The sequence below is a fragment of the Cavia porcellus genome, unplaced genomic scaffold (genome assembly GCF_034190915.1).
Source record: "Cavia porcellus strain 051 isolate PalLab524CR breed Dunkin Hartley unplaced genomic scaffold, mCavPor4.1 scaffold_29, whole genome shotgun sequence".
NCBI classification, from domain to species: Eukaryota; Metazoa; Chordata; class Mammalia; order Rodentia; family Caviidae; genus Cavia; species Cavia porcellus.
In genome coordinates, this window is record NW_026947512.1 from 21,356,098 (window position 1) to 21,479,116 (window position 123,019).

At 43.7% G+C, this 123,019-nt stretch overlaps 4 protein-coding genes, 1 long non-coding RNA gene and 1 pseudogene across 8 annotated transcripts; 5 read left to right on the plus strand and 1 right to left on the minus strand.

Moving 5' to 3' along the window:
- Positions 1–24,359: 24,359 nt before the first annotated feature.
- LOC100728445 (NADH-cytochrome b5 reductase 1) lies at positions 24,360–29,800 on the plus strand. The gene is made up of 9 exons (XM_003474825.5): positions 24,360–24,503; positions 24,803–24,952; positions 25,102–25,174; positions 25,728–25,834; positions 26,053–26,182; positions 26,842–26,925; positions 28,064–28,149; positions 28,612–28,711; positions 28,999–29,800. The coding sequence occupies exons 1-9, from the start codon at positions 24,489–24,491 to the stop codon at positions 29,169–29,171; spliced, it is 918 nt and encodes a 305-aa protein (XP_003474873.1). The 5' UTR covers positions 24,360–24,488; the 3' UTR covers positions 29,172–29,800.
- A 3,339-nt stretch (positions 29,801–33,139) lies between these two features.
- Positions 33,140–49,372, plus strand: Adipor1 (adiponectin receptor 1). 3 transcript variants are annotated; one of them, XM_005005902.4, is made up of 9 exons: positions 33,142–33,279; positions 36,875–36,941; positions 40,245–40,479; positions 42,110–42,226; positions 43,834–44,005; positions 44,496–44,682; positions 45,923–46,110; positions 47,640–47,833; positions 48,517–49,372. In XM_005005902.4, exons 3-9 carry the CDS (start codon positions 40,339–40,341, stop codon positions 48,643–48,645), a joined length of 1,128 nt encoding a protein of 375 aa, XP_005005959.1. In that variant the 5' UTR covers positions 33,142–33,279; positions 36,875–36,941; positions 40,245–40,338; the 3' UTR covers positions 48,646–49,372. The 3 variants fall into 3 exon arrangements, with proteins under 3 accessions (XP_003474874.1, XP_063095865.1, XP_005005959.1); XM_003474826.5 differs by lacking the exon at positions 36,875–36,941 and having other exon boundaries at positions 33,140–33,279; XM_063239795.1 differs by lacking the exons at positions 36,875–36,941; positions 47,640–47,833 and having other exon boundaries at positions 33,140–33,279.
- Positions 37,705–47,731, minus strand: LOC134473926 (uncharacterized). The gene is made up of 2 exons (XR_010044421.1): positions 47,550–47,731; positions 37,705–38,840 (listed from the first exon to the last, which is right to left on the minus strand). It is a non-coding gene; the product is annotated as an uncharacterized LOC134473926 (long non-coding RNA).
- A 5,498-nt stretch (positions 49,373–54,870) lies between the features above and the next one.
- On the plus strand, positions 54,871–79,436 carry Klhl12 (kelch like family member 12). Of its 2 annotated transcripts, XM_003474827.5 has the most exons (12): positions 54,871–55,042; positions 56,690–56,929; positions 62,565–62,718; positions 64,209–64,426; positions 70,624–70,773; positions 73,370–73,484; positions 74,570–74,676; positions 75,628–75,823; positions 76,378–76,536; positions 76,824–76,922; positions 77,651–77,837; positions 78,009–79,436. In XM_003474827.5, exons 2-12 carry the CDS (start codon positions 56,735–56,737, stop codon positions 78,133–78,135), a joined length of 1,707 nt encoding a protein of 568 aa, XP_003474875.1. In that variant the 5' UTR covers positions 54,871–55,042; positions 56,690–56,734; the 3' UTR covers positions 78,136–79,436. The 2 variants fall into 2 exon arrangements, with proteins under 2 accessions (XP_003474875.1, XP_063095864.1); XM_063239794.1 differs by lacking the exons at positions 54,871–55,042; positions 62,565–62,718 and having other exon boundaries at positions 56,745–56,929.
- Positions 79,437–89,389: 9,953 nt separating this feature from the next.
- Positions 89,390–100,417, plus strand: Rabif (RAB interacting factor). Its single transcript, XM_063239796.1, has 2 exons — positions 89,390–89,595; positions 97,441–100,417. Exons 1-2 carry the CDS (start codon positions 89,470–89,472, stop codon positions 97,684–97,686), a joined length of 372 nt encoding a protein of 123 aa, XP_063095866.1. The 5' UTR covers positions 89,390–89,469; the 3' UTR covers positions 97,687–100,417.
- Positions 100,418–107,954: 7,537 nt separating this feature from the next.
- Positions 107,955–116,243, plus strand: LOC100722558 (tubulin alpha-8 chain-like; annotated as a pseudogene).
- The last annotated feature ends 6,776 nt before the right edge of the window (positions 116,244–123,019 follow it).

Here is a 123,019-nt window from a genome sequence, read left to right on the forward strand (position 1 = left end):
GGAGGAGGAAGGGAGATAGACAATTCCAGGCCACATCCCCCGTGACCCACCAAGGTTCTACTTCCGAGTATCACATTTAGCTATAAACTCATCAGTGGAGTTAGTATCACACACTTTTCCAGTTATTTTTTATCTATTCATCAAATTTTGGGGTATATAATTAATGTTAAGTGCATACTTAATGCTGGGTACAGTTAATTTAGACCATATGAGTAGGAGGAACCAAACATGGATGATATTAGCAAAAGACATAATGGTAAAAATCTGTAACTGAAATGTAACATAAACGTTAACTCTAAATTGATGAACAGCTGGGTGTAGTGCTGCATGCCTGTAATCCCAGCACTCCAAGGCTGAGGTAGGAGGGTTGGTATGAGTCAAAGACCAGCCTGGGCTACACAGTGAAATACACACAGGTATGTCATTCCGGGACCTTTCCAGGGCCAGCTTGAAATATATGGCAAGACCATAACTCAAAAAGCAGAACAACAAAAAACACATGACTTATCTGTGATGAATATTACACCCCCGTGATCCAGTCCCTTCCTCAAAGCCCCACCTATGAGTTCATGAGGCTGTAGGGGACATCTAGATCTAAACCACAGCATATGGTCACTGTAATTTTGGGTTTTCTAGACAATTTAAGGTAAATGACACAGCCTAATGAAGGACAGAGACAAGGCAGTATCCTTCTGACTTCCAAGCATCAGAGAGGAGTTACCATGAGCTGCCTTGGGTTTTGTCTACACACAGGTATTTTATCTGGGGATCTTTCCCTGATGGAGTCATTCCTCCATCTAGAGTTGGCCACAGTCTTTTTTTTTAAATTTTATTTAAGGAGGAAAAAAAAAACAGAAAAAGGGTACAAGTTATACAGAATTGCAGAAAAAATGAACAGTAGGAAATCACAATAGATTACATATTGTTATCTTAGATATAGTTGTTCAAGTTACAAAATTAAAGCATATAAAGTGGACATTCAAACAGTGAGACTGTAAACAGTTCTGTTCAATGATCCAACAAAACTCAGTAATATGGTTATCTATCTTATACACTTAAATATACATGCAGTTATATCCTTCAGAGCACTTTCTTTTCCTCTCTTTTGTACAATGACAATTACACATTTTGGGTTTTATTATTCCCACAGTTCTTATTACTTTTTTTGAAGAGAATAAAACCAAATGTGACATAACAAAACAGAGTCAGTCAAATCAAAAGGATGGACATAATACATACTGTAAAAACAAAATACAAGGTGATCAACAATGGTTATAATGCCTCTTGCTATCTTAAAAAGAATTGCCTATATCATCAGTTATAATAAAATTGAACAAAACAGTAAAGAACAAAACCAATAAAACCAAAACATTGGAGACATTACAGGACTTCAAAAGAAGATAAGAGTCAAACCAGAATGGACGTCATAATGAATCTTATTGTCTTCACAGTTGTTGCCTATACTCTCAAACTTGGTACTATCAAGCAAAACAGAATAGAGGAAAATCAGTCAAAACAAGATGGTGAGAGCAATACAGGGTTTCAAATCAAGTTAATAGGAAATCAAAGTGGGTTACTATAATATATCCTGCTATTTTTATTTATATTTTCCTTAATTAAAAAGATAAAAATAAAAAAGTAAATAATAAAAAAGGAGATTGAGATAAAAGAGGACATAACAACAAAACAACACAGGTCAAAACATAACCATTTAAGCAAAATAGTGTTTCACCACAAGATAATCCTGACATAAAAGCAGTTACCATGGTGTCTCTTTTCTTGAAATCTTTGAGTATAACTTCATATACTGTAGCATCAAACATATCAAGACACTGTAAAATCATTCAGGAGAATGACATAACAGGGTATTTAGAATCAACTAACAGAAAATGAACAATGGTTTCTGTATAATCTCCTTGTCTATAAAGTTTTTGTTTATATTATCACATATAATAAAATCCAATAAGATACAACATGTTAAGACCAATGGAGACAGAAGAACAAAAGCTTGATGGGACTTCAAAACAAGATGATATTAAATCAGCACTAGCTATTATGATGTCTTGTTTTCTCCAAAATAGCTGTTCCTACCATCCAACCTTCTCTGTCTCATTTCTGTTGAGCTCTTTTTCTGTCATTAGTTGTCAGTTTGTCTTCTTCATTTCACTTTCTGCTCCATTCATTGTGGCCTCTCTGCCACTGTTTCTGGAATCTTGGTATTTTTCTTTTTTAGAATATCCTACAGTATTCTCTGTAGAGTTGAACTGGTGGTTGCAAATTCCCCTAGTTCCTCTCTATCCTAGAAGCACCTTGTTTTTCCATCAATTTCTAGGGACAGTTGTGCAGGATATATCAATCTTGGCTGGAGGTTATTATCTTTCAAAGACTGAATCATTTTCCCCCACACTCTTTGTGATTTGATGGTTTGTGCCGAGAAGTCTGCTGTAATTCTGATGGGCGTTCCCTTGTAAGTGATGTGTTTCTTGTCTCTGCAGGCTTTTAATATTCTGTTCTTATATTGGATTTCTGGAATTTTGATTATTATATGCCTGGGTGTAGCTCTGTTTGGGTTGTAGGTGGCTGGAGTTCTGTATGCCTCATACATCTGAGTATCTTTACCTTTCGCTAAATTAGCAAAATTCTCCTGGATTATTTCTGTGAATAGCCTTTGTACTTCATTTGTTTGTGTCCCTACTTCTTCTTTTACATTTTTAAGTTATATATCCTCATCATCTTCTAGTCTTTTGCTGTTTGTTTCCTTGTTATTTTTAAGAAGTTTTTCATTTCATGCTCCCACCTTACAAATCTGTCCTCCAGTTCTGATAATCTATCCTTAGTTTCTTTCAAGCTGTTATGCCAGCTTTCAATAGAGTTTTTAGTTTCCTGGTAATCTCTTTGAACCTGCTTCACGTATTCTGTGTTTTCTCTATTTTCTCCATCAAACAATTCTCCCTTTTTTTCCTGTCCTTCCATTCCACCATCTGTTTTTTCTTGGGTGGTGCTTAGCATTTCTCTAACTATTCTACTTATATCTTGCTTTACTTCATTAAATATTTCACTTTTGAACTCTTCTATGAGGCTCCAGAGATATCGCTTTATGTCTATTGGTGCCGTGTCTGATATTGCATGTTTTCTGTCCTCATTCTCCTTTGCATTTACCTTTCCTGGATCAGTGTTCTCAGGACTGGGAACTGAGGACCCTTTCTTGTTGCTCTCTCTTCCCATACTTTTTTTCCATAAAACCGTATATAGGAGGCCCAATTTTTTTTTGTGAGTTATAGTTTGTTTGAATCTGCTGGCTAGGTTTTCCTGCCCACTGCAGTGTACTAGGGAGACACAGACCTGGGAAGCCTCTGCTGGGCCTGCCCCTCCAGGTCAACCTAGTGAAGGCTTCACTGCTAGGGTGCACTACCAGGTGCTGGAACCTGGTTTGGGCTAGCCTACTGGGTCTTAATCCATGGTGTCACACAGGCCAAGAGCTCCCCACCAATCCCGCTTGAGAGGGAAATATGCGACTAAAGTAACTGCAGGTGAAAGGGTGAAAGACCCTCACTTCCCTTAAAGCCTCGCACTTACATGGGCAAAACTGTTACTGACCCCACGTGAATGCCACTCGTAAATCTCTCAGTGACAACTGGAATATACAAGGTTTTGGAACCAAGCTGCCACAAATGAGTGACAGCTTGTTCTGGACCACGGCTTATTTCTTGCCTGAATCAGTCATGGGAAACATATTTTCTAACTCCCAAAAGACGCCTTTACAATGCCTAATTTCTAATTTATGTACTCTAAAAAATAAAAGTACCATAAAAACTAAACAATTAACTTTTTACTGCCAGGATGTCTGGCCAACCTACCCACTTATCGGCAAGCATTGGCCCAAGGAAGGAACATTTGACCCCTGCATTCTCAGAAACTTGTATGATTTCTGTCAGGCCGGTGACAAGTTATTAGAACTCCCTTATATTCAGGCCTTTCTTATTCTGAGAACGTGCCCGTCTCTCATTAAGTCTTGTGCTCCTGCTCAGATACTTTTAGCTAACTCTACCAAGCCACAAACTTTTCCATCCTGCCCTCCAGTGTTTTCCTGGTCGCCACCTCCCTACTCCCAAAATGGTTCCTCGCTTTTATCTCCCGCTGTGTGATCATCTTCCCCTCTGTCTCCCAGGACCCCTAATTCTCCCAGCAGCTCTAATCCGTCTGTGTCATAGTTATCTTCCACTGTGCAATCATCTTCTCATCCATCTCCCGGGACTCATAACTCTCCCAGAGGCTCTAATCCCTGTTAGCACTTCCTCACAGTCTCCAACTACTTATTCTCCTGAGAATTCTCTATCCCCTACAGCATTCTCACCGCCTGCCCACCATACTAGGTCTCTATCACTATGTCCTTCCAGCAGGCTGCGTGATTGTTCCAGCTTACGCTGGATGTTACAACCCTCCACCACATGGCCGGGCACCGCCATGTTCACACAGGCCTCACTGTCAATGGGCACCGCCTTGTGGCTCCTCTTGTGAACTGCAATAGCCGCCCTGTTGCAATGCACATGATGCTTCATTGTTCTACCGACAGCAGTCCTCTCACTGCAAGGCACACAGTGAGACGCCATCTGCCTGTGTTTCCCAGCCTGACCGGCAGCAGCTCTGTAGCTGCTCTACAGATGATTGCTCACACGCACCTACTGGATGGATGGCTGCCCAATGGCCCTCTGCTCCGGAATCTTCTCCTCAGGCTCTGCTACCACTTCAGAAACAAGCTGGCCCCAAGGGACTTGTTAAAATCCATGTGCCTTTTTTCCTTTCTGATCTATCTCAGATTACCTATAAATTAAGTAGCTTCTCTGTTGACCCACAGAAATATATCAGGCAATTTAAATTTATTACTAATTGTTATGATTTACATTTTAGGGATGTTTATGTGATTCTAAATACCACTCTCAGCTCACAAGAGCAAAATCAGTGGTGGCAAGCAGCTCGGGAAGAAGCTGGTCACAGACATAAGGTAAACACCACTGATAATGACCCTGGGCCTATAGCTGTGCCAGAGGAGGACAAGCATACTAACTATAACAAACTTTAAAACAGGCCCAGGAGGCTAATAAAAACCCAGCTGTGTTCCTAAATTGGCTTTCTAATCCTCACGCCCTTCGAGCAGTTCTAGCTTTGCCCACTGCGTCGGGCCACCTCCAGCCCCTCCCCCATGCACTGTCCCAGACTCTCCCTCCCCCATGTGCCATTGTTGCTGCTGCCTTATGCATTTCTGGGGGCAGTCCCAACCTGCCCCTGTGCGCTACATCCCGATGCTCGCCCCACCCCCACCCTGGGCGTGCTCTGCTGGCGTGCCGCAAAACAGCAGCTCAGTGGCTCCACTCAGGCATGCTTTTTTTATAATTCAGCTCCGCTCAACAGAGGCTATTTTTTTATTACAATTCTCAAATCATTTAATCAAGGTTATTGGCCACCTGATAATTTTACCAGCCTTGTTTATCAATCAAAGCCTTCACCAATCTCCTGTTTAACAACTAAGGTTATAAATTACTTTTTGCTGGAAACCACTAGCTCTGTTCCAAGACAAGGGTTTTATTAAAATTTTATTTGTCTTGGTTCATACTACTACAAATAACAGGCTTTAAAAAAGTAAATGTGTTCAAAATTTGACAGTATTAGATCAGTTTTCATAGATTTATTCATAACATTGGTAAACCTGTACTGCAAAATGTTTCCATTAAAATGAGATTATACTCCAAAAGGGGGAGGGCAGACTAAAGCCTTTTTTATTAAATATATAATTCCACATAACACCCTCTAGCAATATGCCATCCAGATAAAGCCTGCTCTCTGATTTAAATGCCAATATTAAACTCCTGAATACTTAATTATACTGTAGTCCAAATCCCAAACAAAATGCAAAACTTGACCTTCAAACCTTAGAGAGATCTTAATATGGTTTTTCATATTTTTAACTTTTGACACTTGGAGTTCTGAGGCAGGTAAACCTACACAAGGTGGAGCTGCCTGGCCCCCACCATGGACCACGCTCAAATGCAGCAGAAGACATTGGGCAAGAAAATGCCCCATCCTGGCGTTCTTTGAGACCTTACTCCAGGGCTGCTGGACTGTCCTAGCCACCAGAGAGTGGGTAAGCCATCCTAACTTCTAGCCCTCACAGGAAATGTCAACACTGCCAGATTCATCACTGAAAAATTGCTGCCGAAGACTGAGGGGGTTCAGGGCAACAACAGCCCCCTTTAAGGTGTCCATCTCAGAGTCCAAGTCGACTAAAACTCTCAGGTAAGACATTCTCTATATTTGTGGACATAGAGGCCATATATACAGAGTTCTTCCTGAGTTTTCAGGCTGCTATATTAAGTCCTCAATCTCTATGACGGGGTATTCATAATCAACCTATGCCATTTATAAACAGGGCCTATTTCGTGCAGGCCCCAGTCCTAAATCTTAAAATGCTTTCACTCCCTTGTGAATATACAGGCTAACTTAGACACACTGAGGCCTCAACAGCTTCCACCTGTTATCACTAGTAAACCTCTCCTCAGTGATATAAGACCACCCCCTTCCTTTCTTATTTACCAATTTCTCAAGTAATCCTAGTCAAGACTGACAGATACATCTTGTTGTCTCACTTTGTTTACACTTTTTCAGGATACATAAAAGCCTTTCCCACAACCAGGGAAACTGCTGATATACATGCTAAAATTCTGTTGCAGCAAATCATTCCAAGGACTACAACCAAGTTACAGCAACCCATACCTGATATTCTTGGTAACCTCAACAGCAATCAAATTTGCTAGACTGCCATTCTGGTTTTGCATCACTCAGGCCCTAGAATCGACCATCCTTTTCCTACTCATCTCTGCCTTACCAAGGCCTCACGGTCATGACTCACAGGTTGTCATGTTTTGTTATCCACTTTGGTTCCTAATTTCTTACGTTCTATTAATGATCATTGTTACAGCAGGACTCTTTAACAGTATTGCCTACAGACTCCAATGTCATGCATACCAGAGACAAGCCTTACACACCTACCCTTTTTAACTTTTATGTTTTCAGATGGGGGAGTAATCACCTCTCATAACTTCACTCCTCCTAATCCCACGTTTAATTTTCAGAATTCTGCCTTACGGTGGAAATGTTTCTACCTCAACATGGTCCTGATAGAATGACATGTCTAAATCAAAAGCACCTTCCCTTCTACCTCACCTGGGTCCTTAAATATGACAGTGCCATGTCTCCTCATAACATCTTGTCCCTTTGTTTTTCCAGTCTAACATATGTGCATTCACCAGTGAAGTTGTCCTGGCTAAAACACCTGGCACCAGCTTCTACCTGGGCATCAACCTTCATCCTGTCGACTCCCCTAGGCTCCAGTACAGCGCCCTCTGCCAGCAGGAATTAGTTAAAGAGAGAAATCTTCGCCCCTTTTCATAATAATAATCATAAGACAGAATATGAAAGGGTTTTGGCCCAGATAGGATACTGTAGCCAGGAAAGCCTCAACTGGAAGCAGGAAGCCCCTATCTCCCCCACCCCTAGGAATTTACCTGTGATGCCGTCTTCCCCACCCCTGGGAATTTACCTATGGCGCGAAACGTAGGACCAATGGGCTACCCATGCATCCCTGATGCCCCCTTAGGTTCCACCCCAAACCGAGGCTACTTACATACCCCCCACGCCATGTGTCTGCCGGAGAAATCATCGTACTCCAGCGGTGGGGGGTGCCGGTCATCTCTCTCCGTGTTCTCAGAATAAAGGCCGCTTTTTGTTTTATACTTCTCATCTTTTGGAAATATTTTTCATCTTTTGGAAATAATCCTATCAGCAGGGTCCTGTTCCGGCTAGTCTGCCAGGTCCCAGAATGTCCTCTGTTGGAGCCTCCTAGTCTATGGAAGGATCCCTGTTCCTCTCACTCACCGCAGGTCGATGCAGGTCTCCCCAGCAGTCCCCTTCTCAACTCTGTTCGCTGATTCCCACTCTCAGAGCTTTTGCATCTCTGTCCCTATTGTGCCAATTCAGATGCAGCAGCGGCAGCAGGAAATTCAAATCGAGGTTTCCAGAGGGGCGGGTTCCAGCTTCAGTGCTGAGATTTTATCTGTTCTGATTATAGCATCAGGATTGCATTTCCAGCTGGTTTCTCTCAGCTTAGTTCGTTCCTGGGTTGGCAGGGTATATCTCCCCTTGCTTAGGACTCCTCACACTGCACCATTCCTGGATTCTAAGCTGGCTATCTCAGAGAGCCTCCATAGCTGCTGTTATCTATCCGCCATGTTCTCCCGGAACTCAGGTTGGCCACAGTCTTAACAAAGCCATAGTCACGAAGAGAAAATTGAGTTTGGCTCACATCTACAGACCCAAACATCAGAGTGCCAAACTTGATACCTTGTTGAAGCAGAGTATGCTGAGTAGGGTGGGATTTGGGAATGGTTGTTTGAAGTACATATGAGTATCCTAGAACCATATGTAAATTTCAGTACTAGCTTATATGTGCTTTTTTCCTAAGGAGAGGATATTCTACTTTCTTCGAGCACTGACACACACTGTGTGTTCCCTGAAAACGTAAGAATAGCTAAGAGAGCCACTGTAACATTCTTAAGGGAGCAAGCAATATGTTTCTTAAAGCATAAATCTTTCTATTTCCGTTGGAAAATAAATTAGGACCACCCATATCTTCATTTCTTCTTTTTGTCTATTCAGCAAATATTAGGGTGCATATTTAATGCTGGTTGCAGCTCAAGGCAATACGAATAAGGCGAATAGATGACCTTGGCAAGGAAAACAGTAAAAATCAGTGATTGAAATGTGACATGAATATTAATCCTAAATTAATAAATAAAATTGATAAACATACAAATAAGATTTCTGTAGTATCTATCACTTTTCACATTTTTCCTAAGTCAAACTTATGACAATATTTTTGTACAACCCATTGATTTTCTTTTTCTTTCCCTTTTGAGACAGGGTCTCCCCATGCATTCAAACTGGCCTTGGGTTCACTTTGTAGCCCAGGCTGGTCTCAAACTTGCAAGGATCCTCTCACCTCAGCCTCCTGAGTGCTGGGATTACAGGTGTGTGCCACCATGCCCAGCTCCCCATTGTTTTTCATTACAATGTTTATTCTCTTAATTCATTAGAAACAGAAGAATGTCATACAAGACCATGTACACATCTTTAAAAGGACACAGCTGGTGTGCATCTGTAATCCTAGCTACTCTTGAGGCTGAAGCAGACGGAATCGAGAATTTAAGTCCAACCTGGGTATCTTAACAACTGTTCATCTCAAAAAGCAAATTAACATAAAACTAAAAATCGTATTTCACAGGGGTCAGGAATTTAGCTCAGCAGCATAAGTGCTTGCCTGGCAAGTGTGCGGTTGTGAGTTCAATCTCCAGTATTCAAAAAAAAAAAAGTGTTTCATTTGTTAAGATGCTATGTAGTGGGGCTGGGGATTTAGCTCAGTGGCATAAGCACCTGCCTTACAAGTGTGCAGTCATGAGTTCGATCCATGGTACCGATTAAAAAAAAAAAGATGCTATGTAATTTGGGCTAGCCTTCAACACCAGGCAATCCTCCTGCCTCAGCCTCCTGAACACTGGGATTACAGGCATTTGCCATCATGCCCAGCTAGAAAATCAAGTTTAAGAAGAAAATTCCCATATTCCTTACAATTTAAATTGGCCAATAAAATGAAAGAAAAAGTCTTTCGGTGGAATTTCTGTGAAAAAAAAAAGTTCCATGGGGTATAGTTAGCAGAAAACTCACTGTTGTTTTTAGAAGACAATACTTGATATATTTTGCTCAGCTTTTCTAGTTGTCTTCAGGGACTGGGTTGGTTTGAATCACCTAGCTTTTATGTGTGACTTGAAAAGATCTTGAAAACATAATTAAATGGAAACAAGCTTCAGTACGATATCTTCAAGCTTATTCATTCACGTATTTTTATCCAGTATAATTATAAGAACAAGTTACAGTAGTTTCTGTCTCTGGTGGCTTATTTGACTATGAGCCATGTAGAAATTATAGGACTGGGGTATAGCTAAGTAGTAGATTGCTTGCCCAGCACGTGGCCTTGTGTTTGATGTCAAGTACCACAAAAAATAAATAAAAATGAAACCAATCTTCAGTACTGGGAGGCAAAAAACTCTACAGTATCAAAGGACTAACATCTGTCACAGAGTGCTGGAAATAAATGCAAGCCATGAAATGGGGCAGAAATTTGTACCAGTGAAGAGGAAGTAAAAATCCTTCCTGTAATTCCTAACAAACACCGTTCATTTGTAACCATCCAAATTGAGTCTGCCAGGGGATCCCAAAGATATGCCGTGAAGTTTACACCCCACACTCGTCGTGACTCCTGTTGTTAGGCATTACCACCCAGAATGCCTGGAAAAATAAATGCAAATCTGTTGGAATAATTTAGGACTCAGAAAATCTCTATGAAATTCTTAAAAAAAACCTTGGGAAAAATAAAATCAGAAACCCCACAGGGAAACATGGTTCTTCTATTCTGAGGATCAGAAGCAAAACAAAGCAAATAATGATATATAGGGGCTGGGGATTTAGCTCAGCACCATAAGAACCTGCCTTGCAAGCAGGTGGTCGTGAGTTCGATCCCAGGACCGATTAAAAAAAAAAGAAAATGATATATAAAAAGCCCAATCAGAGTTGAAAATGACCACAGAATAAAAAAACTAATTATGTGCATTTAAAAATAAATGTCTATAATCCCAGGTCTCAAGAGGCTGAGGCAGAAGGATCACCATGAGTTCAAGACCTGTCTGAGCTATATAGTGAATTCAAACCTAACCTGAGCTAGTAGCAAGACCTTGTCTCAAAGGGTAAAAAAATCTGCTTTGAAAATATGAGTAAAAGTAAGTAACAAAAGGACAAAAAATATTTTAAAATAACCAAATGGAACTTCTAAAGGTGAAAAAAAAGGTAATAATTGAAACACCCAGACTGACCTCAAACTCATGGTGATCTTCCCGCCTCGGCCTCCTGAGTGCAGGGATTACAGGTGTGCACCATCATGCAACTATCTGCATTTCTTCATCTGAGAAGTATCTATCAGATCCACAGTTTTGTCTGGGTCTTTAAATTTGGGGAGTATAATTTTTTTATCTTTTTTTTTTTTTTTACTTCTTCATATATTCTAGACATTAGTTCTTTGAGGAGTAGCTGGAAGTTTATTTTCTCATTTTGTTGGTTATCTCTTCACTTTGTTGGTGGTTTCCTTTGCTATGCAGAAGCTTTTTACTTTAACATGGTCCCATTTGTTATTTCTTGGTGTTATATCTTGTGTGACTGGGGCTCCGGTCAGAAAGTCTTTGCCTAGGTCAAATCTTCAAGAATTATATGTAGTTTCTCTTCCAGTAGATTAAGTGTTTCTGTTTTAATATGTAAGTCTTTGATCCACTTTGATTTTAGGTGAGTGCATGGTGAGCGATATGGATCTAGGTTGAAAGTAGGTTTTTCAAGCACCATTTTTTTCCTATGTGATCCTCTTGCTTTAGCCTCCCAGAATGAAGCACCATTTGTTAAAGAAGCTATCTTTCCTCCAGCAAAATTATTTAGCCCCTTTGTGAAAGACAGGGTATCTGAGTGTGTTTGGGGTTGTTTCTGTATCCGCTATTCTGTTCCATTGATCCTCATGTCTGCAGCGGTGGTGGTGGTGATACCATGCTGTTTTTATCACAACAGCTTTATAGTATACAACTCGACATCCAGGACTGCGATGGTCCCTGCCTTGCTCTTGTTGACCAGAATTGCTTTTTCTGTCTTAGATCTCTTCTGGTTCCACATGTTTTTTAGGGTCGCTTTGTCTACTTCGGGGATTTGGTGTTTTGGTTAGGATTGTGTTAAATCTGTATAATCGCTTTGGAAATATGGCCATTTTGACTATTCAGGAATGAAATACCTTTCCATTTTCTGATGTCCTCTTTGGTCTCTATTTTCAGAGCACTTCAGTTTTCATTATTGAGTTCTTTCACAACCTTGATTAGGTTAATTCCTCCTAAGTACTATGCTTCAGTTTTCTTGATGCTATTGTGAATGATATTGTTCCCCAATTTCTCTCTCAGTAAGTTCATTATTGTTGTGTAGAAATGTTATTGATTTTTGAGTGTCAACTTTGTATCCTGGTACAATAATAAATTTGGTAATTCTAGGAGACTGTTGGAAGTCTTCTGTGGAAAGAAAGGATCATATAATCTGCAAATAATGATAATTTAACTTCTTCCTTTCTTATTCATATTCTTTTTATTTTTTTTCTCTTGGATAATGTTTCAAGAACTATATTGAACAGCAATGGTAATGTTGGACATTCTTGTCTTGTTCCTGATTTTAGAAAGAAAGCTTTCAGCTACTCTCCATTTAATATAACGTTGGTCATTGGTTTGTCATAAACAGCTTTTATCAGATTAAAATAAAGACCTCCTATACCTGTTTTCTTCAGAGTGTTCATCATGATGAATGTCGGATTGTGTCAAATGCTTTTCCTACAACTTTTGAAAAGATTGTGTGACTTTTATCATTGCTTCCATTTGTGTGGGATATTTTATGCCATTTGTGTTATTGTCTGATTTTTCACTTATTCCAGTTACTTTTAAAAATTGGTGGTCTTTGCTTTCCTGTGAGCCAGGCTCTACCATGGGGATTGGGAGGAGACTCAGCAAGAAGATAAAGCATGCCTTCCGACGAGCCAGCATAGGCTGGGAAACCAGAAGAATATTCCCCTCCACCACTTGGCCCCAGCAAGCAACTGGCTGATTGGGAGGACTCAGGGCGAGACGATAGCAACTGAGGGGAGGGAACCGCTCAATGCTTGTGCTGTTTGAGTGCCTTCAGGCCTGTGGCTGGTGGTCTGGGCATCTGTGTGGAGGACGGCAGTGTGTGCATTGTGTCAGCTTTGGGGGATTTCCTCCTGTCTTGTTTTTGAAATCCAATGTTTTGTCCCGTTTTACTGTTTTGTTTTATTCCTATGTCTGATAACCTGAGCAACTATTTTGAAGACAACAATGTGCAGTATAACAACCATTGTTAAATTCCCATCATCTTGTTTTGAAAACTTACATGGCTATTATTGTTTTTTGTTGTTTTGCTTTTGTTGTTCTTTTTTAGGTTTGTTTGTATCTTCATTTTTCTGTTTTTTCTTTAAAATAAAAAAAATGTCTACAACAGATATTGTGAATTGGAAAGAAACTGTTCAAAAGAAAAGACAAACTGTAATGAGTAAAGGAAGAATGGGTAAAAGGCAAAAATATATGTATATGTATATACAAGATAGTTCAGGTAGTTATACAGTTAACTTCTGTTTGAGCTAATATTGTTTAGACAATGATTTGAGCTAATATTGTTTAGACAAGATGTCATGCCTATGTCCTGTACTCTGGATAAGTACTGTAAGACACCACATATCAAATATGGTAACTGTCCTACTACTGAGTTTTGAAACTCATTTTCATTGTTTATCTGTTTTTCTCTTTATTTTTTTTTTTATCTTTTTGAGACAGTATCTTGGCTATGCAGTTCAGGCTGGACTTGAGCTCACTTTGTAGCCCAGACTGGTCTCAAACTTGCAAATGATTCTCCTGCCTCAGCCTCCCAAGTGCTGGGATTATAGGAGTGCACCACCACCCCTGGTTTAAAATAAAATTTTTCTAAAAAATTAGTCTACAGGCTGGTCCAATGGCAGTGGGTTATCAGAACTTATTAACATTAGTGTTACTAAAGTTGGTATACCACCCCCGCACTGCTAAATCTGACTGGCTTTAAAATAAATAAATAAATAAATAAATAAATAAATAAAAATTAGTCTACAGCCAGGCATGTTGGCACGTGCCTGTAAGTGTTTGTAATCCCAGCACTCAGGAGGCCAAGGCAGGAGGATCACTGTACCTTCAAGATCAGCCTGGGCTACAAAGTGAGTCAAGGCCAGCCTGAACTGCATAGCGAGATACTGTCTCAAAAAGACAAAAAAAAAAAAAAAAAAAGAAAGAAAGAAAAGAAAAAATTAGTCTTCTTTGCATTTTCTAGCAGCTGCTCGATCCATTTTTCATTTTCTCTTGTTGCACTAAAGGGGTCTGTGAGTAGACAGTCTTTAAAGGTATATCTTCTAGTTCTGAAACTCTGTCCTCATACTGGCCACTTCTCCTGCCCATACTTTCAATATAATTTTTAATATCCCACACTTCTCATTGAAACCTTTCTATGGACCCTACTTCTTTGCTAAACTGGTCATTCACGTTTTGCATAGTTTCGTTTAGCTCAGCCATCTTTTTATTAGTGTCTTCTGAAAGCTCTTGGATCATTTTGATTATCCTTTATTTCTATTATCTGTTTATGGGAGGATATACATGGAATACGTATGTTGGGGTTGGAAATTGTTCTCTTTTAGGGTTTGAAACTTCTGGGACCCCACTGAGTGCCTCTTTAATCTGTTTTCTAACCTCCTCTGTTATTCTTTTGATAATCTGGGTTTGTGTTTATGCTGCTTTCCCTCTTGATGCCTCCTGGATTAATTTCTAGAGGAGCTGGGAGTTCTGGGAGGCACTTTGTTGCCTTGTCTTCTCGTTCTGTACTGGTTTGTTTGCTTGTTTTGTTTATGGTTGCCGTAGTATAAAGACACTGTTGCTAGTATGAGGATCTCTTTAGTCACTTTTTAGTGATGCACTTTGGGTGTGGCTAAATATTGTTCTTTGTCTCAGCCCCAAGATCCAACCTCTTTGGTCACTTTGGGAGTGGAGGATGCAGTATAACAGCTTCAACACTTTCTCTGGGAATGTGCTCTGGGATTATTTTGTTGTTATTGTTTAATTTTGTATTTGTTGGTTTTTTTTTTGAACAGGCTCTCACTGAGTAGTTCAGGCTGGTCTTGAACTTCTTAAGTAGCCTAGACTGGTCTCAAATTCATGGTGATCATCCTACCTCAGCCTCCTGAGTTCTGAGATTACACATGTGTGCCAAAATCACCATGTTAATGTCATAAAGGTAATATGAGTGTTAGCTTACAGAGAAAACTCATTAATAGCAACAGTTATTCAACTCTGGTAATATCAAGCAAATCAGCTACAGTAGTATCATTCAAGATAAATTAGATAGTTACATACCATAAGAATCAATTATGTACTTCCTTTAATGCTAGAGAACAAATCAAAATTATGGAGTAAACATTAAAACATTCATGTATTGACCTACAGCTAAAATGTACTCACTACAGTAGCTGTATCCGCAGTAATGTTAGACACACTTCCACAGTAATTTCATAGTTATTGATCTAAAGATTAATGAATCTTTATGACTATACTCTTAAAAATATAAAGATCTAAGTGTGATGGTGCATGCTTGTAATGCCAGCACTCAGGAGACTGAAGCAGGAAGATTTCTGTGTGTTCAAGGCCAGCCTGGGTTACAAAGTGAGTTTAACACCAGCCTGAACTGCATAGCAAAACCTTGTCTCAAAAAAAAAAAAAATTAAATAAAAATACAGAGAATGAAAGAGGGAAAACTATATGAGATGAGAAAGAAGAGAAAGAAGTGGTATAAAGGATCCAAAGGTACAAAGGGAAGTGGAAGGACATTTACAGAGTTAGGTAAATGTAAGAGAAAAATTGAAAAGAATAGGGAAAAAATAAAAAGAGGAAAAAAGAAAATTATATGGGGAGTAAAAGGGGAAAATTTAAAGAGAAAAAATTTAAAAATTAAAAAGAGAGAAGAAGAAAAATAAATAAGCATAAGAGACAAGGAATGGTGGTGCATGCTTGTAATCCCAGCACTCAAGAGGCTGAGGCAGAGGCAAGAAGATCACTGCAACTTTGAAGCCATCCTGGATGACACAGTGAGTCTGAGGACAGCGTGAACTACATACCCAGACCTTATCTCAAAAAACAAACAAACAAACAAAAATAGAGAGAGAGATGGGAAGCAAGGGAAAAGGACAAAGTAAAATTCCCCAAACCCCAATAAACAGGTGAAGAAAAAAGGCAAAAAGGAAAGGGAGATCAAAAATGCACACATTCACACAAAAAAATTCTCTGTGATTTGCAATATGTGGTTTTCTTCTGGGATCTACGGTTTTAGGGCACCAACTCAAAGCAAACCACCCTGGCCTCTGGCTATGAGAGTGGAGTTCTGTGCTTTCGCTCAGAGCCTCAGGGGTCTCCTTCCAGCCCACTTCCTGACTTCAGCTGTCTCCTGTGGTTGTCACTCACTGTGGGAATGTGGCACTGGGAGCCCTGAAGTGAAGCCATCCCAAGGCTGGACTGAGTTCCAGGTTCAAGCAATCAACCCGAGGGCTGGGGATTTAGCTCAGTGGCTAAGTGCCTGCCTGGCAAGCACAAGGTGAGGAGTTTGATCCCTGGTATAAAAAAAAAAAAATCAACCCTTCACCAGAATGACATTTGATCAAGTACTCTCTCCAGTGATGTAGCCGGTATTTGGATGGGACACACTCACCAGCTGTTACATGTCAAAGGACTTATGTGGAAGAAAATCCCATGCTCTCCTGCAGCTCACAGCACCTGTTCATCTACAGCATTGCTCCCCGAAGCCTTCTGGGGCCCCCAGCTTTCACTTTGTCTCTGTAGATTCTGCCTCTTTTTCCCACAAGCCACAAGCCAGGAGCTGGGGAGAAAGTGCACACCATCCCTTCCCTTCTACATATTATATTGTCCCTTGTGTTTCTCAGTCAGTTCTAATTTTCCTGTACACAATTTTTGCCATGTTAAATAACGTTGTAGCTTCTTTTACTACTCCACAGATAGACATTATCTTTCCCAGGATGTTTGGACAGCAGTCTTAGGAACTAGAGGTAGTGTTTTCCTCCAGGGCAGAGAGCATATTTATGTATAGAAACAGAGATTCTCTCTGGAGAGATTCAGAGCTTTGCTTCTCCAGTGATGCTACAGTTTAATAAAGTCTCCCTTTCCTCCCCAGAGAAGATTTTTTTGTTTTCAAGCCTGGCTAATAAAAGTAATGTCACCCTGTGGGGCAAATGGGCAGGTTTGGTTTTGGTTCTCTTATAAGATTAGGGTTTTGGTAAACCTACCATTTTTCAGTTGTGATACCTACTTCCCGGAGCTTAACGCCTCAGGCCCACAAAATCTTCCCTGGAACTTTTTTTAGCAGGGGTGAGGAGCAGAGGAATTGTTGCAACATGAAATCCATGCTACATGGTACATATGTGCTGATTATTTTTTTAAAATTCTTTATTAATATATGCCTGCAGTACATAATGTTTTATATTCCTTGTGTGGAGCTGGTACATGTACATAACACATCTCAGTTCTTTTTTTTTTTTTGGTTTTTGATGTTTTCTTTTTTCTTTGTTTTTTGAGACAGAGTCTTGCTATATACTTCAGGCTGGTCTTGAGCTCACTTTGTAGCCCAGGCTGACCTCACACTTATGGTGATTCTCCTGATATTTACAACAGAATTTTGATACATGACATTTATCATGTCAAGGACATTCCCATCTATTTCTTTTTAGGAAACATTTCTAGTTTCCTAAGAGTCATGAGGTTGAATTTTATTAAAGAATTTTCTGCAGCTAATAAAATGTTTATGTGCTACTTCTTCCCTAACTTGTTACTGAGGAGAATTTTATACGTAAACCTCTTGATAAAATTAATATGAGCCCAAAAATAGCAGGTTATACCATGGTAACTATCTTTAATTTCCTATTAACTTACACTGAAACCCTGTATTACTTACATTGTCTTACTATGACTATCTTATTTGAATCTGGTTTGTTAGACCCTGGTTTTGCCTTGGCTGATTTTATTCAAATTTGGTATGCTTGATAGTATCAAGTCTAAGAGTAGAGGCAACTCCTCTGAAGATGACAAGATGTAAAAGATATCCATAATGGTTTTGATTATTAACCACTTTCAAGTCTTACAATGTTTTCAAAGTTGTGTTTTTATAAAAATAGCTATGTAATACTCTGCTTAACTATATTAAGCCTGATGATGTGAACAAGTCTATTGAAAATAACAAGAGAAAGCATAGTAACTACGGTAGATTACCTAATATTGTGGTCTTATGTGTCTTTTTCATTGCATGTTTTTCTAGGAATTTGTTTTGTTGTCTTGTTATGATCTGTTTTTCCCTATAATACAGAGAGGATAAATATACATGTAGAAATTCACACAGGGGAAGAATTTTTTAAACTATTTATGGGAACAGATTATATAATGCAAGATGTAATGAACAGATACTCTGAAGAAGAAGAGACACTAAGAAACTCAATGCTAAGTCTGTATCATTATGATATAAAATCTAGCAACACTATTATTCACTGTTCAGAGTGATATTAGTCTAGTCTCTTAAGTTCAGTTTTAGCATACGTAAAGATAAGGACAGCTATTACAAAGAGAATGAGAGACATTATGGTAGTCATTACTGACTTCCCCAATGTCAGATCTTGAGGACCTAAAAAGCCTTCATCATCCTGTAACGATTTGATTAGTTCTACAATATGCAGTATGTATTCAATGTGGGTGAAGATGGGGAGAACTATTTGGAAGAAAACTAGAGACAACATGATAGACAGTGAAGATCTCCAGTGAACTTGCTTTGAAATCTGTATTTCTTTAAATTGTTTCTTTATGAACTGTTTTGTTCTGTTTTGATATGTTTAATCTTACCCTCTTTAAGATAAAAAACAAGTGTGTAGGACTAATAACCATATTACTAAGTTTTTGTTGGATCATTGAGCAGAACTGTTGGCAGTGTCACTATTTGAATGTCACTTTGTATGCTTTAATTTTGTAACCTGAACAACTATTTCTAAGATGACAATATGTAACTTATCAACTAGTGATTTCTTACTGTTTATTTGTCTGTAATTCTGTATTATTTCTACCCCTTTTCTCCATGTTTTTTTTGTTTCTTTCTCTTTAAATAATGATAAAAAATAAGTAAAAAAATTAATATGAACCAGGCCTGGTGGTGAACACCTGTAATATCAGCATTTGGGAGACTGAGGCAAGAGCACCACCATGAGTTCAAGGCTAGCCTGGGCTACATAAGTGAGTTCAGGGCCAAGCTGCACTATATAGCAAGACCCTTTCTTAAAAAATAAAACAAACAAACAAAAAACAAAAAAGTCCAATATAATTATGATTTATTTTTAAATTAACTGCTGGAAATATAATCATAAATCATAAAGTATTTAATAATTTTTTAGAGTGACATGTGCCTGTAATAATAGCTACATGGGAGGCTGAGGCAGGAGGATGATAAATTTGAGTCTATCATGAGCAGCTTAGTGAGATCCTGTCTCAAAATGAAGGAAAGACAGAGGAGAGAGAGAGAGAGGGAGAGAGAAACAGAAGAAGGAAAGAAGGAAGGAAGGAAGGAAGGAAAAAGAAGAATGGGCAAGCCGGCTAAGCACCCCTGGATAGAATTTCCATTACTGCCAAAAAGATAGCAAAAATTTTACACCTATTTTCATAAATAACTGAACAACAATTGTCATTTCTTGTGCTGTTTGTGATAAAAGAACAGTATAATCTCCAAATATTTATCGAGCACCTAATATTTGAAAGTACTGCATGTGGTACTAAAACAATTCAGTCCAATTACACCAGTCTTTACTCTCACGGAGCTTCACAATTTAGGGAGGCAGACAAGAAAAAATTGGTTGCAGAGTGAATCAGATATCACCAACGAAGCAAATACTAAGATGCAGTCTATTACTTCTTGGACAGGGAGGGCTGAGAAACTTCCTTCTGAAGTTGAGGTACCTTAAGTTAGCTCTTTATTAGTTTTCTGTGGCAGCAAAATAAATAACTACAGCAGCTTAAAATAGTTTTAAGGATTTTATAGATTTAACTATCAATTTGAATGCCTGGCTATAAATAACAGAAAAACCAACCCAGCAGGGTTCCGTCAGTGGTTCTCAGGTATGATCATGGACTCGCATTCCCGTGGGGCTTGTGGGACCCAGGCTCCCCACTCCCACCTCTAAGACTTTGGCATTCAGTGGTTTTCAGGTCTGGCCCTGGAATTTGCATTTATTTGCAGCAACTTTTATTCATATTTTTCTAACTGACAGATAAATTATAATTATTTATTATTACATGCAATATTTTGAAGTATAACTACATTGTCAAATGACTAAATCTAACTAATCGACAAACATATTTTGTCATAAAGTCATCATTTTGTGATGAGAACTGAGGATGTGATTATACAGGGAAAGAACAAGGGAAGTTTGGTGGCGATGAAACTATCCTATATCCTGATTGTGGTGATTATACAAATCAGTACCTGTGCTAAAATTCTTTTTTTTTTTTTTTTATCGGTACCGGGGATTGAACTCACGACCGCCTGCTTGCAAGGCAGGTGCTTATGCCACTGAGCTAAATCCCCAGCCCCCCTGTGCTAAAATTCTTAGAACTGTACACTAAAAAACATTTTAGCACCAGGCATTGTGGTGCATGGCAGTAATTCCAGCACTGGGGAGGCTGAGACAGCAGGATCACTGGGAGTTCAAGGCCAGCCTGGGCTACACCATGAATTCAAGGCCACCCTGAACTACAGCATGAAACCCTGCCTCCAAACACAAATCTATTTTAATGTACGATAATTTATAAACTTTTTGTATGTGCAATACTAGGAATTGAACCTAGAGCCTTTACACTGAGATACATCTCCATGCCCAGCCCTTTTTTAGGGATAGGCTCTCCATAAATCACTAAGTTGTCTCCGCTGAGTTCAAACTTGCAATTCTGTTTAACCTCCAGAGTGCTGGGATTATAGGTCAGTGCAAACATACACAACTCCAAATAAAAATTTCTTATTTTTTGAGATAACCAGAGCTTTGAATAGTGAGTATATATTTATTGAAATTAAGTAATTATTGTTAATAACTTTTATGAGTGATAGCTTTTGTCTGTTTGCTTGTTTGTTTTGTGATGCTGAGTATCAAATCCAGGGTCTAAGCAAGTGCACTACCACTGAACTGCACTCTCAGTCTTATTTTTCAGTACTTGTCTTTTAAAGATATACACTAAAATATCTACAGAGAAAATTAAAAGAAATATGTGATTTCCTTAAAAAGAATGTTGGAGGAGGGACGTGGTTTGGGGACAAAATGAAACAAGCCTTGTGTTGTGGTTTAGATCTAAAATGTCCTCAAAGTCTTAGGTGTGAGGAAGGTGATTGGATGATAGCGTTACTATACTCATTGGTTAGTTCAGTAGCTGAATGCGCTGTGAGGTTGTGGGGCCTGGTTGGAGGTGGGTCTGTGTGTATGTGACCTGAGAGGATGGATTCCTGTCTGCAGATCCTCCCTTCTCTCTGCTTCCTGGCTAACATTGACACAGCAGCTTTTCTGTCAGGCAACGTAGTTTCTGCCTTGTACACAGCCAGCCATAGACTGAAACCACTAAAACTATGAGCCAAAATAAACCTCTTTTTCCTTAAATTGTAGGTGTTGAATATTTTGTCCCAGTGATAGGAAAATGATTTTTGCACATGTATGAATTAATAATTTTTAGCCCAGCAAGGTGGTACACACCTGTAATCCCCACATTTTAGGAGGCTGAGGTAGGAAAATCAAAAGTTTAATCCCAGACTGGGCAATCTAGCAATTTAGCAGGACCCTGGATCAAAATTTTAAAACAAAATTTACAAAAAGGCTGAGGATGTAGCTCAGTGTAAAGGCTTTCGGTTCAATCCTCAATACCATAAAAAATCATAATAATTATCATTATTGCAGATGGGTTCATTAGGTTTCAAACACTATTCTACTTTTGTGTGTTTAATGGATTCTTTACTAGAAATACTTTTTAAGGGAATGTGGGATCACAAGCCTCCAATATCATGCTGCTTGGTGTGCCACCTGATTTTGCCACTTAGTTAACCTTGGGCAAGTTACATTGACTTATCCTTAGTTTCTCCCTCTGTAAAATAAGGACATTAAAAATCTATCTTATGCACGTCTGTCAGGAGGAAATGGATGTTGTCAGAATATGTGAAAAGTTACCTAGTTTTTGGTACATAGTGAACAAATGTCAGCTTCCTACATCTCCTGGTCTGATTCATCCATGCCATTTCCTATCTAAACGGAGGCCTCCTGCTAAGTGTTTTCCTGGATATCCTATGATATTTCAAAAGGACTAGTGAATTCTATTCAGAGTAATAAAATATGGTCAGGTGTGGTGGCACACCCCTATTAACCCAGCACTCAGGTGGCTGAGGCAAAAAGATCACTCCAAGTTTGAGGCCAACCTGAACTACACATCGAGTTCAAGGCCAGCCTGGACTATATAGTGAGTGAGACCCAGGCAGAGTTATAATACCCAATTTTTTATATTCTACTTCCTTTCTGGGCTTCATTATGGCTTTAAGTACTGTGGATTAAATGCAAAGCCTTATGCAACAGGCAAGTGCTCTCCCACTGCTATGTCCCCAACTCACCCAATCTCTATTTTATTTGGAAACAGGGCCACACTACATTGCCTCGAACTTGGAGTCCTCCTGCCTCAACTTTCCAAATAACTTCTTCAGGAAGAAAATCTAAGCTTGAAAGAATGGATTTGATAAAAATCTAGAAATGCCCCTTTTCCTCCAAATAAGGATTAAATGAAAGATTAATGGAGAGTAGAATCCATCTTCTGAGCTAAGGTCATCTGTTCAAGTTTTTTTGTTGTTGTTGCTGTTGTCGTTGTTGTTTGAAGTAGGGTCTCACTATGTAGTTCAGCCTGGCCTTGAACTCACTATGTAGCCCTTCCTGGCCTTGAATTCGCAGCCTACTGAGTGCTGGGGTTACAGGAATGTGTGTCACCAGGCCCACTTGTTCCAATCTTTTACTCAAGGTAGCAGTGCCTCTCCAGCAACCCTATAGTCTCTCTCTTCTGAACAAAGGGTTCACCACAGTTGCTGAGACCAGACAGTTAAAGCTTCCAGTCTGGCACTTCCTGTCCTATGGTTTCTGGTGATGTACTCCCACTAGTTATAGTCTGCCCCTTTGAGGTGCAGTTGTGCTTTTCTTTGAACCATACTTCCTCTCTTGCCATAGCCCAGTCAATCAAGGGAGAAGGAAATGGAAGTAGTCGGTGGCAGGGATCTGCAGTGTGGCTTACTTTAGCCACAGGAGTAGTGGGAACACCCTAGTCCATAATGCCTCCCCAAACAGAAAAGAGGACTCCTCTCCTTCCCCTTTTCAGCAATCCCTACACAAATGGGCACTTCCCCACACCCTAATCCTAACTCTGACTTCCCTCAAGACACTGTAGGCTGCTTCAAAAATTCACAAGGAGATTGCAGCTGGGTCTGAGTGACATTTTCAGCTAATCCAGAAGAAAAAGAAAACAAGGCATCTTTTGGACTATTCACAGAGTTCACCAATTACAGCTGAAAACAGGGCCCCAACATCTCTGCTGCCCTGGTGATATTAGTTTAGATGTTGACAATGACATCTATGGAAATCTCATCCATCACTGTACAACAAAGCAAGAGTTATTCTGGTTGGGTAACTCACATGGGAAAAAATGGTCATCTTAGCAAATGTGTACCCCCAGGGGCTCCTGGTGTCTATTTCTGACTGCTATTCCATGCTTCTGCTGCCAACAATGCTCAGTCCTAAATCCCAAAGTGAGCTCCTGCTGTCTTCTTAGTTGGTAAGCAACTGCCATCTGTAGAATATTTTTGCTCTATGACAGGCACTACACTAAGCCCGTTAGCATAATATCTCTTTGAAGCCTCCTAATACCCCTGTGAACAAAACTCTACCCATCTGTAGATGATAACTCACATTCTTCTACAGATGAAGAAATTTGAGAAGTTGATCAAGTCGTTTAAGGTCCAGAGCCAGTAGTGTTGGAGGCACTAATCTTATGCGGCACAGTTTGCCTCCAAAGCCTAGGTCTTTTTTTCTAAGGCGGGAGAGCTCAGGCCATAAAGCTGGACTTGAATCTAAAAGAAGTGCCAGTCTAAAACACATGTCCAGGCACTGGGAACAAAATCAGTCTTTTGGTCCATTAAGACCAGGAAATGAAGTCGCCCCGCCACTGCTCCTTCCTGAAAGAGTCCCTGCAGGGCTGTTCAATTGTCATGCTGCAATTCATCGTTTTGGAAAAATTAGTTACTACACAATGACTAAATTTCCTGTCTCTGGCTGAGCGTTACACTCTGCATGTAAGAGTTACAATGAGCTCTCCAATTAGCAGATTTAGAAAGGTTCTGTGCTAGAACGGCGTTCCGGTCCAGCAAGAGAAGGATCAAAGTGACAGGAACCACAAAATTGGAAAGCGGCTGGAGCTGCGGTCTTACAAGGTCTCAGAAAAGCCTAAGAGTTCTTGGGCGCGCAGCCCGCCCAGCCCGGAGCGAAGGGGCGGGGCATAGAACCCGGTAGGCCACGCCCACACCCACCGGCGCGCCTTGCCTCGGGATGGCCACGCCCCTTAGCCCGCCCCGCGGCGCATTGTGGGATCTGTCTCGCCGCAGGGTGTAGGACTACGCGCTTGGTCATGGGGATGCAGCCGGTGAGCCCCTGTCCCGTATTCTGCACCCGGGGACCTCGGCACATCTAGTTCTGGGCACTCGGATCCCAACCAGGGGCTCCCACCACCGATCCCAACCCGGAGGCTCTGGTCCCGCCCTGGATGCTGAGTCCCAGTACTGCACCTCCGGGCTGGAACCCTGCCCCGCTTTACTCTCCTGGAGCTCTGGGTCTGGGGCTCCGGGTCTCCACCCCTGGGGCAGCCGCTCGTAGAGGGCGGTGACCACCCCCGTCCTGGGCTTTCCCCCAGAACGGAGATCACGCTGCCTCCTCTATCCACAGAGCCTAAGCCTTCTGGCCTCGCTGGGGGTGGGGGTGCTTACTCTGCTTGGCGTGGCTGTGGGCACTTACTTGGTGCGAAGGTCCCGCCGGCCGCTGGTCACTCTTCTGGACCCCAATGAGAAGTACCTGCTGCGACTCCTGGATAAGACGGTAAATTTAGAGGAAGGGGCCCGAGAGTGGTGGGAGGGTGGGAAGAGTCTTGGTAGGAAAGGCAGAGTTTCCACGGTGGTTGGGTTGCCCTGGGGGACTTGGCAGCACCCAAGCCGTGCTGTGAAACCCTTGTGTTATCCATCCTGCAGACTGTGAGCCACAACACCAAGAGGTTCCGCTTTGCCCTCCCCACCGCCCACCACATTCTGGGGCTGCCTGTGGGTAAGGAAAGTGTGGAGTGGGCTCCTTTTCCTGGTATCCTAGGAAGCCGAGTCTCCTGGGATCTGTGACACAGGCTGCTTCAGTTTTTCCTCCATACACGCTTCCTCCTCCTCACTTAGCTGTGAATCCTGGAAGCTGTGAGATTCCACTGGGTCCCATTAGGGTGTGGCTTCTGTGCCCCCAGCAGTCTGTAACACTCAGCCACCCTCTCCCTCTCCTGCAGGACTTGCTCATAACCTCCACAGCCCTCCTCCCAGGACACACTAAGTTTTTCCCATTGCTCAAACCCTAAGCTTACCTGTTGTTTCCATGGTCCTGGCACTAATGTTAGGACTTTCTCCAATGTAGGGTGGTAAGAGACTACTGAGGTTAGGGGTGAATCAGCTCTGCCTAGAAGTTCGTTAGGACCACAGCAGGAAGCAAGACATCCTACCCTTGTGGGGTGCAATGTGCAGGCCTGTAATTCCATTAAACCTCTCAGTGTTTTGAATGGTGACAGGAATGCAGACCGACCTCAAAGAGCACTTATGGTAGCTCTCCCCATGGTCCCCAGGTAAACATGTCTACCTCTCTGCCCGAATTGATGGCAGCTTGGTCATCAGGCCATACACTCCTGTCACCAGTGATGAGGACCGAGGCTACGTGGATCTTGTCATCAAGGTAAGAGTGGAGGAAAGACCCCCAGTGATCTCCTTAACCCACTTTTTCTGGAATTTATAGAAAATTCCCAGAATTTTTTGGATAGTAGGGGAAGGCATTTCCTTTGTGAGTATAGTGAAAGTATATGGACTGGGAAAAGATAGCATGCTCAAGATCCCTGCCTACCCTGCCTTGGGCACATCCCAAATAAGGCATTTTCTTCCTCTCTGCTTTATCAGGTCTACCTGAAGGGTGTACACCCCAAGTTTCCTGAGGGAGGGAAGATGTCTCAATACCTGGATAGCCTGAAGATTGGAGACGTGGTGGAGTTTCGGGGGCCAAGCGGGCTGCTTACTTACACTGGGAAAGGTAATGACCTGTGTGCTTTAGCCTATCAACCCCTCCTCCAGTTCTTATAGTCTAATTGGTACTGTGTGTGCGTGTGTGTGTGTGTGTGTGTGAGCTGCAACTCCCTTTCCTTCTCAACATAGCACTGAGACTACAGAAAGGCATATTTCTCAGCCATTTAGATGGAAAGCTTCATTTAGACTTCCGCTTCATTTCACCAGCCATGATAGACAGCTGTGGAGATTACTCAGGCAAACTCATGAAACTGGTCCCTTCCCTCAGACACTCTTCCCTCAGGCTGAGCTGTGAAAAGATCCGGGAGAGAGAACTTTCAGCTCTTCCCAGGGGAACAGTGGGGTGCTTTAGCCAGCCTTCAGAGCTACTCAGTCCCTCTAGGGAAGCTAGAGTCATACCTGGCCCCATGCCTGTCACCCTCACCAGGGAGTGAGCCTCTGCCAGAAGCAGCTGATACTCATCATGTAGCCCTGAAGTGATTGTGGACTGACGGGTTTGGCCCCATTGCCCTTCAGTGTATTATTGTCAAACCTCCACTCCAGTTCCAGGATCAGATTTCATAGCAACTGCTCAACTGGCCTCAGGCATATTTTCAGTTCTCCATTTGTTCACTTTGTTTTCTATTTTCACTTTGTTCTTTTATCTCTCTATTTTCTTGATCTCAGGGAATTTTAACATTCAGCCCAACAAGAAATCTCCACCAGAGCCCAGAGTGGCAAAGAAACTGGGAATGATTGCTGGAGGGACAGGTGTGTATTGCTCAAAGGTTCCTTCTCTTCCACTGTTGTTATCACACATAACCATAACTGATCTCCAAACATTTGATAATCATTGTTGGGCAGTTAATGAAGGGTCCCTAGCAAAGGCTAGACCTCATCAGTTACTGAAAAATCAAACCAAGCAAGTAGAACTCACCTCCCAAAATTTTATATATTTACCTTCCCTCTTTATTATTATTTATCTATTTATTTATTTTGGTACCTAGGATCAAACTCATGACTTCACATTTGCCAGGCAGGTACTTATGCTGCTAAGCTAAATCTCTGGCCTTTTTTATTATTTTTAATCAGATTTCTTGGTACATTTTAGGCGCACATAATGATCACATTCATCATAAGAATTTGTACAAATTCATGATATAATAATTCTTTTTTTCCCATTCCCCTACCTTCCCTTCAACTACTCCAAAAATTTTTAAGGAGTAAAATGAGAGCAATAAATCAGGCAGCCATTCTGCAAATTGAATGATCTTGTAACTTTTAATTGAGAGTAGAAAGAAACTGCTAAGAATGACAAGTCAAAAAGAAGCATTAGACATGACTATGCATTAGACACTAATATTAGACACTGTGTATAGTTTTCATTTACTACTATGGATTAGACACATATATCTATAGATGCATGTATATATAATCTATGAAGTATTAGTCTTTCCCATGTATAGATGAGAAAATGGAGATTGAGAGAGGTTAAGTGGTTTCCACAGGGTTACTAGATAGAGACCAGAGATAGGATTAGTATGTGGCTCTGCTGGATTCCAAAGATGCTCTTAGCCTCTACAAGTCCAGTCAGTGTTCCAGAACCCTCATCCACAGAGTCAGAAAGCACATGGACTCATCTGTGACATTTGAGTCCCTAGCCTCTGGGAGACTTTGAGAGGAGAAGCTGTAGAAGAATTTCCACAATATGAACTTGTGAATATTGAGGGGATCCAGAAATGTAGATGCTGGAAAACATGCAGGAGGAAGTCAGAGGAAGAGGGTACAGAAGGAAAATGGAGTGGATTGTAGATAAGTAGAACAAAGGTGAAAGGGTTGGTGGGCTGAGGAGCTGGGGCAGAGCAGAGAGTGTGGCCACAACCTCTTACTGTCGGGTATCCTCATGCAGGAATAACCCCCATGCTACAGCTGATCCGGGCCATCCTGAAAGTCCCTGAAGATCCAACCCAGTGTTTTCTGCTTTTTGCTAACCAGGTTGGTTTGCTTTTCTCACTAGTGGCACTGCAAAGTGGCTGCGTGGGTAGAACCAAGAACTGTGGAACCCAAAGGCAGAACAGGCCCAGTGCCTCTCTGGCCTCTGCCCCAGGTTCCTCTGTGCGGTACAGAGCTCACTGCTACAGTAAGAAGGAAAAAGAACTGAGCAATGGGCCAGATTCCTTCTCTGCTCCCCAAGGAAAGAAGAAAAGAGTTAAGGGATCTAGTGCTAAACACAGAAACTTGGGGTCTTCCTTATTAGCTATTTCATTCCTTCATGTGTAAATAAAGGCTGTTTCCCTTATCCTAATCCCCTAAAAGCAATGCAGTACTTGCTCATCCCCTAGAACTTGTAGTATACCTGTAGCATTGTTTTCCTCTCCAAGTTGGAAAGTTGTCATAGCGAAGAGCTTTTTTTGCCTGAGAATATTTCTAAGACTTTGCTTCTCCTTTGCATTTCAGACTGAAAACGACATAATCCTGCGGGAGGACCTGGAAGAACTACAGGCCCGATATCCCAATCGCTTTAAGCTCTGGTTTACTCTGGACCATCCCCCAGCAGGTACCCTTCCCATTTCCAGGCCTCCCAAGAGCCTGTCTTGTCCCTTTACAAGTTCTAGTTCCTGCAAAACCAACCCACCCTGACACTACCAAAGTCCGAAGTCTTAGTGCACAGACACAGTGGTCTCCTGGTCCCTTTCCTTTAGGTCCCTGTTTATGAGATGGAGAGCAGGGATGGCTGTTCCCCTGAGACATTTGGGGTTCTTCCTGGTAGCCCATCCTCATGGTGTCACATTCCTTTGCCAGCTTGGTTCTGGAGGTCAGTTCTCTCCTTTCCTCTGTACTCAGGTTGGGCCTACAGCAAGGGCTTTGTGACTGCTGACATGATCCGAGAGCACCTACCTGCCCCCGGGGATGATGTGCTGCTGCTGCTCTGTGGGCCACCTCCGATGGTCCAGCTGGCCTGCCATCCCAACCTGGACAAACTGGGCTACTCGCAAAAGATGCGATTTACCTACTGAGCATCTCCTAGCTTCCCTGGACGCATATCTCAACTCTCCTCCATCAGCGCTCAAATATTATGAGCTGTAGAGTCCTTTCCCGAAATTGTCCATTTTGCAAGTTACTCTGAAGCTAAAATGCGGCTAGCACTCTGGAGCTGCAAAAGAGGGCCAAGGCCAAGGTATTCCCTAGAAGGCCCCCACATCTCCCTGTGTTGAGCAGCCCCAGTGAAGCCCATGGAGAAGCATCTCTCTTGGGGTCAGAAAGAAGGGAGCATGCACATGTGTTCCAAGCCTGGCTCATTTCTTGACAGTATTATACTTGGCCTCCTTTATGTCTGTGTTGAAAGGAGTACAAAGAGTTTTACTTAATATTCAGTATTTAACCCTTGGACAAATTCTGTTTATGTGAGTGCAAGTTGAGTGACCTACAGAGATAGTTTTATAGAGATAGTAACAACGGATGAAATAGTTTCTTCAGAACGCCGGGCCTCAAAGAAAAGAGTCTGAGATATATGTTTGTGCATCTGTCTCTCTTGACTGCTGCCCAAACTAAAGGGAAAAGGCTACCCACAACCTAAGACTGCTGCTCATACAAGGAACCTCTGGCTATTCAAATAAATGGGGCTGAGGCCCAGTGTGATACTTAAGGGGCTGTTGTGCTTGAGGACCTGTTGTCCAAGTGCGAAGGACTTTGGTAGGAAAGGATTTCCAGCACAGAGTCTCTTGGTCTTCCCAAGAGTCTCAGGGACACTGTGCCATGTCCTGAAATGTGAGCTGCCACCAGAGTTAGTCACTGCCCAGCAGCTATTTCCAGAGCCAGAGCTCAACCCCACCCTGCAGGTCTGGATGGGGGAGAGGGAGAAACAAACTTTAGAGGGGAGCTCAACCCTCCTAGGGGGTCCCTTGATTTGGCCCCTCCCTTTCTTCCTTCTCTGGCTTTTCTTTCACTGTATCTGTCCTACAGGGTACCTGGTGAACAAATCAAAGTATTGCCTTTCTATTTGGAAGGGAAGTTTCCTCATTTAAAAGCAGCATGATATCACCAACTGCCTGTCACATTTATTGGTGCTTGAAGAGTTGGCCTCCCTCAGGCCCCTGGTCCTTTCTGTCCAGATAGCTTGACCCAGTCCACTCCATTTTCCCTGTGGGGGGACTACCGTGGCTTTTTCAGATTCTTCTCTATTAGTCTCATTCAAACAAAGCAATGCTGTGGGTGCAGGAGGAAGTTCAGCATTGCTTTTTTTGCTGTGGATCTGTGTGTTTCTGTTTTTGTCTTTTTTATTTTTGAGGCAGGGTCTCTCTGTGCAGTTCAGGCTGAACTTGAGCTCACTATCTAGCCCAGGCTGGCCTTGCATTTGTGGCAATCCTTTCTTCCTCAGCCTCCTGGGTGCTGGGATTCCAGACATGTGCCACTATGCCTGGCCTTTTTTTTTTTTTTTTTTTTTTTTGTCTTTTAGAGGTAGGATTTCATAACACAATTCAAGCTGCCCTTAAACTCACTTTGTAGTCCAGGGTGGCCTCAAATTTGTGGCAGTCCTCATGCCTCAGCCTCTTGAGTGCTGGGATTACAGGCATGTGATACCACACCCAGCATATGAACATTTCAAGAGAGCCTGTCAAGTGCCTAGCAAAACCCCCAAAGAATTTACAGTATAAGATAAGTGAGTAAGGGCTGAGGATAGAGCTCAGTGGCACAGTGCCTGCCAAGCAAGTGCAAGGTTGTGAGTTCGATTCTTGGTACAAAAAAGAAGAACATCAGTGAGTAACAAATTACAACTCAGTGTGATAATACTATAGCTCAAAAGAAAGGTACAGAGGGGGGCTGCGGTTTTAGCTCAGCAGCATAAGCGCCTGCCTTACAAGCAGGCAGTCATGGGTTCGATCTCAGGTACTGATAAAAAAAGAAAAACACACAAAAAAAATTTTTTTTAAAAATAAAAAAGGTACAGAGAAGAGAGAGCTGAGAAAGCTTCAGAAAAAGGAAAAAGTGAACGACTTTGAATTAACAGCCATGCATAGTTGTGCACCAGGAACTGTGCAGAAACTCCATGTTGTATAATTTAACTCTTATGCTAATCTGGGAGTTGAAGATAAAGATTTGCCAAAGAAAATGCAGCTGGTCAGCACCTGGTAGATGACTCTGCCTGAGGTCAAAGCCAAATTTAGAACAAGGCCTTGTAAATGATTTGGATCTCAAGCAGGCAGTGGGAGCAAAGTGATCTGCACAAGCCGGAAGGAATGAAAGAAGTTCCAGTTTGGGTCAGTGTGCCAGAGGGAAATGGGAAAAGGTAGGTTCTGAAATCAGAGCAAGTTTGTAGAGGCTACACTGAAGAAATCCTGGGGTGTGTAGGGAGTTTCTGGGGTTTTACCCAGCAGGAAGTGCAATCATAGCTAACACAAATGAGGCACTGACCATATGTAAGGAATCATACTAGGAGCCTTTCCACCCTGATAAAGACCCAATAAAAGAGCACCAGCTCCTTCTTCCCCCCACCCCTCATTTTCAAATGGGTTAATTATCATTCAGTTATGTGTTTAAAATCACACGGGTGACTCCAAATTCCAGGTCTTTACCCAGCATCAGTGGAGCTGACTGCACTACTGTTTTTGTTTTTGCTCTGTACTGGGGGCTGAGGTGAGGCCTTCATTTCGAGCTACATCTCCAGGTCTTAAAGAGACATAGTTTCACAAAGTCCCTAAGTCCCTCTCAGTGTGCTGTGATTGTTGTACTTCCCCAAAAAGGGCCCTGAGATGAAGAATGGGGCAAGATGACCTTGTTTATGCAGATGGAATTTGCAAAGCTGTGCGACTGAGGTAGAATTTTGACTGATTTTTACAGTTCATTTATGATTAGCTCATTGATCATTAAGTACATAGGGATGAGAAACAGAAACAAGGTGGGCCTTTGTTCCCCTTTACTTGGAGGTCAGAGGCATTTCACAGTGGGTGGTCCGCCAATTCCAGGAACATTTGTCTTTCATAAAGGAACAATGGTTGACACAGCATCATTTGTCTCTTACAAGGGGAACAAAGGTTGACACAGCAAACAGGTTACTGGGGTGGGGGGAACAGCATGATGACACCTCAGTAATTTATAATTAATTTATAACAATGTGGTCAGTGCTCCAGGTACATGGTTACTAGAGTGATAAGCATAGAGCCTAACAGTGATTACAGGTGTGAACCATAACACCCATCTAACTAATACTAAATTCCTTTCTCCATATCTAGGATTGCAAAACATCCTTGGGAGAATAAGGAAATAGTCCCTTACTTGTAATCCCAGCACTTTGGAGGCTAAGGCTGGAGGCTTGCTGTGAGTTCACGGCAAGCCTGGGCTACAGAGTGAGTTCATAGTCAATCTGAACCTATATATATAGTGAGACTGTTTCAAAAAACAACGATAATGACGAAATAAATCTGTGCTGTGTGGGGAAGGGAGGAAGCCTGCATTGCCCTAGATTGTCTTCCAGGCGTCCTTTTGGGGTGCACTTGCGAGGAGGAGCTAAAGGGCGCGCCCCAAGTAAGGCTGGTTGGAAACAATTACCCCCTCTACGACCGAACAGTAGCCTAAACCCACACCTAGCTCATTGCCCGGAACATGGTAATCATTCAGTAACTCTTGTGAGGAAGGAAGGGCGGGGTCGGAGCAGCTGAGATTAAGAAATGTTTCGGAGATGAACCGACTGGCGTTGGCAACAGGGAAAATGTGACGCGTGGCCCCGTGGGAACCGCGACATTCCTCTGCCAGGCTCGGTCTGCTCCTCTGGAATCCCGGCCGGCTCACGCGCCCAGGTCTGCGCCTGCGAGGCCGGGCCCCTTATTGGACGGCGCGGGGGCAGAGCTGGCGCAGTCGCGGCGCGCGGTTGGAGCGCAGCAGCGCGGGGCGGGGCTGCGAGCTGCCTGCGCTGGGGACTCTGGAGCGACTACCAGGATTGGAGCGGCGAGGAGGCCCCACGGAGGTGACGCGCTGCGGAGGTGACGCCGTGCGGTCGCGCGCCCCTTCCGGCGCGGGGAGGCCGCTGAGCATCGGGGCCGCTCGGCCGCAGGCCGCCGCGCCAGCGCCGCGGGATGTAGCGCGGGGTACCGCGGCCCCCAGCACCGCCTGCTCGCCGCCCGCCTGGCGGTAAGTTTCCCTCGGGCTGGCCGGGGACAGGGTTCGGCCCGAACGCGTAGCCCCGCGGCCCCAGCCTCGACCCGCGAGGGGACAGCCTGTCCCGAGGTCCCCAGGTCGGGGCGCTGCGAGGGAGCCAGCCGGGCCTCGGGCTTCCCCGCGCGCGGGCTGTAAACATTTCTGGTCTCTCCCACGCGCGCCGCCTCCGGGCTGCCTGCGGAGCATACGAGTGGGCCGCTCGGCCCTGCTGTCTCCCGGTCGCAGCAGCCCAGGTGAATGCCCTGCGTCCCGCCCCACGGAGTGGAGGGCGGTTTGAGGTGCCCTGGCCCCGGTCCTGGTGAGGCGGCGAGCAAACGCCGGAGCTGAGCCCTCCAGTGCGGCTGGGGGCTGGTTGGGACCTGGGTTGCAGAACCGCCGCCCTTTGCGGGACCACTCTCCCCGGCTGGCCGGGGAAGCCCTAGAGCGCCTCAGCCTACAGTCTTTGGCGAGTGAAACGGTGACAGCATCCCATCTTGATAGCTTGAAGGGTAGATTCGTGGACAGTCTTAAGGGTTTAAGGTAACCTAAAAGCTAGAATTCGAGCAGTCTAAATTATAGCACTTTGGGGAACACCGAAATTTCATTCTCTAAAACCTAGAATTTTATGTTTGAGAATTTGAATCTTCACGCCCTAGGTTCTTTAAAGAAAACAAAATAGATAAGTGCTTTCCCTCAGTGTTTTGATGCTTCCTGGGAGAATAGGAAATGGTGGATTTTCGCACAGTTTCAGATGTTGGTGGAGTAGGAGGCTATCCATGTACTCTGCTAGGTTTACTATGGTGTTTCCCTCCAGTATTTAGTAGACAGGCTGGAACATACACAGGTGAATATGTAGGCCACTCTTACATCCAGAGAAGATGGCAACGGCTGATTGTTTGTAAGCAGCAGTTATAGTAGGTTTTGTTCAGTGTTTTTCTCTTTTGATACTGGCAGGGTAGGTTGGGTGTGCAACTGCTGTTCTTGAGGTTTTATAGTGTCTTACACTGGCAGGAATTTCGACTGTGGTGCTGAATAGATTGCAATGTTAGGGTTCCCAGCTTGCAGCCACTAAATGTCTTTTATTATAGGAATAATTTCTGTATATCCATATTTTGACTGGTACTCGGAAGTTAGTTTTAAAAGTTGGTGTTATTTGTGCAGTTCCATCCTAAGGCAGACCTTCAAAAACTATATCTAATTGCAGACTGGAATCTAAAGCATTGTATTCTCAGTGGTCAAGAAATTGCATGACTTCCTAAGGAATAAATAAATGACCACTTGCCTGAAAGTAGGAGCTTCAGAAAACAGGAAGCAACTGGGCTTCCCCAATGCCAGTAAATAAAGTGCACCACCTTAAGAAGGCTTTTAGGCTGTCTTCAGTTTCTTCAGTGTAGCCACTATTTCACTTGTCCAAGACTCCTGTATGCAAAAGTGCATTAGTCACTGCCCTAAGGACTGTATTCTTTCTTTTCTTTCCATTTGTTTTTTGAGACAAGTTCTCATTGGGTAGCTCCGGCAGTCCTTGAACTCACATACAGCCCAGGCCAGCCTCAGACTTGCAGCTATCCTGCTTCAGATTGCGGGGATTGTAGGTGTGCACAACCAAGCCTGCACTGGGGGCCTTGCTCTTTTATTCCCTTGTTTACACCAGCTATCCACCTGCAATACCTTCCTCCCTTCTCTGCCTGTCAATATCCTTTCTTAAAATTCTTCCACAAAACTTCCTAGTCAACTAAAATTGGGCTCACAATAAAAATTCCTAGGGCGTTGATCCTCTGATTCCGGGGAGAAAGAGTGTGTTATCATGACCAGCACTTAATGGCCCTCAGCCTTATAGTGATGTAATTAGAAAAACAAAGGTTTTTTTTAAAAGAGAGTTCTTAAAGGAGGTTCTTTTAAAAGAGAGGCCTAGGCAACCTGGTGGCCCAGGCCTGTAATCCTAATCCCAGCACTCGGGAGGCTGAGGCAGAAGGATCATTGCGAGTTTAAGGCCAGCCTGAACTGCATGGTGAGACCCTGTCTCAAAAAGACAAAAAAAAAAATAGGCTGGGGATTTAGCCCCAGCAGTTCAAGTGCTTGCTTGTTAAGTGTGAGATCATGAGTTCAACCCCATACCAAAAAGAGGGAGAGAGAGGCCAGCAACCGTTGAAAGCTTCTGACTCTTTTATTCCCTATGGAGAGAGAGGGCAAATGCTTAAAAATGTTGGGAGTGTGATTGTAAAATTTGTGGCCATCTTAGATTGGAAAGATTTTTAATATGCCCTCTAGCCAAACTAGTTCCAAGTGATTGGCTCAGGCATGCATCTAGACTGCTTTTTGTTGTTTCCCTGGGGCCTCTGTATTACACAGTATAAATGATTGCTATATTGTACAACTGTGTTGACCCTGTATCTATATTTACCTTAAATTTAAAGATGGTATTAATAACTGTGGCTAGTGTGAAAATCCCTCATATGTCTACATTGGCTTTTATTGTAGTTGTGGCATAAGGAATTTTTATTGGTCTCTGAGATCAAAAAGACCTGAAGCCCCCTTTTTTGTTTATTTTGTTTTCTTGTTTTTTTGAGACAGACTCATTATGTAGTCCAGGCTAGCCTCACACTTGAGGTTATCCTCCTGCCTCAGCCTGCTGAGTGCTAGAATTACAATTGTGTGCCACCACACCCAGTTTAAGCCCTCATTTATTGGGATAGCTTTAACTAAGAAGAGCTACAAAGGAAAGTTGATTGTGATTTTCCCCTTTAGATTCTAAGTCAGTGACACGGCATCAAAGAGCACTTTAGGGCCCAGACTAGAGTTTGGTGATTTCGTACATAGACCTTTGCCCTGATTCATTGTTCCTGCACAGAACTATGAAACTACTCTCCCTGGAAGAGAGTACATGGAGATGATTCTTTGTCTATGCTGCTGTGCTGGTCTTGATTTAGAGCAATGAATCAAGCTACACTGAGAGCCTACCCACAGAATCTCTACGGGTTCAGGAACTCTCAATAAAAACTCCTAGGGCGTTGATCCTCTGAGTCCAGAGAAAGAGTGTGTTATCATGGCCTGGAAAACTCAGAAATTGGTTCATAGAATAAATGTCTCCAAAAACTGTTAGGGAAATAATTCTCCAGCTAAGTGACTGGTGATTAAGAATCTTTTCTCTGAATTTGGCCCAGGATTACCTTACTGTAGAAGAACAAACACCCTCCTGCCTCCACGGCTTTGTTGTCCAGTTTCTAGGCTATCCAGTTAGAAAGTTTAGTGCCAAAGATTATGAGCTTGAGTTGAAGAAATCCTACCAAAAATGTACTCAGTGACGTTTGGCTCAATTATAATCTGCTGTGTTGGGTGTGGCAAGTTGGAGAGGAAAGGTGTTTCCTATAAAATACATAAAGACCTAGAAAGAAAGCTGGCAGAAAGTCAAAGTATATTTTGGTTCTCCTGTGATGGTTTTATATAATAAGACAAAATCACTCATGAAAGTGGTGTGTGAGTGATCCACCCTATAGAAGTGTTATTTTCAGAAGCCAGTGTTACTTGCTGTTCCTCTGTTGCCAGACCTCCGAACCCTGTCTCTCCCTTTCCTGTCTCTGTGTTGCTACAGTTTAGAAGACCAAGCTGGACAGTGGACTTTGCTCACTAAGATGACATGATCTCCACTGACTTCCATTGTATGTACTTTAATGCATGATGATGTATTTTGTGTGATGAGTTGTAGCTGATGGCTGGTTTGTGACATAACTGGGGTGTGTGTTAGGTTTGGTGACTTTTAAGTCTAGAAGATGAGAGGGAGCACAGAAGCTGGTGACAGAGAAGCTAGAGGGAATTAGTAACTAACAGAAAGTGATTTGGACTGAAAAAGGAAGACATTTTTGATGGTAGCCAAGAGACTTGAGTGGATAAAAGCTTTTCAGTTCAAATGAAGAAATTAGAATACCAAGCTGGATTCTGTTTCTGATCTTTGGATCCTAATTGTCCACCTTCAGGTTTCTCTATATTCTCATTGTCTCTGTAAAATAGATATACAACACTGAATTTAGTGTGTGACCTTTTTAGTTAAGAGGTTCTGTCTCTTCACTACCCTCCTGGAGGAATGAAATTGTATTACTTAATTTGTTTTTTGAGTTGCTTATTTGGTGTGGTATTAGGGATTGAACACAGGGCCGTGTGTGTGTTAGGCAAGCACTCTACCACCAAGCTACATCCCCATTATTACTTGATTTGGACATCCCTTGTATTTGGATGTCACTGCCTTGTGCCATCTAATTATAGGTTCTTTGAAAATGGTGACATAACTTATTCAACTTCATATTTGCACAGGGCCTTAGAAGCCTAGGACTAAATACATTTGTTAAATATTCATTGACTATATTGACTTATTCTGGGGGAAGAGGTAAGAGAAAGCCTCTCAGCACAAGAAAAAGGACACAGACCTTGTCTAGTAGCAAGACAGTAATGCATATACTTGTTGGCTAGACTCTCCCCCATTCATTCATTTCAAAATATCAGTTCTGATCAAAATAATGAATATGCATCACTTTATGATCACTTATGTAGTGTTGATCCCAGATTTTTAGGTGGTTCATTTTTTTTCATTTCTGCTATGGTGGCCAGTCTGTATCATGGGTAGCAATATTATAACCAAAGTATCCCTTTAAGAAGTCCCAGGCTTCTTAAGTTGCCCGAAAACTATTTGTATTTTTTTGCTCAGTGGTATAAATGATTTCTTAGTAAAGCTGTTTATTCAGTAGTACTTCATTTTGAAGAAATATGTTTTGAGGTCAGCTGTGAAGAAAGATTTCCCATTGTTTATGATCATGTGGGTTGCCGGTGCCCTGAGGTTTTCAGAGGCCTCCAGTTTCCTGTTCTTGAGCTTGGCAGCTGTTGACTCTGTGTGTGCTGGCATCTCTCTTGTCAGGAAGAGGAACTGTCTTTGTGTTGACACCATATAAAGGTCTGCCATACAAGTTGTTTTTGTCACTCTTGAACTGGATTTGCCTGTTGCTTTCAGCTGTGCTTGTGGGTTGTACGCAGCATGACCATGACTATTTTGGAATTTGAGGTTTGCCCTCACCTGAGGGCAAATTAAAGCTTTGGGGTCCTCTGGAAAGAACAGTAAGAGAAAGACAAGAAGCCAGGCAGGCAGTGGCCAATAGATGAGAGAGGATCCATTAGGGGAATGGGTTCACAGGAGTGTGGAGACAACTTTGATAACAGGCATCTGCAAATTACACAACCAGGGAAGCGAGCAGGAGGGCTTAATACAAGACTGAAGGCCTCAGAATCACATTGGGTAGCTCATAGTCCAAGGCTGAAGAAGGCCTGAGACTCTGGGGGCTTCTGTTGCCAGTTACAGAGTCCATAAGCCACAGAACTTAAGGTCCTTTTATGTCTGAGGGGAGGACAGGGTCCAAACTTGGTGTTAGAGGTTGGAGAGAGAAAATTTCATCTCTCTTGTCCCTGTTTGTTGTGTCTGTGTCCACAGCTGATTAGATGAAGTCCACACACACTGAGTGAAGGCAAATCTTCCCAAGTCTATTAATTCAAATGCCAGTCTCTTCCCGAAACACCTTCACAAATATAACCAGAAATAATATTTTGTAAACTATCTGGATATCCTTTAATCTAGTCAAGTTGATACCTAAAATTAACCATCACACCTGACTACATATACCCAATTATAATCCCTGAGAAGGATTTATGATTACTGTTGAATAAAACTAGTACAAGATTTCAGAAATGTTGCCATGTATAGTGAGCAACAATGTGGTGTCATGTCGGGGGATGGAGGGGGGCGTGGGGGGGTGGAGACATGTTTACCTCCCAACATCAGGGAGTTGGGCTCCCTAAGTTCTTTTCCATAGGGTGCAACCCACACCAGGATGTCTTTCCATTGTCCTGTGGTAACAGTGCAAAAAAAATGCTGAGATTCTAGCTGTGATCATTGTTTGTTTCTAGCTATTGTAGCTTTTGTCTTTGAGAGGGAAAAAGGAACCAGTGATTTACAACATAGTAGAAATCTTTGAAAACTTTTCCTTTCTCTTCTGTGTTATTTACACGTCCCTCAGACCTGATTAAAGATTATTTCCTAAAGTTTGGCTCAAAATACAAAGTGTCTCTGAGACTTCCTAGAAAACTGAAGTCTGGGTTTCTCTGGTTTTCCTGAAGGATCTGTGTGACTGTGTTTCAGAAACTGGAAAACTCATTTGAGACTGTAATAGTTGTGACAAGCTCTTGTGGATCCAGTTATTAGGTACGTGTATGGCAAAGTACAAACATAGGGCTGCCTCCTTATTTAAGCTTCCTGCTTCCAGGTAAGTTATAGCTTGCTTTAAGAAGAGAAGTGATGAAAGCATGGTATCTAAGTGTTGAACTAAAGCTCTCAGTCTAAAGTAGAATTAAGATATTGCAGAGAAATTAACCCCACTAAGCATCCATCTTACACCATGTTCCTTTTGTATGCAAAGTATAGTTGTCAGAACATAGATAAAGCCTGTAGATAAAGTCCAGCTGAGTTGATTTGGTACTTAAGTGATTTCTGAACCTGATTTCTAAATCTGGATGATCTTGTAATTATAGCTAGGTGTTGGCTTTTTGTTTCTCAGTCACAAAACTGGGCAGAATGAGTGTTAGGACTGGCAGCAAGACTCTTTATCACTAAAAGGGCTCCATTCCTTCTGGAAGAACTTTGGAATGGGTACCTGTATTTCTATAGTGACAGTTTGGTGTAATAACCATAGATCCTGTAAAGGCAAGCAAGTTGGTGTTACATGTATTTTCAGCTTTGTGAGACTTGTGAAATTCTAGGTAAAGGGTGAAAGAGAGGTCAAGGAACAGACTTAAGCAGTAAACTAGCTTTTACAGTTGGGCATAGGGTATGGCCTAATTAGCTGTGTCTTACTCAGCATCACATTATGGAGATGAAGCTGTAAGGAATAAATTATCACATGCTTCACGTTTGTGTTTGTGTTTAGTGTTTGCTGTCACAGGGAGATCTCTGCCCCTTGGGGCTGAGAGACCCCAACCTTCTCCCAAGCTGAAGCTGCAAGACCTTGAGGTACCAGCCAGATGTCTTCCCACAAAGGATCTGTGGTGGCACAGGGCAATGGCACCCCCGCCAGTAACAGGGAAACTGACACGATGGAACTGGCTGAACTGGGACCTCTGCTAGAAGAAAAGGGCAAGCGGGTAATTGCCAACCCAACCAAAGTAAGTAGTCTTCTCAGTCTACTCTGAAAAGTCTGACTTCATGCACCTTGAATATTGCTGTTCATGTCCATAAGTATCTTTTTGTCTTTTCCTATTGTAAGTTTGGAGAGTTCACTCCGAAATGGTCAGCACTTTATAATTCCACTGCTTAGCACAAGGCTTAAAATCTAGTAAGTATTAAATTTCTGTTAACAGATGTAGAAAGCTGTCACCTAGGGTTAAGGTTGGCATCATGTAACAAAATCCCTATGTTATGTTTTGTTTTGTTTTGGTACCAGGGATTGAACTCATATGACCTTGCACTTGCCAGGCAGGTGCTTACCCACTGAGCTATATCCCCAGCCCAGAATCCCTATTGTTCTGACAAGTTGGAAGTCTGTCTCGACAGACTGAAAAAAGATTCGGAAACTAACCAGTCCAAGGCTGATAGGGAGGCTCTGCTGCCGTCAGGTGCCTGGCTTGCTCTCCTCCATTATGTGCACATCCTGCCCATCAAGGAGGAAAGAGCCAGAGATATAGCTCAGTGGCATAAGCACCTGGCAGCACAGGGTCCTGAGTTTTATTCCCAGTATAAATAAACAAATAGATATTTATTTAGTGCCATTTAAAAAAAGGAGAAAAGAGGAAGAAGATCATTCTGACTTTTAAAGACAGCATCAGGAGGGACTCAACACCTAGGCCAGAACTCAGTTGCATACATGTATCAGTGCAGTAAAGGTTTAAATGCAACTTTCATTTGGGCCTGAGTAAACTGCAGTGACACTCCCACTCTGAATAAAACCAATGCCTTCCTGCCATAGGGACCCGAGAGAATGAATGGCTGACGGGGTAGGCCGGAATCTGCATCACAGAATAAGAGGGACCAAAGGAAGTGGGACCACAGGCAGTTGAGGCTGGGCTTCCCATCTTTGTGGTCTGGAGCCTGGGACCCAGGAGAAGGTCTCTCTCTCCTCCATGGGCACATGCTCTCCTGGGTGTACCTGGCAAGGCTCAAGAGTTGGCACTGCTGCTTGGTGTCCAAGCAATGCAGAGGCTCACATACTCTGGAGAGCGGCCATGGATACAGAGTTGCAGTCATGATAGCATCCCCAGAGCCAGTGAGAAGACAAGCATGAAAAATAGGATTGCTATTAAGGAAATCTTGGAGACCCTATGTTCTTTGCATTGTTTTGAAATTTTAGTGGCCTGGAAGAGAAAAATTTACTAAAATCGAGGAAAGTGAAGAACCACTTATTGTACACCTAGAGTACCAATCCTGTGTCCCTCCATGCTGAATAGAACTTTCATTCCAGCATTTACAAACTGTTAATTACCTTTGAACTACAGTTTTGTGAACTCAGTAAGTATCATACTTTTGGAAGAGAGGTGCAAGACCCACAGTAGGGTCGAAACTGGCCAGAACATGTTGCGTTTAGGTCTCTATGATCAGGAATGGTCCAGTTTAGCTGGGCATGGTGGTGCATGCCTGTAATCCCATCATGTAGGAGGCTGAAGCAGGAAGATTGACATGAGTTCAAGACCAGGCTGAGCTACGCATTGAGACCCTGTCTCAAAAAAGTTCAAGGAGAGGTTTATTTATGGGGTAACTCCCTGAAGTTTTGATTATTGGTTAGTGGTTTTTTTCCCACAGGCTGAAGATGAGCAAACATGCCCTGTCCCCCAAGAAGAGGAAGAGGAGGTGCGGGTGCTCACGCTCCCCCTGCAGGCCCACCATGCCATGGAGAAGATGGAGGAGTTTGTGTACAAGGTACAGCCCAGAACTCCATCCTGCAAGGGGAAAGGCCACAAACTATGTTGGGCATTGTTCCAAAGAGATTTTTAATTTTGTATGTATATGTGTGTGTGTGTGTCTGTGTGTGTGTGTCTGTGTGTGTGCGATATGTGACCCTTTGGCAGTCATCCAAATAATTATATAGTAATATGGGCTGCTTTATTAATACATTACATATGCATTAATGATAGGCCTTAACATGTTTTATTAAAATTTCTAGTTCCTGAGTAATGAGGTTTTAAGATATATGCAAAACGAATTTATGAAAGAAAGACACTGTATTGGTGTATTCCTGTAATCCTAGCACTCTGGAGGCTGCAGGCAAGGGGTGTGAGTTTGACGCCAGGCTAGGCAATTTATGAAGTTCAAGGCCACACTTGTCTTCAAGAAAATAAAAACAAAACAAAACAAATGGCTTGTTTTGTTCTGCATTTTGCCATACTGAGGACTGAGCCCAGGGCCTTGTGGATGCTTAGGCAGGCACTCCACCACTGAACTTCATCCCTGACCCTGAAAATGTTTGATTTATATTGGTAACAAAGCCATAAGTTCTAATACTACTGATATGTGTTGCTGTTTTTTGTTGGTGGTTTGGTTTGGTTTTTTTGGTACTAGGGATTGAACCCAGGGCTTTTACACTGAGCTATATCCCCAGCCACATTTTTGAGACAGAGTCCTTCTAAGTGGTCCCAAATGACCACTTAAACTTGGCAATCCTCCTGCCTCAGCCTCTCAGAGTCCTGGAATTACAGATGTGCACCCAACTCTGTTGTTTACTTTTACAATTGGGGTAAATGAGGGTAAGGTAAATTATTCTATGCAAATTTTCATCTATTCTGCGGATTTTATCTGCCATTCGTAGATCCTGTTGTACAAAGATGAAGGTCCAGCCCAGTAAGAAATTAGAATCTAACTAGGTAAAAGGAAGGAGCAGAAAGCAAGCACCTAGAGAAAAAGCAGTCTCTAATTTTTAAAAATATGTAATTTCTTTGTTTTCATTATATTAATTTTTTAAGTTTCAACAAGTCTAACAGTAGTTGTATAAAATAGCGTTTAAAGGTTGAGAAACACCTAAAACATACCCAGATAAACAACATGAAGGAAGGACAAAGGGAGTTTTGTTTTTTAGTAAGTAGTCAAAATAGGATCAATTCTTCCCAGTCCTTTTGTGTTGCCTTTTTTAATGAAAAAAAATGAAACAAAACTTCATAACAAAATAACAGTAGTTAATACCCTACTATCATTATCTTCAAAGTAGTTACTCAGGATACAAGATATAAACCAAAATTTTCTTTTCAGTTCACATAATCTAGTAGTATAAGTGGAAACAAGTTAGTATACATGTTGAAATATTTTTGAAACAATAAACTCTGTAATTGGGGAAATATTGAACTTCTTTCCATTCCTGTTTATCTTTTCTGCTGTGCTATGTCTTGACCATCTGTTAGTCTAGACCAATTCCCTACTATGGGCTAGAACCATCCAGGCTGGCTGACATTCTTCTAGACTGGTTCTTTGCAGTGTGTCCCTGGGGAAGCCAGTATTGTCTAAGGCCCTTCTTAGACACTCTGTATCCATTCTAGGTCTGGGAGGGACGTTGGCGGGTCATCCCATATGATGTGCTCCCCGACTGGCTGAAGGACAATGACTACCTATTACATGGCCACAGACCACCCATGCCCTCCTTTCGGGCTTGTTTCAAGAGCATCTTCCGCATCCATACAGAAACTGGCAACATCTGGACCCATCTGCTTGGTGAGTGAGTCAAATAGAGAAAAGTCCAATATTTTCTCTCCTGTAAATGTCTAGGCATTATATATATAGTCTTGGTCAATGAGAAGAAAGTTGCTGTAGGGCTGTACTATTACTGACCTTGACCCTTGATCACTGTTTTAAGACTGAGGGTGGCATGACCCAAATGAAACTGCTCCTTCAAAAAAAAAAAAAAAGACTGAAGGCAGAAATGTTAGAAACAAAGTACACCACTAGGACTAGATGTTCTCTTGGATTCCTAGTAGAACTGTTGTAGATAGAGGTGACTTGTTCAGAATTTCTCATTGCAAAAACAAAATGCCACCATTTTGAAACCTAGTCCTTTTGTCTGAGTTGGACTGACTGGTGGCCATTTTTTCTTGGAGTTTATAGCACAGTTTCCACAACTCGCTCCACAGTTGATGGATGGAAAGCTGTTAGCTGTCACAGCACGTTTTCACCTCACAAGTTCCCTTCTCTTTTCCTCCTGCAGGTTTTGTGCTCTTTCTCTTTTTGGGAATCCTGACCATGCTCCGACCAAATATGTACTTCATGGCACCGCTGCAAGAGAAGGTGGTTTTTGGGATGTTCTTTTTGGGTGCAGTGCTCTGCCTCAGCTTCTCGTGGCTCTTTCACACCGTCTATTGTCATTCAGAGAAAGTCTCTCGGACTTTTTCCAAGTGAGTTGAAAGGACAGCTACAGGATAGACCACCACAGTTGTCACATCTGGTGGTCCCAGTGCTAACTGGGTACTGGAAACCCTTGTAGCTCCCAAAGAGGCCCTGGGGTACCTAAGGAAAAGCTTCATGTTCTATAGCCATAGCAAGATGATGAAGCTTTGCACTACAGATGCTTTATGAACAAATTGACTGTCATCTCCTTGAGAGGTGGAAACTGGCTGTGAAATGTATTTGCTACCTAAACAGTTCTATCTTGTGAAACAGACTGCTAGTGGGTTGTTTTCCAAGACCATGTATCCCAGTGCTAGTACTCATTGGTGCAGGCGTGACAAGTACTGTCCTCCCCACCAGTCAAGTGAAGCTTATCTTTGCGGTCCAGGCGTTGGTGGAAGCACAGGCGTCCATCTGATGCTTTCCCTAACCCCCAACTAAGCCTAGGGTTCTGTTTATTTGTGTGCTTGTTTTTGTTACTGTTGGTTTTGGTAATGGTGTTGATAAATTATTTTGTTTTTCCCAGTAACAACAGTAACAAGAGTTCATTGTGAAAAGAGTTAATGCAAGTATGGTGGCTTTCACTTATAGTTATAGCTCTAGCTACTTGGCAGACAGAGGCAGGAAGATTGCTTGAGTTCAGAAACTTGAGGCCAGCCTGGGCAACATAGGGATACTGTGGCACCAAATAAATAATAAATGTCAAAAACAAATTACTGTACCCTCAGAGTAAGTCCCTGAGTTACAACCATTTGAGTTGCAAACTTTCACAGGTATACAGTATAAGACTCACTTTGTCAAATCATGGAACAATTCTGACAGACAGACACTCTCCCTGAATGGAACTCATTTGTAAGTCAGAGACTTATGGTATACTCAATTCCAAAATCAAAGAACTTTGTTTTAGAGCTCATTGTGTCAGAATAAGGAATTACTCAGAGCTCTTCTTGTGATCCTGAGAACCAGCTTTGTTGTGATAGACTTCTAAATTCTGGTATCTAGTATCTAGAAGGATACCAAAGAAAAGGGTTTAGAGTTCCAGGAGCAGGAATTCTTGGGGACTTAGCACTGTAAAATAAAAGTGTTTGCCCTTGTGAAGTTTTACTCTAGGAAATGGGGTAGATTGTATAACAAGTGAAGAGAGACTAGGGATAGTCAAATCTGGGAGCAAGTAGAAAACAGAAGAACCAGTTTAAATGAGCCATGAGATTTCTTCCACTGATCTGTTTCATTTTTGTGGTTTTTTAGACTGGACTATTCAGGGATTGCTCTACTGATTATGGGGAGCTTTGTCCCCTGGCTCTATTATTCCTTCTACTGCTCCCCACAGCCTCGGCTCATCTACCTCTCCATCGTCTGTGTCCTGGGCATTTCTGCCATCATTGTGGCACAGTGGGACCGGTTTGCCACTCCTAAACACCGGCAGACAAGAGCAGGTAACTACAGAAACAGTACCAAGTTCAGTATTTGGACCTTGGGCCTTACCAGGCCAACCCTACAGTTGGCAGTTTGGGACCCCCACTGGTACCTGATACGTGTTTAGAATTTTCATAACAGCATGAATTTCTAAAGCTTACTCACATGAATGTCAGTATTTCAGTAGTTTCACAATAGGACAGAGATTATTACGCAGCTGGTCAGTTAGCTACAAGCATAGATATGAGTGCTCTTATATTGATTTAAGAGAATTCAAAAATACAGCAAGCACAGACCACAATTTTAGGGACCTGAATCCTAAGTACTCAGACCAAGATACTAAAATAAAACACCCTCGGCATTTTACTAGGAGAATGCGAAGCCTGATGTGGTGAGAGAAAAGAGACCTTGAGCATGAACACTGGTAACAGTATACAAAGAGCAGGAGCATCTGGTCTGTGTTGTCTCAGTTGGGTTCTTACTTTAAGCTTTGATTAATTACAACAATTACCAATTACCATAGTTTTTAGTTCTTTTAGACTTTTTTGTGTTTTGAGACAGGGTCTCCTTATGTAGTTAGCCTGGCCTTGAACTCACTGTGTATCCCAGCCTGGCTTCAAACTGCAGTAATCCTCTTGCCTCAGCCTCCTGAGTGCCAGAATTATAGGCTGTGCACCACCACAGTCACTCCCTTTAGAGTTCATATCTGCTATGTTTTAACTTTTAGCTAAAAGAATTAAATATTTATCAGGCACCAACCATTCAGTAGGCACTGTGCTTAAACAAGGCTATTTACAAAGGTGAAGAAGGTAGTTCCTGCCTCCTGGCTCTGTGGTGTAGTGCTATTCAAACAATACCATTTTTCTCCTGTTCGTACTTTATTTGTATGTCCCAGGAGCTGTGGACAACTGCTCATCTGGGTATATTGATCCATCAGGAGGCCAAGAGGCCTATTACATAAGTCTTTTTTATGTCCATGATGGGAAACCTGCCCACTCTTCTCTGTCTTGGGAGCCAGCTGAAGCCTTGCCATCTAGGATCTGTACCCAAGTTGTCTATCAGAGAATTCTGACATATTTCCCCCTGCAGTGCCAGAGCCATACATATGCTAGGCAACTACTCCACAAATGACCCAGAACCCTAGCCGCAACAGTTCAGTATTGTTTTTTTGTTTCATGAGACGGGGTCTCACTGAGTTTCCCCAGCTGGCTTCAAACCCTCCTGTGTTGGCTCCTGAATAGCCAGGACTACAGGCATATGCTACCGTGCCTGGCTTGACATAAGATTTTTACCTGTGTATCCCAGGCTGCTTAAGAGGAAAATGAAAACTATGAGGTGTGTCTTCTTCCCATCCTGCTCAATGGGGATACACAAGAACTGTCTGCTGACTGCTTAACCCACTTTTAGGCTAAGCTTTCTAAACATGTCCTGTTCACTCAAAAATAGCTACAGTACTTACCATAAGTGTTTGGATTCTGTCATAAAGCAGCAGAGCTTTCCACGTAGTAGCTGTTTCCCTGCTTGACTGTCTCGTGTCTGCTCTGTTCAGGAGTGTTCCTGGGACTTGGCTTGAGTGGTGTTGTGCCCACCATGCACTTTACTATCGCTGAGGGCTTTGTTAAGGCCACCACCGTGGGCCAGATGGGCTGGTTCTTCCTCATGGCTGTGATGTACATCACCGGCGCTGGCCTTTATGCTGCTCGTATTCCTGAGCGCTTCTTCCCTGGAAAATTTGACATATGGGTAAGAAATGACTCTTCTAGCAGGGCCTGGGAGGGTACGTGACCATCTCAAGGTTGAAGATCCTAGGGAAAGGTAGTAAGACATTTGGATATTATTGCGTATACATGGGCAGGAAGTAACCAGTGTTAAATGTATCTCTGATACTTTTTAAATTTTCCTACCAAGTGGTGGCGGGCAAGGGGGAAAAAATATCGATGTGTTATATACATGTACTAATTCTCTACAGTGGATGTAATCATTACGTATTGCAAACATGTACTGAGACACCAGTGTGGTGGTGCATGTCTATAATCCCAGCTACTCAGGAGACTGAGGCAGGAGGATCGTGAGTTTGAGGCCAGCCTGGGCTATGCAATAAGTTGAAGACCTGAACTACATAGTGAGACCTTGTCTCAACAACCCTGCCAAAAAAATGTACTAATAAGGGTAAATAGAATTAAAACTTTCTATGACAAATGTCACTTTTATGATGAAAAAAAGAAAAACTAGAAAAGAAATGCTTTCTTCTACTTAGTTCTGTTTTTTGGGGTTTGTTTGTTTTTTTGGTACCAGGGTTTGAACTCACAACTTAGCACTTGTCAGGCAGGCACTTATGCCGCTGAGCTAAATCCCCAACCCTTTTCTACTTAGTTCTAATTCCCCCTTGCCATTATCCTAAAAAACTGTTCTTTGTATTCCCGCAGTTCCAGTCTCATCAGATTTTCCACGTCTTGGTGGTAGCAGCAGCCTTTGTCCACTTCTACGGGGTCTCCAACCTGCAGGAATTCCGTTATGGCCTAGAAGGTGGCTGTACTGATGACTCCCTGCTCTGAGCCTCCCCTTCGCATGGTGGAGGAACAGCTTCCCAAGTGCTTTCAAAGACAACTTCTTTGCTGAAGTGAGAGGAAGACTCGGAGTTGTCTGTTTCTAGAAGAAACCTCTTAGAGAATTCACTACCAATCAAGTGTCAGCTCACTGGGACAGCCTGTGGGCAAGTGACTTTCCATTCAGCCCCTAGCTGGGGAGGGTGCAGAGGGCCAGCCTAGCCGTGCCCCTGCTCCACAGCACCCTTCTCGGCAGAGCAACTACTGGTCCCTTGAGAGACAGTACTTTGAAGCTCATGTTGAGATTTTACCCCCTCCTCTAACCATTTTGGGAAAAATTATGGACTGGGGCACTTCAGAAATTGGTTTCTTTTTTTTTTTTTTCTGAAAGAAAAATGTCCCTCCCTTACCCCCATCCTTACTTTGTAACAGGCCATCCATTTTTGTAGCACATTTTTCAAAAACAATTATAACCTGGTCCATCTTTCTAGGGCCTAGATCTGCTTCACACAGCAGAAATAATAAAGCCACCAACTTTTACATAGCCCTGCTAATCATGGAAATGTGTCCAGGGTTCAAATAACTTGAGTTTTAATTTTTTTTTCTTGGCAGAGTAATGTAAAATTAAAATGGGGAAAGATATTTAATATTTAATACTAAGCTTTAAAAAGAAACCTGCTATCATTGCTATGTATCTTGATGCAAAGACTGATAATAAAAGAAAGTATAGAAGACACTTTGGCATTCAGAGATTTAACATGCCTCATCTCAGCACACAACTCCAAAGGATTAAGACGTACAGTAATTCTAGATTCTCCTGAGGCACAAAATTAAATCCTAGGTAGACATTTATGGTCAGGTATGTGCATACAGGTCAGTGAATGGATCTAATTGAATTCTTGCTATCAGCTCCTCAGTACAACTTTTTCTCTATTTGTTGCATGAATACCTTGAGAAATTACTGCATAATAGTATTTAGTAACTAGAAGATTCTCAGAAGTGTTGGGTAAAGTTGGCACAACTGGGAGAACAAATGATCCTTTTACAAAGTAATACACAGGCCAACAAACAGGTAGTTTCTTAGAATGCTTTAAATGGTAATGGAGGAAATGTAAATTAACCAAAATGATAAAGCATTTCATTTAACTAGATTGGCATAAATTTAAAAGCCTAATATTGAGTGCTGGTGCTGTGTGAACAGCTTAGATTCTACTGGTGGATAGATATGTACACTGAAAGAATCATTCTGTATGGACATGCTTGGAATACATACTGCAACAGATAGGTCATGAAATGGCTAAGGGTGTTGCTCAGTGGCAAAACAAATGAAATTAGGATGTAAAATGATCAGGGTTGGATCCTCAGCACCAAGAAAAGAAAAAAACAAAACAGAACTATGTGAGATGTGTATGGTATGGTGCCAGTCCTGACCCACTAAATTGTTTTCCTACCTCATTAATGGTTAACAACACATACTTGAAAACCACTGCTCTTGAGAGTGTTGACTGTGGAGCCAGGCGTAGTAGTGCATCTGTAATCCCAGCACTTTGGGAGGCTGAGGCAGAAGGATTGGTAGGTCAAGCCCAGCCTGGGTAGTGACCTAGGGAGACCTCAAAATTGATTTTAAACGCAGGACAGAGGGGACCCTGCTTATACCAAAGGGTTTGTTTGCTACTTTCGTAGCAGCGAAATATTGCAAACATCCTAAAGTGTTGATGGAAAAATAAATCTTGGTTTATCCATATATTAAAACAGTGAAATAAGTTACAATGGCAGCAACAATGTAGTTACATCTCAGAAATAAGTTGGACCAACAAGAAAGGGGACCATCTGGTATAACTGTCCTGATGTATGGTTCAGAAATATCCAAAACTAACTACAGTGTAATGATACAGATTTTTTGTGTGTGTGCCGGAGATCAACTCACAACCTTGCACTTGCTAGGCAGGTGCTTATGCCACTGAGCTAAATCCCCAGCATCATGATACAGATTATATGGTTAAAAACTTTTTTAAAGGTAACGTTAGCTGCATATGATGGCATTTCAGCATTTCAATAGGCTGAGGCAAGAGGTTCACTGCAAGTTCCAGACTCCAGCCTGGGCTACATAATCTGTCTCAAAAAACCAGCTGGACATGGTGGTGCCTCCCTATAATCCCAGCATTTGGGAGGCTGAGGCAAAAAGGTTACCACAAATTCCAGGGTCACCAGAACTACACAGACCTTGCCTCGAGAAAAAAAAAAAAAAAAAAAGCTGGGCATAGTGGCACATGCCTGTAATCCCAGAACTCAGGAGGCTGAGGTGTGAGGATCACTGTGAGATCAAGACCAGCCTGGCCTGTATAGTGAGACCCTGTCTCACAAAAAGTAAACAAATAAATGAAGTATTAATTCTGAATATGTTACCTCTGAAGAGGTAAGAATAGAATAAAGTTAATTTTTAACTAAGTGGTGACAGCTAGGTATTCCTTAAATGATGAGTCTTATTTGGTGTTTTTTGTTAGTTTCCTGAGACAGGTCTTCCTACATAGTCTAGGTGAGCTTTGACCTCACTGTAGTGCAGGCTGACCTTGGATTTAGAATCCTCCTACTACAGCCTTACCATCACACTCAGCTTGCAAGGTGTTTACAGATACATTTAAGGAACCAAACATGGTGGTGTACTTGTAATTCAGCACTTAGGAGACTTAAGTAAGAGTGTGAATTTGGGGCCAGCATACATGCATACCCATGTTTATAGTGGCATAATTCACGATAGCTGAACCACAGAAACAGCCTAGATGCCCATCAATTAAATGAATAAAGAAAAAATATATATATAATGTAGTGTTATTCAGCCATAATGGAGGAAATCATCATTTGCAGGAAAACAAAACTAGAGACCATCGTGTCCACAGCTCAAAAGTATGTCCTTCATAGGGGCTTCTGCTCTCCAGTTTTTCCTTTGCCCACCAAGAATGATTTACTGTAGTCATCTGCTGGTGCCTGGAGGCACCTGAGTTTGAAGTACCTTAACTGCCTTGCAACCTAAGGAAAGTTCAGCAAAACCCCTTGTTGGTAAAAATACACACGGAAGTTCCTTTGTCCCTTCTCCCTGGAAAGGGTCTGCTTGTTTATCTTAGCTGATTTCAACAGGAACCAGCCCTTGGGAGGTGTGACTTCACCCTAGACACAAATTCAACGAATAAATTTCTAATCAATGGAAAGCCCAGATTGCACTAAATCTCTAAGAGGTGTATTCTCGAGTTTTCATATTTGCTTACTTGGCACTGCAAAAACAGCAATTTAGCCTGGCTAGTCGCAGATTTGCCCTATACTCTGTACTTGGTTTAGGGCAGTGATGGCCAAATTTTTAGAGCTTTCACACAGCCTGTTGTGGCACATATGCTATAGGTTCACCTCCACTGATCTAGGGTTTTCAAGGCAAATCCTCAGTGTTCGATTACTGAAAACTTACAGCAGCTATGGTTACACAGAATCACCCCAGGTGTCTATACCATAAAATAAGATTATGGAACCTAATCAAACCTAACCAGATCCAGCCCTCCTGAATATACCTAAAAAACTCAAAGTCTGGATCAATGTCCAAATGAGTGGAAATAAAGCAGTATGGTAAGGACAGTGTTAAAGATCTGATACTGTACATACTAAGACTGTATCCTTGAAGAAAACTGCACGTTGATTTCCTTGCTATCCGCCTATCTTTATTCTCTGGAAAAAGAGTGGGCATATTCCAAACAAAGGCTCTTTCCTTTTGTATTTGGAAATATTCTTAATTTAGCAGCCAGAGATTAGGGAATATCACTAGATGCTGTTCTGCATCTAAAAAGTGAATCACTTTTAAATTGTACATATTTCTAATTTACATGATGCAAAATCCAAAAGAGATGTAGAGGAAAAACCCTCCTTCCCACCATCTCAAAACCAATCAGTTTCACTCCCCAAGACAGCAGTGTTACCACTTTACATTTTTCCAAATAATTTTATAGACATTCAAGCAAATATATTTTCTCACTTTTACATAAATAATAGGAAACCATACAGTTGACAGCTGCATAGTATTGGATTGTATGGCTGTACCACACTTAACTGCATGAGTCCCCTGCCAGTAGATGAAGGTTTTCTGTCTAATCTACAAACAATGCTGCAGTGAACAAGTTATCCATTATTTTACATGTGCACAAGTATATATGAAGGATTTGGTTCATTCATATCTTAGTTACTTTTCTTGTTAGACAAAATACCTGATAAAATTAAAAGTGGAATGGTTTGTTTTCAGTTTACTGTTTGTAGAAGTTTCAGTCCATAATAGCTGGCTCCAAGGCACAGTGCATGGCAGAGTGGCACTGTAGAGAAGTAACAGTCCAAAGACAGTAGGGAGGAGACAGCAAAATCACAATAGCAAGGCTGCCTTCTCTCTCTCCCTTTATATTCCACCCAGGTGTAAACTTTTTGACTGGTTTCACCCACATCCAGGGTGGGGCTTCTATTATCCACACCCTTAATTGCAATATCACACCCTTAATCCACATTAACACACCCCGATCCAGCCACCTTTCAAAGTATCCACCTATAATGGCATGAGACTTTGGCGGGATATCTAGATACCCCATAACGACTCACAACAACTTACGTTTTTGATGAGTATTTCCAAAAGATTCCCAACAGAATTTATACCAATTGGCACTTCTATATATAAGTATCAGGGAAAGTTTTAGGTCAGGAAGACATATGAAAGGTGGAAACATTAAGTAAAGATATTATCCTTAAGAAACAAAGGTTGCAGCCAGGGATATAACTCAGTTGCACAGTGCCTGCCTGGCAAGCACAAGGTTCTGAGTTGATTCCCAGTACAAAAAAAAAAAAAAAAAGAAAAGATTGCTGGTCATAGCGGCACAAATCTGTAATCCCAGCGTTTGGAAGGCTGAGGAAAGAGGTCTGCTGCAAGTTCTGTTGGCCATTAACCCCAAAAATAATCAGTGCACAAATAAAGGGCTCAGACTCCAAGAAATCTAGTTGGTGAAGTTTTTAGTTTTGCAGAAGGGTGTGAGCACACCTAGCTGCAATAGCATCTCCTTATACATCCTAACGGGGTAGCTGACCTTTTGCTCATTGGCTGGCTAGAAGGTTCACCATCAATCTCAATTGTCTAGTTTAGGTGGTAAGAGTGGGGCCTGATGGGCTTGCAGGCCTGAGTGGCTGAAGAGATTCTTAGAGACAAGGTGTTCCTGGAGTTCAAGCAGCAGACTCTCCTTGTAACTGTAACAATTGCGATCTTAGTGTGTGGAGTTGAGAAGGCCTGCCTAAGCTAGTTTCAGGAGGAGGTGCTCCTGTAAACATTCTGTTTTATGTCACATTTCCCCACAGTTGGAGGCCAGCCTGGGACTGAACAGTGAATTCAAGACAATTGTGAACCACACAGAGAGAGCCTGTCTCCAGAAAACATCAATTAATCAATCAGTCAATCAAAGGTAGAGCGCTTGCCTAGCATATGTGAGGACTGGGCCCAACTTAAAGGCCCAACTATAGCCAAACACACTTAGTTTGAACATTCACACATGCTGAACCAAGTAACATCTTTCCTTCTCAGACACTGACATAAACGCGCCGAAATCAATGAGAAGCAAAATTCCTGAACACGGTGAAAAGTCAGCAGAGGACAGTGGAGATAAGGATTACAGAACTTTTCTAAAAAGAATCTTCCGGAGTGTCCCCCTGGTGGGAGCAAGTTCCTTTCACTGCATGGTCTTAAGAGTGAAACCGAACACCTCGGCGGCGCGAACAGGCTTATTATGATGCAGAGAACCCCGGGACTCTCGAGACTCTCACCACAGCGGTGGGCGCCCAGAAAGGCAGCTGTGGATGATGGACCCGAAGCACTGTGCAGCCTCTAGGAGTCTTCTCGACTTGAGTGGGTACCCGGCTACGTCGCAGGTAAAGGTTATTCCTTATAATCAACCCCCCACACACACACACACACAAAGCCTAGCGATGCTCTCAATCCGCCGATCTCCAGGCTCGTGAGAGAAACTCAGGCTCGGTAGGTTACTGGGCTGCAGACCTTCCGCCCTCTCCCTCGCAGCCCACCTTTCTCCAGCGTCTCCAGCTTTCTCAAAACACTAAAATTGGAGTCCCAGGGCCACGCGAGTCACATACCGCGAGCTCGTCACGTGACACGATTTCGGTCCGCAAGTGGGCGGGGCCCGATTGGGAGGTGGGGCCCGACCCTAACGTCATCAACTCGCGCGGCCTGGAGAGCTGAGCCGGGAATACTACGGCGACGCCTCCAGAGCCCCTGGGCCTGGGCGGCGGCGCTCTGCCCCGGCTGAGCCCACTGCTGGCCCCGCGGCCACCCCATCTCCTCTGGCGGGGCCGGTCCCCGCTGGCTGGGTGGCCCGGAACAGAGGTGAGTTACGGGGAGCTGGTGTGAGCCAGCCCTTTCTTTCCTACCGTCAGCTCCCTCTTGTGGCCCCGCCCCCACCCTTCGGCTCCCTGCTGTGTGGAATTGGGTTGAGGCTGACAAGCATCTATTCTGGAAGGTCCCTTCTCCACTGTCCTCTGCGCTGCGCCCCTCCTATCCATCTGTCCCGCGACGCTAGCTGTAAACTTGGTGCTGTTTCCTAGTTTGCAGTTGAGCCTTTTAGAATTTGGTACCCCTCTTCCACCTCTGATCTTTGGTGGAACACTTCTATTCAGATGTTATCTTAAGTTAGAGAACAGATCCCTTCCGAAAGCTGAGAGGGAAAGGTCTCAATGACTGCTAGATGAGACAGGACAAAGACCATTCTGCACTGAGATGACTCTTTTTTGCCATACATTCTAAAGCCCTGGCACAGAGAGCTCTGTGGTAGCGCCCCAGAAAATCTTCACAGTCAGTGAACATTTCTTTAGACCTTTCTTGCACCCTCAGAGCTGACATAAGAAATTTTTTTTTGAAAACATAAGCTTTGCTGAATCCCTTCTTTTCCTGTAAAATGGATCTTGCTGAGTTGTTGGAGAAATGTCTAGAGTATTTATAGAGTAACGTGGTAACTGTAAACAGAACTAGAGGAGAATGTAGCCTGTTGTTTTCATATTCAAAAATTATAACTGAGTAATGGACTTTTGGGTTTTTTTTTTTTTTTTGAGACAGGGATTTTGCCGTACAGTCCAAGCTGCTCTCAATTCGCAGCAGTCATCCTACCTCAGTATCCCAAGACCACTGTTCTTTTATTGACTCGTCTCAGAATGTTTTGAATTTAAAATAAAAAACTTATCTTAATAACTACCTACCTTATCTTAATAACTGCCTAACTATCTTAATAACCACCATTTCATTCCACAGAAATTGTTCCTTTTTTTTTGGTCTTTTTAAGACATGGTCTTGCTGTGCAGTTAAGATTGCTTTGAACCTTGGATTCACTTTGTTCCTGCCTCAGCCTCCTGAGTGCTGGAATTACAGGTCTGCACTACCATGCCTGGCAGAAATTGTTTCTTGATGTCTACTGGAGATTGGTTCTAGAACCTCTGCCCCTACCATACCAAAATCTCTGTATGCTGATGTTCTTTACATAAAATAGCATATGTATATAACCTATGCACATATCTCATATACTATAACTATCTCTAGATTATTATCCAATACAATTTAAATTCTATGTGAATAGTTGTCAAAGTGTTGTTTAGTGAAAAAGGTATGTCTTGCTAGGTTGGCCAGGCAAGGATTAAACTTGTAATCCTATTGCCCCTGCCTTCCAGAGCACTGAGATTACTGCTGTGAGGGGCTGGGGATTTAGCTCAGCGGCATAAGCACTTGCCTTGCAAGTGTGCAGTCGTGAGTTTGATCCCTGGTACCGATAAAAATGAAAAAGACAAAAAAAAAAAAGAGATTACTGCTGTGTGTCACCACCTCCTGCAGAAGAGGTAACTTTCGCTTAGAAAGTTAATGTTGAGGTCGTGGTGGTGATTCTCTTTGGATCTGGGGAAGCCTCTTCATTCCTGAATTAGTAAAGCTAATTAAGGATGTTCAGTTCCCACTTTATTCACAAGTGCTCTTTATTTTATTCTCTTGTAGTTGCAGAATCCAAAGATCCCTTTTGTTCTTCCTCCATATTGCTTGATGGGAGGCATTATGGCCCCCAAAGACATCATGACAAATACCCATGCTAAATCCATCCTCAACTCAATGAACTCACTCAGAAAGAGCAATACCCTCTGTGATGTGACGCTGAGAGTAGAGCAGAAAGACTTTCCTGCCCATCGGATTGTGCTGGCTGCCTGCAGTGACTACTTTTGTGCCATGTTCACTAGTGAGGTACGTGGGGAGTTGTCGCTACACAAGTGAGTTGATGTTCAGCCTGGCCTGGAGGCCCCCATATAGATTAGGCTGGTCTTAAACTCTAAATACTCCTGGATGATAGGAGTATGCCATCACTTCCAGCTGGATTTTATTTATTATTTTCAAATTTGTCTTCCAGTTTTTGTCTAAAGTATCAGAGGGTTAGGGAGGGAGGAAGAAAGGAAAGAAGTGAGGAAATCAGTCCTCATCAAATCCTTCTACCAATATATGAAGACACTGCCTGCAGTTTCAGCAGTTGTAAGACTGAAATGAAGCAGAAAGATCCTGAGTTTGAGACCAGCCTGGACTGTATAGTGATCCTGTCTCAAAAATCAGTCCTACATAAACACACATGTAAAGAAAATCAGATTTCATTCTCTCAGCATCAGATTCAGAGTAGTTTTGATGAGAGGAAGAGGAGAATTTAATGAATGGCTATGGAAATGTAAAGGGTGTAATTTTTTTTTTGTTTTTGAGAGGATCTTGCTATACAGTTCAGGCTGGCTTTGAACTATGTAGCCCAGGCTGGCCTCAAACTTCTGGCAGTCCTCCAGCCTCAGCCTCCCCTGCTGGGATTACAGTAATATGCCCCATACCTGCTATAAAGAGTATAATTTGGAAAAAGCACACTAACAGGAGTATAAACTATTTTTTTTAATTTTAAGGAGAAAAAGAAAAAAAAAACAGAAAAAGGGTACAAGTTATACAGAATTTCAAAAAAAAATGAACAGTAGGAAATCACTAGTTAATAGATTACATATTGTTATCTTAGAAATACTTTTCAAGTTACAAACAGGAGTATAAACTATTAACAAAGGAAATTAGGAAAACCTTGGCTTAACAAGAAAAAGGGTACTGTTTACAGAAGACTAATGGTCTAGGGGTGTAGCTCAGTAATAAAGTGCTTGCCTTGCCTAGCAGGTGCAAGGCTCAGGTTCAGTCACCAGCACCACAAAAAAAGAAGCCAAAGGAGAAAGGGAGAAAGAAATACTAGCCAAGTGTGGTGGCACACATCTTTAATCCTAACCACCTGGGAGACTGAGGCAGGAAATGTGAGATCAAGGCCAACCTGGGCTGCTTAGTAGCTACCTGGAAAAACCTCTGAGATGTAAAGTAAGTCAGTCAAATATAATATGAGATATTCTAAGAAAGCTGAACAGAAGAGAACACTGTGGATTTTTTGTTTTTGTTTTATGAGGTGCTGGGGCTTTGCACATTGCAGGCAAATGCTCTATTTCTGAGCTATACCACAACCTTTATATTTTGGTTTAGGTTTTTTGAAACAGGTTTGCATGTAGTCCGGCTGGCCTTGAATTCATGATCCTCCTGTCTCCGCTTCCTGAGTGCTGGGATTATAGATGTACACCTATACTTAGACATAAGCCTGAAATGTTTCATTATGGTAACACTTTGAGGGAACATTTACTGGAGATCAACCCCAGGGCCTTCACACTGAGCTGTGTTCCCACTTTCTTTTTCATTTATTTGTTTTGGTTGACTGTTTTGCTTTATAGTTCAGGCTGGCCCAAGTGCTTAGATGAGATTATAAGTGTATGCCACCATGCCCAGCTCTGTAGTCTTTTTTTATCTTTTTTATTTTGAGGTGCGTCTCACTGAGTTGCTAAATTGCTCAAGCTGGGCTCTACCTTTGCTCCTCCTGCTTCAGTCTCTCAGAGTGCTGGGACTGTAAGTGTGCAGGACCATATCTGGCTATGACAAGACTTCTTAAAAAGGTTTTCTAAATCAAATATGGTGGCACATGGCTGTAACCCCAGCACTTGAAAGCCTGAAGCAGGAGGATAACCACAAGTTTGAGGCCAGCCTGAACTATGTAGCAAGACCCTGTCTCAAAAAGAAAAGTTTTTCTTACCACCAGTACTTAATTTAGTTAGTCCGTCACCTTAGTGAAGATGTTGCTGCTGGGTCTGAGTGGGATTAGTAGTATCATAATAATGATAATAACTACTCTTGTGGACAGGCTACTGTGCTACATGTTTATCTTGCTCTAGATATAGGTATTATCATCTCCTTTTACAAGTGAAGGATATGTTACATGACTTGTCCCAAACCATATGACATTGAAATAATAGAGGTAGGATTTATTTATTTATTGTCTTTTTGAGAAAAGTTTTCAAGGCTGGCCTTGAACTCACTTGGTAGCCCAGGCTGGCCTCAAACTCACAGTGATCCTCCTGTCTCAGCCTCTTGCATGCTGGGATTACAAATGTGCACCACCATGCCCGGCTGGTAGAGGTAGGATTTAATTCTGTAACTTCTGAGTCCAAAGCCCAGTTCTGGACTTCTGTGTCTCAGCTGCTGTAATACAGATTTTTATATTGCGCAATCTAGCTTTAAAGCCATTAAGGTTTATGGTGCTGTCAGACAATGTTCAGTCACATAGACATGTAGGAAAAACAGAAATCTGACAGGTCATTTCAGCTAAGCCAGACTAACTTTCAAGTGATTTTTGTCTGATATAACATTACAGATCCTGGAGGCCAGGGATATAGCTCAGTGGCACAGTGCTTACCTGGCAAGTACAGGATCGTGAGTAGATCCCAGTCCTATACAGTTCTCCCTGATACCCTCTCAAGAGCATCAGAAATAGTTGGCATTTAGCTGGGTAAAGAGAATGTTACCCAGCAGCTGCTAAGCAGGGAAATGACTGCGGGCTGCTAGTTACATATTTATTGTGCATCCTGTTTTTTGGCATGTTGAAGAAAATTTACAGTTCTTTTTTCATTTAGAAATTAGTAAGAAATTTTACAAAAGCATTATTTTTCTCATCAGTACTTTTTTTTTTTTTTTTTTTTTTTTTTAAAACAGGGTCTCACTGTGTAGGTCAGGTTGACCTTGAATTTACAATGATCCTCCAACCTCAGCCTCTCAAGTGCTGGATATAAGCCACCACAACTGGCTATTTCTTTCTTCAAAAAGTGCTACCATGGGGGTTAGGATTTAGCTCAGTAGCATAAGTGCCTGCCTTGCCTTGGTCGTGAGTTTGATCTCTGGCACCAATAAAAAACTAAAACTAAAAAATAAATAAATGAATAAAAACTACTACCAGACAAGAAAATGCCATATGGTTCTGTCTTTACTTTTAAGAGTGACCAGTTTAAGAGAAATGAGTCCAGACCTGGGTTCTAGGCTTAGTTCTTTTAGTAATTCTGTGTGAACTTTGGCAGTCATCTTATTTCACTGGGAGGATCTGTAAAATGAAATGGTTCTTCATACTCTTCTAGCCCTGAAACACTCCTTAAGTGCCCACCTAAGAAATCACAGGACCGGGCCTGGGGATTTAGCTCAGTGGCACAAGCGCCTGCCTTACAAGCAGGCAGTCATGAGTTTGATCCCTAGTACCAATAAAAAAAAAGAAATCACAGGACCATGGGCAGGGCCCTGGGTTTTACCTAGCTTTTAGTAACTAAGTGACCCTGATCAAGTCACAAAACTACTTTAGCTTTAGATCTTCTGTCTCTTAAGTGGCAGACATATCAAACTTAACTGCTTTACTGAGTGCTGTGAGAATCAGATAAAATAATAGTAAATGAAAAGCATATGGACTGATTGTAAATCAAAACTACAAATATAAATAGATTCCTACATAAATGAAATCATTTCCATAATTGAACAATTTGAGTAATAGGAATGTATCTCATATATTGAACAAGAAACTTCTGGAATGCTTGTATTCTTAGTAATTACTGAATGCATTTAATCTTTTGTGATAGTACTTGTTTTTAAATATCTGCGTTTAGTGTTAATAAACCTAATATATTTTCCCCAAATAATGTACTAGTAACTTTTTTTTTTTTTTTGTTACCGGTACCAGGGATCAAACTCATGACTATGTGCTTGCAAAGCAGGCGCTTATGCCGCTAAGCTAAATCCCCAGCCGCATTAGTAATGTTTTTTAACATTAGGATTTGATTTGGGTTTGACTTTGGTAAAGAATCTTTCATGATTACTGTCTAGGCTGACAGATATCAAAACCATTTAGTTCACAAAGGAAGTGTGTTGGGAGTTTTGTGAATAATATGAATTTTTAAACTAAAGTTTAGTAAACTTTTCATAAGGGATTCGCTTTCAGTTAGTTCACTGTTCTGTAATGTTGAAGTTGTCTACTTTTTAAAATTTTTTTTATTTTTTTGAGATAGGATCTCACTGGGTAGTTTATCCCCATCTTGAATTCCTTATGTAACCAGGGCTGGCCTCAAACTTGGAGACCCTCCTGTCTTAGTTCCTAAATGCTCGGAGTATAGTTATGTACCATCATGCTTAGCTTAAGATTTCCACTCTTTTTTATTTTTATTTTTTTTTTAGGATTTCCACTCTTAATTAAGCCAGTTTCTGTGATTATGTCGCTTCATTAGTATTCATTATTTAAAGAACCCCAAAATGGAGTTAACCTACTATTTTGAAACTTGTATATGTTTGTGCACATGTGCACTGGGAATCAAACCCAGGTCTTTGTACCTGCTAGACAAGCATTCTACCACAAGCTACATCCCCAGTGACCTAGTGTTTTAAAAAACTATCAAACAGCTCAATTTTATTCAGTGTTGAAGAAGAAAGCTTTTTACAGTGATCTGCCTGTTCCTTTTGGTTGTCACGCAGTGTAATGTAAGGGCAGATGATAGGAAATTGGTAATCCTGGAGGATGTGCAGCTATAACCCATAGACTCGTTTATGAGAATTAAATTTGTTTTAAGTTGTTTTATCTTACAAGTTCAGGGAAACTAGTTGTATGTTTGTGGAACGTTTACATTATATTTCTGTGTTGGTTTTAAGATAGAATCAAGACTTTAAATTATTATTGAAATTAATTTTCTAATTCTGTGTATGCCTGGGAGTACAAATAACTGCCTACTCCATTTTAAAAGTTCCATATTTGAGGGGTGTACTGGGGATTGAACCTAAGGCCTTCACAATGAACTACTCTAGCCCTTTTATATTTTGAGACAAGGACTCTAAGTAAGTGCTCAATTACCCAGACTGGGCTCAAACTTGGGATTCTTTTGCCTCAGACTCCCAGAATGCTGGGATTATAGCAGTGCACCACCCCACCCAATTTAAAGTATAATATTTTGGAGGATGCACTTTTTAAAAAAATCTGAATAAAAATAATTAGAGATAATACTCTTTTATAAAATGTCTTCTCCCCTTTCCTACTGTCAGCCGCTTCACCTCCTAGGAGGAGAAAACAACTTAACCTACAGGGGTGTGGGTCTGAGAAGTGGACCTGGGCAGGGGAGTGGGCTGTGGACTGCAGGAACACAGCCAGACACACTGGTGATCTTTATAGCCCTCCTTGTCATGGCCCAGACAGGTTGCAGGGACAGTGCTGTCTCCTGTGGGTACCAAATGCTCTGAGGCAATAGGATTTTGGTTTTGTTTTCATTCTTCCTTTTCTCTTTTAAAAGAAAAGGCAAAGGGCCATGAGACTCCTGGTGGTGGGATTTCTTTGGATGTAGCATATGGAAGAGAATTTTTATATGCAATTTTATGGATTACTTTATAACATATGATTTAGTCTGATAAAGAAAGGAGGGACTCCCAGGAAAACTGCCTGAACTATAACTACTATTCATTAATACCTATGGAATTTCAGCTTTCAGAGAAAGGGAAACCTTATGTTGATATCCAAGGTTTAACTGCCTCTACCATGGAAATCCTATTGGACTTTGTGTACACAGAAACAGTACATGTGACCGTGGAGAATGTGCAAGAACTGCTCCCTGCAGCCTGTCTGCTTCAGCTGAAAGGTACAGACATTAAAAATTGCTGTTGTTCATGACAAATTACTCCTGGGAATGTTTAAAATTGATGTCAGCTCCATCATGAAATTTAGCAAGACTAGACACTTAAGTTTATGGTCTGTGGCTTTGGAATTTTTGAGCAACTAAAAAAAGGGATGTTGAGAGATGTCATTGTCAATACAAGGGAACTGTCAAAATATGAGTATTTAGCTCTGTAAAAGACCATGTACATCTTTTCTGTTTTTACAAAAGTGAAAGAATGAATGGTATATGTATTTTTCTTTCTTATAATATTGCTGTAAAGAACTGAAAGAGGGCCAGGGATTTAGCTCAGTGGCATAAATGCCTAGCTGGCAAGCACGAGGTCATGAGTTCAATTCCCAGTACCAAAAAAGAAAAGAAAAGAAACCCATAGTGTTCCTTGCCTACATGGATGCCATTCATCTGTCTGGCCAGCAGATAGCCAGAGGTATACAGAGGCTCAGCCTCCCATGTATCGGGAATTATAGGTGTGTACCACCACACTCAGTTTGTTTTGTTTTTGTGTGTACATAATTGAAACATTTTCTACTTTCAGTGCAAGATTGAAATAAGTTTATACCCTGAATATTTTTTATGTATATATGGTGCTAGGGGTTGAACCCTGGATGAATGTTGTACCCCTGAGCTCCATCCCAGCCCCTACTCTGAACTTCTCAGTTAGACAAATATGAGACCATTCATAGTATCTTCTGTATTTTCTTCACTGAAATTTTTTAGTAGGTTTTGATGTACAGTAGAAAAACAGATATGTTGTGCCAAATTAGTAATTGGTTTTATAGTTTGGTTCCCAAGAGTTTTAGTTTTTGATTAATTAATTGTACCAGTGTCCTTGGAAGCAGTTCATTTTGTCATACTCATTTTAAAGATGAAGCAGAGACAAATATGAGTTTTATTGAAAGTGATACAGTGCATAAGATAGCAATAGCATTCGATTTCCTTTAGGATAAAATTTCTAATTTTAGTGCTAGGCGTGGTATGCATTTGTAATCCCATCACTCAGAAGGCTGAGGCAGGAAGATTACTTGAAGTTCAAGGCCAGCCTGAACTGCATAGTGAAATCGTATCTCAAAAAGACTAAATAGATAAATAATGCATTTTTTAAAAAATTATAATTTTATAACCAAGTGTAGTGGCTCACTTCTGTAATATCAGTATGCTGGGAAGGCTGGGGCAGGAGGATTTGAAGCTGCAGGTTTAAGTCTAGTTTGGTCAATTTAGTGTCTTAGCGAGACCCTTTTTCAAAATAAAAGTACTTTAGAGATTTGGAGATGTAGCTCAATGCAAAAGTGCTGGACTCAAACTCCAGTACTGCCCCACCCCCACCCCCCGCAATCTGTCTTATGTGTTGAGCCAGTGTATAACACATAGAGAAGATGCTGAGATTCAAGACTATGCAACAAATTTACCCCTGGCCAAGTATCTTGAATTAAATTCACTTTTTGTGTTTTTCCTAGGTGTGAAGCAAGCCTGCTGTGAATTCCTAGAAAGCCAGCTGGACCCTTCTAATTGCCTGGGTATCAGGGATTTTGCTGAAACTCACAACTGTGTTGACTTGATGCAGGCGGCTGAGGTTTTTAGCCAGAAGCATTTTCCTGAAGTGGTACAGCATGAAGAATTCATTCTTCTAAGTCAAGGAGAGGTGGAGAAGCTAATCAAGTGTGATGAAATTCAGGTACAGTTTAGGCTTGGTGTTCTGGTTTTTTTAAAACTGGGCCATTGTGAATATGATTCCCAGCACCCAAACAAACAAATAATAACAACAACTGAGCCATTAAAAACTTGCAAAGTAAGATAGAGTTACTGTTTCTGTATCAGGGCTTTGTAATGAATTGTCCATATTGACATCAAAGCTTTCAGTGTATTTGTATCTTTATGGAGTTTGCCACTTTCTTCCATTAAACATATGATCTCAATATTTGAGAATCAGAGTGTAGAATAAGCAGAAATTGGAAGTAAATTCTTCCAAACTAATGTGTTGCACATTCACTCATTTGAGAAAATATTTTGAAAATGTATACGATGTAGCAATCACTGTGCTGGGTGCTGTGGATCCAAAACTCAGTGAGATACAATTCTTACTTTCAGAAACTTGTCTGTTTATCTATCTGTATTAAAGAATAATGGGCCTATACAAAGCAAGGATGTTAATTACATAAAAGAAAGAAAACTTTTCCCCAAAGTGGATCAAAAAGGAAGAGACAAGTTTGCTAGTGAAGATCTGCATAAACATGAACCAGATTATAACAGTCTCTTGGAGGTGCAGGAGGATGGACTCAACGTTATAGAGCAGGGCTTCACTACTCTAAAAGACGGAGAGGTAAAACCACCGCACCGGGCAGCTCTTCAGTGACCAAACACTGCCGAATCTTAGTCTGAATTCTGGGGGTGTTTTTTTTTTTCCTTTTTGTGTATTTTCAGTTCTAATTCTGAATCAGAGTAACAGTATGTTAGCAGAGTTTTGTATATACATCTGTGTTATTAGGCTGAGAATTAGGATTGAAAAAATCCATTATAGGACTAACAGATATTTTTGGAGCCCATCGCATTAAATTCCTATGATTTGGTTCTTTAATTTAGTTGGTAGTTTCTGGAAAAATATCTAGTAGAACCAAGTGAGAGAATAAATGTACCTGTTAGATTCATTTCCCCCCAGTTAGGAGATACTTGATTATTGAGACAAGCTAAGAGTTCATTTTTGTTTTCTCCTCCTTACTCTTCTCTGATGATCAGAGGAAAATAGATTTTAAGTTAGTGTATTCTCAGAAGCTAGTGGCACCTCCACAGGTATCTTAGTTTAAACAAAAGATTTATGGGAAGGAATCAAATTTTGATTAAAATTGCAGTAGGAAGAATTTGCTGCTTGCAGAGGTTGTATAATATACTTGTAGGCCAAATGATCACTCCCTGATTTATTTTGTTAGAACTGGGATTTTTATGTAGTATAGTAAGTTTTAAATATACTTATTACCACATTTTAGACCAATTTTCTTTGTATTTTTTCCTAGTGATTTCTGAGGCAAAGCTCATTAGGGTACATTAGTGGCATAATTTTTCAGTGAGAAAAGATTTATTTCCCCACTTGACATTCATTTCCCCATATCAGCCCAGAGCGGCTGCTGTAACAATTGACTGCTGAATCAAGAATTTGATAAAGCTTAGTTGTTGCCCTCAGGATGCAGGACATGCCGCCATGCCAGTGAAAGCCAAACCCATATTCTTTAGATTTGGAAATTGACAATCCACTGGAATATCTTGGTTTTTCTTACTCATGTATTAGAAAATATGTTGAATACAATGAGTACTACAGACCTGAAATTCTCTGCATATGATAATAAAATAGCCAATATTTACTCAGCATTTACTTTCTGAGTTTCTTATTTTGTTTTTGTTTTTCGGGTTTTTGAGACAGTCTTGCTGTGTAGTTTAGGCTGGCCTAGTTGGCCTTGATCTTGAGGTGATCCTCTATTCTCAGCTTCCCCAGTGCTGGGATTATAGGCATGTTCTACAATGACTGGCTTCAGTATTTACTCTTGGTTCTTATACCAGATGTTTATTGAGTTCTTACTGTGTCCAGGACAGCTCTATGTGCTGGGATCTAGGTATGAACAGGACAGACACCAGTCCCTTTGCCTCAGAGCTTCCATTCTAAATTTGATCTTATTTCTCATATTTTCAGAGAAAGGAACCAAAGCCGAGAGGTTAACTATGATACCACAGCCAGCTGATGTGGACAGGATTCAGATCCAGGCATTCTCCTCTAGTCTGTTTCCTTAACCACTAGATTCTGAACTCCTCGTGGGGTCAGCTTGCTTCTAATTGTCCCCATCAGGAAGCAATTATTGAAATCACTTGTTTTAGGATTGTATAAGACTTTTGGAATAAAGAAACAAAGAGCAAATAACTAATCATATCCAGGAGCTAAAATGAACAGTTGGAGAGCTCATTGGTATACTTTTCCTTATACTGTATGTGTCAAGATAATGCTTTGATTTTTATCTGAAAGGACAGCAAATGAGTGTTTTTTCTGTTCTTTTTTCTGTTCCATATATCAGCCAGATATAGGAACCAGATGTCTGACTCCCAGTGGCCAACACTTCCTTTTATTAAGTTAAACAATAATATTTAACTAATATGTTACACACTTCCCACTGTTTTAAGACAGTATGGGTTTGCTAGTCAAATTTGGGTCTGGTCTTGGCCTGTGATGTGTGTTACATAACTGTTAACCTTCCATTTCTTCTTCTATAAAATACAGACAAGTAGCTGGGGATTTAGCTCAGTAGCATCAGTGCCTGCCTTGCAAGCAGGCAGTTGTGAGTTCAATCCCCATTACCGATAAAAAAGAAAAAGACAAAAAAAAAAAAAAAAATACAAGTATTAGTACTTAATACATAGGGCTGTTCTGAGAATTAAATGAAAATACCAACATGAGTGAACATGAGAGGAATCTTTGTGAAAATGAATTATGGAAAAAATATTTTTCTCCATAGTTACACATTAATGTTGGAGGTCCTCCCCCTATTTCATTTTAGCTGTTTTTCCTCTATGGTAATTTGTCTTAAGTAAAGTAAGTTCTGTTCACTCAATTGATATATATAATTTAAACCTAGGATGTACCAGAGTATAATATATATTTGCTTAAAACTTTTTACCAGTCATTCTCTTAATAAGAACAAAAATGTTTCAAATCATGGACACCCCTCTGCACTGTCCATTGCATTGAATACTTTAGCAGCTGGATTAAGTCAACCTCCCATTTAAAAGTATTTCTCTAGTACATCTCTTTCTTTATCATAAGCACTTACCACTACTGTAGTTTTAATATCATCACATTTTCCAGACTGTGCCAGAGTAACATCTAGCTGATTGTTGTGTTCTCAAGCCCTTCTAAAATGTTCTATGCATGGTAGCTAGGGTAATCTTTGCAAAACACTAATATGGCCACATCGTGATTTATATCTAGATGTCCCCCAAAGCCTCATGTGTTCATAGGTGTGGCTTCGGGGAAGTGGTTGGATCATGGATCATTGGATTAGTCCACTGATAAGTTCATAGCTAAATCAGATTTTCGGAGGTGAAGCCTAGTCAGAGGAGGTAGGTCACTGTGGGTGTGGCCTAAAAGTGTCTCTCTCTCTCCTCTTCCTTTTCCCTTGAGAGATCTGCTGCTTGCTGGCATATTGTAAACTCTTTGTCCTCTATCGTGCCACCCTGCCTTGGAGCTAGCCAACTGTGGACTAAAACCTCTACAAACTGTGTGCCAAAATATACCTTTCCTCTTTAGTTGTGGGTGTCGAGTATTGTCTCAATAAGAAAAAAGTAACTAAAACAGGTCATAGTAATAGTCTCTTTGAAATCTTTTAGTGATTTCTTCTTTTTTTTTTTTCCTTTTTACTGGTACCGGGGATTGAACTCACGACCACCTGCTTGCAAGGCAGGTGCTTATGCTGCTGAGCTAAATCTCCAGCCCCTCTTTTAGTGATTTCTTGTTACTAGTATAAAATACACTTTCCTAATGCCTCTTCTTTACCTCTTCAGCTTTAGGATAATGTTGTCCAGTAGAAAATTCAGTGAAGGGGCTGGGGATTTAGCTCAGCAGCATAAGCACCTGCCTTGCAAACAGGCAGTCGTGAGTTCAATCCCTGGTAACGATAAAAACGAAAAGAAAAAAAAAAAAGAAAATTCAGTGAAGATGGAAATGATTTGTACTGTCCAGCTTGATAGCCACTATCCACATTACTGTTAAGCACTTGAAATGTGACTTTTTGGGGTGAGGTTGAGACAGAGTCTCTTGTATAGTCCGCCTGGCCTCAAATTTACAGTGGTCCTCTGCCTCAGCCTCTGTAGTACTGGGATTACAGGCGTGCGCCACTACACCCAGCTGAAATGTGGCTATTATGACTGAGAAGCTAAATGTTTTAGTTAATTTTAGTTAATATAAATGTAAATAGCCACACATGGCTGATGGCTGCCCTATGGAACTGTGCAGCTAGTCTAGTGCTTCCAGATATGCTCTTCTGTCTACTTGAAATAGTCACCATGGTTCTCTGCTACTCATTCCTCAGCTGTCAGGTTTTTTTTGCATCTTCAGGGAGCCCTTCCCTGACTCATCAGTGTAAATCAGGAACTCCCATGTTGTTTTGTCTCATATTCCCACAACCCTTCTTAAATAGTATATAATAACAAAGAGATTGTTCAGTTTCCCAGTTAAATCCCTTGCCAGGGATTTAGCTCAGCAGTATAAGCACCTGTGGGCAAGCACAAGGTCATGATTTCGATCCCTGGTATCAAAAAAAAAGTTGCCTCCTCACATAACAAGAATCTTATCTGATTTTTTCATCACAGTATAATTAGCTTTCTCCTCTCCTTACTCATGCTGGTTTTTTTTTTTTTTTCTTTGCTAACCCAAAATGTTTCCAACTTTATTAAAGGTACTGTGCATAAACAATCATGATATTTCAAGCAAGACTTGGGCACATAGTTGTTAACTGTATACAACTTTCAGATCCTTTCTTAGATGGACTAGCAAAAATCAGCCACTATAAATGAAGTCTTCATTTGATGCTCTGAGCAGGGAACATTAAGAGTGAGAGTTGATATTTCACATTTGGTACTTGCTTAGCAACTTTTCACAAGCCCACCTTGAGTTTCAAGAAATGAAATAAAAATGACAGAATTATTAGTCTGAAGATCCACAGTTTAGTAAAGGAAATCATTGGTCTTGTGGGACACCATCTCAATGTCACTGGCAAGTCCAGATTGCCTGACACATTGGTAACATCAGTTTGTGAGAGTCAGGTCCCAGTAGGTTTCTGAACTTAAGGAAGTTAAGTCTGCTGATGGCAGAGAAGGAAAGGTGGACATAGAATGAACTGGGAGTTTTCCCACACCACAAAGGATTTATGCCAAGGTGGCCACGTATCAACATCAAGGAGTCCCTTTTCCTGGGAGCCAAGAGGAAGTCTCAAAACTCACAGGGAAAAGTTTGTTTCCCACATCAGTCCAGGCTTGGAGACATTTAACTAGCGATTTAAGCTCCTTCCCCTCCAAAACAAGCATGCCAAGGAAGTATTTTATGTGCTAACAACATAGCTTAAAAGTACAACAAAATTCTGCATTTTTATAAAACTTGATAAAAAAATAAACAGTATTTCTAACTGTACAGTCACCAGAGTACCCAGTTATCAAAAATACACATACTTCACTTGGCATCTGCAGCACTTCTGCTTTCTGCATGGTCTGCCTGAGCCGCTGTTTTCTGCAGGGTCATCGTCTCCTTGCCAGTGTCAGCATTACCCTTCTTCCCTCCTGGTACCTTTTTCTCCCTTCTTTGCAGGAGCCTTTTTAGCTTGGGCTCTAGCTTTGGAGCAGCTGGTTTAGCAGATAGCCTTGTGGATCTCTGTGGTTCACCCTCACCTTGGTTTATCTCCTTTACCGTTCCCTTCAGCCTTTCTCTCAGGCATAATGGTGATGGCAACAGAACACAGGCACTAGATGTGGAATACAGTAGCATGCAACTTTGGTCGGTCCAAAGGTGGTTCTGTTTCATACTGCTCTTCATGTTGGGGTTAAACCCAGAGCCGTGTGCTAGGCAGGTGCCCTGCCACTGATACCAGAAATTCAGGACTGGAAAAATTTCTGAAGGCTAACATGATTCTAGTGGCTTATTAAGTACTGAATTTTCTTGTTTGTTTTCAGGTAAGCTGATGATAATTCTTTTTGTATGTCTGAAAAGAGGCTAAAAAGAGGAAGATGAGAATGATGGTGGTGGGCAATAGGCAGCAAAAAGACGAAAGTAAACTTGGATATTTATTGAAATTGTGAGCCAGTTGGCACAGCAGAAATCCATGCTGTGTGATTATACATTCATAGGTGGATTCTGAAGAGCCAGTCTTCGAGGCTGTCATCAACTGGGTGAAGCATGCCAAGAAGGAGCGCGAAGAGTCCTTGCCTGACTTGCTGCAGTATGTAAGGATGCCCCTGCTGACCCCCAGGTACATTACAGATGTGATAGATACTGAGGTAAGTTATGCAGGACACTCAGGATCTAAAACCTTCACTAGCTCTTGCCACTTAGTACTGTTACTCATAATTGATCCATTTTTAGTCAGGCATAGTGGTGCACAACTGTAATCTCAGGCCATGGGAGGCTGGGCAGGAAGATCACTGTGAGTGAGATCAGAATGGGCTATGTAGTTCAAGCCAGTCTGAACTACCAGGCAAGACTCTAATAAAAGGGGAGGCGGAAAGAAAGATCATTTTCATAAAGGCATATAGTCTCCTGCTTTGCCTCTGGAAATGTCAGAGAGGACAGTGCTGGGTCTTTCCCACGCATATTTCTAAGAAAAAGTAACTTGACATGTGGAGCTCCTGGCACAAATGAAAATTGGTGGTTTTACTTAATTTTGTGTTTTGTTGTGTGCATATTTTTTTAACATGCCTTATATGTTTTAGTTAAGCAACATTAGATGATAAATTTTGTTTCCTTTGAGTGTAAATTGTTAAAAACTGTAAAGGGAGGGGGACAAAGATACTTCTTAGCAAACTTTTTTTTTTTTTTACCTTTAGGGAAGCCAGCAAAGACGTACTATAGTTTAATGCATTTTAGGATCAGCTTTGGTCAGTGTTAAGTTTACTAAAAACAGTATTTGTCCAATAATTTGGTGATATGTTTTCATGATTTTTACTATATTTGCACCTATGTTACCTGGGTCACACTTTGGAAGAACTGACTTCTAACACGTATGCAAGGCCCAGATCAGTGAATAAGTTTCTTTTGCGTTGAATCTTTGGGAGAGTTTAATACAAAAACAGTTTTCCAGTTACTCACCTTAGAAAAGTTGTGGGCTGGTTGGTTAGTGTCATATCTCAAACTAACTTTTACCTGTTGGTAATTTCTTTCTTACAACCATGCACATACTCCTTGAGTCTCTTTTCGTCATAGTTAGGGGCAGCCTCTGGAGCCAGAATTAAGCAACTGAAATCCCAAATCCACTACTTACTGTGTGAGACTTAGGCAGATTACAGAGATGGGGTGTAAAGAAACAACAGAAGACTGAAATAACATGGATCTAATGTAGCCAAGCTGTTAATGACCTTTAAGCCTAAAAGGCCATGGTCCAGGAGTGGGTACCAAAACCTGGAAGAAAAGCCACTTAGAGTTGCTGCTTCAAGAGGATCCTCGACATTTGGTCAGCCCATTCCCAACAAAGCCAGAGCCCATGAGAGCTGTTGTAGTTCATTCGGCCAGTCTTGGAGCTGGAGAGCAAGTTGAAGGAGGATATGAAGAACCCAGGGAAGCAGACACCAGCATAGCCATTGACAACGCTGTGAACCTTGGGGAATTATTCCAGAGAAGACATTCCTCCCTGTAACACCGGAAAACAATGGAGGCCCTAAACCCTTCCCTTAAAATATTTACTAGTTAGGCCAGGTTTGGTGCCGCACTTGGAAAATCACCAAGAGTTTGAGACCAGCCTGGGCTACCTAGTGAGGCCCTGTCTCAAAAAACACAACAAAAATTAGTAAGCCCCCAACTTACTGTTGTGAACGTTGACAGATGCAAATGGACATCACATTATAAAAATCTGGAGATGTGTGCAAATCACAGAAGTGGTTCATGTCTCTGCCTGACATTGTCTGCAGCAGTCTACAGTAGCACAGTGCTCAGTTAAAGACAGGATGTCTAGAAACAAGAGGAAAAGCAGCAATGATGTGGAGGGGCTGCTAGAAAGCACAAGCAACATACATTATTTTTGTCAAAGGTGTATAAGACTCAGACTAAGGAACAAATCTGACTTATAAATGTACTCCCAGAACAGAACTCACTCATAATTTGGGGATGTGTTGTACTAGCTATTATATACTTGTATCTACATAACCTCCAGATGTAGAGATTAATAAAAGTTATATATGAGTACAGAGGCAGATGGGAAATATATATATTTTTATATTGGATTGAACACAACACCTTGTACATGTTAAGCAGGCAATCTGTCACTTTGCTGTACCCCTATCCCCCTGTATCATTTGATTTGTGATCCGTGTACTATATTACCTATTTTAAAAATGGAAAAAAAAAAAAAAAAAAAAGCCAGGCATCGTGGCACACACCTGTAATCCAGGAAAATCACCATGAGTTTGAGACTAGCCTGGCTACATAGTGAATTCAGGGTCAGCCTGAACTACACAGTAAGACCCTGTTTCAATAAAACAGATAAGCATAAAAAAAAAAACCCAAAAAGGAAAAAAAATAAAGTTGGATATGGGGACAGATACATTTAATACTAGCATTCTAGGAGACTGAGGCAGGAGAGTTGCAGATTTCAACCCAGGTTGAGCAATTTAGCAACTTAGGGAGACTGTCTCCAAAAACAGATGGGGAGGCAGAGGATGTAGCCTCATGTGAAGGCCCTGAGTTCAATTCTTAGTACCTCAATTAAAAAAAATTAAAAATCACTTCTCGAAACCCACTGCATGGTTATTACCAGGTGTCATCCTGAAATCAGAGTCTCTAAAGACCCTGACTTTCTGTGTTAAATTAATTCTCTGTGCCACTTTACTCTTATAGTTTTAGAAAATGGCCCACTTGGCTCACTCCACTATCTGCTTATTTCAGCCTTTCATCCGCTGTAGCTTACAGTGCAGGGATCTGGTCGATGAAGCAAAGAAGTTTCATCTGAGGCCTGAACTTCGGAGTCAAATGCAGGGCCCACGGACAAGGGCTCGTCTAGGTAAGCTGGCATCCTGGCAGAAGAGGGGATTATTTTTCATCTGCTTCTTGCAGGTGCCATAATATAGTTGAAAAGAACTGTATTAATTTTATAAAAACTACAAAGACCTCATTTCAGCCCTGCTTTTAATCTTTTTTTTCTTTGTGGTACTGTGCTTCAGAGTTGAGGGCACCCTATGACTGAGCTAAATCTGAAACACGATGTCTGATGGTACTATTATTAACTTTCCCTGCATTGATCATAGCAGCCATTGATTATCATTGTCAGATTCATTGCCTCATTAGGGTTTTATCCATGTTTCTGGTCAGTTTTAAGGTGCTACATTTACCTTCTCAAGTGCAGGTAGCTTGTAAGATCACCTTGGTCTAAATGTCATCATAGTGATTGAACTGTCCAGAACTCTGCCAGACTCCACCCCATGAGTTTAGTAGAAAAGGATGCACAGAGAATTTCCTTTGATTTTGCTCTTTGATAAAAAACAGTTTATCAGAATAAAGCCTTAGAGGAAAGAAGAGAATATAAAAGTTGTCAAAATGGCTTCTGTAGAAAAATAAAAAAAAGAACTTTGTTTCAAAGCCTTGGTAGTTTTAATGAATTGGCAAGGAATGTGATACATAGCCGCATAAAAGAGATTTTGAAATATGTAACTTGGTTCCTAAGTCTTAGGCCACAATTTTTTTTATGACAAGGTTAGAGGAATTTCGCTTCCCATTACAAAAGATGGGGGCCAAACCCAAACCTCCCAATTTGGGTTTTCCAGGTTGAGAAAAGCGAAGAATGTCTCTGGTCTTAGGACCTGAGTTACTGTGTTAGTAGAGTCATCTAGCTAGGTTGAAATGGTATAGTGGTATATTCAAATTTACCTTTTAGAGTTTTAAGGTTGCCAGGAATTTACATTTCAAGGATTCAGGTTCTCAACATTCATGTTCCTGCAAGGCAGGCATGTGGTGGGTCTACTATTTCAGACTACTCTTGGGCATGAAAAACAGTATACCCAGGAACTGTTTCTGTGCGATGCTCCCCTGGGAGTAGTTACAAAGCCAGGGATCCTAAAGTTGCTTGTTCTTTTCTGCCTTTGTCTTTAGGAGCCAATGAAGTGCTCCTGGTGGTTGGGGGCTTTGGAAGCCAGCAGTCTCCCATCGACGTGGTTGAGAAATATGACCCCAAGACTCAGGAGTGGAGCTTTTTGCCAGTAAGTGACTGTGGAACCCATGGCAGAAAGCCTAAATGATCTCTCCCTGACTACTGATGTTAACTGATGCAGCCCTAAGTGCAGTGTAACACTGTTGTATACACAGTAGGTATTCAATTTTTCGAATGTTCAGATTAAAAGATTTGGCTTCAAAAATGTCACTGGCTATGTGTCAAACTCAGTTCACCTGGCTGCCATTGTTTAGGCACCAGCCTGCTCCATTGGTGTGCTATAATTTAACTCAGGGTTAAATTGAGTTGAGTATTCAGTTGAACTGAGAATTTTTTATCTCCCTCAGTACATCTTTATTTCCATACTCTTGAATAATAAGCATTTCTGAGAAAAAAAATAGAAATATTTTAGTCAACTTTCCTGTTAGGATCTATGAGTGCTGGCACTTTGATTACCATTGTGGAAATACTTTGGAGTAATATCAGTCTCTTAGCTCAATGCTTTATGAAAAGGAAAGGAGTCAGATATGGGTTATAGAAAGCTACAAAATCTGTCAGAAGCCTTGAAGTGAAGGAGATTTGCTGAAAGCTTGCATCTTTTAGAGGACACATAGCAAGCACTTCATGTAGCAGGCATCAGCTGTGAGGTACCTGTTGATTAACTGCTGCCTTGAGATTCAGGGAGACAGGTGAGGAAGCATAAAAATGAGCGGCTGCAGCCAGGCATGGTGGCACACAGCTATGATTCCAGCTCTCAGCTCAAACAGGAGAATCGCCATGAGCTTGAGGCCAGCCTGAACTGTATAGTGAGCTCTTGTTTAAAAACTAGCTGGAGGGGCTGGGGATTTAGCTCAGCGGCATAAGTGCCTGCCTTGCAAGCAGGCAGTCGTGAGTTCGATCTCCGGTACCAATAAAAAAAAGAAAAACTAGCTGGAAATAAGCTAAGGCCTAAAGTTGTATGATTGAAATTCCCTGTACCTCTTCCTTCCCAAATCCATAGAGCATCACTCGCAAGAGACGTTACGTGGCCTCAGTTTCCCTACATGACCGGATCTATGTAATTGGTGGCTATGATGGCCGTTCCCGCCTCAGTTCAGTGGAATGCCTGGACTACACAGCAGATGAGGATGGGGTCTGGTATTCTGTGGCCCCGATGAACGTCCGACGTGGCCTTGCTGGGGCTACCACCCTAGGAGGTAGGCTTAATGTTTCATCTTATTGTGGCTGGATCCATGTGTTTGCTTCTGGCAAGACCATGGAATATACAGGAGAAATCAGTACAGTCAAATAGTCTTTTTGTTTTTGGAAATAGCATGTTAAAAGAAGTTGTACAATATTTGTGGACATTTCAAAACTGAGTACAAGTTGGTAATTCATGTTCTGGTGTGCTGGATCTGAACCGGCTATATTTTTATAAACTCCCTTGCAGTCTTTGAACACTTTTAAGGATTTCATCTTACATCATTCTTTCTAAATATCCTTGACTGCTATGCTATCTTCTTATCTCTGAGATTTAATTGACTTAGCCCATTTAAAAAAATTTTTTTCTAAGCATAATCACATGCCTATAATCCCTACTACTTGGGAGGCTAAGGCAGGAGGATCACAGGTTTGAGGCCAGCTGGGGCAAACTGTTTTTTATGTTTGTATTTTCCCCCAGCCGTTTGAAGAACCTGTGGGGAACCTGTAGAGAAAAGAGTTCTTAGAAATCTCTCATTCTTTAATACTCTAATTTGTTCATTCTGAGCAGATATGATCTACGTCTCTGGAGGCTTTGATGGAAGCAGGCGCCATACCAGTATGGAGCGATATGACCCAAACATTGACCAGTGGAGTATGCTGGGAGACATGCAGACAGCGCGAGAGGGTGCTGGACTAGTAGTGGCCAGCGGGGTGATCTACTGCCTAGGTATTCAGGCTGGGATACAGACAAGGGATTCAATAGTTAGCAAACTCTGGGTGGGATCCCTTTTTACCAGAATTAAGTTCCTACGGACTTCAACAAAAACTCTGGTTTATCTCAATATATTTTCCATTTACTAGAATTATCTTACTGTTGTAAGCAAAAAGTTCTCTTTGGATTATTAGAACTCTGGGAGAACTGAAACTGGAATTAGAGCGCTTGGAGACCACCAGCTTGGAATGGGCCTAATGGTATACCTTTCTTTCTGGAACGATCTCTTCTTTGTCTTCCAGGAGGATATGATGGCTTGAATATCTTAAATTCAGTTGAAAAATATGATCCCCACACAGGACACTGGACTAATGTTACACCAATGGCCACCAAGCGTTCTGGTAAGACCAATGTGAGGGAGGGCACAGTAGACACAGTGCTATCACATCTTTCCATATGCAGTGGGCTAGCCATAGGACAGAGTAAACCAGAGATTTACTGTAAATATGAGTAAGATTCCAGTCTCCTCTTCCCCTCTGTTTTCCCTAATTAGGAGAAAGCCTAAATTTCTAACTATATTACAAATTTCAGGGCAAAAGTCTTATGTTATTCATTTTTTAAATTTCTGTGTTACCTTCCTGCATTCTAGACTACCTAATACAGTTTTGTGCCTATGTTATATATTAAGTGTCTGTTAAATAAAAATTAATGCATTGGATAGGAGATAGAAGAGCAGCTGTTCCCTTTCCCTAAGAGCTTCTTGAAGTGGACCTCTCAGGGTGTAGGACAGAAGACCCTGTGCTTTTCCATTCTACTTCCTCTGTATAGAAGTGACACCAGAACTGTAATCCTCGGTCCTCCTCCTCCTTTCACCTTTATTGCCACTTTGTTTTTTTTACTCCTTTATTTTCTTCTGAAGAGGGGTAAACTCTCAGCTTATGAAAATAAAAATAAAGGAGAGAGCCATTTCAACTCTTTATCATTTCGCTGCACTCAATGTTTAGGCCTGTATGGGAAAGTTCTGTATCCCTCATCTACTCTAGAATTTACCCATTAAGAACCATCTTTTCTTTCTGGAATTTATATCTTGGCCTTGGTACCATTCATTTGCTAATTCCCTTTTCTCCAGGTGCTGGAGTAGCCCTACTGAATGACCATATTTATGTGGTGGGGGGATTTGATGGCACAGCCCACCTTTCCTCTGTTGAGGCGTACAACATTCGTACTGATTCCTGGACAACTGTTACTAGTATGACCACTCCACGGTGCTATGTTGGAGCCACAGTGCTTCGGGGGAGACTGTATGCAATTGCAGGGTAAGGAATTAGAAAGTAAGGTAGTGTCATCATACATCTACGGCAAGAGTTTATGTGATCCAGTCCCTGTTTGTGGATGGAGACAGGATTTGAGTGGTGGAATATTAATGAAGAGCATACATGTAAAGAAATAAAAACTCATTTCTTTTTTTTTCCTCCCCTCCTTCCCAGATACGATGGCAATTCCTTGCTGAGTAGCATTGAGTGCTATGACCCTATCATTGACAGCTGGGAAGTGGTGACCTCCATGGGAACCCAGCGTTGTGACGCTGGTGTGTGTGTTCTCCGAGAGAAGTGACCATTGTTGGAGCACCATCCAGAGCTAACGACTAGTTCAAGGGATAGTTTGTGGGAAAATCAAGGATCCTATCCAGAATGTCTTACTCCACACTGTGTGTACAGAGTGATTACAGGCACCAGTGCAGTGCTGATTGTATTCATTTGACACATACTCCTGCTCACACTGGCTAAGTCCCTCAGAAAGGTGGGTAACAGATACTTAACAGAAGAGAGTGCACAGTGAATGGGTGTAAGTGACTGGGTCCTTCTCCATCTGACCTGGAGAACACCATCCTTTGTTTATAACTTCCCACACGCTTGGGAGAATATGTCTATGTTGTGCCTCACATATTGCGGAGAATGATGTGAATAGTGTCCACCCTGGAAAACTGGAAGGATACTAGCTCAAGGCTGGTATTTTTTTTTCCAGGAACAAATATCTTTCCTAATGTACAGGTAGCTAGGGGCACTACAGTTTTATTCTGAACGAAGAGGAGGGAGATCCCCATCATAACTTGGGCACCAGGAGGAGAGATTCATGTGATCCTCCCTTGGTGATGGGGGACAGGGTTAGCATATCAGAACTGAGGTTAGAATAAATGACGTGAGCTGAATTTGCTGGCATGTGAATGAAGCTGAAACACCACTGAAGTATAACCTAGGAGCCTGAGGAAGACATATTATTGGAAGGATCTTTTCATTTCCCCAAGGTCTGTCTAAAGTAGAGTATTACACATCTTGGCACTGAAAACCATGAGAGAATAACACAGTGAACAAATGCTGGGATGAGAGAAGATGGCATAAGCATAAGTTCAAAATGGCCTGGGGATTAACTAGAATTACCTGTGATTTTACAATTGTCTTATTCCCTGCTAGGGCTCATGTAGCCCTAGCGGTGTTTGTCTTGAATGGGTGGAAGCCTGTCTGTCTTTGTTGAACAAATACTACTACACCGGTACACTTACTATTTATTTGGGGATGGGGTGGGAGTGGCAGCAGCTACCTGATTACTGCCCCACTTTTTTCAAGGGCACAATTCTGGTAAAGAGTGATTTTTACTGCTATGTTTGGTGCATTTAGTTTCTTTCCAGTTATTTCCAGCACCTCTGCTGTTGTATACTGCGCTCTCCTGTGTCATAGAGTGAAGTTCTTGTTTTCTGGGTACTGCAAGTGTGGGAATGTGATGACCTGAACAAGGATGCACTTTCCCTTTGCTCTGGAACTCCCATTTTTTCCTTTCTCTGAGTTGTATTAACTGACAGAGTTCATTTCCTTTGTATTTTTTTAAGAAAATATTAAAATGGTCTCAGATACCTTTAAGAGTTTGTACTAAGCAGCTCTTTTTTTTCAGCAGACATTTTTGGGGACATCTACAAGGGTTAGCTATAGTTTCTGTCTTCAATCTGGTCAGCTGTGTGTTTGCCAAGTAGCTCTGCTGTTTTTCCTTTAGACTTACTAAGAAGTTGCATTTTACCACCATGGAGATCCTCATCAGTAAATGTTTACCTGAATTTTCTGTATTTGATCACACTTCTCATACTTGGAATTTACTTGAAAACCAAAGAAAATACAGAGGAGGCATTCTTGAACTCATTTACCACCCACTTGAATTTTAGGGCTTCAGTCGTCCCCCCCCCCCATTGTCTTTGCTTTCCACCTTATGCTATAAGCAGCCATCCAGAATGCTACAGAATTGCAAGAATGTTGATGTTCCCAGAGCAGAAGGAAGGAGAAGCCCCATTGGAAAGTCACTGCCGCTGATACAGCCTGCTAGCCTTTCTTCAGCAGATGAGTTACACCTGCTAACAGAAGCCTGCCCTGTGCACCATGGCTTGTCCTGTCTTCCCGAGGGGTTGAGGGAGTGTGAGTGAAGTTGAGGTAGAGTTCTGATGGCTCCTAGGCTCTTTTCAGTGTCGACTTGAGTTTCAGAATAAATTCACATATAGTTCACATACCGAAGCCACAGCAAAATATTATACAGAAAAATCAACATGCGGACCTCATTGCTGCTTTTCAATTCTCTCCTGGTTTCACATGCCTTCAGATACTCACACAGGGGTACAGAGAGCCCCTAACTTGGCAGTTCCTTCTGTTTCCCAAGCTCCTGTAACTGGCAACTAGCTACTTAGTTACCTAATCTAGGAAACTTTATTGTATCTTTGCCTTCCTCATCACGATGCAAACATCAGGTAGTTTCCAAATTCAGAGTTTTGTCTTTTGTTGTACTACATGCACCGACATTGTTTTCATTCCTTCTGTCACCACATAGCTCAGTCCTTTATGTCTGATTTAAGGGTAGTATTCTGACTCCCTTACTTGCTCCTCTTCTCGTGCAATCTGTAGACCTTACACTTTATCATTATCTTCCTTTTTTTTCTGTCTTTTTGAGACAGTTTAGACATGCAGTTTAGACTGGCCTTGTGCTCACTTTGTAGCCCAAACTGGTCTCAAACTTGCATGGATCCTGCCTCAGCATCCCGAGTGCTGGAATTACAGGAGTGCACCACCATGCCTGGCATTAGTGATCTTCCTAATGCTCAGATATGATTATTATAATACTTAATATATAACAGATTATTAGTAACTTTTTTTTTTTTTTTTTTGTCTTTTTCCTTTTTACCGGTACCAGGGATCGAACTCACAACTGCCTGCTTGCTATTACTAACTTACTGAACAGTTATTTCTGCCCTAAAATTCCATGGATTTCCATTGCCCAAACTAAAAAGTTTAGATTCTTTAGCATGACTTTCGTATTTTTTTCCAAATCCATTTAATTTAGCATGACTTTCAGACCCATGGTAATCTAGAAGCAGTTTTTTTTTTTTTTTTAATCTTATGTACTAGTCCTTCCCTTAGGCATATTGTACTTCAGTTACTGGACTGCTAACCTTTCCTAAATTTGAGCTCACCCTGCTTCATGTATTATCCTGTTCCCACTGAAACTTTGCTTTCCTGATAACCCTAATTCCTTTTTTGTATGTACTTTGTTGTGATGGTACTGAGGATTGAGAGGTATATTCAGCCCTTATTTCTTATTTTGAGACAGGGTCTCACTGAGTTGCTCAGTTGGTCAGAATGGGCTCCTGTGTTAGCCTCCCTAGAGTGTTGGGATTACAGGAGTGAGCCTCCACACCATCCACACCAGCCTGACTCATTACCTCTAATTACAGTGTCATCTAGACATTTCAGGGTTTTTTTTTTTGTTTTTTGTTTTTTTCTTTTTTGGTTCCAGGGATTGAACTCATGACCTTGCACTTGCAAGGCAGGCGCTTATGCTGCTGAGCTAAATCCCCAGCCTAGACATTTCTTTTTTTGGTTTTTGTTTTTGTTTTTGAGTAAGAGTCTTGCTGTGTACTTCAGGCTAGCCTTGAACCCACCACGGAGTCCTGGCTGGCCTCAAACTCTCAGCAATCCTCCTCCCTCAGCCTTCCGAGGGCTGGGAGTACGCCACCACAGCCGGCCTACAATGTCATCTAGGGAGAACCCTTTCTGACTGCCTAGAGTTACTCCACAATCCGGGCTTCCATTTACAGGACTGTTCCTGTGATTGTTTTATCACATGCTATTAGGTTTGAGTCCATCTTCCTATTTAGGCTATATTTTCCTTTACAAAGTGTGTGTCCTTAGGGTGTGGTGTAATGTCCAATGTACCTTTTCTCTTTAGCGTGCAACTAGTGAAAGATAATGAAAGAGAAAATTGTGCAGGGGATGTTGGATGGATTAGACCTTAACCAGGTGATTTGGTTCCCCCTCACCTTACTTCCATTGCCTGTTTTAGGAAACCCAGGGCCTGTTTCACTAAAAACAAGCTGGAGCTACAAAGGTAAATTTTCACATCTTTTTCCAGCATTAAAAAGTACACATCCCACTGTAAATTGCTCGTACAGAAATAGCTAACATGGCTAAACTTTGCAAGAGTGAGGTCAGGGTGCCACAGTCCATCCCAGAGTCTATGCTACCTCTAATAATGTCCCCATCCATTCAGGAGACTACTGAAATCTCAATAAACTAATGGGGAAGGCCATCCTGAATGTCACACGTCTAGCTCTTGATGTTAAAGGGAAACTTGGTTGGTGTGGCAGACCATCACTGATGAAGAACCAAGCAACACTTGTACTCAGGTGGAGGGAACCAATTTTATTACAGCAGTGGGCCCAGGGGAGCTGAGCACTAACATCTGAGACCTGAAATTTCTTTTCATCCCTTTACATAGGGAACCTGGGCAGGGGTGCAAGCAGCATTACAGAAATGGATTAGGGCATGGTTAAACAGCCCCCCGCCTTTTTTTTTTTTGGTTTTTTGAGACAGGGCCAAGCTATGTTGTTAGGCTGGCCTTGACCTCATGGCTGTCCTCTTGCCTCAGCCTTCTAAAAGCTGGGATTACGAATGTATACTATCACACACAGGGTCATCTTATGCACATCTGCCATTTTAACTTTAGGTTTCAGTTTCCTTGAGTTTTGTTTCCCTCATCATTCCCCTCTTTTGATGCCCTATTTGCCCTTATAGGGCATCATTATCTCTTAAGGTCCTGTATCTATGGACTTGGGTTGGTAGCTCTTTTGGTGACTGGTCTCTGAATCTCATCAGGGTGCTCAGAAGGCAGCATCCTATTGTCACAGGCAACAGAAAGGTCAAAAGGGGCCCAGCTAAGGCCCACAATGTCCATTGCCTGGGCTTCAGTTCCAACCTTCTCTTAATTTTCCTTTGGATCCCATCTCTCAAGTCTGTGACCTTTGTGGCAACTACTCCTGATTGGTTGACATAACAACATTCCTGTCTCAGAAATATACAAAATACTAACTACCCTTTTCGGCAGTGAGGTCTAGGCAAGCCTGTTTTGTAGTCACAGCTGCCAGTGAAATCATCCGCTGCAGGGAGACTAGGGAGTCAGCCATCCGCAGCATATCATTTGGCTCCTGAGACAGCATATAATACAACCCTGCTCATGTCCCAACTCCTGCCAACCCTGCCCCTATTCCAGAGCGGATTAGAACCCAGGCCTGTGGGTCTGTCTTTTTCCAAGACCGGCTGCCTGTGAGTATCTGCGTAAACAGATCTCAGGGGTGAGGAAAATCTGGACATGTGCCAGTGCAGTTCTTTGAGTGGTGGAAGGTGGGGCTTCCACACAGGTAAAACATGGGGTGGGAATTGATGCAGGCAAGGAGGGTGTGGACAGTAGTGATTCACTTTTTGGACTGGACTGGGGATTGTGAGGGCACCTCAGGTTGGACCCTGAGGTGTCAAAGAGAATACCAGATGCCATTAGCCAGATCAGTATGCTTCTGTTCCATCCTGAGGAACCTTCTGGGAAGCTCCAACTGGCTGGTACTGGAGTCCTCACATAGGCTGCTTTATGAAGAGGCAAGCAAACCAGCAGAATTGAGACCTGTTGACCCCTGCACTGTAAGGACACAAAAGCAGGCAGTAGGTGTGAGAGGTGGGGTCAGTGAACTGGGTTAGGTGGTAGAGGCCACACAGATCTGTATCCTGGTATGGCTGCTGCTTGGCTCCTGATCCAGGTTTACCAGCTGATTTTGTACTACTTTTACCTGTTTATGGAATGCACTGTCCTCAGCTCCTCTCCCATCGGACATGCCTACATGAGTCAGCTAAGTCCAGCATGTTGTCTTTCCATGTTGGTTATAGTGAGTTGACTCTTTGACATTTGAGTTGGCCAGGACAGAACAGCCTACTCTTCTTGGGCTGTGGTCACCAGTATATTGGCATAGGGTGGCCATTTGGTAGCAAGGGATGGAGGTGCATGTAGGTGTAGGAGATAAACCTAGTAACCTGTCATCCACCAATGGTCATTGGGTGATTACAGGCTGTGGGGCAGAGGGGTGTTACAAATCAAGATGCCATAGTCTCCCAGCAAACCAAGGCCTGAGGAAGTCCAGGAAGCAGTCACATGATATAGCCTGAGCATCTAGGACTTTTAAATTGACACAGTACACATCAGTCAACCAAGGTTTGGGGAGCCAGGAGACCAATTCAGTGAAGGGCTGGAGGCTGGAGTGTTGGTCCATCTCATAAAGATTGTGACTTGGCAGGTGGTCTCCTCCAGGAGTCCAGTCTTCAGGGGATTGTGTGAGTCATGATGCACGGTCCAGGTGACTAAAGGGTCCTCAGGGTGACCCTTTTTCAGCCAAAGGTGATGTTTCCAGGGGATGATACCTGCAACCTCAATAGCAGTTGGGTGATAAGCACAACAGTGTAAGGCACTGTTTACATGGGCTGGAGTGTTCTTTTTTCCAATCTCAGATGCAGACTGAACCAGTATATGGGGCTACCTGAGGAGATTAGGTTTCTCTCAGGGACAACTTTATTGATGTGGGAGAACAGTTTTCCCAAGGCCTGCAACTCAGCAGTCAGATTTGATTCTCCCAGGTATCTGATATCCACTTTCAGGGCCCTAATTATGGGAGAGAGGCTCCCAACAGGATTTATTTTAGTAGGGGAGTAGCCAGAAGACTCCACTGTACATTGGGCCTATAATAGGGCCAGGAGCAGCATATCAACTCCTGGAGTGGGTCTCTTCACAAAATATGGCTAGAGTAATTCATGTGGTCCACTTTCCCTGAAGTCTGAGCTCTATAGGCCATGGGGAGATTTCATCTCATTTTCAGCAGAGTCCGTTATTTCTGCCACAAAGGCCAGTCCATTGTCATTCCTGATAGTGAAGGGCAGCCCATATTGGGGAATGTTTTCCTGCAACAAAACCTTGGCCACTTCTTAGGCTTTTTCCATCCGTACAGGTATGGCGTTCACTTAGTCTGAGTATGCACAGATGAAGACCAGCAATTTTTGTAGCTGTGGCATGGCTTTGTCTCTGTGAAGTCTATCTCTAAGTCTTCAAAGAGGGAGGTCCCTGGTATATTGTATGCTCAGAGCAGGCTTAGGTTACTGGAGGGGGCTTTTTCCAGGTGCAGATTTGATGACATTTGCTTATGGTGACATTTGCTTATGGTGGCACAGAGATGACAGCCAGGCAATGTAAAATTATTGGCCCAATAATGTGTCTGAGGCTGTCCTTCCCAAATGGATCAGTTTATGGTATTGCTGGACTGTGGGAAAACCATTCTTTAGGGCACAAAGGGTTTCTGGTTGTTCAGGCACCATCATTCTCCAAGGGCTTTATAAGGTTTTCCCCTCTGGACTCATTGGTCTTCTGGAGAATACCCTGGTTCCTTAGAGTGTGTGGGGGCCATCAATATTTTGGGGGTCTTTGGGTTGGGACTGGCTTATTTCCTCAAGCCACCTCTCTAGCTGACTGGTCTGCCAACTGATTTCTTTAGTAATACTGTTTTCATTTTTGGTGCCCCTGACAGTGTATGATGGCCACCCTCTTAGTTTCCCAGACAGTTTCCAGGGATTAGATTATCTTTTTATCAGTTTTCCATTTCTTTTTCCTCAGCAGCCAGCAATCTTCTCTCTTTATATTTGGTTCTGTGGATGTAGACCTTAACAAAGGTACATTGGGAGTCAGTGTAAATGTTGACCATTGTTATGGTTGATATATTGTGTCAACTTGAGAAGTTTAGAAGTTTAAGAGACTCAGCAGGGAGTCAGGATTCTTACTTTGTAAATATTCTCATCCTGTGTAAGAGGAAAGCACAGAGATTTTTGTGAGTGCTGCACCTCCCAGGAAGAGAAGGGTGACTGGTGTACAACATAAGGGAGGAGAAGAGGCTTGTTTTCCCTCCTTTTTGGTCTAGCTGATTTTGCTAGCTGCTGCCTTTAAGTGATGCCCCAGTGCCATGTCACCTTGCCTTGGAGCCAGCTGATTATGGACTGAAACCTCCAGAAACTATAAGCTAAATAAACCTTTCCTTCCTTCATTTGGGGTGTGAGGTGTTTTGTCCCAACAAAAGAGAAAAGTAACCAAGACAACCATCTTTCATTTTGTCCACCTAGGGCCCAGAGCTCAGCCCTCTGAGCTGACCACCCCTTTAGGAAAAACCAGCCTCAGTGACCTGTCAACAGTAGTGACTGCATACTAGACCAAATGTTCTCCATCTTGAACAAAGCCTTGAATACATTTGCACCTGGATACATCACTGTCCAGGTACACTGCTGGGCTCTGGTCAACTGGTGAACATTTTATTGATGACTTCTTCAAAGTCATGGCCTGGTAGTCCCTCCTCAGTTGGTAGAAAGAGAGCTGGGATTAGGGCTTGAATGGTCTCTATAGAGTGATTCAGGGGTTTTCACTGAGAAGTCCTTGATACTGGGTCATTCTGGCTTGGGTAGTTATTTGTGTCCCTGGTTATTTATTAGAGTCATGACTGAGTGTGGGGGGCTTTGACTCAAAAGGCCTGTCCCAAGGTTAATATGTTGGCCTCTTTAACAAAGGTGACTGTTGCTCTAGTGCCATCTAGCTGCTCAGATAAGTAGGCTACCAGCCTAGGCCAGTATCTGACAATCTGAGTTAAGATGCCAAGTGCTATATTTTTTTCACAGACAAAAGGGTTAAATTGTCTGTTTCTATCAGGTAGTCCCAAAGCCTGAGGACAGATGAGCAGCCTTTTGATCTCACCTCTTGTTCTCCCCATTCAAGAAATTTTTCTTCTGGTCTGGTCAGTGTGGCATACAGCAGCTTCTTGGAGTACCCTGGTATCCATATACTATAGAACCTGGCTGCCTCTAAAATTTCCTAAAGTCTTTTCCTGTTATTGGCTTTAGGATGGAGCAAATAATTTCTTCTCTCTTGGCCTCAGGAAGTGGTGTCCTACTGCAGTGACAAATCCCAGGTATCAGACTTCCAGGACCCCTTGTGTCTTAGTTACTTTTCTCTTATTGCTGACACAAAATAACTGACACCCAAAGTTAAAGGGGGTTTATTTAACTTAGAGTTTGTAGAGGCACCCTGTCATGAAACAACAGTTCATGATGGCAGAAGACAGCAAAAGCAACAACAGCAAGCCTTTATTTCTTTCTTTATATTGTGCAGGTTGCCTGCCCTAGGGTGGGTGTAGCACTCACACCCTCAATTCCAGCACTAGACATTGAACCAATCACAGACTCTAGATACAGTGGCTTCCGAAAACCCCACCCCTCGTGACCACATGAGGCTTTGCAGGGACATCCAGACACAAACTATAACACTTTGTATCCTGTATCCATTAGCAACTGTAAAAGGATTCTTATGCCTTTCTAACAGTCCTCCTCACTTGTCAGTAAGAGGTTATCCACATACTGGAGTAAAATACAATTCAGTTTTTCTCCTGGGAAAGCAGCCAGATTTGCAGTTAGGCCTCTCCAAACAGGGTGAGAGGGTTTTTGAAACCCTGGGGAAGCCCTATCCTAGTCAACTGGGTCTTTTATCCTGTACTGGGATCTTCCTATTTAAAGGCGAACAGGGTGTGCCTTTTTTTTTTTTCAGTCTCTTAGAATACCTAAAAGGGTGTGCCTTTGTAATATTTAATATTTTTTTCTTGGTAATGGGAATCTAACTCAGGACCTTGTGCTTGCTAGGCAAGCATTATGACACTGAGCCATATCCTTGGCCCTACAGGTGGCTTTGTAGGGCTAGGCGCAGGCAAAAGAAAGCATTGATGAGGTCTAAGCAGGTGAACTCTTGGACTCTAGGTGGTGTCTGGGCTGAAGTAGCTGTTGGACTAGGGGCTAATTAACTCAAATCAGGTTCTTCTACAGCAGGTGAGTCAGGTTGATTGGATGGAAGTGGGGGTCCAATGAAGGAGGACTATCAGGAAAGCCCAGTGGCTGCGGTGCTGAAGATGGTGAGGGAAAACATGGCAGGGGGTGGTGGTGACTAAGGACTCCTGATGAGCCTTGATGAGTTGGTTTTCTCTGAACATTTGGGGCTAGACTTAAAACTTAGATGATAAAGACCTTACTCCATCCCTTTCTAGTCTTGCAGAATCATGCCCAAGTAGGGAGGGTCTGGGCAAATTCTAGCCAAGAGCTGATATCTGGGAGCTGGTCAAGAGGGCTCTAACTATCAATGACTACCTTCTAGAATGCCCACACTACATGGATATTCAGGCCCCTTTGGGAAACCACCCAATGTCAGTCTACCTCATAATGGATTCTTAATTTATAGGGTTTCAATTTTTTTGTACCAAGAATCAAACTCATGACCTTACGGTTGCCAGGCAGGCACTTATGCCACTGAACTAAATCCTCTGCTTATTGAGTTTCAATTTAACACCATAATTACACTAAACCCCTTCCTGAAGTTTTTGAACATGCAAGCTAGGGCAGTGGGTATGGCTTGCCTCGACCCCAGATTCTGAGATGTTTTCCCCATGAACAGTGGTATAACAGACAAAGGAGGGGAGTCCCTGAAGGAAACCATTTAGATGCCCACTTGGTTACGTCCTTCAAACTTTGGAGGGTCTTGGCAAAGGTGTACCCATATAAACTCAGGCCTAGTCAGTCCCCTATTTGCGGAAGATGAATCACTGTTATGGGTAGGACTTCACAATGGAAATGCAGGTTAGGGTCCACTTGGACTCCGTATCTTATGCCAACATGTTCATACCCACTCACTCTGCCATCCAGAGGTTAAGACATTCCTTCTCCCTTAAGGGGGACCCTTGAGATCTCTGGCTTGAGACCCTGGAAGGTGATTAGACTCCCTTCTGTCGGTGAACAGGCATGACTTGGGACAGCCTGCGGCTTTACCTTGTCCAGAAGCTGCACCAGGGGACCAACCCACCCCTCCACTGAATCTGGTAGGGAGAAGCTGGTACAACCAACAATGACCCTCTCCTGATAAAGAAGGTCTTGTCACTCTGGGAAAGACACTTGTCAACCATTCCCCCTAGTCTGAACTAGCGCAATGAACTAGCACGCTGTTTCCCAGTCAGACTGTCACCAATGAACACCCAAGCAGTACTCGGAGAAGTGGGGGGAATCAGCAGGCCCAGAGGAGCTTAGCCTCCCAGGTCTGAGCCCCAAAACAGTTCCTTTCATCTCCTCACATCGAGATCCTTAACCGGCGCGCAAGCAATTTTATAGAACCCGAACAAGGTGTGGATAAACAGCCATTTTGTGCACATCTGCCATTTTGACCTTAGATATCGGTTTCCTTGAGTTTCTTTCCTCATCATAGTGACCAGGATAGTATGCAGACAAAGGATTTGTCACACTGGTCCCAGGAAGCGTCCCTAGTCACAAAGCCAGCCGACACCTTTCCGCTGGGATTGGGCAGTAAAGGCGGGCGCTTGCGTAGCAGAGCCGCGGACAAGAGGACGCCTGCGCAGAGAGGCGGAGAGCGTGTGCTTGCGCCCCGCCCCCGCCGAGTCGCGCCCGCGCAGTAAAGAGCAGGCCGGCAGAGACGGCGGCTGCGCGGTCGTGGGGCAGGGGAGCTGTCGAGGTGGCGGCGATGGAACCTGCAGGGCAGCTGAACGAGTTAGTGTCAGCGGAGGGCCGAAACCGGAAGGCGGTGCTGTGCCAGCGTTGTGGCTCTCGCGTGCTGCAGCCCGGGACTGCTCTCTTCTCCCGCCGACAGGTAGGGAAGCCGGTGCTTACACCCTTCCAAAGGCCGGAGCGGTCAGAGTCGTGAATCCCTACTACTTGGTTTCCGGGGACCGCGCCCCTGCTCGCGCGGTCCATAAGCCCCGCCCCTCTTGCGCGAGGCCCCGCCCCGGGCTCACTGCGCTGAGGCTCAGCCGCTGCGACAGCGGACGGTGGATGGTCGGGTGCCACCTCGGCCTGAGGGAGTCTTGCCACTGAAGGCTTTTTGCATCAGCTGTGGCCGCGGATCCCCCATCCATTCCTGGCCTGTCTGTAAGAAACTTCTCTGTCCCCGGGTCTCCCCAGCGTGCGCCCTGTACGCCCAGTCCGGTTGCCGGGTGCTGCTGGAAGGAATGCACCAGCTCGTAGCCTTAGCACCGCCTCTGTGGCCCCGGGCCGCCAGGGCGCAACTTAACTTCTGTCCCGCATCGGCCCCCACCTACGTGGCCGTCCTTTAACGCCTCATTTCTGCTCTACAAATTTCTTTGGCGTGCCGGATACATACAGTAGCTCCGGGTGTACGTTTTGCCAAGGCACTGAGAACCAGAGTTTTCGAGACGAATCATATTTCAAATTCGATATATATTTGGAGTCCTGGAAATAAATTTCGAAAGAAGATTAATTTTTACCTTCAGGTTAGGACTTCCTATTACTATCACCCCAGAGAAAGTCGAAACAAAATTTAACTTTAGTAAACCTTTTATTAAAGTGTGTCCAGTAGGAAATTGCAAAATGTAATCTCGTTTCAACCATGTGCACTTTCACTTAAAAAAGGATTTGTAAGAAATGAGCAGGTCATTTTATTTGCTGTGGTTGTATAGCTGGTGAACCATAGGGTCTGATAGGAGTAAGAAGTACCTATTTCTGCAAAAACAGAACCCTTTTCATAAAAGAAAGGAGGGCTGGGGATTTAGCTCAGTGGCATAAGCTCCTGCCTGGCAAGAGTGAGGTCCTGAGTTTGATCCCCGGAACCAAAAAAAAAAAGGGAAATTACTTCCTTGTGGTCCAGGGAAGGTTGGTGCCCCCCCTCCCTTTTTTTTGTCTTTTTCCTTTTTATCGGTCCGGGGATCGAACTCACGACTGCCTGCTTGCAAGGCAGGCGTTTATGCCGCTGAGCTAAATCCCCAGCCCCCGGTGTCCCCTTTCTTCCCCTTTGCTTGGTAAGACTTCCTAAGACTGAGAAGACTCCTTATTTTATTATTACTTTTTTTTGGTACCAGGGATCAAACTCATGACCTTGCGCTTTCCAGGCAAGCACTTATGCCACCGAGCTAAATCCCTGGCCTAAATTCTTAACTCTTACTGGATATATTTTATAATAAATTGATGTTGTCTAAAGCATATGAATTATATGAATTGTACATATTATATATCTTTTCCTACTTTTTTTTTTTTTTTTTTTTTTGTCTTTTTCATTTTTATCGGTACCAGGGATCGAACTCAAGACTGCCTGCCTGCAAGGCAGGCCCTTATGCCGCTGAGCTAAATCCCCAGCCCCCTCTACTTTTCAACAAAATAGCTACTATTCTAGAAAGAAATCTTGGAATTTTTTTTGTTTTACTTTTATCTTTGCTTAAAAAGAAAATTTTTTCTTATTTCTCCATTTTTGTTTGCTTGGTTTTCTTTTACTTTGGTTTCAGTACTTCTAGACATGACCTGTTTTGGGGGTTTTGTGTTTTGTTTTGTTGTTTGTTTTTTGAGACAGTCTTCCTGTGTAGTTCAGGCTAGTCTTGAACTCACTGTGTAACCCACACCTACTTCAGACTTGCAGCAATACCCCTTTGCTGGGGTTACAGGTGTGCACCACCACACCCTGCTCCTGTTTCTTGAAAAGCACTGTTGGAAACATCCGGGTTCCTCCATCTGCTATGTGCCTTATACATCAAAGAAAAAAATTTTTTTAAAGTTCCTGCCCTGACAGAATGAGAATGATTCACAATTTGAAAGTAAACAAACTTCTTAACCAAAACCCTGTAAAACTTCATGGTAACTTTTTTTTGTTAAATTTGAAATGTTGCAAAGAAAACAGGTAGCGGGTGGGAGATAGCAGGACTCTTACTTATCTGGGTGTAAGTGAAGTGCTCCCAGCCATGAAATAACCTTGGAGAAATGTAGGATGCCAGGACACCTCATTAGAGCATTCTCAGCCTATCCAGGAAAGCAGCCTAGTGTGGTCTCCAAATGAGAAAAATTTGAAAACTAGACTCTGCCAGCCTCACCTTTGAGACATCTAAATCTCAGTGATCACTGTACATAGTTCTTTAGTCTAGAGCAATATGTTTCTCACCTGGGGACCATTTTGTCCCACAAAGAAAAAAAATAGACATGTCCAGAGATATTTTTGGTTGTCAGAGTTGAGGAGGGATGTGCCTGGCATCTGGCTGCTCAGCATCCTGCAGTGCCTAGGCCCGCGCCCACAGTAAAGACTCCTTCATCCCAAAATACCAGTTGTTCAAGGCTCAGTGTCAGTGGCCTGACGACAGCAGAGCACTTACCCATCATTTTTCACTTGACTTTAGAAGTTTTTTATACTTCTTGTTGCTTATTGTGTCCTGTCTACCTCTGTGCCTCTGATACCTAGGCTGTACAGATAAGTGACCATTTAAGAAAGTTTGGATTTAAGTTATTAATGAATAAAAGCAGTCCAGGTGAGGGGTGGGTTAGGGTGGATACAGTGGCTCAGGAGGTTCCAGCTGTCAGCCTAGTTGTCCCCTGTTTTTAGCTGTACATGTAAAGTAGTCCTACTTCTGAAGTTGGCACGGGTTGAATAGTCCTTATCCAAAATGTATGGGGTCAAAAGAATTTCATATTTCAGATTTTTTTTTGGATTTCAGAAGACTTGTGAATATATAATGAGCTATCTTGAGACTGAGCTGCACATCTAAGCATGAGACTTTTGTCTTACATACGCCTTTCTACATAGCCCAAAAGTGATTTGATGCAGTGTGTTTAGTGTGCCTGTGTCTTGACTGTAACCAGTCTCACGAGGTCAGGTATGGAAATTGCACTTAAGGCATCATGTCAGTTTCAAAATTTCAGTATTAAAACATTTTAGATTGGATTTTTGGATTAAGGAACCTGTTACTTCTCATAATCTTATCTTGAAGTTTTTGGTGGAAGAGATTATAGTTAAACCAAGAAGAGGTGGGTGACAGTGTGTATTTCATTGTTGAGGAAACATGGTACATTTGGAGAACTGCAAAATTACATTTTGGCCAGAACATAGAGTATGATGAGGCAAGCAGTGAGGGTGGGGCAGATGAAGCGATGGGAATGGAGGCAGCAGAGGGGCAGGAACGCTTGGTTGGGGATAGGACACAGGATCAGAAAGGAGATGAGCCAGGGGCCACCTAGGCTGCTGTGGCTCAGAAGGTGACCAGTTTCCTACATGAGCAGGAGGCACCAACAGGTGGCAAGACACCTGGGAGAAGCAAAATGAGGGGGAGCAGTTGGGGAGCCAGGACACAGGTTTCCCTCTTGGAGCCTGAAGACACAGGCTGTCAGCGAGTGTGTGGTAGCCACTGAGAGGGCTGTGGTGCTGTCCTCAGCAGTAGCCTCATTCTCGCCACCAATGAAAAAAGCAAAGTGCACAGGATTTGAGAATGTAGGGAAAGGGAGGTAACACTGTAGAATATAACTGCTTGCCCGCTTATCTTTTTCAGGGGGCAGTGGAATATTGGTTTGTGGGAAGAAGGTATAGAACAGGAATGGCATAATAATACAGGAGCAGAAAACCTGACTGCAGTAATCAGGGCAGTATCTTATAAAAGTAAACTTAATGGATGACCGAGAACGCTGGTATCTTTTTTTTTCCAGAAAAGTGAAATCTGTACAGAAATGTACATAACTATTCATAATAGCCAAATGATGTCCTGAAACAGATGAAAGACTGGGGCTGGGGATTTAGCTCAGCAGCATAAGTGCCTGCCTTGCAAGCAGGCAGTCATGAGTTCGATCCCCGGTACCGATAAAAAGGAAAAAGACAAAAAAAAAAAATTAAAAAAAAAAACAGATGAAGGACTAAACACTCACAACATGGAACACTACTCAGAAATATAAATGGAATGAACTGTGAATACACATAGCTTGCATGTTTCACCAGGAAATTATGCTGAGTAAAAAACCCAACAAGTGGGGCTGGGGATTTAGCTCAATGGCATAAGTGCCTGCCTGGCAAGCACGAGGTCATGAGTTCGATCCCCAGTAATGCAAAAAAAAAAAGCCAAACTATTATTTTACTTCTACAAATTTTTGAAGTGAAAAGTTTCAATTTATGAGTGAATATATGAGAGGATGATGGGGATATTGTTGAGCACAGTTATACAAAGGGAATGGGCCAGATAAAGTGGAGCTCACCTATAATCCCAGCACTCAGGAGGCTGAGGCAGGAGAATCACTACAAGTTCAAGGCCAGTGTGGGGTACAAAGTGAATTCAAGGCCAGCCTGGACTACATAGTGAGACCCTATCTGAAAAAATAAAAGGGGAATATGAGGGGCCCCTGTGTTGATGGAATAATTCACACTGTAGAATGATGGTAAACACAGAAACTTCTTTTTTTTTTTTTTTTTTGTCTTTTTCTTTTTTATCGGTACTGGGGATTGAACTCACGCCCACCTGCTTACAAGGCAGGTGCTTATGCCGCTGAGCTAAATCCTCAGCCCCGACACAGAAACTTCTGTGTGATAAGATTACATAGAACTGGGGCTGGGGATTTAGCTCAGCAGCATAAGCGCCTGCCTTGCAAGCAGGCAGTCGTGAGTTCGATCCCTGGTATCGATAAAAACAAACAAACAAAAAAAATTACATAGAACTAAACAGATACACACAAGAGAACTGGGGAAAATCTGAATGAAGATCTGTGGATTATATCAGCGTTTATGTCTTGCTTTTAATGTGCTATAGCTTTGTGCAATGTTATCTTTGGAGAAAACTGGGTCAGTACAGTATATGAAATTTGTGTATTCCATGTGTAACTGATTATCTCAATAAAACTTTCATTTGAAAAAATCAGGACATTATAGGAAGTGAAATAAGCAATTCACAGGGATAAATACTGCACAATTCCACTTCTGTGAGATACATTGAATAGTCAGATTTATAGACAGAAAGTAGAATAATGGTTGCCATTTTTCAGCCCAGTAAAGGAAAAATACGGTTAAATGGGTGCAGAATTTAAGCTTGGGAATGAAAAAGTTGTGGAAATATTGGCAATGGTAGCACAACCATCTGAATGTACTTAATGCTACTGAATTGTACACTTAAAAGTGGCTTAAATGATGAGTGTATTTTTTACCACACACACAGACACCAAAAAAACTGAGAACGAGAGCGGAGCTGTGTAAAGTGGTGTGATGCTAGTTAACCACAGCCCTTTAACAGTCACCCCTAAATAGAGCGATTGGAAGGACAACGGGGCATTGGCTCAGGAACTGAAGGCTTGGCTGGGCCCGGCTCAGCAGTGCTCCTTTGACTTCTGGCTGTCTGAAGGGTCATCTTGAAAGCTTCTGAGCTTGCACATCTCCCTGTGGGAGGAAAGTTTTAAGGACTTGGCCCATGAAAGAGGCTTTGTGGGGCATCTGTGTCAAAGATCTTTCCACATGGCTTCCACACGGCACCCTCAGAGTAGCCAAACTAACAGTGGCTGACACCCCAGAGCAAGTAACCTCAGAAAAACTATAATAGTCACACACTCCTGCCTTGTCACTTCTGCTGCATCTGGACATGCAGCATTCATTGTGCTCTGCCCACACTGTGGGGAGGGCAGTGGACTACGCCTGGTGAAAGGTTTGTCAGCCTGTGAACATGTTTTAAAACGCCACATGCACTCACAGAAGCACTCTGTTGTATCAGTTTTTACTCTCATCTATATTGTATCATGCTTGCCAAGCTTCCTGTGAGAATTCATGCTTACAGTGAGAAAGGAAATATTTTATTTTTAAAAGGGTACTGTGGCCAGGAGAGGTGGTGCACACCTGTAGTCTCAGCTCACAGGAGGCTGAGGCTGGAGGATCGCCATGAGTTTGAGGCCAACTTGGGCTATACTACAAAGTGAGACTTTGTCTCAAAACATAAGTAAATAAATAAATAAAAGCGTACAGCAAGCAGTTACATTAAAGTGAGTCCCCCAGCCTGATGCTTTACTTCTGAGGAGCCTGTCCAGGACGAGGGCCATTAACTAGCTGTGGCTCTGAGAGCAAAGAGAACCTGGTTGGTAGTTTCAGTCCCCAACCAAGTCAGCTGCCTCCAATTAGATTTTGTTTTTTTAATTTTTGTCCCAGTAGTCTGCCTAGAAAGCCTGTCTTCCAACTGTCATATCCAATCAACTGGCTCCTTGTCTTGGCCTTGGAACAATAGGTTGAGGTCCAAACGATAAGTTGAGGTGCAGTTGTGGGTCTGACATCTAAATCGAAAGGGGCGTCTTAAGGATTAGAAGGAATGGGGCCCAGGGTATCCAGCAACTGATAGTTAACAGTAGCAGTGGCTTATGTCGCGAGTCACGGGGGACACTGCAAAGGGGCACTTTGAGCTGTAATCAGCAACAGAAGAGGGGGGCTGCCGCCCTTTGCTAGGGGCTTCCTGAAAGCTAGTGCTTAAGAATTCTTGGGCCTTCTCTTCATTTTGGTGGGCACACTGAATACTTGGTTGTATTTCTTAAGTTGTTACAGGTCTACTCTGCTTCAATTCGTAAAATATAGTGAATAGGCCAGAAATAACTGGGAAACTGAGGCCCTCAGAAAGCTACAGATGTGGCTGCAGTCCTGGTCTTCTGAATTTTGATTCCCCTCTGTCTTAGATTCTGCCTGTTTCAATTTTCAGGGAAAACAGCATCAGGGACTTATGCAACCTTCAGGTGAGGCAAACAGGGTGACCAGAATTGTGGGGTAGCAGAAATAGGGACTATTACATTTTTTTTTGAAGTTCTCAGGTCACACCGCACAGATACTGCACCTGTTTGAATAAACTAAGTGCTTAGCACATGGGGAGTAGAAATGTTCTGGGTTAGAGCTCCCCTATTGCTGCAGGCTGGGCCAGGGTCCAGATGGCTGCCTCTGTTACAGTGTGTCGAATGCACAGGAGCAGCCCTTAGACTTCCGCAAAGCAGTGAGAAGAGGCTTACCTCATACTTAAGCACCAACCTTTAGGAGACCTAATGTCAGTCTAATTCTTTACATTTTTTTATTTTATTCTGATTGCATGTGCCACATGATTTTATTACAGTTTGGAGCCACATTAGAGTGTGTTGTGGGATGGGAAATAAATTACACAACAGCAGCCAAGAGTAACAGGACACCAAGTTTTGCTTGTGTTGTATCTCGTATGCATCTCAGGCAACTGAGTGTACACTGCCCATGTGGCGGAACTTAAAGGAGTGTGTGCATATGCCCAGGATTCCATCTCTAGCACTGTAAAATAACAAGTTAAATTATAAAAATTTTAAGATACAGTGAGCAGTACTGTCAGGACAGAGATTGCTTCCTGAGAACTTGACACTCGAGCTGATACCAAGAAGGTGCTGCCCTTGCTGAGATCCGACAGCCAAGCAGACTTAACTTAAGGAAGCGAGAAGGCCAGCGTGCTGCAGCACAGGGCAAGGCCACAGTCGGTGCAGCAGGGAAGCCACCAGCTGGGGCTCCTCTGCCATGTCTCTCAGCCCCAGGATGGGCACCAAAAGAGCCTCCCAGGGTGCTAGTCTTACCTGTAGACTGGAGATGGTGCATCCTTGCCACCGTCCCATTTCAGAAAGCCACTCAGAGGAGTGTGAGAGTGAAGTGTGATAGGATGAGGGTGATGATGTGCCAGCTCAGCTTGTGTGTTCCTCATGTTCTCTTCCACTGCAGCTTTTCCTTCCGTCCATGAGGAAGAAGCCAGCCCTGGCTGATGGCAGCAACCCCGACGGCGATCTCCTCCAGGACCACTGGCTGGTTAACGACATGTTCACCTTTGAGAATGTGGGCTTCACCAAGGACGTGGGCAACATCAAATTTCTGGTCTGTGCAGACTGTGAAATTGGACCCATTGGCTGGCATTGTCTAGATGACAAAAACAGTTTCTATGTGGCCTTGGAACGGGTTTCTCATGAGTAACCGAGGAGATAGGGACTCAACTCTACCCTCAGCTCTGAAAGAACTGGCATCAAACTTGGTGTAACTGTTGTGCTGCTGATTTCTCTGTACCACGTAATATACGTGATGAGCGCCAACATAGGCACTGGAATGCACAGAGGGCCAGCCCCGCTTCCTGCCAGCTGCAGTGCATGCCTCCTGCTTCGTCCACTTTGCATCACAGCATGTTCTAACTTCTGGTCCCCCAGTGTTGGGACACCTCGACCTCCACACATCTGTTCTCATCGCTGGCCTCTGTTGTACCGAGGGCTCCCTTTTTTCTGCTCTAAAAGAGCAGTGTTCAACTTTTTAGCCATAATAACACATGACAAGAGTTTCATGTGCTGATAACTTTACCTTTTTTACTTTCATTCAAGAAAACAAATGTGAGGGCGATCTGGCTGCAACATCTGTCACCTCTATGATCGCCAGGGTTGATTCAGCTGATGCGGGTGGCTACAGACGAAAGTCCCCTTCCTCCCTCAACTCTCCACATGTGTCACTCCTGAAACTGCGCACTCGATCAAAGAGGACAACCCCCCACCCTCGGCCAACGGAATATAGGCAGCTGTGCTCCCCTCTGGGAGCCTCCAAACAAGCTCTCAGTCAAGCAAACATACGAGTACCTGAGAGTAGTTTTGTTATGTAATTAACCTAGTTATCTACAGGAATTTGCTCTTTGTAAAAGTAAAACAAATTCCAGTATTTAAGCCACTAATGAGAAGCATCTAATAAATACCGTGGGCAAGAGCCTTAGATCTGGAATAAGGGACAGCCTTATTGTGAAGATGAATATGGCCCTTCTTCCTTTCAACTCTTGATGTGGTTTCTCTTGTTATAAACTCCTTAACTGCTACAGCCAATTGTCAATACCAATCAAAACTCAGCCCTAAAAACACAAAGAACAAAACAACTCAGCTCTAGCTCTCTTACAGTCAAGAGTAGAGAGTGTATGAGTGTAGAGGGTATATGAAGGATGGGTCTTTGACAAATTGTACCTGAATTTCTAGGTTATCTCTCTTCCTTTGTTCTTAGGGAAGACTTCTTTAATGGTGAGTGTCATTCACTGAACATGAGGTATGGTCCTCAGAGTTTTGCTTCAGTTGGACTCTATACCATCCCAGAATACTGTTTTTTTTTCTCCTCAAATGCCTCTTTTTCTATTGCTATACAGTTGCTTTTTTTTCCCCCCTGGTACCAGGAATCAAACTCACGACCTTGTGCTTGCCAGGCAAGCACTTGTGCTGCTGAACTAAATTGCCGGCCTGTGCCCTTTTTAATATTAGTAAATTTTATTTAAGTCTTCAACATGAGTTCAGTCATTCTGTCATCTGTTCGGAAATGTCTTAGCAGGAATCCGTATAACCAGGTTTCAGGGATTCCCCCATCATCTGTAGCTCTGGGGGACTAAAATTGAAATAAGGACCAAACAGAAGCCCTTTCAGGCCCCTTCCTTTGCATTTTTGCTCTGGTTGCTGCTTCCCTCTTTCCAGAGTTTCTTGAGGGGTCCTCCCACTAACATGCAAGTCTTGGGCACAGGTTTGTAGCCAACGTACTTGCGCAGAAGGGTGGCTTTCTTCCCTAGGCTGGGCCTGAACAAGCTCCTGCAGAAAGGGAGAGAACTGTTTGGTATTTGTAGAAAACTGAGAATTACCCTCAGTTACCCTCAACTGAGAATTACCCTCCAGTTGAGAAGGAACCAACCAAGAAGATGCCTCTAGCAGGCATATGGCCCCTGCCATCACAAGACAAACCTAAACTAAGAATTTTCTTAAATTAGGCTGCAGCTTTTTTCTCTTTTTTAAAATCATAGTAATAGTATATAACAGGCACATTAAAAATGAGTGTAAAATTATTGTTTAGCCAGGTATGATGACATACAGCTGTAATCCCAGCATTCTGGAGACTGAGGCAAGAGAATTGCTATGTGAGGCCAGCTTGGGATATACAGTGAGGTCAAGGCTAGTCTGAACTGCATATTAAGACCCTGTTTCAAAAAAACCAAAAAGGGAAAAAATTTTTTTGAAAAACAAGCATTTAAGCACACCTCAACTGTCCAAAAATTGCCGATGGCAATGGCCATATCATAGATAACTTGATGTTTTTCTATATAAACATGTACAGTTTTTTAAATAGGTGTGCAGTCCAACATTACTCTTTTATAACTTGCTTTTGTAAAGAAAAATAGGGTGAGCATCTTCCTGTGTCAGTAGCTGTTCATCCATCATTACTAGTATCACACTGCATCAGGCACTATAATTTATTTAAATCCACTATTAGGTTGTCCTCAGTTTCTTACACACAATAACGGAGTGTGCCACCTTGTTTAAATGTGAACGCACGCCCTGACTTCACCATGCATTTCCGTGCATGGTGAGAAGTAGAATTGCGGGTAGCTGTGGACAAGGCTTTCCTGTGTTGACACTGCCTCCAAAGACAGCTGTGTGCCTCGCCTTCCCCAGCATGTGAGGGAGCCCTGATGTTTCTGAACCCTTGTGATCAACAGGTATTCATGATCATGAAAAATACTATCTCATTGTTTTTACTTGCACTTATTTTACTTCTAATGAAAGTTTTGTATACTTATTGGTCATTTATGTTTCTTTTTGAGAACTGCCAAATATTGTTGTCCCAGGAAACAAAATGGCTGTGTTACCACTCTCTGCCTTTTCAGTTTGATCTGAAAGAAATAAAGGCATTTAAACTGTGGAAATTAGAGTCCTATATATCCTGAAGACTATATAAATTGAAAAAAGCAGAAGTGAGCTGATTATGAACTTAAGAGTTCAGCTTGAAATCTGTCAACTAATTGACTAAAGACAGAATCTGCTGTAAAATGGGGTGTCACCTCTTCATCCCTGTCACACACAATGAGTTCAGTAAACTCATGAATTACTGTTTGCCATAGTTAGAGACAACTCATGCTTGCCATGAGTAGAGAGAGCAGTTCTGGGCTGAGGAATAGCTGAGTGGTCCAGCTTCTGCTCAGCATACACGAGGCTGGGTTCCATCCCCAGTACTAAAACCCACACACACAAAACCCACTGTTCCTGTTGAGAGAAGTTGATTTTACCAAGGCCCAATTGTTTGTACAAAATTAAAATTTTAAAATGCAGAATCCAGAGGCTGAAGCAGAATTGCTGTGAGTTTGAGGTCAACCTAAACTATATAGCAGACCTTGTTTGATATATATAGCATTCAAGATGTACTGACAATTTACATATTGTTACCATGTCATGCTTGAGGCTGCTTAAGTAATTTTAATATGACTGCTGAGGAAAAGACTACTGGTGATGGTAGATGTAGAAGACCACCTGGACAGCTCTCCTTGAATACAGAGCTGTTACCTCCACTTTGGTTAAACCTGGCCCTATCTCCATGTACTGATATGTACAGAGCTGGCTAAGCTATTTTCTTTTTCCTTTAATTGGCTCTAGGCAATGTAAATAGCGCTAGCTGAAGTATTGATGTATAATCTTCGAAGCCAGGTGACAGTCTGTTTTTGCGTCCCATTTTCTCCCTCTAAATGGTTGAGCCCAGCGGGATGGCAGAGCCACACAGCTCCAGGGCTATCAGCTGGATTTGATTCTTGAGATAAGAGGCTGTGACTTCTCAGGCAGAAAAGGTTTGCACATCAGAGCTGAAGCACCAGCCTTCCAAACATTTAATGTTACGTTAGTCATGTTATGCACATTGGTCTTTCTGCATATCCTTAGCTGCAGAGGTGCCTTCTGGCCTAGCTAGCTCCGCTCACAGTACTCATGTAATTCTCGCCATTCCTATTCACTCATCATCTAGCCAAGCTACTTCCTTCTTCACAAATTAATAAAATCTGAGTTAGGCCCTGGGACATGGCCTTTGTTTTGTGAACCCTCATCTGGACTGGACTCAGGACCCCTTACCTGCCCTTAACTATAAATGTCTTAGTGTCTTTATTCTCATGTGGGTTACACTGGAGGTGGGAGATTGGAATTGATTCCCCATGATCCCAACAACATTTCCATGGGATTACAAATATAAACTTCTCAGACTGCAACTGTCTCTATAGTAGACAGGTAGTGTGGACCAGCTCTTCTGTTGACGGGGCATTTAGACAGACTGGAAACATATTATTGAAATCTATTTGCTGGGCATGTTGGTGTACATCTGTAATTCTAGCACTCAGAAGACTGGGGTAGAAGGATTGCTGTGAGTTTGAGGCCAGCTTGGGCTACTTAGTGAAACTCTGCCTCAAAAGCCACCCAGCCCACCCCACTCCTGCCCAAATCTGCTTGACTCTTCCAGGGATAGTGTGTAGAGGCACTCAGAATGGCCCAGCATTTGACACCATCATGGGCTTCTGTATAACTGTCACAAAACAGGCTACCCTAAGTCCCCAGTGATAGACATGTGTATCTTTGTCCCAAAAAGATGGGAAAGCACCAAAGGCCCCATGTGATGTGTGCCCAGACAGACTTCGGTCAGTGAGACCTACAGTTCTTATGAGATTGTCTACAATGAAGAAAACCTATCAACAAGGCCTGTCTCAAAAAGATAGAAAAAAAAAACTACATATCAAATAAAATTAATTCAGTGGGGTTGTTTTTGTTTTTGTCTTTTGAGACAGGGTCTTACCTGGACATCATAGCAGACAACCAAGACTACAGCACAAAACCTCACATACCAGTGGTGGCAGACCTGTGGCACTTGTGCTACCAGTAGGCTGTTTGTTGTCACTGAAAACTCTAAAATATTATTGAGAGAAACTAAAAGAAATCTTTGGGCCCAGAAAACTATAGCCCAGACCTCATCCAGTAGCTGAATTCTTAAGCCTTAGGAACCTCTGAGCTAAGAATGATTTTTGTGCTTTGTTGTTGTTGTTGATTTTTTTTTGTTTGTTTTTTTGACACAGGGTCTTGATATGCAGCTCAGGCTGGCCATGAACACACAGCAATCCTCCTGTCTCAGCCTCCCAAGTGCTAGCATTACAAGCATGTGCCACTATACCCGGCTCTGTGCTTTTGTTTTGTTTTGTTTTTTGGTACCAGGGATCAAACTCAGGACCTCACACTTGCCAGGCAGGCACTTATGCCTCTGAGCTAAATCCCCAGTCCTGCTTTTTTTTTTTTTAACCCAAGGTCTCCTGCATACTAGGCAAGTGCCCTTGTACCACACTATATCCCCAGTCCCAATTGTTACATTTTAAACAGTTGTAGAAGTATCTCCATAATGTTTTCGGTTTTGGCTTTCCATCCACAAAGCACAAAATACCAAGTTCTTTCATAAAAGTCTGTCAACTCCTAATATTAAGATGTCAACTTTCCCAAAATGAATATATACATTTTTAAAAAGTCATACTGAAAAAACCAACAATTACTGGCCGTGATACCACTTCCCTATAATCCCAACTACTTGAGAAGCTGAGGTGGGTAGATCTCAAATTTGAGTCCAGGCTGGCAATTTAGTGAGACTCTGTCTCAAAATTTTAAAACATCTGCAGTATAGCTCAGTGTGAAGGTGCTGGGTCCAGGCTGTAGAATTCTTCAAACTGATTCTAAGAATTATATACAAGTGCAGAGGAACAAGAACATCCAAGACAGTCAAGGGAACAACGTGGGAGAATTTATTGGATAGACAATGTTGCTTGTCACCAAGACAAATAGCTCACAACAGACACATGCCTATGGACAGGTGGAGGTGATCATTTGGAGGGACCATGAAGGGGCTCCTACAAATGCTGATAATGTCTTTGTTTTGTTTTTTTGTCCTGGGAATTGAACTCAGGACCTCGCACTTGCCAGGCAGGCACTATGCCACTGGAGCTATATCCCTGGCTGGTAATGTCTTTTTTTGTATCTTGAAACTGGTTATGTAATAAATTATTCAGCTATACAGCCTTTGTGTGCTTCTCTGAATAAATATTATATTTTCACAATAAAAACTTTTATTTTTGCAGTGCCAGGGATCAAAACCAGGGTTTGACAAGTGCTAGCCAATAATCTACCACTGAGCTATATATGCCATCTAGTAAAAGGTTTTTAAAAGAATATAACCAGCTCACCATGGGGGTGCACACTTAGTATCTTAATATTCTGGGAGATTGCAGCAGGAGAATTGTAAGTTTGAGTATAGCCTGGGCAACTTAGGGAGACTGTGTCTCAAAATAGGAAATGAAGGACGGCTGGGGATGCAGTTAGTGCAAAGGCCCTGAGTCATTTCTTTTGCCACAAAAACGGGGGAGGGGGGGAGCTTGAGGATTTAGCTCAACAGTTTAAGCGCCTACCTAGCAAGTGTGAGGTCATGAATTCAATCCCTGGTACCAAAAAACAAAAACAAAAACAAAAAAACAGTGATCCTTTACAAAGCACACTGTTCTACATATCAGTTTTTTCTCTTTAAACTCAGGATGAAATTTTATTTTTGTGATCTCCTAAGCCTGTACATTTTTAAAAATTAAACCCATGGCTCCACTAGCTCACCACAATGGAGAAAAATACCTTTTGGTGCCTAGCCCATTATTTATCATATTGTAGTTGTTTTATAAGTAACTATTGAAGAAAATATAAAAGTAACCCTCTGTGTATACCAAAACAATTCTGTACTATCACCAGTGACTGGTGCAGCTGTCTGGAACAAGTGTTTTGCTAGAAGGTGGTCAGTCCAGGGACCTAGCCTAATGACTCTGGGAAGCTTATTTCAGATTGGGGCCCAGGGTGAACTGTGACCTAGGCAACTGGTTTAGAATATAGCCTGGGAATCCCTGGCTGTCCCAAGAAGAAGAGTGACAGCTCCCACGGGGTTGCACATCAGTCCCCCCCCCTTTGTCCTGCCCTGAATAGATGTGATAAGGGATATGAAATAGGGATTGGGAGATCCTGGGGGTCTGAGGAGCAGCTACCTCAGCCACATGGAAAGTAAGTATTAAGCTAATGTTACCAATCTAGCCAGGGTTCTTTTGCTCAGTTCGGGATAGAAATCACAAAGATGCAAACGTGTACCATCCACGAGGCTTCATTGGAGTTTCTGCTGGAGCATGAGGGAGACAGAATATAGAACCGAGCTCCCAGTTTGGCAGTCTCCTCCAAGAGGGGAAGATGAAAGCTTATATAGTCTGAGGGGCTCACTGTCCCACTCCTGGAGTGGAAAGAGATAGCATTTTGTGTTGCAAGCTTTGAAGGAAGCAGGGGGCAAAATTAGGACATCAGGGACCAGGGATTTAGCTCAGCAGGCATAAGCACCTGCTTGGCAAGCGCAAGGTCATGAGTTCGATCCCTGGTACCACCAAAAAAAAAAAAAAAGTTAGGATATCCTAGCTTACATAGCCTGCAAAACTCTGCTTCTCAGAGACATAAGTATCAGGCTTTTTTCTATGCCTTTTCACTAAGCACTGGCTATGTCAGTAAAACAATAGGAAAAGGGTACTCATGTAGGCACCCATTTAGGCAGCTATGCTAAGGTATGTGCAGGTAGGTAATCCAGTCTCTTGAAAGCCAGATAATGCCTGTCCAGTCTCGGCACAAGCTCAAGAATAAATATTAAAGCATGGCTCTAGTGTCTTAATACTTAGCTTGGCTCTCACCACCTTTGCGGAGGCTCCCATCTTTAGTTCTTGCCTTCCCAAACTGAGTGTGGGTGTCATTTCCATTCACAGGGTCACTGCACTGCTATGTGGTGGAGGAAGATGTGGACAGAGTAAATACAGCTTAGGGATATGGGCGTATCAGCACCTTTCAGATTGCTGAAAAACCAAACTGATCATAGGACACTCGCCCTGAAGTCTGGAGCATTTTAAACTCCTGAATAGGTGTGTGGAAGTGGTGTGTGCACAGCAGCACAGGAGTTGAGATTAGTGGGGTGAAAGAAAAAAGGCAGGAAAGTGAATGAAAATTGAGCTTGGAGGCAGTCTAGATAATAGAGAATGATCCCAAATGCTTTATGAGAGGGTTAGTTTTAATTGGTATTGGGTAAAGCAGCACTGTAATGTTGCTGAGTGAGGGGTTTGTGCAATTTCCACAAGTAATACTGAGGCTGCTGCTGTTTCCAGTGTGTGATATGGGGATAGAACCCAGGGCCTTTGCACTGACCTAGACCCCCAACCTTTTCCTGTTCTCTTTCTTTCTTTCGTTTTTTTTTTTTTTTTTTTTTTTTGTACCAGGGATGGAACTCATGACCTCACATTTGCTAGGCAGGTACTTATGCCATTGAGCTAAATCTCCAGCCCATCATTTTATTTTTTGAGACAAGGTCTCACTAAGTTACCAAGGATGTAACTTGAACTTGAAATCCTCCTACCCTAGCCTCACAGGGTGCTGTGATTACTGGCATGCACCACTTTGGCTATTTTTCTAATGCACTGTACTTATAATCCCTGCATTAGAACCTACTCCATTCAGCAGGAATGGAAGAACATTTCTCAATGACTCCACCAGCCGATGAAATGAATCCCTACTACAAGTGAGGAAAAGGTGCTTTTCTGATGCTTTCAGTTTAGGACTAGAAAACACCATTTTAATCACTGATGTCCCCAACTTAAGTGAGATGCAATGTATCAGCCAGTGCTTACTAGAGAAACAATTTAATGCAAGACATACAGAAGAATTTACAAGATTGGCTTGCTGTGGCTACCCACTGAGTCAGGTGTGGAAATGACCATGCCTGGGCACTGGAGACCCAAAGGATCCGGTCAAAGCCCTGGAGCCCACTGTAGTGTCCCCTTCGAGTCTGTGTCAGGAGGCTGAAAGGTCTGCCCTGGAAGCTGCAGTACGTGCCAGAAGCCAGGAAATGATGTCCAACATGAAGGTGAAGCCTGGACCACCTCTAAAGCAGAAGGCAGCCTTCCCTGTTTGTTTCCCTTTCATTCCATTTAGGCAGAGGTCTGTTAGCTGTTGCCACTCGGGCTGAGGGTGGGCCTGCTGATTTCAGTAAATCCTTTCAGCCACACCCAGAACTATGTTGATCCAATCTAGTTGGGTGTTTCTTACTCAAATTGACACAATCAATTAACTGTCACACCCGACATTTGCTGTTTTGCTAGGGGCAGTGAGAAACAATAAGTATCTCTTTTAGCTGCATATATAGGGTTATAGGGTTATATATAGGGTTTTCATTTTAGAGTTCAGCTACACATTCTCACCTTATCTCCAGGCAGAAGTGCCTACTTTAAAACTGGCAGCCTCTTAAAACTAAATTCCAAGAGTTGAGATCAACGAACTCTGTAAAACTTTAAATTAACCTTTGTATCCTGGATTTAAACCTCCCAGGGGCATCTAAGTAAACACTGAGTTTTAAGCTATTTTAGGATAGTTTTAAATGATATGGCTAGTGTCTTGTGGAACAGCTGGTCTGATGTCCAAGTGACTTGAGTGTTCCTGGGCTTTTTCGACACAAAATCAATACAGCTGCAGATTTGCCTCCAGCAGTTCGAGTCTCCAAGCCTGACTCCAATAATCTGGCTACATCACATTCTCACTGAAAAATGAAAGCTAGAAAGCAGTGACAGATGCTTTGCGTTTCTCTGGAATGGGCTACAGAAACATCATAGGCAGTCATTGTTAGGTGAGGGGCCAATCAGATGATAAGACCAACACCAGTTAACCCTCCCAAACTAACCAAGGAGCTAACTCCTTATGCTTAGGTATTTTTAAAATTAAATTTATTGATGCATTTTAGGCATACAAAATGATCACATTCATTATAGGAAATTTGTACTATTACAATTTCCCTCCTCTCCCCTCTTCCTTCAACCTCTCTCTCTTTTTTTTTTTTTTTTTTTTTTTTTTTTTTGTCCTTTTGAGACAGCGTCTCAGTATGCAGTTCAGGCTGGCCTTGAACTCATCTTGTAGCTGGGTCGAATAGAACCTTTAGTCCTAGTTTTTTGAGTACTCTTCATACTGACTTCCGCGCTTAAATATGTAGAAGAAAAACAACAGCTTAGAGGGTAAACAGGTGTGTCTGCCCTTAAACGTGGAACAATATGACGGGCCACTGGAAAAGCAGCACGAATGACACCGATTACACTCTCAGACGCTGCTCTGATCACTTCGCTCCTCAGCGGAGAAACCCTCGGTGGAGCCCCCTGGCCGCCCGGCCACGGTGGAGCTCCTCAGCCTAACACTCCAGGCCCCATCCCGTTTTTCCGCTTCCTCCTCCAAGCCCCCCTAATCCGCGCTGGCGGCCAGGATTTCCTTTTGCAGGAATCCGAGTGCCCTGAAGCGAGCTGCCGCCCAGTGAGAGGAGGGAAGCTCGTCTCCACCAGGCCGCGCCCTTGGCCCCGCCGCGCACCCCTCGGCTCACCAGCTGCGTTTCCTCCCCTCGGGAAGCGCAGCGCCTGGTTTCCCACCGCGTCTTTCCTCCGCTCGTGCTCGCTGAGCTCAAGTCCGCGCCTCCCTGCAAGGGTCACGCGCGTTTCCAACCAGGCCCACAGCGCTGTGCGAAGCCCCAATGCAAAAACAGGACGAGCTTTGTCCCCCGCGGAGCCGACACCCACTCCAGCAGAGGAGAGACTCGAGCTGACCGGGAGCCGGCATGCTCCAGCCTCGGCCTCCCCTGGGCTGAATTCCCCGCCCGCCCGCCGGCTCCGCAAGGACCGAGCCCGGGCAGCTCGCCCGGGTGCAGAGGGCCGGCCCCGGGCCCGGGTGGGCGGGATGGGGAGGGGCCGGGCTGACGCGTGGCGGCTGCGGACCAATCAGCGTGAGCCCCTCTGGGGGCGGGCCCAGGGCGGGCCGGGATGAACAAACCCCGGCGAGCCCGCCGATCCAGGAGTCGCGCTGTGGCCGGGGACTCCTGGCGCTGCTGCTTTGGGCCGCTCCCAAGGAGCCTCGCCTGAGCGCGCAGCCATGGTGAGCGGGGGCTGGGGCACTCGAAGGGTCCGGGGGGAGGATGCCGCTGGGAGGAGGAAGCCTGGCTCTGTGAGAGGGCGGGCTACGCGGGTAGGAGGGTCGCCGGGGCAGGCCAGGGTGCGGCTGGCTGCGCAGGGGACCCGGGAGTGTTTGGGGTTCATGGCGAGGGTGGGCCGTGCGGGACGGCCGGGGCTGCTTCCCTGCCTCCTTCTCTACGCGAGGCGGATGTGAGCTAACGGAGTCCTGAGCGTGAGACGGAGCTGTGGTCTGGGCCGAGCGGCGAGAGGAGGTGCGGGGCAAAAAGTGGTGCGCGGCTCGGTGCGCTTCGCTCCAGTCCAGGACGCAGGGTCTGCTGTCTGCGGCGGGGCGCGCCCTGGAATCTGGAGGGGACCGAGGGCCCCTACCCCGCAGAGGTGCCCACGGACAATTACAGTCCCTGCCTCGCCAAGACAGCAGATGGACCTGGGATGGCCAAGGACCTGCACGGGTTTCTCCCAGGGCAGAAGGAGTTCCTGGCAGTGCCCTAGCTTGGGCAGCGCGCCCAGACCAGAGGTCAGCCCCTTTGACTCCATACCTGACCAGGGCTTTCTCTAAACTCTCCGTGTCTGGGAAATAAATGCTGTTCTTTGCACTACCTTCCTGTTGTTTTGGGTCGGAGGGCTTGGGGTTCACGCAGGTCCCCATCCTCATGGAAATCTCTTGAGCCCCACGTATGCGCAGAACCCTCTGGGTGGCTCTGAGGTGGTCTTGGAGGACAGTTCCTAAGATGCCAGACGGTGGTGGTTGCTGCCTGGCACACAACTCTTCCTGCAAACAGGAGCTGCTCGGTCCTTTCAGATGTCCTCTGGACTGCAGGTTGGGGATAAAGGACGAGGAGATGGGAAAGTCAGTCCCCCATGGGGTCAGACCTCAGTGAGGACCTGAAGGGGTGGGTCTTCTGGCCTCCACTACGACCCTGAGTTTACTTACTTGCTTGCATTAGGCAGTTGATTGAAGTGGACAGTGTCAGGTGTCCAGAATGGGCAAATGTCTCCTTAATAAGGGGAACGTGTGGCTGGGCTTCAAAGCTGGCCATAATTTCCTCAGGTAGTGTGCAGACCTCAACAAGGGCCCTTCCTGTCACAGTGTAAAGGAGACAGTCACTGCCAAGGGCAAGCTGCAGATCTCAGCCCCAGGGCCTGAACCTAGAAGCTCCAGGGGACCCTGTCTCACAGTACAGGACCCAGAGCCTCCACAGCCAGCAGAAAGGCTGCCACACAGTGGGATTTGGCTGTTTGGCTTTGACTTCCTCTAGTCCTTGTCCTGTAAGACATGGGCACAGCCACCACTTAAGTCCTGAGTAAAGGGAATGAGACCCTGGAGGTGGTTTGGCTGCAGGTGGAGGGAGGCTTGGACAGAGGAGCCAGTCTTCTGGGTTTCAGTGAGGTACCTCTCAGCTTCAGGCTTCGGGAAGAAGGATAAGGGCTGCTCCCAGGAACACCTTTTCAAGCCCCAAGGCTTCTCACAGTGTCTCCCTCTGCCCCCACCAGCATAAGTGCGTCTCCATTCACGTGGGACAGGCTGGGGTACAGATGGGCAATGCTTGTTGGGAGCTCTACTGCCTGGAGCACCACATCCAGCCTGATGGCACCATACTCAGCAACAAGACCCTGGGGAACAAAGATGAGTCCTTCAACACCTTTTTCACTGAGATAGACTCTGAAAAGCACGTGCCCCGGGTTGTCTTTGTGGACCTGGAGCCTGTGGTTATAGGTGAGTGATCAGCCCGTATTTCTCGCCAACCCCAATGTCGACAGGAAGCTCTGCTTAGGGGGAGAGCACTGGGTATGTAGGCAGTCCCTTGCCAGGCACAGTGCCAGAATCTGAGGTGTGCTGCTTTTGTCTAGATGCTGCCTTCAGGAGGGATCCTGGGGACTTCCTATGCTGGGAGGACAATTGGTGACACAATTCTGCCAGGATAATAGCAAATGTTTGAGTCAAGGCCAGACTGGAGTGGAATGGAGAGGAGACTTCCTTTTCCCACCCTTCGGGCTCTTGAGTTTAGCTTTGCCTCGGGCACTGGGAGCTGGGAACATTCCTGTTAGGTCCCTGCAACAGAGGATTGGGCCTGTGCGAACCTGTGGCTCCCAGGGGCATTGCTGCTTGTTCCTTCTGTGTCTGGAGCTCCTCAGAGCCCACTGTGAAAACCTCCCCACCTTTCCAAAGAGACAGCTGAGGAGGTTAAACTGGATGGGGCTTTTTCCTTTACTCTGTGTTCTTACCCTAAACAGAAGTGAGACTCCTCTACACCCTGACTCCTCCCTAGCAAAACAAAGTGGCTATGATCATCAGAAGGGCCTGTTATAGGTGCCCCTGACGTCCCCATTGGGCCCAGGTGACTCCAGGCTTTAGAAGTGGCCTCTGGAGTTCCCGATGTCCATTACTCTGTCATGCAGTCACACTTAGGAGAGCTTAGGTTCTAGGGCATTGTGTCGCTTGGGGGATGAGACCAGCCTCGCTTATCCCTGCCCCTGTCTCTTCCCCTCAAGATGGGGTAAGAACTGGTGCTTATAGGAAGCTCTTCCACCCTGACCAGCTGTTTGACTTTGACTTCCTCTAGTCCCTGCCCTGTAAGACAGGGGCACAGCCACCACTTAAGTCCTGAGTAAAGGGAATGAGACCCCTGGAGGTGGAGGGAGGCTTGGACAGAGGAGCCAGAGACCAGCTGATATCTGGCAAGGAGGACGCTGCCAACAACTATGCCTGTGGCCATTACACTGTGGGGAAGGAGATCATCGATGTGGTGATGGAGCAAATCCGAAAAGTGGTGAGTGGGTCCAGGTGCCACTGACACCTGCAGGAGGGCACTGCAGCCTCCTTCCCTCCCTGGCCTGGGAGGCTGACTTTTGCAGGAAGATTGGGAAACCCAGCCGGTGGCTGGAACCTGACCCCTCCTCTGTCCTGTCTGTCTACTCAGCTTCCCCTAGGGGGAGCTCTGTGTCTTGTCTAGGAGGGACCTAGACTTGGAGGACCTAAAGGACCTAATCTCCCCTGAATTTGTGGACTCACAAATTTGACTTTTGTTCTGCTACTTCCCCTACTTGCCCTATCTGCTTGATCCAAGACTTCTTTGGGCTTTGCTCCATTCCTTAAACTGCTTAGTTTGTTGTTCTTAGGGTCCTGTGTAGTCTTTCCTGCCCAAGGCACTGAGAGTCTGGCCAGCAGGGAACCAGTACTCAGGCCTGTTGCTTTACAGGGATCTTCTGCACGAGTGTTGGGAAGCCTATGGGTGTGTGCTACAGCAGGGTCTTTCTACCACTGAAAGCTCTAAAAGGTTCCTCACCACTGCTCTGTACGTTCTCTCTGCCACTCAGTAGAGACTGAGGCCTGTGTACATTCCAGGAAGAACCTGAGGCATGGGATTCCATGTTTCCTTCCTCAAGCAAAACAAAACATGTCCTAGGGTTAGCCCTTTTTTAGACAGTCATTTTCTGTGTGTTTGGTATAGATTGGTGCTTTTCTAGTGCAAGGAACAGCTACATCATGATGATCTAGGACAGCTGGCAAACCTGCAGGTTCCTGGATTCAGGTGGGTGCCAAGCAATGTAACTGAGCAAGCCCAGCTCTCTGACTACAAGTTCTGTGCCTTCCTCAACCTCCTCTCTCCCAGCCTCACCCCTGCCGCTGTACGCAGCGCTCTCTTCCTAGGTCACCAGTCTCCCAGGAGCACCGATCCCCCTCTAGGTGCTCTGCTCTTAGGTCTATAGAGGAGAAGCAGAGAACAGGAGGGTACTTCTGTGGTTGATGGAAATTTGTCTAAGTTGACTGAGTATGTAGACACAGTGCTTGTCAAAGCATGCATTTGTATGTATAAAACACACATACTTAGGTGCAAACTTCAGTCATCGATATACAGAAGTGCATGCAGTTGTCATTGAGTATCAGACCCTCCTTGCAGGACAGGAAAGAGTTCCTTACACAGAGGATTGGGAACAGTACATGTCCTCTGCATCCTTAACAGTGTTATTTCCTCCTCTAGACAGACCAGTGCAGTGGTCTTCAGGGCTTCCTGATCTTCCATAGCTTTGGAGGTGGCACTGGCTCAGGCTTTACCTCCCTGCTGATGGAGCAGCTTTCTGTAGACTATGGCAAGAAGTCCAAGTTGGAGTTTGTCATCTACCCATCGCCCCGAGTGTCCACAGCGGTCGTAGAACCCTATAACTCCATCCTGACTACTCACTCCAGTCTGGAACACTCCGACTGTGTCTTCATGATGGACAATGAGGCCACCTTTGTTATCTGCAATCGCCACCTGGACATCGAGCACCCTACCTACAGCAACCTCAACCGGCTTGTCAGCCAAGTGGTGTCCTCCATCACTGCCTCCCTGCGTTTTAATGGCGCCCTCAATGTGGACCTCGCAGACTTCCAGACCAACCTGGTGCCCTATCCCCGCATCCACTTCCCCTGGTGACCTACTCACCCATTATCTCGGCTGAGAAGGCCTACCATGAGCAGCTCTTGGTATCAGACATCACCAATGCCTGCTTTGAGCCCTGCAATCAGATGGTCAAGTGTGACCCTCGCCATGGCAAGTACATGGCCTGCTGCATGCTCTATCGTGGAGATGTGGTTGCCAAGGCTGTGACTGCTGCCATTGCCACCATCAAGAGCAAGTGTACCATCCAGTTTGTGGACTAGTGTCCCACAGGTTTCAAGGCAAGTTGGGGATGAAGGGCAGGCTTAGCCTGTGACCTGTGCACCCTTCAGGAGGGAGATTCCTTCAGAGCTGCAGAGGAAGGGACGAACAGGGCAAAGTACAGGTTCAGAAGCTGCCTTTAACTTGCTCCATCCCATGTGGTCTTGGAGCCAGGCCTTTGGACCAGAGGTCACAGTTGGGTTCTCCCTGAAAGATCACCTTTGTAAAAGGACAAGGATCAGTTTCCTGCCACTTAGCCTGGCGGGTACGCTTTCCCTGGGTGCGCCCGTCAAGTAGCGGGGAATGGTCTCACCCGCAAGTGCCAGTGACACGGCCATGAGGTCTGGCTCCTGCTCCAACGGGAACACTTGTAGAAGCCCAGAGAGGCCTTCTGTCAAACTGGGGAGACAGCTCAGGAGACTTCTGTGTCTGCACCTGTGAAGGCAGTAGGTTTTGCAGTCATGCAGAACTTGTTTATGTCTGCACTGCTATCAGTTCCCGCTCCCAGGATGCTGGGAATGAGGCCCCATTTCAGCCATCGGTGCTTTGCTCTGGGGGTTAGGACTGGGAGGAATCGATGTGGCTGCCAGGGCCTTAGAAGACAAGTGCAGCTTTCCAGCCCTGTGACACTGCTGCGGGCATGACCACAGTGAGCGGGAGGCAGGGACCCGGCTCATAAAGATGCTGGCCCCTTGCTAGTGTGGAAGAGCTGTTTGCAGTGCAGCATGGAGTGGGATACTGGAGGGGAGATCACCCTGCTTCCCTTTAGGAAGAGCTCGAGCTGCTCAAAGGAAGAACAGGCTGCTGGTAGGAAGCGGTAGGCTTGCTGTCCCCAGAGGCATTCATGGCGAGTTGACCATGATTACATGAGGGGGTGGGAGAGTCCTGAATAGGAAATGTATTCAATATACTGTGTTCAGGATAGACCAGTGTTTAAGAAGGTTAACTTTAGATTCAGCTGGAGATTTTCAGAGTTTTATATTCAACTTCATTTTCTAACCTTCAGGAAAGAGGCTAGTACAGCTAACAGCCATTACCCACTCCCCAGATTTCACATCTAAGTTTATTCCCTTTTCCAATTTTATTTTTTATTTTGAGCCCTTTTTTCCTTTGAGACAGAGTCTTGCTGTGTTGCCCAGGCTGGGCTCAGACTTCCCACCCTCTGGCTACATCCTCTCTGGGGGTTGGGATTGTAGGGGCCCATTCTCCCCAGCTTGCACCCTGTTTCTGGGCAGTGACCTCGAGGCACCAGCGTCCTCTCATAGAATGGCGCATGTTCTGGATTTGTCTGTTCCTGGCAGTAGCAGTCTCCTCTCTCTACCTGTGTCTTACAGGTGGGCAAATGCCAAATGCCGGGAACTGCCCCTTCCCCAGCCACATTGTTGGGGCAGACCTCTCCCAGGACACACTGAGCTTGCAGCTTAGACCACTTTCTGTCTCTTTTTAGGTCGGCATCAATTACCAGCCCCCCACCGTGGTGCCTGGGGGGGGGACCTAGCCCAGGTGCAGGGGGCAGTCTGCATGCTAAGCAACACCACCGCCATTGTTGAGGCCTGGTCCCACCTCAACCACAAGTTTGGCCTGATGTTTGTCCAGCGGGTGTTTGTGCCCTGGTACGTGGGCGAGGGCATGGAGGAGGGAGAATTCTCTGAGGCCCGAGAAGACATGGCTGCTCTGCAAAGAGATTCTGAAGATGTGGCCATGGACTTTGTGGAAGAGGAAGATGGGAATGAGGACTATTAGGTGGTCTCATCCTCTGCAGCGCCTGACCTCTCACTCCCCAGTTGTACCTCTGCTTCCTTGTGTCCATGACCCCCTGCAAATACACCTGTGTCACAAATACTGTGCTGTTCTGTCCGGCCACTGGGCCCTCCCAGCACCCTTTGCTGAGCAGGGGCAGACTGGCCTCTGCCTCCAGGGACCCCAGCTGGCAGCCTCTGAGGAGTGGCGCTGAGTCCACGTGAGAGCTGGATGCAGCTTCTCTCCGGGGCTGTGCTGCTGTGCCTTCCTGTGCGATACCTGTCCCCAGGAAGGGTAAACCTAGAGAGTCTGCGAAGGACCTCTGCCCCTAGCGTTCAGGGACAGAAACTGCTCCAATCCAATGCCTGCAAGGAGCCAAGCCTCATTAACCTGGTCTCCCTCCTCTTCACCATCAGAGGGCAGTAGAGGTCGACGCCGCAGACAACTTGTAGGCGGCATCTTAGAATTTAGGGCCCCTCCCCATGACTTAGGGTCTAGGAGACAAGATTCCAGAAAATAGGGTCCTTAGCCTGGGGCTGTGTGGTAGCGCTATCCACCCACTTACCACTTAGATGAATAACAAAGTGTCTGTGTGCCTTCCAGGGAAGGAAATCTGTAGCTTTGTTCTCCCCAAGCAGTCCTAATGAGGATGTTAGGGACCTTGTTCTCGGACAAGCCCTGTGGGTCACTTGTGGTCTTCAGACCTCAGTGTACTATAAATGGTTCTGGCAGTGGTGAAGATTGGGCAGAAGGCCCCTTTCCAGCACAGTCCAGGCTTAAGGAATTTCTCTTTAGTAATGCACTGGACAAGTGGCCTAAGCTTGGAAGAGGCGGCCGAGTGGTGCTCTCTGAAAAGATCGGGACTCTCCAATGGCCAGTGCTGCTCCTGTGAGGGTGACCCAGCCAGAAGGGTCCCCACTTCCGTATCCTGGCCTGAAAGTACCCACTGGGTATGGACACTCAGTATGTGACTCAGGACTGGCTCTGCACCCTCACCTCCAACCAGCCTCTCTCAAAATGTCCTCTGTGCCCTTGCTTTGAGTTCCAGTCTAGTTACTAGCATCATTCTAGAGACTGAGTCCCTCCATCTGTGAGCCTTGCCTGATTGATTCCCCAAAGGGTTGTCTGATAGGATGGAGACCCAGAGCCCAGACCCACAGATTTCACCCCTAGCATAGAGGTGCATGCATTGGATTGGGTTCATGGTCCCATGTGATTATCCTGCCCAGACAATGCCTCTCTTCATTTCCTTTTTTACTTTTTGTGGTACTGAAGATTAAATCCAGGATCTTTGCACTGAGCAACATCTGAGCCTTTTTTTGAGAGTATGGTGGGTTTTTTTGTTGTGTCTTTTGCTTTTTGAGACTGGGTTTCACTATGCAGTTCAAGCTGGCCTTGAACTGACTTTGTACCCTGGGCTGGCTTCTGATTCACAGTAATCCTCCTGCCTCAGCCTCTTCAGTGCTGGGATTACAGGCATGTGCCACTATGCCCAGCAAGATTACATATTGATAAGTTGCCTGGGTTAACACTGAACTTGTAATTGTCCTGCCCCAGCCTCCCACAGTGCTGGGATTACATGTCCCACTGTGTCTGACTTCTCCATTCTCTCTGTCTTCCCCTCTGACTGCAGTTCTGAGTAGAGGCCTGACAGTCTCCTCCCTGGCTGTTATTTCCTTTTCCCTCAGTCCTCGTAGTTCCCCAGAGACAAGATTCTTTTCTTTTGTGTTGCTTCTCCAATAGTCCCAACTGTGGCAGTGATGTGACATTTTCCTGATTCGTGCCCCACCCCACCCCTTTTTAGTAACACAGCTCTCCTGGTGTACTTGTTGAGTCTCTATCTCTCTCTGTAAAAACCGCTCCTGGTGCATCCACGCCTGGGTCCACTCCTGGTACTTGAAGGGCTGGGACTAGGTGGGGAATGAGGTGTAGAAGGAAGGGAAGGAGCCTAGACAGAGGCCCTGGGGGTGCCTGTTAAATGACGGGTCTGTTCCAGTGCTCAGCCAGTATCTTCACCCAGGACCCGAGTAGCTGGTGTTTCTTTCCTTCCTTCCTTCCCCTGCTCTTTTGCTCCCTGAGCACATGAATTTATACCTGCTAGAAGTTCTTCAGCAGTTCCCTAAACCATGAGAGAGACCAGCCCTCCCCGCCTCCGGGTGGCCCAAGAAGCAGGAAGATGTCCACTGGGGGCTGGAAATCTGATCCTGCACTCTTGTGATAGATAAGATACAGATGACATCAGTTGCAAGCAGGGGCAGCAAGGATGTGGGTCAGCTGGTGGCTGCCCTATCTGCTCTCATGGCCTGCACGTGGAACAGAACAGAGGTCACATTCTCCTCTTTCATTCCCTTTTAGTACTTTTGAAATAAGTAGGAACAGGCCAGATGCAGTGGCTCACATCTGTAATCCCAGCACTCAGGAGGCTGAGACAGGAGAATGGCTGTGAGTTCAAGGCCAGCCTAAACAACATAGTGAAAACTTGTCTCAAAAATGCACACAAAGAGAAAACAAAAAGAAATAAGCAGGGACAACCTTTATTAAATTAGTACTTTGTCTTATTCTCTCCCACACACTTCAAAGTAATGCATAGGACTATGTCTCAGGGAGAGTTTCTTTCCTATTTGAGTTTTAACAGAGTAAGGATAGAGAAGGCAAATTCTTTTTTTTTTTTTTTTTTTTTTTTCTTTTTTGAAATAGGATCTCATTTTGTAGTCCAGGCTGTTCTTGAATTCATGGTAATCCTCCTGCCTCAGCCTCCTGGGTACTGGTACTACAGATGTGCACTACCACACATGGAGAGGGCAAAGTTTTGCCATTGGGAGTTCTGACCTGAAACTGTTGTCACTTGGAGTCTTATCAAGCTTTCTATTTAAAGCCTGCGCACAAAGCAAGTTGCCTTTGCAGAACTGCGATTCTTCTCACTGGTGGTGTTCCTGGAGCCGGCAGCAGATGGGCTGTAGTCCTCGCCAGAGCAGGTCTAACCCTACGTGGCCTTCCATTTATGGCTGCCCTGGAACCTTAGAGCCCATGGACGCTGGCTCTGTGGAATCCATGGACGGCAGGGTGGCTATTCTGATATGACCTGGGACAAGGCTAGGGAATTTGGTCTGTTTGTGTCCCAGGTGTGGCCATCCGGTGGGTTCTGATTTTATCCCCAGTCAGGAAGAGGAAGTTGTTGTAAACCACAGTGAAATGGGCAAGGGAAGAGCCCAGCACAGTACTTAGTGATTGACTGACACAACCCAGGGAGCTAAGACCGGTATGTGACTCTGCCTTGAGTGGTATGAGATGATCTCTGTCCTGTCTTTCCCATTTGGGCTGGCAGATGGCATGGTGTTAGTCGGTGAGGGCTGCCATGACTACTGCAGAATCAGTGGCTTAAACAGCAAAAATGCACATCCTCCTGGTTCTGGAGGCCTGAAGTCCACTGCAGGTGCTGGCAGCCTCCTGAGTCTCTCAGGAGGTATCCTCATTTCCATCTCTAATGCTGCCGTCCCAGATGAAAACTGACCATATGACATCATTTTACGTTACTTAGCTCTTCAAAGGCTCTGCCCCTAAATATGGTCCTGTTATGGTGTGTACTGGGGGTAGGGCCCCAGTACATGAATTTTATCTTATTTTATTTTTTTTAATTTTTTTTTTTTTTTGTCTTTTTCTTTTTTATCGGTCCCGGGGATCGAACTCACGACTGCCTGCTTGCAAGGCAGGCGTTTATGCCGCTGAGCTAAATCCCCAGCCCCTTAGTACATGAATTTTAGAGGAGGGACCCGGTTCCCAATTCAGTCCATCACAGACGTGTTGAGATCCAGATGGCTAGAACTGAGCAGAGCCTCTCAGGTACATGAAGATAACACTGCATTGCATGCAGAAAGGTCAGGACTTGTCACTGGTGTGTCAGGTGGTTAGAGTTGAGAGTGAGTCACGTGGAACATGCAAATAGGCAGAAGTGACCCCTCGGAAAAGGCAGCCACATAGGTGAGAAAGAACCAGGAGGAGTTGTGTCTCCTGGGCTCAGTGCCAGGTGTAGCATGACACCGGCCAATGGGTGCTTGAACAGGTACATTGCAAACAGGACCCAGGAATTCCTGCCCTGTTTTTTTACTTCAGGGAGGATTTGTCTTTTACTCAGTCACACAACAGACCAGACGACAATTAGACACACTGCATGACTTTTCATTTTCCTCAAAGAGAATGAAAGAAGACATCTATGAGGAGGAAGCCTCCCAACAGCAGTGTGGGGCTGTCAAGCACAGACACTGCCCACCCCTTTCTGAGCCCCATAGGTCCTAGGGTCCCCAGCATGGCCACTTCCAAGGGCTCCTCAACACCTGGAGCCTAAAATCCACCTACATCTGAGTCAAGCTTACAAGGGAACAGAGCTAGGAAGAGGAAGCCATGTGAACAAGTCACAATATAATGTGACAACACTGAATGCAGTCCTGATGGTGGGGCTGATGACCGTGGATGGTGAAACCTAAATGCTGTGGTTGGCGGGGTGGAGCAGGAAGGAGCAGGGTGAGGGACCAGCGAGCTGCCTCAGAACTGCAGCGAGCTCCTTAACACTGGGGCTGCCACTGCAGGGCACAGTGGTGGGACACAGCCTGTGCCCCTCAGAACACGAATGGCTTAGGTTAAAGAGAAGGGCTTGTGAGCAAGGTGTGAGATGTCACCAAAACCCAGATGGCCCTGGCCCCCAGTGTGCACTGGGGCCTGCACTAGGCAGGAAGTTAGGAGCTGGAGTGCTGATTCAGGGTCAAGGAAAGATCTAAATGTCCGGCAGTTCAAGGCCAAGAGATGGGAATCTGGAGAAGCCATTCCCCCTGCGCCTGGCACCTTGCCGCCCAACAAAGTTGGCTCATTCTTACTGTGCAGGGAAGGAAGGAACAGAGTTAGAAACCAGGCTGGTGACAAAGCTCTGGGTCTCTTCTTCAAGCTGAGACTGTCGCTGTGAGCTCCAGAGTGCCCCTGAGGGGGCTGTTGGTGTGGCCTAATCATGAACTGGGATTCAGCTAGGAGGCAGCAGGGATCGCACAGCGCCATCATCTCCCTCCTCCCCCAGTCCTGTCCAGTGCAGTGTGGTAGCTGCAGGAAAAGAGATTCGTGCCCTCTCTCTCACTCACTGGAGGTGTGGAGACCTCATCAGGTAACCCTCTGCCCTCGCCTTGCAGAATGCGGACCAGACACCTGGTGAAAAGCAGCCCTACGCGGTGGGATACAGAACTCAGGCAACTAGGATGAAACTGAAGCCCGCAGCTGTCTGGGCTGCAGGCTGCTCCCCCAGCCCATCCCTTCCCGCTAACCTCCTGCGATCTGATTTTCCCCATCAAGTCTGAGCAGCTCCCTGCCCGTCTGGGTGGCTCCTTAGAGGGCTGTGGCTGGGCTTCTGGGAAGGGCTGCTCCCAGGCTGTCACAAAGGCAGCAGGCAAATCCGGTAAAGGACTTCATTCAGCAACAACTGAAGGGGAGCAGGTAGCAACGCTGGCCCACTCAGTCATCTCGGAATGTGTCCCTCCAGGGAACAGTGCCCACCTCATGCCTGGACTCCTGGGGTGGACTTTACCCCAGTACACACCACGCCTGCTTGCTAAGTTTAAAGCTCTGCAGTGGCACGCAGGACGGTGTGGATGTCCACTTCACGGGTGTGTAGCCGCACAGGGTCATGGCTTGTGACTGACGGCACAGATCCTGAAGCCAGGATCCCTGGGTGCACATGCCAGCTTTGCCCCTTAATCACTGGGTTGCCTCAGCCACATCCTGGGCCTCAGCTCCTGCTCTACACAATAAGACAGGACAGGACCTGCTTCGGGTTGTCGTGAGGAGGAACCATACAGTGCTTGGGACATGGCAGGGCCTCCCTGCTGTTGGCGATCGCTGAGGTTGTGCTTGTGACCCACCATAAAGGAGGGGGCTTCCTTTTCCATCACTGTTCCCCCTGGTATTGTCCTCTGTTCCTCTTCTAAGTAATAACTTCTTTGTGCTTCTCTGCACTCATCGTTTCCCAAAAATTGAGCTCTTTTGAAGACAGATTCTCATTCTCAGTGATTAATTATTCCAGTTTTCTCCTTAACAAGGGCCTCTCACTACTTGTGTTCCTCCTCTTACCCCTGGAATTTCCAGCGTTCTGGAGCCCACACAATCAGCTCTGTGCGTCTGAGCTCTGGCTGCGGGCCACCTGCAGAGCTCCCCTCAATACCCTTCACCCCTCCCCTGGTTATGCCCCAGCTTTGTACCCACATTCTTGGAAGCTTTTAGGTGGTTAGAGGGTACCATTCATTATATACAAGTGCAACTTTTTCCTTGTGTCCCCCCACTCGACCTGCAGTGTGACCTAAGTGTTTTATCTGAGTGCCAGGCAGGCACTAGGCTCTGACAGAAGGGCTTCCCGCAGAAGGAACCAAGCATTCATTTTGGAGGCCCAGGCTTATTTCTGTTATCTCTTGCTATAACAAACTGGTAGCCTGAAACAATCACCCCGTACTCACTTCCGATTCTTTCATTTGAGCAGGGCTTGGTGGTGGTGGTTCACCCTCTCTGTGGGATTGGTTGGGCCACTCAAGATGGCTGTACACACAAATCTGAGGCCTCGACTAGGCTAGGCCTTCCTTTCTTCCCAGTCCCTCATCTCTGGGGCTTTTCCCCACTAGTATAGTTGGGTTTTATATGACAGATGCTTTCCAGAGAGTAAAAGCAAGCCTCTTGAGTCCTAGACCTTAGCCAGGTACAATGGTACTGGCCTATACTCCCAGCTATTGGTGAAGGGTGCTGGGGCAGGAAGATCACAATTTCAAGGCCTCCCACTCAGTAAACTAGGCCTTGGCGCACAGATTTTCATTGAGAGATGTTATGATTTGAATTGGATATATCCCAAAACCAGCTATTAAAGTCCTAATCCCAGGACCTCAGACTGTGCTCTTCATTGGAAATAAGGGTACCATGTTACTAGTGAAGATGAGGTCCAGTTAGAATTGGGAGCCCTGTGATCCAGTATGCCTGGAGTCCTTTTATAGGGAGAAATTAAACATAAATGTGCACACAGGTGAATGCTATGTGAAGGTTGGAGTTCTGCTACCCAGCTGCCAGGTGTTAGGAAAGAGACCAGAATGTGCACCTTAAAAAGAAACACAGACCTGCTGACACCTTGTCCTCCGACTCTGGCTTTCAGAACCAGAAGACAGTAAACTGTTATTTCAAGAAACCTGGTGTGGGGCACTTTGTTACAGCAGCCGTAGAAAATCGAGGTAACATAGAAGGCAAATCAAGTTAGCTGTTGGAAGGATGACTCACACAGAGGAGAGAGGAGGGACTGTAGCTGTCTTGTATCCATTTACCTCAAGGCTCCTCAAGGGTAGATGGGTCAGCAGGGAGAAAAGGACTAGAACTTGGTGAGAAGCTGTTTAACTCTCTGTCCTCTCTCCAGAGTATAAAATACAAACAGATACAATGTCTTTTTATTTTTCTTTTTCTTTTTTTTTTTTTTTGGTACCAAGGATTGAACTCATGACCTTACACTTGCCAGGCAGGTGCTTATCCACTGAGCTAAATCTCTGGCCCTGATACAATGTCTTATTTGAAGATTTTCAGTTTCAAATTTAGCACTTCTGTGAGTTCCTCAACCTGAGTCAGAATCCCCTGGATGGTTGGTAAACTTGGATGACTGGTCCCACCCCATTTTCTTAGTGAGTCCAGGGTGAGGCCCTGGAGTGTGCATTCCAGCAAGGTCCTAGGCACTGCCAGTGGTGGCAAGAAACACAGCGAGAAGCTCTATTCAAGGGGAGTGGTTTTGTTTTTTTTTTTTTAAAGCATATAATTTATTAGATGGGTTTAAAGACTAACAAATCAGTTACAGGCACTTCTTCAGTACAGACTATATGGGAATTTTCTACCAAAGAGTAGCTTATTGAGCAGGCAATAGTATGAAAATTTAAGTTTTAGTTTTTAGAACAATGCACAAGGGCTATACAATTGTAAAAAATATTGCATAAGCAATCCAAAAATGTTCTGTTACATTTATCTGACTCCCACCACACCATTCTGAGGTTAAATTGAAGAAGTCATATTTTAACATTCAGAGTGCTAA

What these genes read in the sequence shown, in the direction of transcription:
- Rabif (XM_063239796.1), top strand. Translation starts at nt 89,470, where the DNA reads ATGGAACCTGCAGGGCAGCTGAACGAGTTAGTGTCAGCGGAGGGCCGA. An exon ending in CTCTCTTCTCCCGCCGACAG is followed by an intron (nt 89,596 to 97,440) that starts GTAGGGAAGCCG and finishes CTTCCACTGCAG; the next exon opens with CTTTTCCTTCCGTCCATGAG.
- Adipor1 (XM_003474826.5), top strand. Translation starts at nt 40,339, where the DNA reads ATGTCTTCCCACAAAGGATCTGTGGTGGCACAGGGCAATGGCACCCCC. An exon ending in TAATTGCCAACCCAACCAAA is followed by an intron (nt 40,480 to 42,109) that starts GTAAGTAGTCTT and finishes TTTTTCCCACAG; the next exon opens with GCTGAAGATGAGCAAACATG. An exon ending in CATCTGGACCCATCTGCTTG is followed by an intron (nt 44,006 to 44,495) that starts GTGAGTGAGTCA and finishes TTCCTCCTGCAG; the next exon opens with GTTTTGTGCTCTTTCTCTTT.
- Klhl12 (XM_003474827.5), top strand. Translation starts at nt 56,735, where the DNA reads ATGGGAGGCATTATGGCCCCCAAAGACATCATGACAAATACCCATGCT. An exon ending in TGGGGCTACCACCCTAGGAG is followed by an intron (nt 75,824 to 76,377) that starts GTAGGCTTAATG and finishes CATTCTGAGCAG; the next exon opens with ATATGATCTACGTCTCTGGA. An exon ending in AGACTGTATGCAATTGCAGG is followed by an intron (nt 77,838 to 78,008) that starts GTAAGGAATTAG and finishes CCTCCTTCCCAG; the next exon opens with ATACGATGGCAATTCCTTGC.
- LOC100728445 (XM_003474825.5), top strand. An exon ending in CATTCTGGGGCTGCCTGTGG is followed by an intron (nt 25,175 to 25,727) that starts GTAAGGAAAGTG and finishes CATGGTCCCCAG; the next exon opens with GTAAACATGTCTACCTCTCT. An exon ending in ACGTGGATCTTGTCATCAAG is followed by an intron (nt 25,835 to 26,052) that starts GTAAGAGTGGAG and finishes CTGCTTTATCAG; the next exon opens with GTCTACCTGAAGGGTGTACA.